Consider the following 144,179-nt stretch of genomic DNA (forward strand, 5'->3'; position numbering starts at 1 on the left):
TTTTTTCATTTCAAAACATATTATGAAGCTATTAATATTAATAAAATAATCAAAATAACATGGTATTGGCATAAAGACAGGCAAATAGATCAGTTGAATAGAATACAGAACCCAGAAATAAACTCATGTATTTACATTGAAATGAACTCTGACAGAGGTGGCAAGACATATTGTACCTAGTGGGGAAAAGATAGTCTATTTAAAAAATGATGAGAAAACTGGATATGGACATGCAAAAATTGAAACTGGACCCTTACCTTACACCCACAAAGATCAATACAAAATGGATTAAAGACTTAAACATAAGACTTGAAACTAAATAAAATTCCTGGAAGAAAACTTAGGGGGGAAACTTTCTAACACTGGTCTAGGCAATGATTTCTTGGATATGTCACTAAAATCACAGAAAACAAAAGCAAAAACAGACAAATGGGAGCACCTCAAAATAGAAAGCTTTTGTGCCACAATCAATAGAATGAAAAGTAACCTATGGACTGAGAGAAAATATTTGCAAACCACGTATCTGAAAAGGAAATGATATCCAAAATATAAGAAAAACTCCTACATGTCAATAGCAAAACCCCAAATAATCCAACTTAAAAATGGGTTAAGGACTTAATAAATAGATATTTCTCCAGAGAATACATAAAAATGGTCTATGAGTGGATAAAAGTATGTTCAGCATCACTAATCTTCAAGGAAATGCCATCAAAACTACAATGAGATATCACCTTACACTTGTTAGTATGGCCATTATTTAAAAAGTGTTGGTAAAGATATGAGGAAATTGGGATATTTGTATATTATATGTATATATAATATGTATATTTGTATATATATTGTGATATATGTATATTTGTATATACATATTGGGATATGTATATCCCAATATGGGATATTGGTGGAAATGTAAAATGGTGGAATCACTATGGAAAATGGCATGGTTGTCCCTCAAAAAACTTTAAGTAGAACTACAGTATGATTCAGAAATCTTATCTGGGGATTTATTCAAAAGGATTGAAAACAGGATCTCATAGAGATATTTGTGCCACTATGTTCATTGCAGTATTATTCACAAATAGTGAAGAAATAGAAAACCCAGAAGTCCACAGATGAATGAATGGATAAAGAAAATGATGCATATCCAAACAATGGAATATTATTGTCTCAAAAAGAAGGAAATTCTGGAGACTTCTCTGGTGTTCTGGTGGTTAAGACTTACCTTCCAATGCAGGGGATGTAATTTTAATCCCTGGTCGGGTTGCTAAGATCCCACATGCCAAAACATGAAAGCAATATCGTAACAAATTCAATAAAGACTTAAAAAAAAAAAAAGGAAATTCTGTCATATGCTACAACAGATGAATTTTGAGGACATCATGTTGAGTGAAAGAAGCCAATCAGTAAAGGACAAATACTTTGATTCACTTACATAAAGTATCTAAAGCAGTCAGAGTTATAGAAGCAAAAAGTAGGGTGACAGGAGTTGATGAGGGTAAGGGGACAATGAGAGGTTTCTGTTCAACAGAATTCCAGTCATGAAGGATGATAAAACTCCAGAGCTATGCTGTAGAGCGATGTGCACACAGCCAACAGTATGGCACCATATAGTTAAACATTTATCCGGAGGTTCTGGGTGTGTGCTGTCTCTCAGTCATGTCAGACTCTTTGCGACCCCATGGACCATAGACTGCCAAGCTCCTCTGTCCGTGGAATTCTCCAGGCAAGACTACTGGAGTGGGTTGCCATTTCCTTCTCCAGTGGATCTTCCAGACCCAGGGATCAAACCTGCGCCTCCTGCATTGGCAGGCGGATTCTTGACCACTGTGTCACCTGGGAAGCCTGTTAAGGCAAAGGCATCTATCTTCCTAATTCCTTTTCTGCTCCTGCAAAGACACACACACACCCAATTCTTTACCTTGAAAACACATTATATACATTACATTTGGTCTTTCATTTCAAAATGTAAATTAAAAAAATTATTTTAATTAATTAACTTACTTGGCTGCACTGAGTGTTAGTTGTGGCATGTGGAATCTAGATCCTGACAAGGGATTGACGCTGGGTCTCCTGCATTGGAAGTGTGGAGTCTTAGCCACTGGACTACCAAGGAAGTCCGTCAAAATGTAAAATTTTGAAACTACATTTTAATTTATGATTGCATAAATTTATGCCACACAGGGATATTCAAACCAAGTTTTGAATATTTAGGTTACTTTCAAACTTCACTATTTTAAATAGCTCAGAGCAGTATAAGTAGCTGTAAATACTTAGGAAGAAAAGCGAAAATAATCTGAGAAAATCCTGAAACAGACAAAAATTTTAAAAGATGTATGAAGAAATTGTGAAACAGGGCATCATGTGTGTGAAACTTAAAGTTACTGGAAAAAAAATAATAAAGTTACTGGAAATATGTCTTCACCACTTTGTCATTTTGCTCAGTTGCTGTTTTGTTTTCTTTGGTTTTGTTTTGTGACTTGTGGGATCTTAGTTCCCCAACCAGAGATTGAGCCCGGGTCTTTGGTAGTGAAAGTGTTTAGTCCTAAGTACTGGACCCCTGGAGACTCCCTCAATTGCTGTGTTGATTAAATTACTTTTAACCAAAAATCTGGAGCTATTGTTATTAAGGTTAATGCTATCTGATTATGTCATTGATAATTACTGCAGATGTTTTATTGAGGAAAAAAATACTGGATTTTTCTTTATACATGTTAATACTTTATAGTTTAAAAAAGTGAGCTTGTACTATAGGAAAAGCTTTATTTCTGGGTAATTTATTCTTTTGTCTGATTTGCCAATACAATTTAAACATTTTTTTTCCTCCCAAACTAGTTATTGGATGTACCTAAGGATCCCATTTATATCTGCATATTCTATTACAGCTAAGATAGCCTTGGCTGAGCTGAAAGACAGGTTGATTTTATGGGGTGTGTGCCCACCCCTCCCCTTCCCCTCCTTGGGGTATTTTTTTAAATGAAAACTACAGTGCTTATTTTCTCTTTTTTAATTTTGATGATAAAACACAAAATCATAAATTAACTTACAAGTCTGAGTTCTGATTTAGCGGAAGTCTATCTTGCAACATTGTTTTCATATCAATTATTTCCCATATATTGTTACTGTATTTTTAAGTTCCTTTTTGACTTAGTTTTCATTTGGAAGAATATTCATTTGCCTCTTAATGTTGGGCCCTTCTTTTTACTCTCAGGCTAATAATTTTGATTTTGTATGATTTGGCATGCATCCTGTTTCAATGTTTATTATTTTGTAAACAACTCAAGATATAATTCATATTGAAAAATAATTTGGGACTTTCCTGGTGGTACAGTGGATAGGAATCTGCCTGCCAGTGCTGGGGACTGGGGTTCAATTCTTGGTCCTGGAAGATACACGTGCCTCAGAGCAACTAAGCCTGTGCACTGCAACTTCTGATACCACACTGCAACAAGAGAAGCCACTACAGCTAGAGTGTGGCCCCTACTAGCTGCAAATAGAGAAAGCCTGAACACAACAGTGAGGACCCAGTGCAGCCAAACAAAAAATTAATAAATATTTTTAAAAACTTTTTTCTTTTTTTAATTTGTACTTAAATACATATTTCATATTCTCGTTATGTCCAATTAGAACACTTTACATTATTTAGACATTAAAAAAAAATACATTCTGCTCCTCTCTCTTTTCTCCCTAACCCAAATTTTTATTTCTTCCATATTAATGTCTGTATATTAGCCACCTCTAATATATTTGTACCTTATTGTAGTTGTTGTTTCAGTTGCTAACTTGCTACCTCATGGATGGTAGCCCCGCCAGGCTCCTTCACCCATGGGACTTCTCATGCTGGAGTGGGTTGCCATTTCCTTCTCCAGGCAATCTTCCCGACCCAGGGATCGACCCTGCATCTCCTGCATTGGCAGGCAGATTCTTTACCACTGAGCCACCAGGGAAGCCCCATTTGTACCTTGGTTTGGCTATTATTATCACTGAGTACTAACTCAAGGGTATGGGAGTGGGTAGAAATTCCTACTGGTTTTCTACAATACTTGTCATATGGAAGTGTATTAAAAAAAAAACCCAAAACTCTAGAAATGATCCTCAAGTAGCCCACCTGGCACATTTCAGCATCCGTGGTACTTTTAACCACTTGGATAAGATTTTCAGTCAAATTTCTTTCTAATATATAATACTGAATTCTAATTTATAGGACTGGATCTATATAATCCTAATGTGTTGATAAGAAAAAAGAACCACATCTTACTGAAGTCCAAATACATGAAATTCAGTGTTTTCTCATTATGGCCTGCCACCATCATGAAAGTTAATTAATTATTACAGTAGGCTATGTTCTCTTTAAGCCATCAGAATTTTGCCTTTCCATATTAAGGCTCTTCCAGATGCCTATTTTTGGATGGCTTAATAATCTGTTATTTAGTAGTTACCTAGGAATCCTGGTTTATCTCATCAGTTTACTATTAACAGGATGACATTCTCCCCACCTTCCTTAAAAAGGCTTGTATTTCATTTAACTCTTTAGCAGTCTTCAGAATTTTCATTACCCATCAGTTCAGTTCAGTTCAGTCGCTCAGTCATGTCCGACTCCCTGTGACCCCGTGAACCGCAGCACGCCAGGCCTCCCTGTCCATCACCAACTCTCGGAGTTTACCCAAACTCATGTCCATCGAGTCGGTGATGCCATCTAACCATCTCATCCTGTCATTACCCATCAGTCCTGCAATATAATGGCCCCATCGCTCCGCTCAGGTCTTAGGAGCGTGGCAGACGTTATCAGTGAGCCGCCAGCTACTGCATCACTCCTCATTCCCTGCTATTGTGCTCCCTTTCCGGGTCCTGTTACTCAGAGCAGCTTTAAAATATACAAAGGGAAGAAAAGGTGAGTAACCTGAGCAGACCTAATGGATTACAAAGGGCCAGAGAAAGTAGGTCCTTGATACTCTCCTTACCCTTCCCCCAGAATATTCTCCTTTAGCACCTGATACACCTCTCCCAAGGAAAGAAAAGAGATTTCCTTAGTTTAGGCAGACCTCCAAACCATAACTTAGTTTCAGATTTTGAAATCCGTTTACTGAACTAAGGTTTAAGCATTGCGACAATATTCCTGTATTAAGTTAAGAAGGTCGTTTACCTTTTATAATTAAATAATAATAGCACTATCTCATTTAATAATAGCTAATTATTATGTTGTTGTTGTATAGTCTCTAAGTTGTGTGTGACTCTTTGCAATCCCATGGACTGCAGCATACCAGGTTTTCCTCTCAGAGTTTGCTCAAACTCAAGTCCATTGAGTCTTCATTTAATCCAGATAAAAGACTTAAATAAGGGTTCAACACATATCTGAGCCCTTATTGGGACCAGATACTATCCTGAAGATTGGATAATCATCTATTTACTTCTTTTCGGCATCTCTGTTATCATCACTGTTTTGCAGATGAGAAAACTGAAGTTAAAGGAGATTAAATACATTGCTCAAATTCTGCAGTAGGATCATCTAGCTGCAAAGTTCAAATCCTTTCAGCCCCTTCAATATGTCTCCAGTATCTGTATAACATGCTTTAAGAGCTAGAAAGCAAAGTTTCATCCTTTGGAACAAGATAGAGTAGAATCTGAACTTGGAGAGACTAGTTCTTACTTGCTGTATTTTTCAAATGCTGTAGGCCCACAAGTAGTAGACATTAGACCTTTGTAGTTTGTGTGCATAGATGATAGCTCTGAAATCCTGATTTCCAACTATGAAAACACAGTTTCAAACACTTCTTATAAGGACTGAATAAACATGAAAATAGACATATTAAATGTTTAATTTGGGAATTGGTATTTAAACTCAGATGCATTTGGGAGAAAGTTGGAATGGTACTAAAAACAATATAGAGTGATTCAGTGTACCTCAAGGGTCTGAAAAAATTGTCTTAAACTATAATGGAGAACATATTTAGCCTGTCATCCATTTTATTATTCAAGAAATGATTAAGTGATTGTTAAATGACAATCATCAGCAAAGTCCTGGAAAAATGGATTAAAAAAAAACACAGGATTTAATTAAGCTAAATATGGTTCTCTTTTTTTTTGGGTCTCATCACATGGCTTGTGGGATCTTATAGTTCCCTGACTGGTCCAAGAGCAGTGAAACTCTGGCTGCCCAGGGAATTCCCTGCTTCTTCCTTTTTAAAATGATGTTCTTGGCTGTGATGAAAGGGAAGCCTGGTGTGCTATGGTCCATGGGGTCACAAAGAGTCGGACACTACTTGGTGACTGAACAACAACAACAATGAAAGATGAAATATTGATCAGTACTTATGAACTTTTAATTAATATCACTTAAATAACAATAATAGGGAATTCCCTGGCTGTCCAGTGGTTAGGGCTCCATGCTTTCACTGTCAAGGGCCCAGGTTCAAGGCCTGGTGGGGCAGCTAAAATCCTGCAAGCCACACTGCATGGCCAAAAAAAAACCCAAAAGGAAATAAATAAAAATAATAAACACTGCTAAACCAATTTTAACAACTTCTGTGAAAAATATGATCTCAACATTATTTTTTAATTAATCTGCCTTTTCCCATTGATTTAAACTATTAAAGTTTATTACATCTAAATACCCATTTACACATGGATTTTTGTTTTTGGGATCTGTTTATTTCAGTGCCAGCCTTACAACTTACAGCTTTACAATATGATTCAATATTTGGTAAGGTGCATTCCCTCTCATTACCTATATATCTTTAACAATATTTTCCCCTCTTACATATTTTAGATTCTTATAATTAGGAATCATTTGAAATATTTCTCTGTTCTACTAAATCCACAATTGTAATTTACAGTATGCAAGACACTCTTGACACCATCGAGGCTATTAAGAGGAAAATGATGGAATTCTTGCTATTAAGGAATTAACCTATTATATGAAATAGTCATAATCTGATTCTAAGAACAGGAGAAAGAAGCAAGCTAAAACAAGCACCAATAAACATGTTTTATAGAGTTAAATATTTATTAGCTCTTAAAACTGAGCACACATGTGATTGTTGCAGTGGTTTTATAGATGGTCAGCTCCCTTAGGCTACCTTAAAGTTGTAAAGTGAAGAACAGGGGCAGCTTCATTTTTACACAGCATCTGAAAATCTAAACACCTAGAGGGTCTTGTTTTTCTTTCTTTCTTCTTCTTCTTCTTTTTTTTTTTAGAGAGGGAGCAGGTGTGTGGAGCATGCACGTCCTTGAACATGAAAGAGGGATCAGAGATGTTTTGGATTTCTGAATTTTCAGTTCAGTCTACGATAGCATTAATGAACCCTGATTCTCTGGTAGGAGTACAAGAGTGATTTCTTTTTAAACACGTGTTGAATCTGGTGGATGATCTACCTTTAAGATATGCCCACATAATCTTGTTTCACAGAATGTTTTCTTCTGGGAATTCTTTGTGTTATTACTCTGGTAACTAAGGTTAACTAGACTGTAATTAAAATATTTATGACTAGAGCCTCTGGATGTGTATTCAATGGTCCTTTTATTCCCTCATGCAAAATGCTTATTATGTAGCAAGTTATAAGTATTTTACTAGTCTTTTATGTGTGGCATAATCTTTATGACTTAAATCTACAATATGGGTGGCACAAGGCAGACTTTTTTAAGTGTTCTAATAGATGCATAAAAGGGATAAAAGTAAAATTAGATTGGGAAAATCTAGCTAAACTCTGTGAAGATGGCTGCTGGAGGTTAAGCTCTGAAGGATGAATCTGATTTCAAGAAGCAGAGATGGAAGACAGATCTTCCCAAGTATTGGAAGGCCATGATGTAATACTAAATACTGGAAGGGGACTAAAGTTTGTTGTAATGTTACATTGCTGTTATACCTTCACTTCTATTTTACAAGCAAGATGCTGAACAATTTTAATGATACCCTGAAGCTAAGGAATTTTTCGAAAGCCAAAGATAATTTATGGGCTGGCTTATGACCTAGGAAGAGGTCAGAGACAGGAAAGTTCAGCGTGATCAGTTCAGTTCAGCTCAGTCGCTCAGTTGTGTCCGACTCTTTGCAACCCCATGGATTGCAGCACACCGGCCTCCCTGTTCATCACCAACTCCTGGAGTTTAGACAAACTCATGTCCACTGAGTCGGTGATGCCATCCAATCATCTCATCCTCTCTCATCCCCTTCTCCCGCCTTCAATCTTTCCCAGCATCAGAGTCTTTTCAAATGAGTCAGCTCTTCACATCAGGTGGCCAAAGTATTGGAGTTTCAGCTTCAGCATCAGTCCTTCCAATGAACACCCAGGACTGATCTCCTTTAGGATGGACTGGTTGGATCTCCTTGCAGTCCAAGGAACTCTGAAGAGTCTTCTCCAACACCACAGTTCAAAAGCATAAATTCTTTCGCGCTCAGCTTTGTTTATAGTCCAACTCTCACATTCATACATGACTACTGGAAAAACCATAGCTCCATAGCTAGGCATGATCAGAGTACTCTTGAGTTCAGTTCAGTTGTTCAGTCATGTCTGACTCTTTGCAACCCCATGAACCGCAGCACAGCCAGGCTTCCCTGTCCATCACCAACTCCAGCTAATTCAGCCCCTGGCTAATGCTATTCTTATCTGTGACTGGCAGTTTCAGGAGCTAATGAGGTGAACTTAAGCGTTTGTTCATTAAGTACCTTTTGTTTTCTACGCAGTATTCTAGGTAGTGGAAATGGGGCAGTAGACAAGATAGACTGTGGCTTTGCTCTTTAAGGGCTAACACTGTGTTACAAAGGTAGCTACTAAAAGAGTTAATAGATTGATTTTGAGATAACTTACATAGTGACAAGTTACATATATAAAAAAATAAAACAGGTTATTGTGATAAAGGAAGCAATGGAAAGACCTTTTTGGGAACAACTTTTGAGTAAGCTCTGAGTAACATGGAACCCATGGAAAGAAACCAGGAGGGAGAAATCACAAGAAAGCAAAAACAGACAATTAGAAGCAGACTAGAGAGAAAAACAGGGGAAGAGTGGAGACAGAGAAGTCGGCTATTTGCAAACTATCCAGAGGCACTGTTGCTGTTGGGTCCTCAAAGCTACAGCTTGACCTCTGACTTCTATGGCCATTGTCGTCTCCTAATGTATGTATAGGTAGATGGATGTATTCCAATTGCTGTCATTATTCTGCTGTAGGATATTTCTACTTGTCTATTCATCTATCTATCATTTATCCAATTATTTGTTGACTGAGGGACAGCTTGGTTGTTACCAATTATAAGCTATTATGATTAATACTGAAGTGCACATTCTTTGGGCTTCAAAGGTTGCACTATTGGTAAAGAACTGCCAGTGCAGGAGATGTGGGTTTGATCCCTGGGTCAGAAAGCTCCTCTGGAGCAGGGGATGGCAACCCACCCCAGTATTCCTGCCTGGAGGATCTCATGGACAGAGGAACCTGGCAGGCTACAGCCCATAGAGTCACAGAGTCAGACACAACTCAAGTGATTTAGCATATATGCATGTACATTATTTACACACTTTCTCATGTACATTTGTGAGATTTTTGTATATACCTGGAATTGAAGTTGGCGGATGGCAAAGAATGCTTATATTCATCTTAATTAAATTACTGCAAAATTGCTCCCCATAGGTTTTTTTTTTAAATAATTCACCTTCCTACCAGTAATGCACACTTGGCACTATAAGAATTCAAAATTTTTCCCAGTCTAATGGATGGAAATAAAATGATGTCTCCTTGTTTTAACTTGCATTGCTTATTAGTTATAGAAGTATATTTTGATAAGTTTATTTCCTGTTTGGATTTTCTTTTTTGAAAATTAATATTCTTCATTTTCTCTTGGGTGACTTGACTTTCCTATTGATTAGTGGTATTCAGAATATTAGTCCTTTTCTGAGGATATACATTACAATTATCTTTTATCTCTTTTATGTCTTGTCAATTAATATGTCTTTTTTATGACTAGCCAATTAATATCATAATGTTTTAAATTTTAATATTTTCAAAATTTTCAATCCTTTTCCTTCATGGTGTGTGCTTTATGAAACTTCTTTAGGAAATCTTTCCTTAACTTGCAAAATTGATCCTATGTTTTCTTCTACAATTTTTTCACTCATTCATTTACATTGTTAAAATAACTACTGCCTTGCCAAAGACATAGATATGAACTAAAGTCCCTAGTTTACATTAGGGTTCAGTCTTTGTGTTGTGCAGTTCTATGGGTTTTGAAAAGTTCAAGTCATGTAGCCACATTACAGTATCATACATTCAGAATAGTTTCACTGCTCTAAAATTCCCTGTGAGCCATCTATTCATCCTTCCTTTTCTCTGGTTGAACGCTTGGTCACCATTGATCTTTTTACTGTCTCTATTATTGTTTTGCTTTTTCCCGAATGGCATACAGTTGGAATCATTCTATAGCCTTTTCAAATTGGCAGACTTGACTTAGCAATATGCAGTAAAGTTTCTTCCATTTTTTTTTGGTGGATTTATCCCTCATTTCTTATTATTGCTGAATAATATTCCATTGGATACATGTCCTGGTGGTTTTTTGTTGTTGTTGCTGTTGGTTTTACCTCTATTCGGTTCAGTTCAGCTCAGTCGCTCGGTCATGTCTGACTCTTTGTGACCCCATGGATTGCAGCACCCCAGGCCTCCCTGTCCATTGCCAACTCCTGGAGTTTACTCAAACTCATGTCCGTTGAGTTGGTGATGCCATCCAACCATTTCATCCTCTGTCATCCCCTTCTCCCGCCTTCAATCTTTCCCAGCACCAGAGTCTTATCAAATGAGTCAGCTCTTCACATCAGGTGGCCAAAGTATTGGAGTTTCAGCTTCAGCATCAGTCCTTCCAATGAATATTCAGGACTGATCTTTAGGTTTGACTGGTTGGATCTCCTTGCAGTCCAAGGAACTCTGAAGAGTCTTCTCTGACACCACAGTTCAAAAGCATCAATTCTTCGGCACTCAGCTTCGTTTATAGTCCAACTCTCACATTCATACATGACTACTGGAAAAGCCATAGCCTTGATGAGATGGACCTTTGTTGGCAAAGTAATGTCTCTGCTTTTTAATATGTTGTCTAGGTTGGTCATAACTTTCCTTCCAAGGAGTAAGTGTCTTTTAATTTCATGGCTGCAGTCACCATCTGCAGTGATTTTGGAGCCCCAAAAAATAAAGTCTGAGACTGTTCCCATTGTTTCCCCATCTATTTGCCATGAAGTGATGGGACTGGATGCCATCTATTCATCTATTCACCTATTCACTAATATCTTGTTTCCAAGTTTTGGCAATTATGAATAAAAATGCTATAAATGAATAAAAATTCTATAAATATTCATATGCAGGTTTTTTTTTGTATGTGTGTGGATGTAAGTTTTCAACTCATTTGGGTAAAGATCAAGGATCATGATTACTGATTTTATGGTAAGACAACGTTTACCTTTGTAAGAACCTCCCAAACTCTCTTCCAAAGTGACTATACCATTATCACTTTGTCAGTAATAAGAGTTCCTGTTTCTCTACATCTTCAACAGCATTTTTTGTATTTTGGATTTCAGCTATTCTAACAAGTGTGTAGTCATATTGCATTGTTGTACTAAGTTGCAATTTCCTAATGACATGATGTTGAATGTTTTCATATGCTTGTTTGCTGTCTGTGTATGGAATTGGGGTTAGGTCACTGTTCTGATCCTTTGCCCATTTCTAAATTGGATTGTTTGTTTTCCATTAGTAAATTTTAAAATTTATTTGCATATTTTGGATACATATCTTTTATCAGATATGTGTTGTGCAAATATTTTCTCCCAGTCCATGACTTGGACTTGCATTCTCTTAAATACAGAGATGTTTTTCACAGAACAGAAATTTTTAATGTTAATTAAGCCTGTAAGCAGATAGTATAGAGGGTCTCCAGAGAAAGAAAACCAAGCATGGCTTTCTTGACATAAGAGAAGCCATTTTTGGCCTAAGCCATTTTGTGATCTGAGCTTGGCTGCAATGCTTGCCCTTGCACAGGTCTCAGTAATTAACGATCTCAAGGGAACAAAGGAGTTTAGAAACAAATGAAAAGCAGTCAAGAAACAACAGTTAAGCTATAAAATATTCCTAGTTCTTTCTCAAAGTATATCTATCTATCTATATAATTTGACACAAATCCTTGAACTGTTCTACAGATGGTAAGGCCCCTTGCCCAGGTGGAAGACCCAGACTGGTCACAACCTAAGGAATGAAGACACTGACCTTTTCTGACCCTCATGACTTCCATCAACTAAAGCTTGGACTCTGTTGACCTTTGCCCCAGTAGTATGCTGAATTATCCTCTATTCAAGTTCCCTCATAAATATGCATATTCCTCCCAATTGGCTTCATGAATATGCATGCTCCTTTAGCTTAAAACCTCTCCAATGTTGCTGTTCTAGATGTTGCTTAGATGTTCCCTGGTGTTCTCTTCACTCGCTGCAAGTAATAAATATTACCTTGTCCAGATCTTTGGCTTGGTTGTGGCTTTTGGCTCAACATTCATGAAGTGGCAAACCCAGTTTTCCGGTAACAATGGGATCAAAAAAAATTTCCCATACAAATAGCAATTACTCCAGTAGTATTTATCCATCCTTTCCTAATTTTTAATGCCACTTTCATCATATTCAAAGGTCTCATAAATGTGTAGATCTTTTTCTGGAATCTTTATTTGTTCTACTGGTTGGTTTGCCCACTCCTAAACCGTTATATAATAAATCTTGGTAGGATGTGTTCTCCCAACTTACTCTCCAAACTCCCTCTTCCACAAAGCATCATAGCAGCTTTTGTTCGACCTTAAGTTTTGTTGTGAATTTTAATGTCACTTTAACAAGTTTTGTGAAAAACTCAGTTGAGATTTTAACTGTAATTGCAGTATGCTTATTGATTAGTTCAGTGAAAACTGAGATCTTCATAATAAAATGCTTTCTTATTCATGGATGTGGTTCATTTCTCCATTAATATAATTTCACCCATAAAGTAGTACATGTATTTTGTTAGTTTTATTCTTAGGCACCTAATAATTTTTTTTGGGGGGGGTCTAATTATTAATGGATGTTTCTTTAAAATTACAAACTTGTGTAATTCCAGAAATAATTTTTAAAATCATTTCAAAATTCAGAACAGTTTCAAAATTCTTAAAATTCCAACTGTTTAATAAAAGTTCAAATTATACAAAAATAAAACAGATTTTACCTGAAATGTGAAATTATATTATTACCACCCAAACTGGAAGAACATGTAATTTAGCGTTTCTTGCAATATACGATTTAAAAAAGACTAAGTTTGGAATATGTCAAATCAACTTTCTTGCTGTCTATAACACTCTCTTTTCCTTGTTTTTAGTTTATGAAGTTTGGCGTGTGTGTGTGTGTGTGTGTGTGTGTGTGTGTGTGCGCACACACACACACACACACACACACACACACACACACACAGCCCCTTATTGACAGTAAGCTATTTCGTGATTTACAAAGGTAAGTAGGTTCTGAACAATCAGAATGTAAACTAATGTTAATCAGATAATTAAACATTTTGACTGTTAAGCTGAGTTGTTAGTGATGTAATTCACCACTAACAATTATATTCACCATTTACCAAGTGTTGCAGAGAAGACAGATTAAGAGGTCAAATCTAAACGCAATTTCCTCACATTATAAGAAAAATTAGGAAGTCGCAGTAAATTACTTGTGGATTACCCAGTTTCCAGTATTCCCTTAGCAGTGGTATTAGCTGATATAAGACCATGATATAAGGCCCACCCAGTATTCCCTTAGCAGTGGTATTAGCTGATATAAGACCATGATATAAGGCCCACCCAGCACCTCTATCGCTGAGCCTCAGAATTACTTCCCTTCCCTTTCATCTTCATCCTAGACTATAACCTGTTCCTCCTGACTCTAAATAATTCTCAGGACAGTCAAATAACCGACCTTTAAAAATACATCTTGAAGTGCAGTCTCCGTTTTACCCAATTATCTTAACTGTCCCAGTATACCATGAGCTCAGTATACTGCTGATGGTAATTTAGTCGTCAACCCAACTATGTGGACGTCAGTACACAGCAGCACCGAGATCAAGGCGACCCAGTTAATTCAGCTTGCCCAGACTCAGGCCAAACTCAGAGGCTGACCCTGAGGTTATTTCAGGACGCGTCCCTGGCATTCCAGAAAAAGTCAGCCCTACCTCAAAACCCAGATCCCAAGACCCACCCCTTCCGCCCAAAAGGTGAGCTAAAGCTTCATTGCCTTTCGCTCGGGACTTGGCAGGGCTCAGCCTCATTCCAGAAGGCGAGCCCCGCGTTTATCCGACTAACAGCTCGCCAGGAAGAGTCTGATAAAGGCCGAGATACCGAGCCCCGGGAACCAGGCCCATTGTGCCCCGGAGCTAGACACGCGGCCTTGAGCCTGACGCAGCCGAGGCCCCGCCCCGCGCGTGACGCCAGCGTCAGGCCAGTCCCGGCATGCTCCGCGCCCGCCGGCGGCCGAGTGCAGACGAGAGGAATTTTTTTCCCGTGAGCATTCCCCGCTCAGTTCAGCCGCTGTCCAGACCTGGGTCGGCGAGAGTGCCGCCTCCACCGGTTCTCCTACCGCTAGCCCGTCAGTCTGAACGCCCCCAGCCCTCCCGCGAGGGCGCCCCGGGACGGAAGGATCCAGCAGCCTGTCGGCGCCCGCCGTTCTCGTGGTCGCCGTCGCCGTCGTCGTTGTGGTAGTCTCTGCCGTCGCCTGGGCCATGGCCAATTACATCCACGTCCCGCCCGGCTCCCCGGAGGTCCCTAAACTGGACGTCACGGTGCAAGATCAGGAGGAGCAGCGCTGCCGGGAGGGGGCCCTGAGCCTCCTGCAACACCTGAGGCCGCACTGGGACCCTCAGGAGGTGACCCTGCAGGTAACGCCCACACCTCAGCCCCGGGTCTCTCCCGACCTTGACGCGGCCCAGGGGGGAAGGGAGTGGCGGGTTTTCACCTCACCATCCTTTATAGTCTCCGGGGACCCAGGAGGAGCTCCGGGAACGTCTTCTCGCTCCGTTCTTTGGGAAGTGACCCTATGTTTCCTCCGTCACACCTGGGAAGGTCACTCCCCCTTCTTTCATCATTGCTTACTGAGGTTGTCCTGAGGGCAGATTTCCTCTTTCCCGAAGCGGCAACGTTAGTGACGCACCCCTTCCACCTCAGGAAGGTTCTTGTTGATAGTTGCCCCTCCTCCCCCTCCTCTATCCCTTCTTACTGCGGAATGAACCCTGTTCACTCCCCTTGCAAGGGGTTCCTCGCCCGTCGGCCTAAGTCACTGTCGCCTCTCCTTTCACAAATAATGCAGTAATGAATTTTCTCTGATCTTTTCCTTTCCCTTTCCCTTCTCAACCCTCCCCCAGTCGGTGTAACCCATTACTGCTCACCCTGCGTTTTATCTTCTCAAATCCTGGGATTGGAGACAGCCCTGTATCCCAAAGTAATGACCATGGTCATCATGCATTATCAGATTGGGTTCTTAGGTAGCCCTGAACACGTTATTTTATTTGTATCAGTATTTCTGTGAAGGTTTTAGTCATGTGAGTGAAACTAACAATATCTGATGGTAGAAGGATAGGTGGCTTGTGACTATTTCTTTTTCCGGAGCCACTGTATTCACAGCAGAAATTGGGAGAAAAAGTCCTGGAGAACCTATGCGTTTTTGAATAGCTTATTTTTTAATAAGTTATGATGCAGCATACAGGAAATGTATTTTGAGCACTTATTTCTCTTTAACTTTTGGAGTTTTAGGTACTATATATGAAAATGAACCTCCTTTTCCCTTGCAAACACAAAGTAATTTTAAAGGCTGGCATATTTGAGGTTTGTGTCAAATCTGAACAATAATATAAGAGTATTCAATTGAAGTAGCCAGATCATCTGCCTTATTTTGTTGACTGTTTCACCAAAGTTAAGTGACTTAACAGTATCTCAGGTGCTTTGCTAAAGTAGTCACCTATACAAAAATGAATAAAACATGAATAGTGCCCAAGGGCCCAGAACAGTTCTTGACACTTCAGTTTCATAAATTGGCTTCAGTTCTTACTGTCTGGAAGAGTTTTGAACAGACTAAAAGGACCCATATGTTTTGGAAAAAAGTTATCAGACAAAAATTTTGAAAATTTAAGGGAGTGTTTGTTAGCTAGATATGTAGGACATAGTGAATCAAAAGTGATTTTCATGTGTAATTAAAAAAAAAAGTAGAGTTGGACCATAAAGAAGGATGAGCACCAGAGAATTGATGCTTTTGAATTGTGGTGTTGGAGAAGACTCCTGAGAGTCCCTTGGACTGAAAGGAGATCAAACCAGTCAATCCTGAAGGAAATCAGTCCTGAATATTCATTGGAAGGACTTAAGCTGAAGTTCAATACTTAGGCCACCTGATTTGAAAAACTGACTCATTGGAAAGACCCTGATACTGGGAAAGATTGATGGCAGAAGGAGAAGGAGGGGGTGGGGCATGGAGGATGAGATGGTTAGATAGCATTACCAACTCAACGGACATGAATTTTAGCAAACTGGGAGATGGTGGGACATGAATTTTAGCAAACTGGGAGATGGTGAAGAACAGGGAAGCCTGGCGTGCTGCAGTCCATGGGGTTACAGAGTCCGACATGACTTAGTGACTGAACAATAACAACGTATTTTCTTTAAGGAAAATTAGTTTAATTGAAATTTCCAAGTTGAAACTCTACACTTCTTTAGTTTATTATTTATTAGCTTATTCTAGTTTATTATAGAAGTTTCTTACATTTATTAAAATAAGTTATGTTCTGGCCGTCAATTATTAATTAAACAGATATTAATTAAAGACATTGCCATTTTCTGGTAAACTCTGGTTCTGATAAGCTGTATTACTTTTTAAGCAGAGACTTAAGAGTTTGAAGCTTTGATGACTGGAATTTCAGAGGTACATTAGGTGTTTTTTTAAAATCATTTAATCCCTCAGACAACCATTTTAGATGGGTACTATCATTTTTTTAGGTAGCTCTGTGAAGTAAAGTCAGGATATAGGTTGAAAAAAAGGATAAAATGTGTTAACATTCAGACTGTTTCTGGTTGTTGAAAAGTACTTGATATTGAGTCTTACCTGATATCCATGTATCAACTTTTGACTTTAAGACCTTTGTGCTCATTATCCAAACTTCCAGTGTGCTTATTTGTAAATGAAGGTAAATACTACCATTTGTTTTGCTCTTATGATGATTGTTATTTAGAAATCTAATCCCTCCATGTGCAAGCAAAGCTTTTGATCCAGAAGCTGGGACAACTGCTAAGCTGAGTTGATGGTTATTCATCTCTCAATTTAGTAGATCTGACTCCCATATTCTAGGTCATTATAAACTCTGCTTTTATGATGCTTCAGGATTTCTTCAGTAAATATGGACAGGAATATTATCTTTTGAGATTTGCGTTTATTTCCTTTGAAGTATAAAGATAAAAGTCATACGTCACATATAGTCAAAAGACTAAAACAAGTATCAGTAATAATAGCACATATTTTTAAAAGATTTTTTTCTCAAATTCTTATGTGATATAAAATATTATTTAAACATACCTTAGAAGCTTTCTCTAATAATCCTTATTTACCCGGCAGTTACTCTTGCCAGCTGAACTTTGAGAGCACATTACAAAATCCAGAAACAAGCAAAAAAACACGTTAGTGCATTCAAAATGATAGAGGGTCTGGTCTTTGCTCACAAATTATGGACATAGGGGATAATATATCTCATTTTAGATAGAGCTTTAAAAAGTTGAATTATTTTTTCCCTATCTCTGCCAAATTAAAAGAATACAATATAAAAGTAGCTTTGTGGAGTATAGTATGTTAGAATAGGTGGAGTAGATCTAAAACAATACATCAGAGTGTTTTTTATTTAATAATATTTTACTGTTTATAAAGAAAGCACTTTGGCATACACTCCTCCCAACAATCCTGTGAGATAATGTAGACTGTTAATATGTATTTTATAGTTAAATAATACTGAACTTGAAGTTAGTAGTGGCAAATCTGGGATGAGAACTCATAAATTATTGCTCTTTGACTGATAAAAGTTTATGTTTGTTCAGTTCAGTTCAGTTGCTCAATTGTGTCCAACTCCTTGTGACCCCATGGACTGCAGTTTGTATATTATGATTAAGACAGGGAAGCCATTTCTCTGCAAAATTTGTTAAAAAATTAAATCTTTGGCTCATAGAAGAATTTTGCCTTAAGTTCCTTACAAATAAAAATTCATACTTTTTCCACATGTGGCATTATTTTGGAAAAGGGATTCACTTCTGCTTTCTTTTAGAATCATTACTATCTAATAGGAAAGTATTTGAGTGGGTGATAATACCTAAGAGTATTTTGACTATGACTAAGAGAGATGGGATATTTAATAGGCTCCTGTGAAGGATATGTAATGTTTGATAGCCTCCCATGTGTTTTGATAATGTGTGACCACAAAGTCAGGGGCCTAATGTGCTAGTTCACTTTCAGGTATTAATAGCTATGTGTCTTGGACTGAGCAACCATTTCACCACTCTTTGAGGCCTCAGCATAGTGTAGTGGAAAGAGGATGGTTTCAAATCCTGATGCCAGCCATTTGTCACCTTTGGCAAGTTTAAAAATCTCTATAAAAAGAAATTACTATCTACCTTGGAAAATAGTTGTGTAGTACAAAACAGTAGAATTTAACTACTATCAGTTCAGTTCAGTCACTCAGTTATGTTGCACCCCATGGACTGAAGCTTGCCAGGCCTCCCTGTCCCTCACCAACTCCCGGAGTTTACTCAAACTTATGTCCGTTGAGTCGGTGATACCTCCAACCATCTCATCCTCTGTTGTCCGATTCTCCTCCCGCCTTCAATCTTTCCCAGCGTCAGAGTCTTTTGAAATGAATGAGTCAGTTCTTCACATCAGGTGGCCAAGTATTGGAATTTCAGCTTCAGCATCAGTCCTTCCAATGAATATTCAGGACTGATTTCCTTTAGGATGGACTTGTTGGATCTCCTTGCAGTCCAAGAGACTCTCAAGAGTATTCTCTAACACCACAGTTCAAAAGCATCAATTTTCGGTGCTCAGCTTTTTTTATAGTCCAACTCTCATCCGTACATGACTACTGGAAAAACCATAGCCTTGACCAGATGGACCTTTGTTGGCAAAGTAATGTCTCTGCTTTTTAATATGCTGTCTAGGTTGGTCATAACTTTTCTTTCAAGGAGCAAGCATCTTTTAATTTCATGGCTGCAGTCACCATCTGCAGTGATTTTTGGAGCCCCCAAAAATAAAGTCTGTCACTGTTTCCATTGTTTCTCCATCTATTTGCCATGAAGTGATGGGACCAGATGCCTTGATCTTAGTTTTCCAAATGTTGAGTTTTAAGCCAACTTTTTCACTCTCCTCTTTCACTTTTAACTACTACACTACTACAAATAGTAATTTTAATACTATTCTTTTACTAATTTTACTACCTTACTAAGAGTAGAGTATCAGGAGAATTAAATGAAATAGGTAAAAATTATGCACAGTATGTTTTATTACTTTACCCCACCCCCCATCCCTGGCTCAGTCCCCAGCCTTTGCAAGTAGAAAGTTGTTCTAAAAGAATTGTAAGCTCCTAAAATTCAGTAATTTTGACATGTATTTTTTTTTGTACTGGCATAATGCTAATTTTCAGCAGCATTTCTTGTAGCAGAAGGTAGGCATGGGAGAATGGAGGAGGAAAGGCTTCACAGAAAGGCTTCAAGGGGTACCTTGAATTCAGCTTGGAAGGAAAGATAGGAGATGGGGAAGTATTTCTGGGCAAAGAAAAACCACTTTCGTAAACTATGAGTGTTTTGTAGACTATGAGTGTCTTGGGTAGAATGGTGTATGAAATGATTTCCAAATAAGGGAGAGGTTAGATATGAAGTATTTATGCCTCATTAGGAGGTGGTATTCTATTATCTAGGATGCAATGGGAAGTTGGTGAATGTTTTTAAGCAGATATGTTACATATTTTTTAGAGAAGTGGCAGATTACTATTTAGGCAGCATCCATTGAAGATAATGTTTTGAATTGGGAAATGAGTGATCACTTAGAAAGGACATTTTTGAAACTCTTGGTTACTGCTTACTAAGAGGATGCTAAATTAGTATAGTGGATTTAAACCACTACAGTTTAAAAAGATGAGTTAAGATGTGATAGGATAGATCAGAGAGCATTGCAAGTAATACGGCTAAGTATTTCTTGTGAAACTTGTTTTAGTTTTACATAAAAGTATATATGTGTTGAATTAAACGATAAATACTTTTTTTTTTCCCCTGTGTATTGCATTAAAAATTGTTTGTGAAAGACAACTGAGGAGAGACTGTTATGTTAGATAAGCGGTGCTGGGATCCAAATTAGAACAGTGGCCTTGAAGCTGGAAATAAGGGATAGATTTGACATTTCAGAAAATAAATGTGCAGGACTTGTTAATTGCTTGCAGGTCAGGGAGGAAGTGGGAAGCTTAAGGGCTCTGTTTTGTTTTGTGTTTCTTTTTGTGGCTGACAAAGATAGGGCAGTAATGAAAGGCCTTTATTTAAGGAATCAAGTTGTATTTTTCAGGATTCTGTCATTGTTTTTTTTATCTTTTAGCCTTGCCACGTGACAGGTGGGATCTTAGTTCCCTGACCAGGGATTGAACCTGAACCCTCTGTAGTGGAAGCACAGAATCTTACACAGGACCACCAGGGAAGTCCCCAGGATTTTTTCTTAGAAATTATTTTACTCTGATACATCTTATGGGCTATAGATAAATTTTGTCACCCTTTTAAAAATTGTGAGATACAACAAGCCTACAGAAAAAGTAAAACATAAATTGTTGTAGAACAAATACCTTTGTAGCCCTCGCTCAGGGAAAGAGAGAAAATATTAACCAGCAACCCAGAATATCTCTCACTTCCCTTTGTGCTCCTAACTTTTCCCTCCCTCTAGTGGTAATCACAGTAACAGTTTAAAAAAGTTAATAGAACAATATTTTTGAATTGAATTAGTCATTTTTTCTAGTACTCTGAGAAAATATACTCTGTAAATTTTTTAAATAAAGAACTGTATGATCATGAAGTAATTTAGTTTTACTGAAAAGATGTAACACAATGTTAAAACTTTGAGTAGGAAAAAACCCCCACTCCCTATTCATATTTTATTAAACAATCAACTGTTCTGTTTTATTACCATCTACTTCTCCCTTAAATATTTTACAGTTGTTTTATTGAATCTTATGTACACTTTCGTATTCCTGTTCTTCAAATCAGTTCAGTTCAGTTGCTCAATCGTGTCCGACTCTGTGACCCCATGGACTGCAGCACGCCACGCTTCCCCATCACCAGCTCCTGGAGTTTGCTCAAACTCATGTCTGTTGTAAATATTTTCATGTTTTTATGGTATTGGCCACAACTTTTGATAGCTAGAAACATAATATTTGATCATGTTAAAGATCACGTGACTTAATTACTTTTAAAGTGAAGTTTTAAAAAGAATTCTAAAGAGTATAAAGAGGAAAATTAGAAAGGCTTAGCAGGTGAAGAATCCGCCTGCATTGCAGGAGACGGCTTGATCTCTTGATTGGGAAGATCCCCTGGAGGAGGAAATGGCAACCCACTACAGTATTCTTGCCTGGAGAATTCCATGGACAGAGGAGCCTGGCGAACCATAGTCCACAGGGTTGCAAAGAGTTGGACATGACTGAGCGACTATACACACACATAGGCATTCATCACATTCATAAAAGAATACTATCCAACCCTGTTGATTTTGTTTAATAAATACAAATGATTCATGCTCTTAATAAAATATTTAAAACATAAATAAAGCTATAATATGGAAAGTAAAAAACCTAAATCCCTCAACACCAAGTCCTTCTCCTCAAAGGTAATTTTGTGAACAATTTCTTTTGACTTACAAAAAATTGTCTGATGATTTACCAGCATAAATAATTTATGTATGGGTTTACCAGCAAACATCGACCTACATTTATAAATATAGTAAGTATAATTAAATTATCCCATATCATGCTTTTAAAATAATATATCTTTGATATCTCCATGTCAGTGTGTGTAATCTGCTCCATATTTTTTTAATTTTGTTTTTATTTTTTAGATATTGAAATCAGTATTGCAGTGAAGTACTTTTATGCATATATTTTGGGTAACTTCTTTAAGTATATCCATAGAGTAAATTCTTAGTGAAATTCAATTTAAGGAAAAAAAATATACACACACATATACATGTATATATATATATATATATGATCTACTTCAAGGAACTGGCTCACACAGTTGAAGAGGTTGGTAAATCTGAAATTTGTAGGGCATTGTCTGGTAAGCTGGAAACTCTTAAGACAGGAATTGATGCTGTAGCCTTAAAGCAGAGTATCTTCAGGAAAACCTAAGTTTTGCTTTAACAGCTTTTCACCTGATCGAATGAGGCTCACTCATGGGGATTAATCTTTTACTTGAAGTTATCTGGTTAATAAGTCTGCAAAATACCTACACAGTAGCATCTAAATGTTTGATTGAATAACTGGGCATTATAGCCAGTCCAAGTTGGCATAAAACTGTCATGCTATTTCTTAGTGTATGTAATTTTTTATTCCTCAAAACAGTATTGTAAAGTATCTTTTTCTCTATACCTTGTCCAATCTCTGATATTAAATTAAAAAAATTTTTGCCAGTTAGATACATGAAAATAATATTTTGTTTTCTTTTTACATTGCTTTTAATTCTGTCATTTTGGAAGACTGTGGAATCACAATAGTTTCTTCCACAGAACAGTTAATTGACACAAATTAATTCCATCTTTGTAAATTTCTGGTCTTGTCTAGTAGTCATACTCTAAAAGAATAATTGAAACTTGTCTTTCCCATTATCTTGGCCCATGGAAGCTTATTCATTTGAATTCAGTAGTTAATTGGTCATTTTAAACCATAAATAAATATCGAAACTCTGCTTGGTTTCTTAATCATCTTAGGGACTAAAGAAATTTCGTGGTAGCTAAGATAGAGAGTTTAATACTTTTACCATCTTAGAGTTTGTCATTGCAAGATAGTGTCACTTACTGAAAGGAGGCATTGGATTATGTTTTGGGGGTCTCAAGAAGGTCTTCAGGTTCACTGATAGTCACTTTAACCTCTAAGGTGTCATTAAACTGTAATTTCTTTTTGCCAACCAGGTTTTCTGTGTTACTTCAAATGGCAACCTGTACAGATTTGGGCAGTACAGCAGCATAGAGTCTAGGGCTAATCTGTAACGTAGATGTTGTCATAATTATTAACTTTTATGATCTCATCATGAATCATTTTGCTGTCTTGTGTTGAAATTTAAATATGTAGTAATCTGCATACCTGATAAGAACTTAGTTTGTGTCAGAAATTTTTTTTGTGCTTTTGTATATGTTAAGTCATTAACTCTCATGAGTGAAAGTCATTCAGTTGTGTCCAACTCTTTGCGACCCTATGGACTATACAGTCCACGGAATTCTCCAGGCTAGAATACTGGAGCGGGTAGCCTTTTCCTTCTCCAGGGGATCTTCCCAACCCAGGGATTGAACCCAGGTTTCCTGTATTGCAGGTGGATTCTTTATCAGCTGAGCCACAAGGGAAGCTATTAATTCTCATAAAAACCTATTAAGTAAAAAAACAAAAACTAAAACTATAAAGTAGATTCTAATTGCTTGTATTAAACATGAGATGAATAAAGCACATACAAGTTAAGTGACTTGCCTAAGGTTACTCAACTTATAGATTAACACAGCTAGAATTTGCAGTCAGGCAGAGCAGTCTTGCTCTGAGCTCATTCTCTGAACTAGTACTATCTTAAATACTTGACAAACAGTGTAGGATAAACCCTGTAAAAAGGAGCTCCGTGAGATTCCTGTTGTTTTTGTACCCCCTCCAATGAGGTGGAATTTTATATTTCTAGTATATATCTGATATAGTACTCATACCTAGCATATACCTAGTATATTTTGGTCTGTTTTGGAAAGCTGAAGTACCTTGAATTAATTGTTGATTTATGCATGAGGTGGGAACCATCCAAGAGCAAAAAAGCATTTTCCATACATCTTTAAAGTCAGAAATCTCCATCAAGAGGTCATTTGAATAGCTGAACAAATTGGATTTATTACTCCTTCCAGTTGAGGAAGACTTATTCCATGGGTAATGGTGGGGCTCTCGGTATGTGGGTAGTAGAAAGGACTTAGTATGAAAATTAGTATGAAAACTTAGGAGAGGGTTCAAGGAGGCTTCCCTGATAGCTCAGTTGGTAAAGAATCCGCCTGCAAGGCTGGAGACCCTTGTTTGATTCCTGTCTCAGGAAGATCTCCTGGAGAAGGGATAGGCTACCCACTCCAGTATTCTTGGGCTTTCCTTGTGGCTTAGCTGGTAAAGAATCTACCTGCATCGCAGGAGACTTGGGTTCAATCCCTGGGTGGGAAGATCCCCTGGAGGAGGGAAAGGCTACCTGTTCCAGTATTCTGGCCTGGAGAATTCCATGGACTGTGTGGTCCATGGGGTCACAAAGAGGTGGACATGACTGAGTGACTTTCACTTTCAAGGAAGTGAGGCTTTCCTGTGGATTGGGTGCTGTCAGAAAGGAAGTGAGGCAAGTCTGTGACTATGGGTAACTTACCTTACCTAGAGGACTGGAGGAATGAAGTGGGGCCAGAGCTGTGACTAGAAAAGGAACAGCAGTTCCTCATATTAGCCAGAGTATGGGGATGCTTGGTCATTTTTGTGGTTTGGAAAAAATTCATAGTTTTGTCTGTGTTCATACATGATTACAGAGTGGCTTTGTTTTTGTCTTGATGCATTATGGTCACAGAGTGGTCTCATCTCATACTGAGGTTCTGTGAAATTACTTATGTTCAACTGAATCTCCAGGCCTTGCTGTGTGTGCTGGGTCTGTTCCTGGCTGTTGGGCTCCTTTTGTCTTTCTCACTAATTTAATTTTTTCACATTTAAACTGGATTGATTGTGGAAGAAAAAAAGAAAACATGCATAAGCCAAAAGAAAAAAAAGTTTAAAACAGGGAAACAGGAGATAGGATTTAAAATACCTAATATTTGTGTTGGATACTTTTGTAGACATTTCTATCCTTATTTATACATAAATATAAATTAAGTGATACTTTACATAAAATACTCTTATGAAGTAAAGTAAAAGTCTCTTGGTCATGTCCGACTCTTTGCGACCCCATGGCCTATACAGTTCATGGACTTCTCAGGGCCAGAATATTGGAGTGGCTAGCTGTACCCTTCTCCAGGGAATCTTCCCAACCCAGGGATTGAACCCAGGTCTCTCGCATTGCAGGTGGATTCTTTACCTGCTGAGCCATCAGGGAAGCAAAATGAAGTAATATTTTTTTGCCCCAGGAATTTATTGTGACTATCATTTTATTGTAAATTTGTAGCTGTTTTGTATAGTAGAGTATATTAGGGTTAGTGTCATTGGAGTTGTGACTCAGTGTCATCCTTATAAATGTGTGTATATTGTTCAGTAATCTTATCCAGTAATGTTATCTGCTTCTATCCCTTTTAAGTGCATGCATCTTAAATGTGTGTTTCTGTGTGTACACATAAATGTACAATATAGCATGCACAATTAAAGAAACTTATTATAGGCAAGAGTGAAAGAATGAATTTGTTATAAGTTAGATCAAGAAGACAAGCTGGTATTTAAGTCCTTACTAAATATTTGTTGGGAGGATGTAGAAAACATAGATTTTACTCCTGGCTTTTGAGAAGTGTGGAGTGTCATTCATCATAAGCATTTCAGAATGTTAGTTTCTCAGACTTTATTACAATAATTGAAATATTTTATTTCTACATGGCATTTGGAGGAGTTACACAGTAATAAGTGTGAGTTGATATTTTAATAAGAAATAACAAACTTGCAACATAAGTTTTAAGAAAATGATGATTGGAATTTAGTATAAGGGCATATGCTTCTTGTCATTGTCTCCCTACCTACCAGCTTTTTGAAATCTAGGTGGAAAGCAGAGTTTGTATGTCTCTGCATACCCCCAAAACATAGATATTCAAAATAAATCTTTTCACATTAGCTCATTAAATTTACGTACATTAGGTGAATAAGGATAAGTAAATACTTCTTTAAAATTTCACCTGAAGATCTAAAGCCTTTTCAGGTATCATTTATCATTACAACAGTCTTATCAAAATAAAAATGATTACCCTTAGGCATTAGTTAAATGTGTATACATTTAAAACTTTTCCTTTGTCCATTATTCTTGTTCTTTCCCAGTTGTCTTAGGAAAAATGTCCTTAACACTTGCTTTCACTTTTTATCTCTGTATTTCACCTGAGAGCCTTCAAAAGCTCTGAGTTATAATTGGGTAAATAGAAAGTTTTAGTGTCAATTTTGGGAGAAGGGGATGACAGAGGATGAGATGGTTGGATGGCATCACTGACTCGATGGGCATGAGTTTGAGCAAGCTGCAGGCAGGAGTTGGTGTTGGACAGGGAGGCCTGGCGGGCTATAGTCCATGGGGTTGCAAAGAGTCAGACACGACTGAGCAACTGAACTGAGTGTCAAATTAATGTAGAGGAAGACAAAAGTTGCAGTTTTTGAGTAGACTTAGAGAACTAATATTGCTAATCATCTGTTTGGTTTTTAATATAATATTATACTCAAATCTAAAAAAGGACTTTTAAGTACTTAAAACTCCTGAGGGGACTTCCTTAGTGGTCTATTGGTTATAAAGACTCTGCCCTTCCACTCCAGGGGGCATGGGTTCAGTCCCTAATTGGGGAACTAAGATCTCTCATGCCTCATGGTGCAGCAAAAAAATAATCTTGAAAAGTCTCCAAACTCCCTTTTAGAAAATATCTGTGGAATCTCTAGTTACTTCTCTATCTTTGTCTAATTAGGATTGTGCTGCTGCTGCTTATTTAGCTGTAGCATTGAAGTTTAAATTATTATAACCTGAATACTTAGAAAAATTTCTAGTGCATATTATGTTACGTAATCTTTGAAAATAACATTTAAAATTAAGATTTTTATAAATTGGAGATTTACCATAATATAAATTATGGTACATTATATTTGTAAATTTAAACTTGTAAATGTTATCAAAGACTTTTTTATATCATATATTATGCTAGCAAGAAAGCGACTTTCCCTATCTTCAGAGATTTTCCAATCTTTTAGACATAGGAGAGAGAAAGAGTGTGTGTGTTGTACCACACAATATATTAAACAGCAGCATTCCATTTTGTTTACATTTAGAATTAAAGTTATAGACATGTTGGGCAAAATTATATTAAAAAATTAAGTAGATATTTTCTTTCAATTAGTATTTAATGTTTTTCAAGTTATCTCCTAATCCTTCCTTAACAGCGAATACTTGTTTTTCCCTTTTTTTTTCTTTTGGGGCAGCTTTTCACTGATGGAATCACAAATAAACTTATTGGCTGTTATGTGGGTAACACAATGGAGGATGTCGTCCTGGTGCGAATTTATGGCAATAAGACTGAGCTGTTAGTAGACCGCGATGAGGAAGTGAAGAGTTTCCGAGTGTTGCAGGCTCATGGCTGTGCACCGCAGCTCTACTGCACGTTCAACAATGGACTGTGCTATGAGTTCATACAGGGAGAAGCGCTGGATCCAAAGCATGTCTGCAACCCTGCCATTTTCAGGTACATTTCTTTTCCTAAATAATTTATCCTTTTGAAAAGTTAAGTGCACTATGGAAATGTTTTTTGAAACTGCCTTTTCTTTCTTTAAGCAACTATTTGGTTAATTTAGAAACTTTCTCTTGTTCGGGTTTTGTTTTGTTTTTGCTAGAGAAAAAGCATTCCTTTTTATCTGAATTCTCATAGTTAACTCTACAAAAGAAATAACAGTGAGAGGTTTTAGATTAGCTTGCTATAGAAGGTCAAGGTTTCTTGTTAATTTTTTAAAGTAGTGCTTGAATCAAAGCATTACACATTTCTTATTATTGTTTTGTCACTCAGTTGCTCATAGTTTCAGAGTTATTGCTCACTAAGATCCTTTTAATACTGTTAACACTTCTTTGTTACTCTTTAAACTTCTATATTTAATTCAGTGTATTGTCTTTTATAAGGAAATGCTGTAAACATTTTCTAAAATTGATAAAATTTTGTTTTCTGCTCTTGAAAACTGTAATAAATGGGCTTGATTTGAAAACTGCAAGTTCATTTATGGTTTAAATCTAAACTTCTCAGTTTGGTCCCAAGACTCTTTTACAGCTTTTAAAGTTTACTGGCGGGGGTGGGGGGGGTGGGAGGGAGGGGGGTGGGGGGTGGGGGAGATGGGAGGGAGGGAGGTGGGAGGGGGGATCAGGATGGGGAACACATGTAAATCCATGGCTGATTCATGTCAATGTATGGCAAAAACCACTACAATATTTGAAAGTAATTAGCCTCCAACTAATAAAAACAAATGGGAAAAAAACAAAACAAAACTCCTACAGCATTTTTAAGTGGTAAAGAATAATAAGCCAGATGCTGTCTATCATTACACTTTTTCTTTTATCATTTTTCATCTAGCATGAATGAAAGTATCCATGTAACTGATGTTTAAAATCAATATACAAGTGAATTGTGCTTTTTAAGTATCTCTGTAAATAAATACCCCAAAAGGTTAACAATTTAAAAAAAAAAGTTTACTGAGGACCTAAAGAGCTTTTGTTATTGTGAATTATATTTATCAATATTTACTATGTTAGACAATTCAGGTATGACCTAAATCAAATCCCATATGACCACACAGTGGATGTGAGAAATAGATTTAAGGGACTAGATCTGATAGACAGAGTGCCTGATGAACTATGGATGGAGGTTCGTGACATTGTACAGGAGACAGGAATCAAGGCCATCCCCAAGAAAAAGTAATGCAACAAAGCAAAATGGCTGTCTGAGGAGGGCTTACAAATAGCTGTGAAAAGAAGGGAAGCGTAAAGCAAAGGAGAAAAGGAAAAATATACCCATTTGAATGCAGAGTTCCAAAGAATAGCAAGGAGAGATAAGAAAACCTTCAGCGATCACAGCAAAGAAATAGAGGAAAACAATAGAATGGGAAAGACTAGAGATCTCTTCAAGAAAATTAGAGATACCAAGGGAACATTTCATGCAAAGATGGGCTCAATAAAGGACAGAAGTGGTATGGACCTAACAGAAGGAGAAAATATGAAGAAGAGATGGCAAGAATACACAGAAGAACTATACAAAAAAGATCTTCATTACCCAGATAATCATTATGCTGTGATCACTGACCGAGAGCCAGACATCCTGGAATGTAAAGTCAAGTGGGCCTTAGGAAGTATCACTACAAACAAAGCTAGTGGAGATGATGGAATACCAGTTGAGCTATTTCAAATCCTGAAAGATGATGCTGTGAAAGTGCTGCACTCAGTATGCCAGCAAATTTGGAAAACTCAGCAGTGGCCACAGGACTGGAAAAGGTCAGTTTTCATTCCAGTCCCCAAGAAAGGCAATCCCAAAGAATGCTCAAACTACCGCACAATTGCACTTATCTCACACGCCAATAAAGTAATGCTTAAAATTCTCCAAGCCAGGCTTCAGCAATACGTGAACTGTGAACTTCCAGATGTTCAAGCTGGTTTTAAAAAAGGCAGAGGAACCAGAGATCAAATTACTAACATCCGCTGGATCATCGAAAAGGCAAGAGAGTTCCAGAAAAACTTCTATTTCTGCTTTATTGACCATGCCAAAGCCTTTGACTGTGTGGATCACAATAAACTGTGGAAAATTCTGAAAGAGATGGGAGTACCAGACCACCTGACCTGCCTCTTCAGAAATCTGTATGCAGGTCAGGAAGCAACAGTTAGAACTGGACATGGAACAACAGACCGGTTCCAAATAGGGAAAGGAGTACATCAAGGCTGTATATTGTCACCCTGCTTCTTTAACTTATATATAGAGTACATCATGAGAAACGCTGGGCTGATGAAGCACAAGCTGGAATCACGATTGCTGGGAGAAATATCAATAACCTCAGATATGCAGATGATACCACCCTTATGGCAGAAAGTGAAGAAGAACTAAAGAGCCTCTTGATGAAAGTGAGAGGAGAGTGAAAAAGTTGGCTTAAAGCTCAACATTCAGAAAACTAAGATCATGGCATCTGGTCCCATCGCTTCATGGCAGATAGATGGGGAAACAGTAGAAACAGTGGCTGACTTTATTTTTCTGTGCTCCAAAATCACTGCAGATGGTGATTGCAGCCATGAAATTAAAAGATGCTTACTCCTTGGGAAAGTTATGACCAATCTAGAGAGCATATTAAAAAACAGAGACATTACTTTGCCAACAAAGGTCCATCTAGTCAAGGCTATGGTTTTTCCAGTAGTCATGTATTAATGGGAGAGTTGAACTATAAAGAAAACTGAGCGCCGAAGAATTGATGCTTTTGAGCTGTGGTGTTAGAGAAGACTCTTGAGAGTCCCTTGGACTGCAAGGAGATCCAACCAGTCCATTCTAAAGGAAATCAGTCCTGGGTGTTCATTGGAAGGACTGATACTGAAGCTGAAACTCTAATACTCTGGCCACCTGATGCGAAGAGCTGACTCATTTGAAAAGACCCTGACGCTAGGAAAGATTGAGGGCGGGAGGAGAAGGGGATGAGAGAGGATGAGATGGTTGGATGGCATCACAGACTCAGTGGACATGGGTCTGGGTGGACTCCAGGAGTTGGTGATGGAGAGGGAAGCCTCGTGTGCTGCAGTCCATGGAGTCAAAAAAGAGTCAGACACGACTGAGCTACTGAACTGAACTGAACTATGTTAGAAATTAAAACAAAGTGTTTAGAATGGAAGATTACCAACGTGCATATTCTTTTAGCTATCAGTCAACATGATGACAACATCACACCATTTCATGTAACTTCTCAAAATTGTACTCTCCACTCATTTAGAAGAGTAAAAAAGCTAAATAACACTTTACGAAAATAGTTTTAATCTCACAAACCTCCTGAAAGGGTCTTGAGCCATAGATCAAAGTCCACAGTATTCTCTTGCTTTTACTTCTTCAGACATAGCTACTCACCTGTATTATGATTATAATAAAGAGAATCTACTTTGGATATACTGGGCATTGGAATATATTTATATTTAATCTAATCTACGGGAGGAAAAGTAATTCAAACAGTCAGCTGCTGTCCTAGTAATTTACAGTCTGTGATAGACAATAGCCTTGGGGGAAAATAAGCTAAATAGTATACACAGAGGAGTAGAAAAGGTTTTAAAAAAAATAGAACTAATTTACTGTGGTATGGTTGGGAAATAAGCAGTGTTTAACTAAGATGATATTTGAATTGGACCTTAAAGGTGATGCAGAACATGGAGGAGTCTGAGGGAGATGACAGGTAAAGATGAATTACATCATGCTAATACTTAACTAGTAATGCAGCCTATGCAAGTTTATCATGGCCTTTTTTATTTGAATTTCTCTACAGAAGTCAAGTATTGCAGAAACCTTTATTTACTTACTTATTTTTTAAATTCTAAGGTGTTTAGGAGTTTTCTTACCTGGTATTTCTCTAAAATTTGCCTCTTGCTGGGAATACTGGCTGAAGTGTAATTAAAACCACTCAGCAACAGACATACAGGGAGAAGTGCAGTTTAAAGTGAGTTATTGCACATTTATCAATAAACATAACTAAAAAATACCAACTTCCAGTGCTGAGCCTATTGTAGTGGAACTGGTAAACTATGGGTTGCAAATAGAATTGGTAATGTTCTCTTTTGGAAATCAGTACAGCGATATATATAGTAAGTCATAAAAGAAAGTCATATGACTTGATTGTGTGATAACAAGTCATATTTGAATATAACAAAGGTACATTAGCACAAATAAATGTTATGTTACTGTTGAATGTTGTCTGAAGCATACAAAATGTCTGATGCAGCACTAAGAAAAAATCAGCTTACTAGTTGAACTGTGGCTACAATCAGGCAGCAATTTGTTTATGTAAAAAACTGAAAGGAGTTTTTAAGAAATAAATTCTGTTGGGAAGGTAGGATTGGGGATCTTTTTTTTCAATTTCAAAAAATGCCTGTTATTACAGTTTTTTAAAAGCTTCCAAGAAAGGAGCAACTAGTGAGTATTAGTGGGTATTTGAAGAAATTATCTGCAGCCTTGAGATTTTCAAACATTTGGCTTTATTGAGTATGGAATTTAAAGTAGCATTTGCCTTGATGTTAGTGCAGTAAAACCTTATCTTATTGAGACTAGATAGAAGAAGGACCATCTGTGATAGTGAAAGTAAGAAATCTTTATTTTTTATTACCGAGTTGTTTTTCCTGTTGTATATAAAATTTGCTAATAGAAAATAATTGAATTGTTCTAATCAAGTCTTTTTAAGAACTGTATTCTTTTTTATGACCGATTATGTTATTTAACATTTTTATTTTTAATTGCAATAAAACACATGTAACATAATTTGCCATCTTAATTTTTAAGTATGCAGTTGCATAGTGTTAAGTACATTCACATTGTTTTGCAAACAATCTCCACAATTCTTTTCGTCTTGCAAAACTAAAATTTTATATACAAAAGCAACAGCTTCCCTTTCTTCCCTACCGCCAGCCTTGGCACCTATACTACTTTTTGTATGAATTTGACTGCTCTGTATACCTTATATTAGTGTTACTTTTGTCTTTGACTGGCTTATTTCACTTAACGTAATGTCTTCATCCATGTTGTAGCATGTATCAGAGTTTCCTTCCTTTTTTAAGGCTGAATAATATTCCATTGTATGTGTAGGCTATGTTTTGTTTACTCACTAATTCGTGGATGAACATTTGGGTTATTACTACTTTTTTTGCTGTTATGTATAATGTTCTTATGAATGTGGGTGAGCAGATGCTTTTTTAGACCCTGTTTTCAGTTCTTTAGGATATATAATCAGAAGTAGAATTGCTCGATCATACAGTCATTCTATTTTTAATTTTTTTTGAAACTGCCGTACTGTTTTCCATAGCACCTATACCAGTTTACATTCTCACCAGCAGTGCACAGGGGTCCAGTTTTTCCAAGTCCTTGCTGACTCATTAGTAGTATTTTGATAGTAGCCATCCTGATTAAGGAGATGGTATCTCGTTGTGGTTTTGATCTCTATTTTCCTAATAGTTAGTCACATTTAGCATCTTTTCTTATGCCTGTTGGCCATTTGTGTATCTTCTTGGAGGAAATGTCAATTCAGGTCCTCTTCCAGTTTTCTTTTTTTTTCCTCCAGTTTTCTAATTGGATTATTTTTTGTTGTCAAGATGTAAGAGTACTTATATATTCTGAATATTAACCCCATATCATATATATGACTTACAAGTACTTTATTTTCTATGGGTTGCCTTTTTACTCTGTTGATTTTGCCCTTTGATGCACAGTTTTAAAATTTTAATGTACGTGGATTGTTTTGTTGATCACTAACAACCTCTGCAATTGTTGGAAGAGGTCATCAAGAGAATGTGACCACCAGTTGACCCCCTGGGCTGGACTCACACAATAGGAGGTTCCTCACCCCCTCCCCTGCCCTTGGAATGTGTACTCTGCTCACTGTTCCCCCAGTGGAAGCTATTTTGGAGGATGGATCCTTGAGAGAATGGGGTGATGTTGAGACTATCTGGATGGCATACATTGCTGAACCCCATTAAGACATGTATAAACTTCTAAGATTATGGCAGGCAGGTAGATCTATTTCTCCTGCAGCTACCCAAGACGAGCCTTATATGTAAGTTCTCTTGCTTATTTAACCTGCCACCTACCCGTGTGGGGGGAGAAAAAATGATGTATGTAGTCCAGTTTGTTTTTACTTTTGTCATCTGTGCTATTGGTGTCATATCCAGGAAATTGTTAGCAAGTCCAGCGTCATGAAGCTTTTCCCTTGTATTTTCTTCTAAAAGTTTTATAGTTTCAGCTCTTACATTTAGATTTTTGATCCACTTCAGGTTAATTTTTATGTATGATTTAAGGAAAGGATTAAGGAATTTCTGTCTTTTACATGTGGATATTCTGTTTTTCTAGCACCAGCTCTTGAGAAGACTCTCCTTTGCCATTGAATAGTCTTAGCATCCTTATTGAAAATTGCTCATAATCTGGGGGGTTTATTTTTGGGCTCTTTTCCATTAGTCTGTGTGTCTGGTGATATACTAGTACCACTCTATTTTGATAACTGTAGCTTTGTAATAAGTTTTGAAATCAGGAAATGTGAGACCTCTAACTTTATTCTTTTTTCTTTAACTTGTTTTTATCTGTCTGGGATTCCTTAAAATTACATTTGAATTTTGGGTTTTTTTTTCTTTTTTCTATTTAATGTAAAAATTGCTATTGGGATTTTGATAGGGATAGTATTGAATTTATAGATCACTTTGGGTAGTATTGACATTTTAGCAATTTAAGTCTTCCAGTCCACAAACAGGGATATCTTTCTATTTAATTCTGTATTTAATTTTTTTCAGCAACATTTTGTATAGAAATTTTTTCACCTTCTTGGATAAATTTATTTCTAAGCATTTTATTCTTTTTGATGCTATTGTAAATGGAGTTGTTTTGCTTAATCTCCTTTTTGAATTGTTCATTGATAATGTATAACTGCAACATATTTTATGTGTTGATTTTGTGTTCTGCAACTGTGTTGAATTCAGTTACAAGTGAAAACCATAAATTTTCCTAACAAAGCCATCCTTCACAAATTGCGTGGGTTTTTTTCAAGACCAGTTTATCAAAAATTTCGGACGAGTATGGAACTTATAAACATAGGACTTATTTAATTTTTAAAATCTCTTAGCAAAGTCTGGTTTTTAAGTATGTAGTTGCTGTGCTTGCAGTTTAACTATATTTGTTATTTCCACGAGGATATTTGTGTAATAGATTTTCTTCCTTTCCTTGTTAATTTTGCTACAGAGAAGATAGACCAGTAGTTCTAAGACCTGCAGAAGTTGGCTTGAATTCTAAATTTTGAGGGAAAAAAAAAGGCTTATTATACAAGTTATGTCTTGTCAAAGAACAGGCAGTGTTTCAAATGGATGGTTTCTTTGTCTTTCTGTAGCTCTGTTAATTTTGGCACAACTGGTATCATATGAGATTTTTTAAAAATCCAGGATAGATTTTAATCCACCTGAGAATAATTCTAATAGTGGTAGAATCCTGTGGTAAGTTTCTAAATGTACCCTGAATCTGTTACCAAGATGATGATTCTTATTCATCAAGTATCTATTAAGTACCTCCTCTTAGTGCTGAATGCTAAGAGAGAAGAATAAGGCATGGTCTTTGCCCCTTGTAGGATAACCTAGTGATAGTATTGATCAGTAGTATTAATAAAGCAATCTCAACTATACTGTTATTACTTGCTGCTGTTTTTTTAAAATTACATTGGAAAATACTATAAAACATTTAAATAATATTCTGAATATAGTTTTACCTGTTATATAAGCATGATGTTATCATTTAATATTAACATTGTCCTTTATATAATCAAATACTATTTTGACAGTGCACCTTTAGAAAGGACAAATACATCTATAATTTACTTTAGAAGATACTAATCATTAGCTTTTAAGTTTTGATATAACTTTGTTTGAAAATACTAATTTTGCTCTTGTATGTTGGTAATTAATAGTTTGTTTTCCATTTGAGTAGATATGTATCTCGTTATGCAACAGTATTTTTTAAATTTCATATAAAATAATTTTTATAATTTCATTTGTAATTTCAGAAATTTACTCAAAGGCGAAAATAGTTGCTGGTTTTTGATAAAAATCAGTATCATTTGGAAAACTTTGTCTCTTTTAGTCCATAGTTCATGTATATTTAATATTTCTATTATGACTAGTAGGAAATTGGTATGAGATGGGAAGTTAGTGTATAGGAGCCTTGTATATGAATATGAATGTGAAATTCCTGTTTTCATTATTGAACTTAAATCTCTAAACTGAGTAGATATTTATGTAAATTTTTTCTTTTATTCACAGACATCCCTTCTTAGATTTGAAGGAGAGCTTTTAAGATTATATGAGTAATTTGGCTTTCCTTGTAAGAACCCAGAGACTCAGAGAAATGCAGTGATTTGCTAATTCTGTGCAGTGTTAACTGCAGTATACTGTGATGGAAAGACCTTGGCCTTTGCATCACATAATCAGTTCAAATCCTGACCTAGCTCCAGTTAGCTACCTTTTTGCCTCAGAAGTCAAGATTCTCACAATTAGTAGGTGCTTTTTCTCGTAGCAGGTATTCATGTTCAACAGATTCTATTAACATGTAAGAGCCTCTTGGAGTTGTGGCCATTCTATTTACTGTATAATTGTCATTTCAGTCACTTGTAGCTGAATAACTTATATTTGGAGAACTTCTGAAACTACATTTTGTGGCTTTCAAATAAGAGTCTCATATAAACTCTCGGGTAAAACAATGAAAAATGACATTATTATTTATTTTTAAAACAGCAAATAAAAATTTGTTGGTATTAAGTTTCTATTCTAATATGTGACCCTTCTCTGGAATCATTGGTTTCATTTGTTGGGTAAACAGTTTTAGGTCATAATGTTCTGTTGATGTAGATTTCTCCTTGAGTTTTGTGTAACATGGATTACCTTTCTTCAGACCTCTTGTCCCAACTCCCCCGCTTAAAGTTTAAAACCAGTTTACATATACATATACGTGTGTGCAACATGTATATAAATATATATTTGTGTTTATTTGCTCTTTGTTTTAATTATTACTTGGTTTTTTTAATGAAGTTTCTTAGTGCTTAAAGTGCTATATGTTTATTTATGGCACTTTTATGGGCCTAGCTTTTTAATGCAAATACTGTATAAGAGATTGATAATAAAAATACATTTTTTATTCTATATTCTTATAGAATATGTTGTCTTAAGGTCATTCAAACAATAATTATTTATAAACAATGATTATTTGGTAATTTGAGAGGTATGAACCAAAACACACATACCTAAAAAGATCACAGATTTTAATATTTTGGTAATGCATTAGGATTCTTTTTTTTTTTTTCATCAAAATACGATTTATTCTTCACATGGTTGCATACTTAGTTTTATTCTCAAATCAGCACAATTTTCCATTTTAGACAAGGATGCAGCGCCTTAAAGGCAAAAGATATTCTCAGATAAGATACCTTTTGCCTCTCCTTTTAAATAACATCAGCATCTGTAGATAGAACTGTAACTTAATCATCTAAATAAAGGCCAAAAGCAAATATTACTCAGTTACAGTGAAACCTCATCATACTTATTTTTCAGAATAGAAAACAGTAGAAGGAGAAAAATATTGAATGTGTCAGACATGACACTTGCAGCATCTTTAGGCTGGATGTGATCTACATGTAATCTTTAAGCTTCAGAGTAACAATATTAGGAGGTTTCTCTTTAAAAATTAGGTAGGTTAAAGAACAGCATTACAAATACTTCGTTACTCATTTTTAATTCAATAGTAAAATCCAGTAGTGCTCTGAAGACAAGAGAAACTGACCAATTTCTGTGTCTGAATTCAAGAGAGAATCAATAGGGAAACAGCAAATTCAGTTATAGCATTGTGCATCAAAGACAGATCTGTGAGGGCTGTGTCCCATAGACCTCATTTTGTTGCTTCAAGTACTGTCAGACCAGTAACAATTTTCTGCTTCCTACAAGCATTGAGCATTACCCCCACTGTGAACTATTGTTCAGATCATCGAACATCAAAATAGATGTGGTCAGCTGAATTATAATCATCTAAATGGAAAGATGACTATTAGTCTATCTGTTGGTTCTTTAACGCTATGTTCTTTCAAACAAAGCATCGAATATTTCTTGTAGTAGAACTGGAACTCATTTGCAGTCACGCCTAAACACTTCTGAGCTGCATCAGGACTCTTATTGAGAATAATAATTTGGCTCAAAGAAGAAGGAATTTGTTGGTGTCTGTATCTGAGAATACAAGTTCAAGCATGGGTGGATCCAGGGGCTCTAATAGTGTCTGTCATTAGGAGTGTCGCTGTCTATTTTATTGTATGTTAGCTTTTTTTTCTGGCAGACTTTTCTGAAGAGTGACAATTATAATTACTAGCAGTTGCAGACTTATCTAATCAATTTGCACAGTGTGCGTGTGTGTGTGGTGGTGGTGGGGGTGTTCCTCTTTTTCTGATGGCTTCACCCAAAGTCAGTAGCTTCAGTAGAAGTCTTGGGATCAAATCCTTTTAGCCTGGGCTTGAGTAATATGCCCTGAACCAATCACTCTGGCCTGCAGGTTGGAGTGCTCTGGGCAAGTCTGTGTCATCTCTTCACTCCTGAAGTTAGTGGTACAACTGGGATAGGGGGTTAGGATGGCGATCAGCTCTGAAGGAACCACATGAACTAAAAGTGAGAGGGATAGAAGTTTTTCCGAAGGAAAATCAGGAATCTTATTAAAAACTAAGTAGATAAGAATATTCACTGTAGTGTGAAAACATAGTAAAACTGTTATTTTATCACAGATTGGTGAACAATAACTACAATACTGGTTTCCCTGTGTGCTTAAAGTGATTTTTGCGTATCCAAGTCATCTGATAAGCTTTTAAAATACCTTGATGCTGCAGCTGCACCCCAAACCATTTAATTTCTGGGGTAATACCCAGGCCTTTCTTTTCTTTTTTTTTTAAGTTTCCAAAGATCGATTTTAGTACATAGGCCAGCTAATGTTTGTTAACATAAGATATAGAAATTAAGTCATAGAACCTGTTTATCTGCCCACTTACCTTTTTACCTTAGTCTCTTTTGCCCTTTAACCTCAGTGACTTCAAAAGCATAATTGGAAGTTAAGTCAGTACTTTTCAAATTACACAGTGAATTGGAATCACCTGGAAATCTTGTTTAAAATGCAGAGTGCTAGGGCCTACCCCTAGAGTTTGTGATTCCGTAGATGCAGGGTAGAACTTCAGAAATTCCTTGGTGGTGCTGTATGGTAAGTCCTAGGACTTTACTTTGAGGGATGTTACATTAGATTGTAATGTTGAAGATTTGCCAGTTTTAAGTTCTTTTTTTGTAGATTATTGTTAAGTCACTTTTCTACCTACTATTCTATGGACTGGATGTTAATTTAGTTCTTATTTCTAATGTAGTATGCTTATTCCTCTATTAGCATTTGCTGTACTAGGTTAGGTTCTACAGATAAAAAGATAGTGTGGACACAAATACACACAGCTTCAAATTATTTTGTCATTATATCAAGATTGATTGACATCATAAAATCCTAACATTTGTTCAGAGAATTTGTTAACACACTTACAGAAATTAACTCATAGAACCTTTTTATCTGTCCATTTACCTTTTAGTCCTCTTTGCCCTTTAACTTCAGTGACTTCAAAGGCTCAAAATTAAAATGACTCAGTGTAGTTTAAATGCATCGGTAATTAATGTCTAATATGTGCCTTGAAATCATTTATAGTTGTGTATTCTTCTGTTGGTTGCAGACATTGTATAATCAAAGTAGGCTGCCACTCAATCCCTTTTGGACTATAATTGCTGTATTAATTTTAGATATTTCTTCCTACTTATGTTTTAAATGTTTACCCTTTCTAGTGAGAGTTGACTTGCCATATTATTTTGAATCTTATGTAAAGTGAAAAGAAATCATGTTATAAGATAAAGGCACCCTAATTATTTTAGTTTACCTTTGAGTAAATATGAACTGTATGGTGCATAACACTTTCCTTTTTATGCTGTTCTGTTTTTAAACAGGCTAATAGCTCGTCAGCTTGCTAAAATCCATGCTATTCATGCACACAATGGCTGGATTCCCAAATCTAACCTGTGGCTAAAGATGGGAAAATATTTCTCTCTCATTCCCACAGGATTTGCAGATGAAGACATTAATAAAAGGTAGAATTACTTTTTTCATTTGAAATTATGTTTTACATTGTTTTGCTATATATATATATAGGGTTTCAAAGATAACTGTAAGGTATATAAAGTCTGATTTTGTTTATCTCTTTGCACTTAAGTAAAATAAGCATTAATTCATTTGACTCTCAGAAGGCACTACAGAAATCTGCTTGTCTTCCCCAGTTGGCTCAAAAGAAAAATCAGTCCCTATAAAAGTGGGGAAGTGGGGAGCCAAGAAACAAATATAGAACATTTATTTGGCAGTAAACATAAAGGTTACTGTTATTGGGTATATTTTTCATAGTGTGACTTGACCATAGAGACCTTTTTAAAGTAATTCTTTCTGTCCAAAGGAAAGCTGCTTTGAATGGGCCTAGAGATCTACATTGGGGCAGTGTAGTCATATTGAAGTGTGAAAAGGTTTGGGTTGTCTTAGTTTATTGTGACTTTTAAAGTCTCATATAATGAGATTGAAAGTTCTTTTACTGGAGTCTCAGATTTTATAGGACTTCAGGTTCAGAGTAACTAAGATATTTCATTTCCTACATAGAAAAATGTGTAAATCAGAATTTAGATTCTAAATTATGTAAACAAGTTTTTTTCTTCCAGTTTTATCGAGATATAATTGACACACAGCACTGAATAAGTTTTAAGACATACAGCATAATGATTTGACTTACATATGTTTTGAAATTATTACTGCAGTTAAGTTTAGTGAACATCTGTAATCTCATAATAAACAAAGACATAGAAAAAAACTTTTTTTCCTTGTGATGAGAACTCTCAGGTTTTACTCTCTTTAACAACTTTCGTGTATAACATACAGCAGTGTTAGGGGGCCAGGCTGGCTCTCTGGTGGGCAGAACTGGGTCTGGGGTTGGTGGTTGTGGGGCTACAGATCCTCAGTCTAGTGTGGGCCTGCTGGTGGGCAGGGCCCAGGTTCTGGAGCTTCCTGGGCCTAGAGCTGGTCTGCTGCTGTTGGGTGGAGCCAGGGCCCAGCGTCTCTGGCTGCAGGGCCCTGGGGTTCCCCAGAGGGGGTGTCAGACCTCCAGTGGGCAGGGCTGGTTCAAGCATAGCTGGCTTTGGGGTCCAAGGTGTCCTGGAAGCTGGTATCAGCTTGCTGGTGGGTGGGCAAGATTCCTGGATGGCTCCCAAGGTGTCCTAAAACTTGATCAGCTAGAGTGGGGCTGCGTCCTGGTGCCCGTGAGCTAGAGGGAGGATTCCACAGTGGTGCTTGCCAGGACCAGTGTCCTGCTGGTAGAATGAGCTCCCAGAATGGCTGCTGCCGGTGCCTGTGAGCCCAAGGGCAGCTTCATTTGTCTCTTGCCTCTCCAGGAGGCTCTTGAGGATCAGCTGATGGGTGTGACCCAGGCTCCTTTCAGATTATGGCTTCTGCTCTGGATCCCAGAGTATATGGGATATTGTATGTGACCTTTAAGAGTGGAGTCTCTGCTTCCCACAGCCCTCTGATTCTCCTGAAAGTGTGCCCTTAAAAAGCCAAATGTTCTAGGAGCCAGCCTTCCCAGTGTATGATTCCTGGTTTAGGGAGCCAGATATGGGGCTTGTCTTCTTTCCATGTGGAGAACCTCTGCCATTGTAATTATCCTCGCATTTGTGGGTCGCCCACCCAGGGGGTGTGGGTCTTCACTATACTGCATCTCTGCCCCTTCTACTTGTCTTACTGTGGCTTCTCCATTCTACCTTTAAAAAATCTTTTGTGCTAGTCTTCTGGTCTTTTTCATCATTAGTACCTCTGTTGGTAGTTGTAATTTTGATGTGCCCGCTGGAGCAGGTGAGCTCAGTCTTCCTACTTACCATCTTGACTGCTCCTAAAAAAGAGAGGCACAGTCCTGCTGGGACCCTCTGAAATACTCTGTGACACATGCCTCTGAAACTACACCGAGCATGTTTTTACATAGTGTTATTAATACTAGTACAGAAATTGCAAATCTAACTTTGTCTTTATATCTAAAATGTACACGAAGATTTCCACTTTTGTATTCAGGAAGTCTTTAAGAACGACAGAGGTAAGCAGGACCTGTGGATTTTTTTTTTTCTTGTTTCGTTTTATTTTTTATAATTCATTAGGAAAAAATAACTATTGTGTTACAGTTGATTATTTTGAAAGATTAGTTTGACTCACTGTGTGTGCTTTGTTTGCACAGTTTGTCAGACTCTGAATGGACAGGGGTATTATACCCTGTAAACTGGGACAGACAGACATCTGAAAGTGTGTCCACGGTGCTGGATATTCAGAAAGTGATCACATGAAAACAAACAAACAAAAAATCCACCTGTGAAATAATGATTTTATTGAAAGATTTCAGGAAAAAAATCACTTTAAGATAATGACGATGGCAGTGGTGCAGTGTTGAGAGGCAGTATGATGTTGTGTGAATTAAGAGTACAGGACTCCGGAGCCAGACTGCAGGGATCAAGTCTCGGTTCTGCTGTGTAACCTTGGACAAATTACCTGTTTCCTTTTCTGTAAAGTGGAAATAACAAGAGTAGGATGTTTACGTTTTAGGGGTTTTGTGAGGATTGAGTCAATATATACACGTATCTTAGAACAGTGTTTGTGCGTGTAAGTGCTAAATAAATGTTAGCTGCTATTTTAAAAATTATTATTCAGAGGTTACTTTAAATTCTTGAGGTTAGTGATAAATCTGGAGATGCCTTATGGTAGATAGCAAAAGATCCTTGCCCCAGTAGAAAATACACAACTAAAATATTAAAAATAATTAATATTAAAAATATTTTTCATATTTCCTTTCATTCCTTTTTGTCTGTGCATGATTATGATTATGTTAATAATCCTTTGAGTCCTATTATTTCCATTCAACTCGGTACTTTTAAAATAAATTCTTGAATAATTACCCCATTTTAAAAAACACATATGCGGATCTCTATTGGAAGCTATGTGTAGAAGAGAATGCAGCAGTTGGGAGAACAGTGAATAGGCAGATTCATTAAAGTAAACCCTGATACAGACTGTTTATTGTATTGTAAAATGAAAGGGGTAATCTGAGAGACTGTATAGAGAAAGAGTGAAGAGAACTTGTCTTGAAGTTTCAGGGAAGAAGAGAAGGAGGAGCAGCAATTTTGTAAGCTACTATTTTGCAAAAATAGTAGCAGCACACTATTTTTGTTTCATTGTCTTTTTATTATTACAAATATGGCACAATAAATAGTACAGAAAAGAGTACAGGATAAAGAGCCATAATCGCCACTCCTTCTTGCCAAACTAACTCTCACCCCTTCCCAGTCTGACTACTGAGGCAATTCTCTGCAAAGATGAATATTCTGTGATTTGGTTATCATATGATAGTATCATAATCTTTATCTGATTGATAATTATCATATAATAATGAATTGATTTGTCAGCAATAGATAATATCTGCATGCGTGCATGCAAAGTTGCTTTAATCGGGTCTGTCTTTGTGACCCTTTAGACTGTAGCCCGCCAGGCTCCTCTGTTCGTGGGATTCTCCAGGCAGGAATACTGGAGTGGGCTGCCATTTCTTTCTCCAGGAGATCTTCCCAAGTCTCCTGCAGCTCTTGCACTGCAGGTGGATTCTTTACTGCTGAGCCACCTGGAAGTCCGAATAATATCTGTTGACTTTCAAATGTGACTTTAACTAATTTATACTACATTCACCCTTCCAGGCTTGAGATAGATGTTTTAGTTCTTTAATAGGCTATCTTTGTGACTTTAAATACTTAAACTTCTTTTTATTAAACTGTATGTCTTGGTTTCCCCATCTGTAAAATGGAGATAAATATAAAACATTGAGAAGAATAGTGTTAGTAAATGTTAGCTGTTAGGCATGTATATTCTTCCCTCGTCCTGTTTTGTACTGATCCACTTTTTACTTTTATGCCCTGAATTTTAGGTGTCTTGTTCAGTTTCTTTTTATTCATACTAAAGTTATTTATAATGAATTTTCTTTATTCTAATCTTAGAATAATTGGCCTGTTTTAATTCAGAAGTCTGCATTTAAATGGAAAGAACTTATTAAAAATAGATATTTTGGTATGTATCGAAATACCAAATTACTGTTGTCGTATACACCAGGAAGTAACAGTATTGTAGATCATTTATATTTCAAAGACAAACTAACTAAGAGAAAAAGAGATCAGATCTGTGGTTACCAAAAGTGGGGTGTGGGGAAGGGGGGATTGGATGAAAGTAGGCAAAAGCTTCAAACTTCCAGATATAAAATAAATAAGCACTAGGGCTGTAATATACAACATGGTAAAGTAACATTGCTGTGTTATATATGAAAGTTGTTGTATTGTTATAACAACTTTTGTTTTATTGTTACATTGTTAAATATGAAAGTTGTTAAGAACATGAGTTCTCATTACAAGAGAAAAATATTTCTTTTTATTTTGTATCTGTATGAGATGATAGATACTTAACTAACCTTATTGTAGTAATCATTTCATTATGTATGTAAGTCAAATTTTATTTTGTACACCTTGTATAATGCTGTGTGTGTCAATTATATCTTAAAACTGGAAGGAAAAAATTTAAGTTGTATATGACCAAAAAGAAAAAGAAAGGTTTTATTCCTTAGGGAAACTTAAAAAAACCTGTTGTCGTTAATATAAACAAGATGTAACTCTTTTTTTTTTTTTTTTTTTAAACTGAAAGGTTCTTAAGTGATATCCCAAGCTCTCAGATTCTTCAGGAAGAAATGACTTGGATGAAGAAGATTCTTTCCAACCTGGGCTCACCTGTTGTGCTTTGCCATAATGACCTGTTGTGTAAGAATATAATCTACAATGAGAAACAAGGTAGGTATCTGACTTTAGCAGTAAGTAAAGTTTTTTTTCTTTGTGTTTATAACAGTCTTTTGATCTTTGTATCAATCAATAAATTTAATTCAAATGTAAGGGTTAAAAACATGTATGAAGACTGAAGTGTTTTATTTTGGTTACAAAGTCATGGTAACTGTGCTATATTAGGAATATATATTTTCTGCATAGTTGTATAAAATATGTTTCTTAGAATTGGTTTATTAGAAATAGTTTTTGGTTTCTGTTAGAGTTTTAAGTGAAAAATGATGACATGACTGTTTATAAATTTAATTGTAAATATTTGGTAATTCATGGTTTGAAAATGCACCTGCTTGTAATGAGGGTTTTTGAAAAACCAACTGACATGGCACTGTTTTATAAATATAGAAATGTTCTGAGTGTTGGGGGCGGGGACAGCAGTATTAAAAACAAATGTGTCCAAGTTTCCTATTACCTGTTTATTTTACTGACTTGTTAGATATTTTGATGCTAAGAAAATAAGCCACAGATGGAGGAAATTTTGTTTGTAGTTGTTGAAATTTTATCTACTGAAGTAATAATCAAGACACTTTAGTAAATTGTCTTAACATTTTTTGAGGAGGACAGTGATACTTTTTGGTGAAATATTTTTGGGGATTGTTTTTATCTTGCTGTATTCAAATTCTCTTATGTTTTCATATTTAAGAAACACATGAATGTATAATATTGGATAAAGTGGTTTGAGGTTTGGTTGCTAAAATGGTAGATGCCCTTCAATATACTATGATGAAATTTAAAAGACACAATTTTGGTAGAAAGATTAGTGTTAATTCAAAAAGTTTGTTTGAAACTTTGAAGCTATTGCATTTTGTAGGAAACCAGTTTTGAAGATAAATATTACAGTTTGAAGATTATTTTGAATTACAAGTGTGCTTTTTGAAGATACTGAAGCCAAAGAATCCTGATTAAGTGGTCATATTATGTCAAATTACTATTTATGACCATTCTTATCAAATTATAAGTTGAGACCGTTCTAATGCAGAAGCTTGTAATATTTATAACTGACTTCAACTTGAAGAAAAACAAAGAACACTGTCAAGGATGGTAGACTGAAGCACATGTTTTCAAAAACATGCTTAAGTCCCTTTTATATTTGATATTTTAATCTGGATTAGAGAGTCTATTTAATAAAAATTTTGAGCTAACATCTCTATTTTGAATGTCCTGAAGTCTGTGGAATAATTTTTTTAAAAACTTCCAGTGTACCCTAAAACGTTAAGTACTTGACAGTGTCCTTTAATTTATTGTTATCTACTTATTACCTATAATTGTTACAGTATATTTGTACTACATTGTGTAATAGTAACCAAATCTCATTGCCATTTGTGAAACAAGAATATTAGTTATTCATTAAAGCGATGTTTTATCTTTTATTTTAAGTTCAGTGCAAGATCTAATAACACATTATATAATGGAATTTCAACTAAGGGCCTTCATCTTACATTTGAAGTGGACACTCAGCTTTATTTTTAACTGCAAGTTAATTAAGAGAATATGTTATTTCCTTTGGAATATAATTTTAACTTTTCACATTTTTATTTTATAAGTTTCTTTTGCATATTCATTTCACCAAACAAACTTAATTTATATCTAAAATAAAAGGGACCAAAAAAATCAGATTACTATGTCTTAGGTATAAAACATGAATTTTTGCTTTTTTATTTAACTCATTGGCTATCTAAACTACTGATTAGTGATATGAAAAGTTCTCCTATTTTCAAAGAAAATATTTATGCTTTATCCGGGCTTTAAAAGTTCAAACTTCTTGTCATTTTTTGTTTTACCAGGAGTTACCTAAATCATACTTTTGTGTCTAATTTTTCTTCCCTACATTGGAGAATAAAACTCACAGTTTAACAAGTATATAGTTTTTAGTTTGCCATTCGTCATAGGAGTCTATTACATACCATTTGTTTCTTGTCTTTGTGGTTATGTTTGTGTGTTAGTTATGAAAATATTCTGTTATGTTTTCTTACAATGTTTTTTTTTTCTTCTTATCAATGGTTTTATACTGTTCATTAGGAAGGCTACTTTGGACTTTGCGGCATCCATTAAAAAAATCAATTTCTATGTGATTAGTTGATACATAAAGCATTAAGAAAACATGGTTGGAATGTTGTTCAGGTAAAATCTGAAACTCATGGAAATGTGGCAAGAAGCTTATTTTTATTTTTTATTATCTTATTCTGCTATTATCTTACTTGTTTCGAATTACGAGCTAATGGTTTTGAAGTAATGTGCTTATGACATGTTATCTTTAGTTATAAGGAGAAGTAACTTGCCTCATGCTTTTAAAAAAGGTAAATTATATAAATTTAGTGAATTTAATAAGCAAAGAATATATGTATTTGAGCTGTAGCATAGCAGTAGTAGTTTTAATTGTACTGTCAGGAGGCTCACTGAAATTAGAAACATAGACTGCAGAGTTCTTTAACTTATTGCCTTGTAGCATCTGAAATCCCAAGTTTTAAGTCTTTCAGAATTAAAATGGTTTCTACATAGAATAAATGATTAAGCTACATATTATGTTCACAAATGTGTTTGATTTGTTATCACTTAAGTCGTTCATGTGATTTGAGCTCAGGGCTTCACCATTTTGTACCCACCTATTGATACGTAATAAAGTAATAAAACATAGTGTATTTCAGGAAACCCTTAATTTCTTGAAAGTACAAATTTTAAACTTCATGAATGTATATTGGATCATCTTGGTCTCTGCATGTACTTTTCAGCTATAATAACTTAGATTTTTATATAGTATAACTAGATTAAAAATCTCTTAAGTAACTCTTATCAGCAGATATATTACTCTTAAAAGAGTAATCAAACTGTTGAGTAACTTGAAAGAGAAGTCAAAAGGAATATAGATTTTGGAACCAAGCACTCTTGTGTGCAGATCCCTGCTCAATCACATATGGAAGTAGGTGGTATTAAGTCATTTTTATGTCTTCATTAAGTGTTTATATTTAATCCTTTACTGTCTGCACCAGAGTCACCTAGGATACTTGGGGAAAATGTAGGTATCTGGGCTCCATCCAAGACTGTCTGAACAAAAATTTTTATGGATGGGCTTAAGACTTTAGGAACTGCTGCTTATACTGTTGATAGTCTAGAAATTTTGTTTGCTCTGTTTGAGACTAGAGATAATAGCTACTCCAGATGGTTCCTGACAAGATTTTAGGTGAGGCATATAACATATATTGCACCAGACTAGGTACTTAACAGCTCTCAGTTGCAACTATTATACTGTGATAGAGTTGGCAAACTGTAAGGAGCTTTCTATAAGGAGCTATGTAGTACATACTTCAGACTTTTCATCCCATATTATAGTCTCTGTTTCCACTATTAAGCTCTGTGTTGTGGCACAAACACAGCCATATATTGTTAGGCACTGGGTTGAATTTGGCTTGAGAATACATTGTTTGCCAACCCCTGTATTATGTTCATAGGAGATGTATTATACAAAGTGTATCTGATTCTGAAAAAGTAAAAATGGTAACTGTAAGCCAGAAGGATTTATGGCTTAGTAGTATGAGATGACAATTCAGGTTGTCTTTAAATGCAATTTGCAGATTTTATCTTAACTAATTCGAGTGATTAATTTAAAGTTAAAAATGTATATATATATATATATATATATATATATATATATATGTATGTGTGTTGTACTTATTCATACGCACACAAACACAAACAGACTATGAGCACTCTCCAGTTTGTAGGCATTTTCACCTGCGAATGTTACAGGAACTGGTAGGCATCACAGAAGAAATCCTGCTTCTACCTGTTTTCATCATGTCAGTTGACAGGACTCAGGAATATGGGAGAAGAGTAAGCTTCCTTTCTGAAGTTGATGGTAGCTGTCAAGATTTTTGAAATGTTAGTCAGTGCCAGGAATTAGGTGGTTGGTAAGACAGCATCCCATTCCTTGGCTTCAGTGAAATGACATCTTAAAAAGGTAAGAAAAGTATACTTAATGACATGATGATAGAATTTGTTATATAATGATAAAACCAAAAGCAGTAACTTGCTCCAGAACTGTATGATAAGACTTATCAGTCTTCTTTTAAATTAATCAGCAATTAAAAAAGAATTTATACTAAGTGGAACAAATTTCAATATTGCTTATTAACTGCTTCAAATCTCATATTTTAGTTTCAACTAATCCTTTAACTGCTGACAGAAGTAATCACTAAAGCTTTTGAGTTTGTCGTCTCATGTCTTGATCCTCTGTCAGAATGTTTACTGGTGGCTGTTTTGTTTCTTCTTTTTCCCAATTCATAAAGTGAAATTTGCTCAGTTGTGTCCGACTCTTTGTGACCCCATGGACTATAGTGTCCATGGAATTCAGGCAAGAATACTGGAGTGGGTAGCCTTTCCTTTCTCCAGGGGATCTTCCCAACCCAGGGATCAAACCCAGGTCTCCTGCACTGCAGGTGGATTCTTTACCAGCTGAGCCACCATTCATAAAAACTTCATAAAAAGCTTAAGACCTAATATGTAACTTTAAATGGCTGTCATTGATTATTTTTTTCTGTCAGCAAATGCAGGAAGCTAATGTATAACTATTTAAGGAAACAAAGCTTTTTTGGGCAATTACAGAGTAAGCTAGGTTTGTTTTCAGAGTTTTAAACAATATAATTAGAAAATGGGTGAGTCACCATTTGTAGTCATTTGATTGACTCTAAAACTTACTTACTTTATTATTATTTCATGAAAAAGCATGGTGGTGGTTATTTTATTGATTTTTAACAAGAGGTTTTTTTTTGTTAGTTTTATTTTTAAATTAAAATTTGTTAGCATATATTTTCCAGGGTAGAATATTATGAAGTATAGCCTTAACCTTGTTTTACCTTGTAGTCTAAATCACTATTTAGCATAAAATAAAATATCCCTAAATCACATAATAAAAAACTTAAATGGACTGTAAAAACTAGTTACTAGTTTAGAATTTTTTCTTTACTCATACATTCACTTCCACTGTATGTTCAACCATATACTTGAGTAAGAATGTCAGAAATGCCATACTTTGTTCCTTAGTGTTTCATACTTATCTCCCCTGCTCCCATTTAAACATGTGTTATCACTGTGTCTGAGCATTCTCTGAAAAATCTCCATTTATTAATATTTCACTAGCATTTGACTACTTCCTGTGTGCTAGGGTTTGCTCTGTGGATTACATGAAGAAAGATGGAAGGGACCTGCTGCCCCTCCTACTGCCCCTCCAGGAAACGATGGAGGAGTCAGATAAGAAAACGGATGTTTATATTCAGAACGATGAGTGCTGGGGTGAAGGTGTACATGTCCAGGGTAAAGTTACTGGACTCCAGAGAAAGAAATGAAAGGAAACTTTCCCAGAATAGAGTACTTCCTTTTTCTGCCTAAGAGAGAAAACATTTTACCAATTTGAGTGTAATCGTGGTTACTCTTTCTCTCTTCTCTTCTTGCCTTACATAACATTGTAGAGCAAGTAGGGTGAAATGGAAACATTTTCAGGTTCTCATATTATTTTGCTTTTAATCCTTTTTTCCTTAACAACAAGTAAAGGAGTCCAAATGAATGCATCATGTGAATTATATAGCCTTCGTTAATTAACTTTTTTTGGTTTTAAAGTACTTTAAATATTGTCTAAACTGTACTGAGATTTGAACAATTTATTTAATTCAGTAAGAGTGGACTTCAGTTCCTGTGAAGTTAAAGAAACATAGTAATAAAAGAAAAAGTAGCTTTTGAAAAAACAAGATAGTCATGCCATATGAGCTATTAGTTATTAATAGTGATGTGGATGTTTCTCTAAATAATTTATTTTTAGAGAAATTTTAGAATTCAGAAGTTAAATTTGTAGAGGAAAAAAGTTCAGGGTACTTTTTTTTTTTCTTGTAGGAAAGCATTTTCCAGTAATTTGATTTTTCTGGCACCCAAAATAAGGAAAGCAGGCTTCTTTAATTCTACTTTGTTGCAGAAGATTAAATTTAAGGTTGAGTTCCACTTTGTTTGCAGTAGTTTGAAAAGAATAGTTAATGCAGATTAAAAAAAAATTTTTTTTTCCTTTTAAGCTTTGTGTCTTGTAAAATGTGAGTTTGCCAAATTTTCTTCATCTGCTACAGATTAGGTATGCCATTGTTGCTGCCATGTGGCGGCGCACCCGTGCTTCTTAAACGCACTGACTGGAGGTTTATCGCATCACTTGTTCACATGCACGGAGCCTGGTAACAGCCTCATCTGTATCTTGTTAGCTTCATTTTCTTATTTTTAAAATTTCATTATTTATAAACTCAACATAGCATTTAAAAATAAAGGCTAGTTTTAATGAATTAATGCTACTACAAAAAGTCATTGCTAAAATTTTCATACTGAAACAGATTTTAACTTTTGTTAAAATGATCTATGCTTTATTTAAATTGTATATACTCTATAAGCAGGCATGTTTTACCTGCTGTTTTATTTATATTTGCCAAATTCTAAATATGATTTTGAAAATTGAAATTGAAGCTTTTGTTTATGTGGCTAAAGTAAGCTTCAGGACTGGGCTGTGTATTTTTATTGGCATGTAACAGTTTGTATGAGCTCTACAAGAATTTGTATTTAAAGAGCTAAAACAATCAACAGCTGTAATTTGAAAAATTGTTTATTAAAATTGTTCGGTTGACTCTGTAAGACATCTTGGTAAATCCTCTGGAATCCTCATATTTTGAAGTCTGGGTGGGTAGATAGGTATTTCCCAAATCATTATGTTTAGTCTCTTTCATCCTAATCTTTTTAAACTATCATTTTTTTTCTCCTTAATGTTTATTGTAAAGAATAAAGGATAAAAGGTCACTTGTCTACCATCTGAAATGAAACCAAAAAAATGTTTTGTTTTGGTTTATTTCCACCATCTTTTTCCCCCTATGTATTATGCTTCTTTTTTTTTTTTCCTTCTCTCTTCAGGCATATTTTTAATAATTTGGATCACTGTGTTTACTATTTTGTATCTTTTGTCATATAACATTTGTAATTCTCCTGGTCATTAAATAATTTTTGAAAATGAAATTTTTATCATGGCTGCAAAGTGTTTTGTCATAATGGTGGTCTTTACCCTGTCATTCCCAAGGGTACCTAGAAGAAAATTTTTAAATAGATTCTGACTTTCCATTTTGCAACTTATTGGTGAAGTGATTTGGTTAAAGCTTGTTCTGTCCTCCCATTCTGCAGGTTAGTGAAGTGATTTGGTTAACTTTAAGACTTTCAGCGGGATAGTTTTTGTTTCTTCAAGAATGTAAATTGGTTGAGTTGCAATGGTTTATGTAGTCACCAGCTCTTAGAAACCTTATTTTGTCAATATGCACGTAGATTTTGGTAACTGGACTTTTATACTTTGATGATCTCACTTATTTTACTCTAGACTTGACTATTATGAAAGTTTTGGATTTTATATTAAATGCAATTATATTAATTTTTTTTGCTTTTGTGTCAAATTCTCCACTTGCTATTATACTTTTTTGGCCATATAATACTCCTTTTCTGAGTTGGAATATGATCAATGTACAGTCCAAGATTAAACATATAAATTTATAGCAACACATGATAGTTAAAAGGCTCTTTCATCTGGGAAAAGCCAGTGTGTTTAAACCAGAAGTTTATTACCTCAGCTTGATGTTTTAAAAGATAGTGTAACTAGACACATGCTCTGTATTTTCTCAATATCAGCAGCTTAGAAACTATTCTTACAGCCATCTGTGTTCATGTATCCATTTTAACTGTTGAGCCTTTTGAGTTTGTGATCCCCTGGTGTAGACAGTGACCCATTTTGATTTTTTTTTCTTAATGTTTCTCTCTCCCTCCCTCCTTCCTTCCCTCCCTCCCTCCCTCTCTTTTCCTCATCTGTCTTAAAAAATAGGACCTATATCTGTGTTGAGCCAAATCTTCTAACTAATACTCAGTATTCAAAGATGAAGTTTCCTAAGCAGGAGTTTGTCCCTTGGGCGAATGGAACAGGATAGTCTGAAGAATTATAATAAAATTTGCATATATATCTATATAAAGCACTAATTTAGTATAGGAATCTTTTTAGTTTATGTAAAAATTTCTCAAGAAGAAAAAACAGCTTACCTTTGTTCCTTTTAAATGATAAAAATGACCACCTTAATGCTGCTCAAGTAAGCTATTGGAAACCTTAATTATGTAGCATTTCAAGAATATTTAAGAGTTTGATAGCAACTATCTTAACTTAGGGAGGTTCTGTTAATCAGCAAGTGTTATAGATTAAGTGCAGGACTCACAGAATTCAAACCTTTGAAAGTCTATGTATTTTTTCCATCTGTAAACTCACTGTTGGAATATAAATTTTTTGAGAAAATTGCATAAATTTTTGTTTTCAAAGGTAGCTTTCATTTCTAACTAAACTTGAATTTTTAAGTAACTGATGCCCCCATGTGGTTAAATACATATTTGCTTTTGTTTGAATGTGGAGAATGACTGTATTTTTTGACTTTTATTTAGTATAGTGGACATTGATGTCCGCAAAGAAGCTGTTGACGTATGTACGTAATTTGAATTTTGTAAAGCTCATTGCCATAAAATTCACAGCCTTACCCTGTATTGTCTCAGAAGTGCATGTAACCAAGCACGTACAATGAGACAAAATATTGGAAGCTATTTAATTATAAATAGCATAGGGATTTTCTTATCCTATATGTGATTTCTTATGTCTTTGTTTTTGTGTCTCACATAGGTGATGTACAGTTCATTGATTATGAATATTCTGGATACAACTACCTGGCATATGATATTGGAAATCATTTCAATGAATTTGCAGGTAAAATCCAGCAGAGAACATGTTCCTCTAGTGGGGTAGCATATATAACTTTGAAAGGATGCTTTTAGAATTTTATTTTTTCTTTACAGAAGATCAACTTTGGGGTAGGAGCAACAATTTTTATTTTCATGACCATTTTGATTTTTCTTTATTATTAGAGGAAAGCGATGATGATGTCTTCCTTAATTTCTTAAGGAAAATAAGAGAAAAGTAATGATTGTGGCTTTTGTTAAGAATTGACATAGTTGCTTCATAAATCTCATCTAATTTTTTCTACATACAATCCATGTTCTCAGTTTATAAATGAGTAAAGTAATTCACCAAGGTCACGGTAAAATGCAGAGAAGTAAGATTTGAAACCAGCTTTTTTTTTTTAATCATTTAAAGGCCTTTGCTATTTCCATTGTGTGTGAGTGAAAGTCACTCAGTCATGTCCAACTCTTTGCAACTCCGTGGACTATACAGCCCATGGAATTCTCCAGGCCAGAATACTGGAGTGGGTAGCTCTTCCCTTCTCCAGGGGATCTTCCCAACCCAGGGATCAAACCCAGGTCTCCCACATTGCAGGCGGATTCGTTACCAGCTGAACCACCAGGGAAGCCCTAATGGAGAATTACATGGTCAGAGGAGCCTGGCAGGCTACAGTCCATGGGGTCCTAAACAGTTGGACACAGCTGAGTGACTTTGACTTCCCATTGTATACCTGGGCTTTTCGAATGCCATCTAACTCAAAAGCTCAAGAATTTATTTATTTATCTATAGGAAGGGAGAGTAGTTGTGCATAAAAAGAGTTATCACCATGAATATGCTTCACTGGTGAGGATACAAAAGAGGAAGCTTCAGTGATCTTAATATGATTTTGTGTAGAAAAAAGTTGAAAAAGGTAGAATTTGGATATGCAAATAGAAAGGAGGACACTGCAGGAAGAAGGAAGAAATCTTCAAGGTGAATATACCTATTCCTGTAGGATATAAAATCCATGAAGGAGAATAGAGTGTTATAAGACCAGAGAAGTAAGTTTGGATCAACTTAGGATCAACTTGAATGCTAGGCAAAATACTAGGAACTCGATTAGTATTTTTCAAACTGCACATCATGAGATCAGATGTGTAGGGGAATTAATTAAAGCAAAGAATGTAAAAGAAATAGAAAATATCACAATTGGAAGGTGTGTAGTTAGGGTAAATATTGTTTCATGAAATTTAGTATCAGGTGCGTGTGTAAGACTTCAATATAAAAATGTATTTATAGTTTTCAGTAGTGGTCCAGTAGTTAGGACTCTGTGCTTCCAATGTAGGGGGTGCAGGTTCAATGACTGGTTGGGGAACTGAGAGACCACATGCTTCGTGGCCAAAAAACAAAAAATATAAAGGTCTATCCACTTAAAAAAATGTATTTGTTACTTTGGGAGTAATGGTTAAAGAAGCTTCAGAGCCACAGTTCTAGAAAATGCTCTAGATGCTAGTGTGCATAAGAATCAAGAGTCTCCTGAGGTGCTGAGGTAAATGATTTGTGACACCTGGTGGTAGGTGGTTCAGGTTTCACATTTTGAGGAAAAATTGAGGCAGTGAAAATTGATTATGGTGATCAACTGTATTGTGTATTAGAATTTAATTAGGAATATGTTATGATTGGTTTCTTATTTTAATAAATGCTATTTACTAAATAATATCTAGTGTTTTAGCAAAAAATGGAGACATTTAATAATTTTTTTCTGAAAAAACAGGTAGATGGTGCGCATTATTAAAGTAGACAGAAGATATGTCATGTGTTTTAAAAAAATCTCAGTGTATTTTTCTATTTTAGGTGTGAGTGATGTAGACTATAGTCTTTATCCAGATAGAGAACTACAGGGCCAGTGGCTGCGTTCTTACCTTGAAGCCTACAAAGAATATAAAGGTTTTGGGACTGAAGTTACTGAAAAGGAAGTAGAAATACTCTTCATTCAAGTCAATCAGTTTGCTTTGGTAAGTTTAAATTTAAGTAATTAATGAAAGGTTCTTGATACAATGTTAATAGCGTAAAAAAAGTTTTCCATCATTTTTTAAGCAGTTCCCATTTTGAGTTTTGTGAACTTGTTAGTTGTTTAATGACAAAACAAGAGTGTTTAAAATTCCCCCACTGTAATGCCTTTGAGGACAAAGATTTTATTTCATTCACTACTGTATCCCCAGCCCCTAGAACAGCAATGCCAAACTACAGGTTAAGTGCTCAATAAAATTATTTGTTCAATAAATGGATTTGAGTTAGAGTTAGGATTAAAGTGTGAAGCACTTTTTAAAAATACTGAATTCTCTTTATTTATGTTATAAAAAAACATAATCAAGGATAGATTTATGAGAAGTGAGGTTATTTCCAGAATACATGTAATCATCGCATGAACTTATCACGTTAACATGATTAAAAGTAGATTGGAGGGGGGATCGGGATGGGGAATACGTGTAAATCTATGGCTGATTCATATCAATGTATGACAAAACCCACTGAAATGTTGTGAAGTAATTAGCCTCCAACTAATAAAAAAAAATTAAAAAAAAAAATAAAGATACATGAAACTTAAAAAAAAAAAAAGTAGATTGGAAGAACCAGTAGAACTGTGTTCATAACTGCACAGTATTTTGTCTTCATGACCTTCTTTTGATAAGCAGGTATTTCCCACATCTTTGGTATTTTAATGCTCTGTTATTTTCAAGACCCACCTCTCTTTACTCTAAATGCATCTACTTTTTCAAAATTTAATTCATTTAAATTATCTTTTGAGAATGACATGATGCCATTAGAGTGAGCTTTCAGCTAAGGTATTGAGACAATTTGAATATTGGGTTGCAGTTCTTTTAGCTACTATGTCTTTTTAGTTTTAATACAGTTCTCTACAATTGACACGGGAATTGCTTGCTATGTAGTCTTTACAGATAGACCCTAGTGCTGGCTCATGGGTGTACTGTTTCCATAATATTAAAAGCAGCATTTCTCCAGAGCCATTCAGAATATATCTTAAGAGGATGCGCTGAAATGTGGCTTCTTTACCTACCGTTCTGACGACTTCAGGGCATTAATGACATATTCTTCATTTGGTCCTAGGATGCCTGCTGTTTCTATTTATTCTTTTTTAAGCATGATCTTAAAGTAGAGAATACAGGGTTTTCTTAACAATAATGGCATAATTGCTACATCCAGTTAAAACTCTTAAGTCCTTATCTTACTTTATCTGTCCCTAGCATTTGACAGTATATTTTCCCACTGGCCCCAGGTTTTTATTTGTTAATTTTTGTGGCACCATTTTTCCTTGGTTTTTCTCTTTTGTGCTCTCCTGCTTGTCTGCTTCTCTGGCTGTCCTTTCTTCTTACTCTTCCTCTAATTCTCTTGCCTTCTAAGTGTTTCCTAGTGTTCAGATTTGGGGCTCTGCTCCATTTTCTTTCTTTCTTTTTTTTTTTTGGCAGTGCCACACAGCTTGTGGGATCTTAGTTCCCTGACCAGGGATTGAACTTGGGCCCTTAGCAGTGAGAGTGCCTAGTCCTAGTCACAGAACTACCAGGGAATTCCCTACTTTACATACTTTTATTGAGTGATCTAGTTCCCTGGCTTTTCCTGCCCTTTCTCTTAATGATTACAAGTTGAGTTTCCTCCCACTGTCAAGCTCCAGATCTGGACTGTTATCTCTCCAGGGTCCCATTAGTATTTGACCACAATGTGTCTAAACTTGAATTTTATTTTTGGCATCCTGTCCAGTTTCCTATTATTTATTTTTTACTGTACTGTTTTAACTTAATTAAAATGATGTGCATTCTGTTACTGTATTCTGAAACCAGGAAAGAAGGAATTATCTTTCAAGTGTTCCTCTTCTCACACTTTTTCTATTTTCAGGTTCTTTTTTTTTTTTTTTTTTGGTGCCTGAAATTCTGTCAATTCCAACCCTTTTCTCCTTAATTGCATGACCTATGATTAAGGACTTATATCTCTCACCTATGTTAGTCTTTACTTGTCTCTTCACCTTGAGGTTTTTTCTGTCTGTAATTCATACTCTACGTTTTAAAAGTGAACTTTCTAATAACTAGAATCTAATTTATGAATCTGATTGTGTCACTTTTCTACTTTATGTCTCCCCATGACTTATAGAGTGACATACAGATGATGGCATCTACAGATTTTCCCACTGTATCTCTCACATCCCACTTCCTCCTCTGGCAGAGTCATCATGTTTTCTAAACACTCCAAGGTGTTTTAAGCCTGTATGCTTTTGTATAGATTATTTCTTTCTACCTAGGATGCCCTTTTCCCTGTATTTTCTGGCAAGTTCCTCTTATTCCTTATGAATGTGTCTTAAAAACATCTTTCCTCCTCCTCCTTTGATCACTTGTTGTGAAGAAGACAGCACTGATGTACATTATAAGACTGTTTTGATAAGGGAGGAAAATAGGTTTGAGTAATCAGATCAAGGTGTAGATGTTTTAAATAAATAAATGGTTATGTGAAAGTCACTCAGTCATGTCCAATTCTTTGAACCCCATGGATTATACAGTCCATGGAATTCTCCAGGCCAGAATATTGGAGTGGGCAGCCTTTCCCTTCTCCAGGGGATCTTCCCAACCCAGGGATCAAACCCAAGTCTCCCACAATGCAGGCGGATCCTTTACCAGCTAAGCCACCAGGGAAGCCCCCAAATAAATGGTTGGTCAATGTTTATTCCTCAGGGCATGGTCAGACTTTTAAATATTAAAAGACTTCACTTGTTATTGATTGTTTACTATAATTAATTAATGTTGAAATGATGACAAACAAAAGTAGGTATTTGCACTATAAAACCAAATAGATAATGCATGGTTTTTTTAAGCTCTGACAAGTTTTTAGACACATTGTTGGCAGACTTCAGATGCTAAGTAAAGTTATATTGTGAATAATTATATATTTATAAACATATAACTGTATTATTTATATATAATATATTAAAGTTATATGAGGTTTTCAGGAAAGAGTTTGAGAATTTAAGTTATTTGTTCACTATATAAATCTTCTAATATTTCTTGGCAACAGATGTGTGTAGGCTAGGAATTAAAATGCCTTTTGATAGACTTACATATCTGTAACTTCCAAATCTGAGAGAAATAGTAAATCATAGAATCACAGATTATTGTATTAGTTGTACTTCAGTATTCTCACTTTTCTATTTTTGAGAATGCAAATAATGGACTGTTTCCTCACTTTCCTTTTTATTCATATAGGAGTCTAATATAGATATAATTTTTTCATTTTTCAGCCTATAAAAGGTGTTAACCTACCAAAATAAGTGAGGTTTTATGTATAATGCTTCTCTAGTATAGAATCATTTAGTTCTTTTACATTACTGTATGAATAAAAATTGAGAAATACAGTTGATAACAGTGCTTGAAACATTGGGGAGAGCTGTTTTGATGTTATTTTTAGGTGTAGAATTTTCCCTGATTTTAGTTTTCCTACTACAGAACCAGTCTATTAGAAAGAGATGATACTATTTGCAGATGATTTTTTATGTTATTAGTGTTCTCAAACTTTTTGGTCTCATTGCCCTCTTTTATACTTTAAAAAAATTTTTGAAGACCTCTGTGAGACCTTGTTTATATGGTTTAGTTATCAATATTTACCATCTTGGAAATTAAAACAAATTTAAAATATTTACTAAATATATATATTTTTTAAAAGCTCAGATTGACATAAACAGCATTTTAAAAATTAAAAATAACTATTTTCCAAAGCAAAAAATACTTCAGTGAGAAAAATGACATAATTTTATACTTTTGCAAATTTCTCTGATGTCTAACTTGACAAAAGCTAGACTGTCATATTTGCTTCTGCATTTCATCTTATATAATGTGTTGTTTTCTCTGAAGTGTATGAAGATAGTCCTGTTTCACACACATATGTTGTTGGGAAGGAGAAGTATTTTGCCTTTTCAGAGAATTGTGGATATTCTTTTTTTGATGCTTCACCAAAATTCAATAAGTAATAGTTTCTTAAAGGTTAGTAGTAATGTTTAATAGTAGTAGTAATATGTTAATCTGAGCATATCAGTTAACTTTTGTACTCTATTACATTAAACTCCGTTAGTTTATCTTACACTTTGAATGGCTCTTATACCAGTGTGTGATTTTGTAATTTTAATGTCATTCGTTAGTTATTTGGAAAATATGGATTTATTAAATTGTATAACCTTCTCAAAGTTGATACATCTCATTATATATTGAAAAATTGCACTTATTTATATCACCACCAATATCAGAAAAATATTAAGCACTTTATTGAGAAGCTGATAATCTCACAGAGTTGAACACAGATTTTCCAGTGTTCTAATTTAGGTTGAATAGTCTTAAGTCTATCATTGGCAACAAATACTGTCAGTTATTTTCATTGAAATGACAAGTTCTCTTTTTTTATATTTGAGAAATGTCTGCCAAATACCCAAGTCTAATAACTAGTTCTTATGTCAGTTGTTCTTTCAAGTAAAAATGATATTCCATTAAAATTGTGCAAGTTTAGGTCACAACTCAATCATATGTGTGTTACCTTGAGACAGTCTTCATACTTCGGGTAGGCGTCAGCCGTGCTTTGTGTGTGCGTCCTGTATCATCTCACAGAATATCATGTGTTCAGGGGTGGAGATGTAATAAGATTAATAGTTTTAATGGCTTCTAAAGTACGTTCTTTAGTGAGACTGTATTTGTACTGTGAGTGTGTGGTGGTAAAGAATAAGACTATTATACTAGTACGGTTTGGTGTACCGCTGCCTTGGCTTATGTTAAGGGACCAGGAGCTTCACCCATTATTGCTTTTCCATTACTGCAAATGTAAACAGAGTCATAAAGACAAGTAACATATTAGTATTATTATGAAAATAGTTTTGGGCCTCAGAATCTTCCATGGATTCATGGACCATTTTGAGAACCTCTGACTCAGACTTTCAAAAGAAGGAGGGCATGTCATAATTCACCTTTCAATACCTGACACACATCCTTAGATAGAGAGAAGACCATTTCTTAAAGTCTTCCTCATTTTTGTCATTCTGGTTTTGTGTAATTATAATAATTAACATTTTATTGGATGTTTGTTGTATGCCGGGTGTAAATACTATTAGCTGCTCTGATGTGGTTCTCCCCTTCCCCCACCCCCAACACACACACACACACACACACGCACGCACGCACGCACGCACGCACGCACTAAGCAGTTCTCCAGTTCTCAGCAGGCAGTGATGCGGTGTCTTACATATTCTACTCAAGACTGACGTCCACCTGGAGATAGTGTCACATTCTGTAAGTTCAGGGTTCAGTCCCACAAGACTGTGCCCTCACCCCTTTAGATGCTACTTGCAAGTCTAGGGTGTTATTGGTGCTTCTTACCAACTGACTATAAATGGGAGGTTTCCACAATTCCCTCCTTGGGGCCTATTAATTTGCCAGAGTGGCTCATGGACCCTAGAGAAATGTTTGCATATGTACACCAGTTTATCATTAAGGATATTATAAGGATACAGAAGAAAGCTCAATGAAGAAGTATGGTAGAGTGAGGTCTGGAAGTGTCCTGGGTTCAGGAACTTCTGCTCCGTGGAGTTTAGGGTAGAACACAACCCTCCCCTCCACAGCATGTGCATAGGTTGTGGTTTGTGAAATCTGGAAACTCGCCAGACCCCTTCCTTTTAGGTTTTAATGGATGCTTCATTACAGAGGCAAGATTGATTAAATCATTGGCCATTGATTTATCTCAGTCTTCAAGCTCCTCTTCCTTCCCCAGGGGTGTGGAGGTGATGGGTTGAAAGTTGCAACCATCTAATCACCTGGTTTGGTTCCCCCTAGCAACCAGCCCTCAAGTGTAGCATCTTTCCAAAAGATACCTCAGTAAAAGGCACTTGTTAAGAATAACCAGACATTCTTTTCACTTTTATGGCTCTGGAACTAATTGAGGAACCAATGACAAAAGACCAGATATTATATAAAAAATGCTCCCAGTTGCTTTATGCTTAGGAAAGTCCAAGGAGCCCTGAACCAGAAACAGTGAATGTAGATCAGATGTTTATTTCTTATTATAAATGATCACACCTGCATTTTACTGATGAGGAAACAAAGATGCAGAGGGGTTAATTAAGTTGCTTACAGCCACACACCTAGTAATTTTTTTTCTAGTTATAGTATTTCTGGTTACAATAGAATATTTCTTGGGAAGTGAAGTCTTAGTTTTATCAGAATCTTAAATTACCATGTCTAAATGAAAATAGATTTTAGTAAAGCATAGATACAGAATTATTGTGCAGCTCCTAATTATACCGGAGAAGGCAGTGGCACCCCCACTCCAGTACCCTTGCCTGGAAAATCCCATGGATGGAGGAGCCTGGTAGGCTGGGGTCCATGGGGTCGCTAAGAGTCGGTCATGACTGAGCAACTTGACTTTGACTTTTCACTTTCATGCCTTGGAGAAAGAAATAGCAGCCCACTCCAGTGTTCTTGCCTGGAGAATCCCAGGGACGGGGGACCCTGGTGGGCTTCCGTCTATGGGGTCGCAGAGTCAGACACGACTGAAGTGACTTAGCAGCAGCAGCAGCAGATAATTGTGCACTTCGTATTACCTGTGTTGTAGATACTTTGTGTTAAAAAGGCATCAAGAAAATATTATGCATGGAGTTGATGAAAGAGGAAAAACTTACAATTTGATATTTATTTTAAAAAGAAATCCATCATCATAATTCTTAATTTTTCTTTCCTTCTTTTAGGCTTCTCATTTCTTTTGGGGATTGTGGGCTTTGATTCAAGCCAAATACTCTACTATTGATTTTGATTTCCTTGGGTAAGTTTAATTTTATTGTATGCATTACATTTGTCTCTACTCTTTTTGGATTCGTTTTAGAATCCATAAGGGACATATAGCTATTATTTTTAGTCAGATGTTACAAAGTTGCATGCATTTAATAGTTGGTTTGCAAGGAAATTGGTATAATCTGTTAAATGTTGTCAGTATTAGAAAAGTGTCCAGTAGGTGGTGCAATAAACTAAAAATATGTCCTTTTAAATTTTAAGACTTAAAACAACTTAGAAGGGTGAGTGAAAATAAAGGAAGGATTAAGGTTTTTAGCTCTAATTCTGTTGTTACTCTCTTTTCTCGATAGGTATGCAATTGTTCGTTTTAACCAGTACTTTAAAATGAAGCCTGAGGTTACTGCATTAAAAGTGCCCGAGTAAAGAAGACATTTAATTATTCTTAAGTAGCTGAACAATGCTTGTGGATCTTTAAGAAATTCCAAAAAGTCAATATTTGTTAAAATTCTTTTAATTTGGTTTTCTTGCTTTACAAATTATGCCTTTTAACAACCAATTTATTTTTTAAATAGTCTGAATGATGTCAAGAAATATACCTACTGCTTTCAGTATGTGGTGGGTTAGAAGTTTGTTAAATTGGCAAAAAGATACAAAGATGTCAGTTTAATCCTTTTATAATTTAATCTGTGTTATATGTGAATTATTTATTATAAATTTAACATGAATTTTGTGACTGCTTTCATCTGTTTCATCTGTTTGTTGAGTGTAAGCAATGAAAAATTTCCAGAGAAAAAAATTTTTTTGTTACGTTTTACTTTAATAAGATTAATTTCAGTAAAGATTTTTGGTGTTTGGTGTAACCTTTCTGACGCACTGTAAGTAAACTGAATCATTTACTCTTGAAATGCCAGATGCTGGTTTAGACAACTTAGAATGTTCATAGAAAAACATGTTTAGGAGTGTGAAATGCATTCACTGTCTATGCTCCTAGTACATCTTTCTGAAGTATTGGAAAGCATTTTGGAGGGGGGATCATCTTAGAATTTAAATTTCCCTCTTCTTACATAGTCTGGCAGAATAAATATTAATATTTACCATATAATCCTGGAATAGATAAATGGTGGTTTTGTTACCAAAATCTACATTAAATAATGTTTTCATGTACTATGTATGGTCATTTAAGGTAAAGTTTGTTTTTAAAGTTTTACTGTATCAATTTGTTTCTAACCAAAAATTTTGTTTCACTTATTGGGATATTCTGTATTTTGTTTGTTATTAAATAGTAGCTAGTACAGCAGTTACTAATTTTTGAAACAAAGGTAGAATGCTTATAATATTTGGTAACAAGAAAATGTCATTTAGATGAATTCTTTTTTACTTCTCCAGATTCATTCCTTACACTGTGGCTTTATGTTTTAGTTTGGCTTCTGTGTCTTTAGAATGATTGTAAATGATTACTTGATAACATGTAGTTTCAGAGAAATAAGTTGAGGTGGTTAAAAGAATTAAATAAGGAACATTTAGAACATCAATCCTCTATACTTAAAATCTGATATAACAGTGTGAATTAAGCAAAAATACTCATGGTAGGAGGGCTTCTGTTTATTTTGATTTCTTTTGATTTTGTTTGTTTTTGTCTGTTTGTGAGAGGATGACAGTTATTATTTGGAAGGAACTTGTGTCTTTGGGATAGATAAGCAAACTTCAAGTTTTGAAGACTGCTGTGTGGAGTTGAGCAGTCATGGTTAACTTTGCTTAGAAAATTAGTCTGAGAAGCTTTGCACACTTTGGTCACATAAGTGCCCATGTACAAGGTTGGCTTAATGGATCTGCATATTCAGAATATGTAACTGCGAATTTATCCTCTGTGAAATCTGGGGAGTCTGATGTATTGTTCCAAATGACTTATACTCTCAGATAAGTGCTTTAAAATACTTGGATTAGCTCAAGATGTTTAAAGCTAATAAAGTTAAATAGAAACACAGGCATTTAAAATGGTAAATTCTAGTTACATGAATAGAATCTTAAAATCTGTTTGAATCTGTAACAGTGTTGTTAGCCACGATTTGTTTCCTACCTCCCCAATGTTGCAAATGTTCGTTTCTGTTTTTATAAACCGTATTACTGTTGGATCAGTAGAATTTTACCTAATTAACTAAAGGAAAGGAACTAATTAAACAGTTAATAGCTTTTGATAGAATGTTAAGAGTGAACTTGAGAAATTGTTTTTGGTGGAATTTTCATCTTTGGCTGGAACATTTTCTTAGAGCATTTTCTTAGAATGAAGAATATGTAGGACTGGAGTTTTTTGGTTTTTTTTTTTGCTTTCTGACTTCTTAAAAGTGCAACAGTGTATATCTTGGAGAATGGTGGGAGGAGAGGAGATCACTTTTCTGTCTTCCTCCATATTCTTCAGACTGTTTTGAATAGAGATTCACTGAGCCATTGCTGGTAGACTGTGCATAGCTGCTCGCTGTGATACGGTTGTAAGTGGTTCAGAGAGATTCAGGAAGTGAATGTAAAGGGGAATAAAGACTCTCACTTTAGCCCTAGGCAGTGGATCTTGAGAACAAAATAAGATACTTAAGATATTTCTCCCACTCTTTGGGGTATCATGATGTTCTCACTTCCTTTTCAGGTTTTGGGGATCATACTTCAGCCTAAAATAGAGTTCAAAATTGCTTCCATTTGAATTGATCATTTAAGGGATTCTCAAGGGAAAACATCCCTCTAAAATTTGTCCTGTGGCTTGCTGAGATGTCTTTTGCCTTTTTATGTTAAGGAACTTGAATGCCTTACCTAATAACTGATAGTAAGCTCATTTTGTAAATATGAAAATGGTTGTTAGAGAAGTGGCATTCATGTACACTCATTGTTAGTCAGTAGACCATAGTGGCCTGGATGCTTATAAAACAAGCAGGATTCCACAGTTCTTTTCCCCTTTGTTCCTTACCTACTTGTGTGATCTTACCTGACCAGTAATACTTGACTTTTTTCCCTCCAGACCCCATACTACCACCACTTTCTGGGAATTAAAGAGATGTGGTAGTAAATCATACTGTTCACGTGATCATTTGAGATCAATATGAGCACAAAACTCATCAACTAGGTCTGCCTGGAATGTATATAAAACAGTGTAAATAAAAGTTTGTAAATTAGTGTGAATTGTATCTTGCATATGAGATTGTGTATTGTTTTTGCATTCTCTTCCCTTTTGTAGACATTTTTCTGTAAGGGAATGATCCAGCTCTTTGGTTTTAGACTGGAAATAACCAACAGATGGGGTGGTACAGTGGGATAACAAGAGGAACTGGAAATAGGGTTATCCATTTTTGTTAATGTCAGTACTTACTTGTTTAGCCTCTCAGTGCCTAATATGACTTTTTTTTCATTCATTATTTGTCCGTTAGTTTTTGGGAGGTTAGATTCTTGCAAACATTAAATTAATACCCTGTAAGAATTCCATTCTTTGAGTCACGATTCTAAACTAAAGCAAATTAAAAATGCAGTTTTATGATTCCAAACTGAAGTATTACCCTTTTCTATTTTCAAGGCTGTTAACTTTTTTCTACCAAAAAAACACTTTCAATTTTTTATATATCTCAATATGACTCTTAAGTCCCATATGTACAAGGGAGATGATAAATAATAGCTTCTAGTTCAACTTAAGCATATCTCAGTTGGCTTCTCGAAGTATGAAATTGTTCATTAGGGGACTGTAAAATACAGAAAAAGGTAGAACTGTTCTTTTAATGACTGCTAATTCCATTTTTGTGGAGCTAAGAATATTTAGTTTAACTTCATAAACGTATTATGAAAGCTTCCAGATTTAAAGGAATAATTCCCCCTAAACGCTCTGAATTAAAAGTTAAAAACCTCCACTTTTAAAGTTATATAAGTATTTCTTTCTTACATTTTGTGTACCATTTTCAAAATCCTTCATAATGTAAATGAGAAAACTATCATTTTGATTTTCTGTTTCACATTGCTTTTAATAAGCATTTTATACTGCATTCCAAAGTGATATAGACAAGCTTTTAATATTAGTCAGTCATTCAATTAATAGAGTTAACAATGCTTTATGCTAGGAGGAAAGTTTTGTTATTGACAGCAACTTGCGTCACTCAACACAAAAGGCAAACTCTAGTAAGTATTATGTATCAAGGAAAGTGAATTATAAGGATGTCCAAAAGCAACTTTAATTTTTATTTCAAAATTGATTTGCTCTGAATTTTATAATATAGTTTGTTAGATTTTAGAATGTGTTTGACTGGAAACTTAGTTACATATTAAGGCAATTTGTTTTTGTTTCTTTTTTTTAACAAAAGACATTAGTTATAGGGAACAGCCTTTTTTTTCTGTTACATACCACTTGTGTGATTACAGTGTTTTGTCTTAGGTTTGGTGTCTTCAGAGAGAAAAGTGTAGCGATTATTTTAAATGAATTTTCCCCCATCTTTGAAGTTTAGTGTGTAAATGTATTGCTCTAAAAGAAAATGCTCAAGTTTGCATTACTTATTAATAAGTATATTAGATGATGAATTGGATTTTTCTGAACAGGTTTTACACTAAAATTTTCCTTTCTGGATTATAATTTGAAATGGACAAATTTCAACTATTTGAATAGAAAAAATAATGGTAGTGCTTGTAGAAAAATACCTTTTTGAGTTGGAGGCATTCAGAAGTCAAGTTTTTAGTAGGGTTCTATCCTGAAATCTGCTTTCTCTTCTTTCGTATACTTAATGCACTTACGATGCTACTGATGTTACCAAACAGCCAGATAAAATCTGTGTTCATTATGCATCCTATGATTTTTCTAGTTATGAAAAAAGTTGCTCTGTAAAATGCTCTTAATCCCTAAATGTAGACATATTTTTGTTTACATCCTGTCCATTAATGGTATTAATACCATTAATCATTTTGACAAAACACAAGGTGTTTATAAAAACTGAAAACATTATGTGTTATATTTGAACTAGTTAGTGAAGAGTAAGAAAAAGCTGGCTGATTTGAATTGTTCCATTAGTTAAATTTCAAAACTATATCCATGAATACTAGATCCTATGAACTGGAAAAAGACCACCCCCCCAAAAAAAGCAGTGGCGGAAATAAGAGCACTTGCATGGTTGTGGTGTGCTGCTACCTAATTCATGTGGTGACACACGGACATTTTTATTGTTCAGTAATCTGAGGAAGTTTCCTGTTACTTCCGTGTACTAAAGTAATTGTAAATTGGGGGAATTTGCAAAGAGGAGAGTTTTAAACTCTGTTCTATTTAGGAGCCTTTGTATAGCTGGGTGAAGTTTCCAGGATTTGAACTATTTGAATTTTAAAATATACTATTATTTTAAGAAAGAAGACCTGGCATTATTCCATGTTCTTAAATGATAAAGACCTTATCAGTTTCAGAAGAAAAAAACAAAATTCATACCTGTCATTGCATTAGCTGTATGTTGAATTGGGAAATTGTGGCATAAAGGTTAAATTTGTGTTTATCAAATGTGAAACATAGTAGTATAATGCTGCTCTGTAAATACTGTAAGTGCTACAAATAGTCTCAGCACTGAAAATACATTGATACCTCTCAAATGAATGCAACGTTTGAGGTAGGTGTATTTGATATGCCTCAGAAAGTATCTGAGTGTCTGAGAACTTGTAGATCTGTTTGGTAATGAAGATACTTCCTGTTTTTTGTTGCTTACTTTCATGTTTCAAATTTAATTTTTACATTTTTACTGCTGTTAATTTAAGTAAAATTTGTTCTGTGGTTAAAATGGGGTTGTCAGTGAATAAAATTAAAAACAGCCTCATTCATGTAACTGCTTAAATAAAAATGCATTTTTGCTATATGTTCACAAACTTTTAATGAATCTGTATTTCTGTTTAAATACAAGTGATGTTTAGGCTTTATTTCTGTTTAATAAGGCCATTTACCATTGATTAAATGAAGGAATGTATCTTTTTGAAGAGATTTATATTCTGTAAATAAAAATTGGTTGTAACAATAAAGTTGAGTTCTAACTGCTTGTATCCATAAATCTTGTGGCTTCAACTTATTTTTGTAGTTTTCCTTTTGTAGAGAAAGCTTTTCAGTGTCCATGTATAACTGTTTGTACATTTGAAGTTGTTCAGTTGCTCAGTTGTGTCTAACTCTTTGTTACCCCATGGACTGCAGCACCCCAGTCCCTGCTGTCCTTCACTGTTTCCTGAAAGAGTTTGCTCAAACTCAGGTCCATTGAATCAGTGATGCTCTCCAGCCATCTCATCCTCTGTTGCCCCCTTCTCCTGCCCTCAGTCTTCCCCAGCATCAGAGTCTTTTCCAGTGAGTCAGCTCTTCACATCAGATGGCCAAAATATTGGAGCTTCAACTTCAGCATCAGTCCTTCCAATGAATATTCGGGGTTAATTTCCTTTAGGATTGAGTCCATACTGATCCCTCCAATATCTGATTCAACTTTGTAGTGTTCTTCCTTGCCTCTCCAAACAAATATTTCATATTTGTTTTTCTTATTTCCTTATTCTGAAAATATAGATATGTATTTTTGTCAAGAATACCATAGAAATGTATCCTTTTCAGTCTGTTTGATGAGATTGTTGTTGTTTAGTCGCTAAGTCGTATCTGACTCTTTTGCCACAGCCTGCCAGGCTCCTCTGTCCATGGGATTTCCCAGGCAAGAATACCGGAGAGGGTTGCCATTTCCTTCTCCAGGGGATCTTCCCAATCCTGGGTTTGAACCCAGGTCTCTTGCTTTGGCAGATGGATTCTTTACCACTGAGCCTCCTGGGAAGTTATGCGAGGTATAATATATTGATATGTATGTTACTAGTGGTTTTAATCTTAGTTACTTGATTAAAATGTCTGCCAGGTTTTTGAAACTCTGCAGGATTTTTTTCTTTTTTTTTTTTTGCTGTTAATTTTAGCGTCCATTGTCAGTACTGTGATGTTTGCATGACGTTGCTTTTCTGTTTCCCTCTTTCCTTCTACATTCATAAATTAGGATTTTACTCTTACGGAACAGCTATACCTTTGTTTATTTACTTTTATTTATCTAACCAGTAAGGATGTAAGGATGTTCTGTGAGCTGTAATTTTTTTTTCAGTTGTTCTAGTGCTCAGTTAGTTTCAGCTTGGTGATTGAGAGCTCCTTCACATTATATTGGCTCCTGTCTTCTTTCAACATTGTCCACATCATTTGTAGAGCACTTCCTTTTCTGGCAATGTAAGGTGTTCCAGGCTAGATTTGTACTTTCCCTGCACCAACCCTCAGTTCAAATACTTAAGGAGCCTTAACATTTTTTTAATTTTTAGAGAATATTTAGAAACTAAAGCCTTAACCATTTGGGGGCATTACTGCTTCTAAATTCCATCAGTGGACAGAATTAGGAAATACTAGCAAAGTCACAGTGCTTTCCCTGGTGGCTCAGATGGTAAAGAAACTGCCTGCAGTGCAGGAGACCTGGGTTCAATATCTGGGTTGGGAAGATTCCCTGGAAAAGGGAATGGCAACCCACTCCAGTATTCTTCCCTGGAGATTTCCATGGACAGAGGAGCCTGGCAGGCTACAGTCCATGGCATCACAGAGTCGGACACGGCTGAGCAACACTTAACTTTCTTCAGAAAAGTCACAAGGATTGTTTGGTGTACTCTCATATATCCTTTCCAGAGTTCCCCTATTATTGTATCCATAAATCTTGTGGCTTCAACTTATTTTTGTAGTTTTCCTTTTGTAGAGAAAGCTTTTGCTTTCTGTACCTTTGCTGTACCTTTTTCTATGGCATTTCTTTTTGTGAATTAGTTGAGCAATTTGCACACATAAATCTTTGCGTGTGTGTATGTGTGTGTTCAGTTGCTCACTTGTGTCCAACTCTTTGCGACTGCATGGACTGTAGCCTGCCAGGCTCCATTCTCCATGGGATTCTCCAGGCAAGAATACTGGAGTGAATTGCCTTGCCTTCCTCCAGAGTATCTTCCCAACCCAGGGGTTGAACCCATGTCTCATGTCTCCTTAATTGGCAGGCAGGTTGTTTACTACTGGTGCCACCTGAGAAGTCCTTTAAATCTTTACCCCTCAATGTTTCAGTACTTGTATTTCCTGAGAACACCCATTTTACCTCTGATGAGTTAGTGATCATTGAAATGAATGTTCCTCTGTAGTATGTTTCTTTTTTGTTTTTTGGCTGCTTTCAAGACCTCTTTTTAATTGGTTTTCAGCAATTTGGTTGTAATGCATTTTGATGTGATTTCCTTATTTATCATCCTATCATCCTTGGGTTTTGACCATTTTGAATCTGTAAATTTATGTCTTTTACCAAGTTTGGGGAAGTTTCAGCTGTTATTTCTTTGAGTATTTAGTTCAGACCTGTTCTATCTTCTCTTTACGGGTCCCTGATTACACGTGATTAGACTGTTTGAAGTTGTTCAGTAGAATACTGGGGTGGGTTGCCATTCCCTTCTCTAGGGGATCTTCCCGATCCAGGGGTTGAACCCAGGTCTCCTGAATTGCAGGTAGATTCTTTATTGTCTGAGCCACCAGTGGGGGAAACATTCTTGAGGAAGGTATTAATATATTCTCTATTGTCAGAGTGTGGTGTTATATAGAGTTATATATATTTATGTGTATGTGTGTGTGTGTGTATATACAATTTATCCTCATTATTCCTGAATTCCATATTGGCAAATTTGCCTACTTGTTAAAATTTGTTTATATGCCCAAAGTCAATTCTTGGGCTGCTTTTGTTGTCTTCTGTGGACATGTGCAGAGTAATGAAAAGTTTTTGAGTTTCCCTGACACATAAATTCCCAGCTGAGGTAGGATAAGCTGATATTCTGCCTTTTGTTTCAGCTCTCATACTGTTAATGTTCTTTTTGTCATGTATTTAGTGCCACATTTTTCACATTTTTGTGCATTTCGTTGACAATTTCACTGTTTAAAATGGCTCTCCGAACAGTGCTGGAGACTTCCTTGGTTTGGTCTCAGCGCTTCAGCTTCAGATTCGTCTCACCTCTTGCCTTATGCTTTTAGGGCCGCACCCACCTGCTCATAGTTCTGGGACATATCAGTCTTGTTGAAAACCCCCAGATTTCCCCCCCGTGCTTCTTGTCCACTTAACAGGTTAGTGCTTGGCTTTGTTAAAGCTTTTAAAATCTCTGTGCAGACTACTTTGGAAGTATCGCTTCCAGAAAGCTACCCCCATGCTTGTGCAATCATCCCTTCTAGCTCTTTTGCCCACCTCACTGCAGTGCCCAGGAATACCTCTTATCCACAAATGTATCCATAATTGTCTGGTTACATGTTTGCCTTCCTGAGTTATTTAATGAGCCTTCACAACATGGGCCTTATTTATCTTTATGGTATAACCTTACATTGTGCTAGGTACTGAATGGGACTTTTTCTTGTTGTTCAGTCACTAAGTTGTATCCAGCTTGCGACCGCATAGACTGCAGCACACCCAACCTCCCTGTCCTTCACTGTCTCGCAGAATTTGCTCAAACTCATGTCCGTTGAGTCAATGATGCCATCTAACCATCTCATCCTGTCGCTCCCCTTTTCTGCCCTCAGTCTTTCCCAGCATCAGAGTCTTTTCAAGTGAGTTGGCTCTTTGTGTCAGGTGGCCAAATTATTGAAGCTTTAGCTACAGCATCAGTCCTTCCAGTGAATATTCAGGGTAGATTTCCTTTAGGATTGACTGGTTTGATCTTGCTGTCCAAGGGACTCCAGGAGTCTTCCACAGCACCACAATTCAAAAGCATCAATTCTTTGGCCCTCAGCCTTTATGGTCTGACTTTCACGTCTGTACATGGCTACTGGAAAAACCATAGCTTTGACTATATGGACCTTTCAATTTATATTTGTTGAATGAATGAATCAAAGTATTGAATAATTAGGAAATATTTCTAAACAAAAAATACTAAGTGAAATAAAAAGGCAGTATTTGATTTTGGAGAGAGGTTAGCCTTGGAAATGGCTCTCCAGAATAGCTTTTCCTCGGTTGATGTGATACCGGAAAAGCAATTTCATTAGGGAAGCTGTGCTTTACTCCTTTGGAAGTTAGAAATCCTTTTTTTTTTTTTTTAATATATACTTCTGCAGGGCTTGGTTTTAATTTTTTATTTAGTTGAGCCCCAATTTGGAGAAATATTTTGTTAACGATTGTGACTTTCCTACAGATGACCAGAATTCAGTGTTCTTAGAATCTAGCATCCCACCAGCTTTTCAAGGCCCCTCACCCAGTGTGTATTTTTAAAATTGTATGTCCAATAACATTAAAACAAGCAGTGAAAGATTTTTCCCACTCTAAATGAGTTTCAGTCAGAATCTGTATTGTTTTTCTCATAAAATCACACAAGTGTCAGTAAAACATCGACTTACACCAGAACCTTATTTTTTTTTAAGCATCCATCATTCATAATGTGTTATGTGGGGAACCATCTACTTTTTTCTAAAGATTTGGCAGTTGCATTGGATTGTCTCCTCTGCCTTCTTAGCACAACCAGAATATCACAAAAGAGGAATGAACCTAAAACTACACTGATGTATCAGGTACCTTTACTGTATTGCTTTAACACATGATCATGAATCATACATTCTAATTTCTACTACATTTTTTCTCATTGGTCTTTCTCAGCTCTTTATATTGTGAATCTTTATAATAACTGAAAATTACTTAGTCTTTTATATGAACTATATATATATTTAGTATCTAGTTAATAAGAATTGCCTTTTTAATCTTCTCACAACATTTCAAAAATCTAACTCAAACTGTTGTCTTCTTCCCTCTTTGTAACACTTTGAAAAGAACTTAAAATTTTATTGTGCTGCTTGCAGTTTTTTTTTCCTCACATAGAAGCAGAAGGCTGTGTAGGTGCCTTGTAAAAGGCTGTCTTGTGACATCCCTAACAACTTAAAGCAATCCTGCTAAAAAAGATTTCTAAGTTCCAGCTTTGAAATAGTCTCAAAAGAAAAAATCAACAAGAAAGAAAACAACCACTTGGCTACATTAGCCAGTGAGTTTCTTTCTTGATTAGAGGAGCTGAGTTTTTTTTTTTCCCTTTGTCTTCATGTTACCTGAGATTGTGTTGACCAGCTCATTTATGTTTTGCCATTAAAAGACTTGGTGGATGTTGCTTAATGGTTGTTGCTAATAGTGCCAGTCTTTGGATAGGTTGAGTGGAGTTTAGTTATTGTTCTTTTTCCTTGTCAACTCAGAATATCTTTTTTTTTGGAGACAACCAGAAACCAGAGAGCAAGTATTTCATGGTGGAAAGATCCTGTTCGGGTGGCAGAAATTCCCAGTAATGACTAGGAGTTTTAATGGGCTTAATTTTTTTCATTTTTCTCAGATTAAATAAGATTACCTCTAAAGTCACTTTTAGTTCTAAAATACTAGTATACAATAACCAAAATACTTTTGTAAAGATTTTGTTGTTCAGTTGCTCAGTCATGTCCAACTCTTTGTGACCCCCTGGACTGCAGCATTCCAGATTTCCCTGTCCTTCACTAGCTCCCGGAGTTTTCTCAAAAACTCATGTCCACTGAGTTGATGATGCCACCCAACCTTCTCATCCTCTGTCACCCACTTCTCCTGCCCTCAATCTTTCCCAGCAATAGGGCCTTTTCTAATAAGTCAGCTCTTCGCATCAGGTGGCAGAAGTATTGGAGCTTCAGCCTCAGCATCAGTCCTTCCAGTGAATACTCAGGGTTGATTTGCTTTAGGATTGACAGTTTGAAAAGCTTACATAGAAGAATTGAGACTCTCCGGTATTCTTCTACACTCTGGCACATCCCTGCTCTTCCTGTGTTGTGCTCCCTGCTTGAAAAGCAGCTGGTACAAGGACTCATTCTCCCTGTAGCTTCATATTAGCTAAACACTGGCTACTGCAAGGAGGAACCTTGTCTTTGGACGTCTCAGGCTTTGAGTGTCACTTCTTCGAGTCTTTTCTTTCTGAGATATTATATAGGTTCTTGCCAAATAGGCCATTTTTGCCTAGTGTTTGAATGGTTTTACGGACTGAATGCCTTTCCCCGAATTCACATGTTGAAATCCTAACCCCCCTCATGGAAATAGAGCCGCAAAAGAAGTAGTTAAGGTTAAATGAATTCACAGGGCTGGGGCCCCGATCCGAGAGGATTAGCTTCCATATAAGAGACACTAGAGAACTTGCTTACTTTCTTCATGCGTTGAGGAAAGGGTTTGTGAGCACAGAGCATTTACTATCCAAGAAGAGACCTCTTATTAGAAACCTAATCAACTGGCACCTTGATCATGTTCTAGAGTCGTGAGAAAATAAACATTGTTTAAGCCACTTGAATATATCCAAGTTCAGTATTTTGTCATGGTAGCCTGAGCCGATTAGTACAGATGGCAGGAATTTAGAATATCTTAAGGCTTTAATGTGGTAAGTAGGTAAGGCAAGTAGGTATTAACTTAATGGGTGTGGGTATGTTGGGGTGGGGTTTGGAAAAAGTATATAAAAATGTTCACTGTGGCACAAGGTATCTGAGGATACCAGTTAGAGTCCCCACAGCAAAGATTGCTCATTCTTTCATGAGTCCGTGTGGCTAGGGCCCTGAGCCTCCCACTACTGTTTCTTTCCAGCAAACATTTGCCTTGTGTGAAGCTGATGAACTATGCCATGCTCACCCTCTCCTTCTTACTGTCATTTTCTATTCTTCTGGCCACACCTGCATGTTCATGAAGGGGCATCAGGATCGCAGGCACAGTCTTTTCTCTCATCTCCACTCTGTCATCACCAGAGACAGCTTAGCTGTACCTGAGAATGTCACCCCAGCAGCCCAGGCTGAAAGTTCTTTACCCTTTTCAAATTTTAACATTTCCATTTCATATCAGCACCCTATCTGGATGGTCATGGGCTGTGCCTAATTTGTCATTTGAAAATGTGCTTTCTTATTTATCTAGCTTTTTTCATTTCCTTTTTTTCCACCTTACTTTTTCTCTTCCTTCATTAAAACCTCCAGAACTTGGACTTCTTCCTTTTGTGTCCAAATGTCCTTCTTGCCTGTTACTGTTATCTAGCTTAGACTCTGGCATGTCACCTCAGGCCTTCCAACCAGCATCCTCACCTACTGGCCCCCTCTGTTTTTCTCCCACCATCATCCAGCCAATCCTTAGGCTTCAATATATCCAATCATGTGTCTCATCCACTCCGGCCTCTGGGGCTGGCCCTGTTGGGGGATACAATTTTGCTAGTTAATGCTCCTACAGTCTCATAGTCTCCAATGTAGCTTGGCCTTTAAGAGCAGTTTAACAACTAGCTAACTCACAAGAAAGGCCTCAAGTGTTTGCCGACTCCCATGGTATAAATACGCTCTCCACGATCAATTTTTGGTTACTAACATGATGTCACTAAGTGTAGAGCTGGGAAGAGAGGCTAACAGTTGACTCTCTGGTATCAGTCAGCTGCAGCACACCAATGGATCATTCAAAACCACTGCCTAAATAGATCTGACATTCTGGTTTTGAAATGACTCTTACTTGACTATGACCAGAATGAATTTAGGGTTCTGGGTTACCAGTGGTCTACTGCTGACTCCTGGGATTGAGCATGTGGAATTATGCATTGATTTGCTATATGTTTTAACCATGGTACTGGCTCTGGTCTACAGTACCCCAGGGCAGTAAGCATGTCTTTAAACACCCTTTACTCTGCATACCCTTCTTCCACTGGTACCCAGAGTGGTTACTCCATTTCTCAGGCTCAAACAGTTCTCCTAGTTCTCCTGATTGCACTGTTCCTCTTTTCTTTGATGGCTTTTAAGACCATTGCTCTGTGATGTAAATAAGTACTTCTAATTGAAGTCCCCTTTTGCCTCTGATTGACATGAATCACATTAAGTCATGTCAGATGGACAGACATCTCTCGTGCAGATAAGAAAAAAAAAGGCAATTTTCCTTACTCTACCCATTTTTGTTGTTACTTAGTCGATAAGTCCTGTCTGACTCTTTGTGACCCCATGGGCTGTAGCCCACCAGGCTCCTCTGTCCATGGGATTTGCCAGGCAAGAATACGGGAGTGAGTTGGCATTTCCTTCTTCACCCATGGGTCTCTCATCTATTCTTCCAGCTGGTGGTAGGGTGTGAAAGGCAGTAGAGTGGTCAACATTAAAAGAAACCATGTTCTTGGAATCCAGCCTAAAGAATTCAAGAGGAGACATGGTTGAATGTATGTTATTTTATATTTTGGCTATAAAACTCCAAATGATAAATTTAACTTTAACAAATGATATTTTCCTGTATACAGTGAGCAAGAGTTGCATTTGTGGTTATCATCAAAAAGCACAGGAGGGACTTCCCTGGTGGTCCAGTGGCTAAGATTCCACACTCCCATTCCAGGGGTCTGGAGTTCAATCCCTGGTTGGGGAACTAGATCACACATGCTGCAACTATGACTTAACATGCCACAGCTAAGACCCAACACAGCCAGATAAATAAATAAATAAATAAATAATTTTTTAAAAAGGCACAGGAACAGCTTTGAGAATGTCACTGGAAGTCACTGTTTATGGAAACTACAGAGAATGATGCAAGATCATCATCAGCATGTACGTACCATAAATAGTATTTAACATAACATCATTAAAAAATGGTCTAAAGGAACTGCAGGCAGGGGCAAGAAGATCTTTTTGCTTCTCAAGCACTCTGAAGAGCTACATTTTTCTTGTCGTGGAAGATATGAAGTAGGCCAGTAGTGATGCATTTGACAATGAAGAACATTAACAGGTGGTTCCTGGACCTAAAGGCAAGGAGGATTTTATGGACACCACAAGGAATCATTATAGGTGCTGATTGGACAGAAAAATATTCTAAATTTTCATTAATATCACTGTACTTCACAAGGACCCATGGATTTTGTAATACCCTCTGAACCAAGCTTCCCCAGTGGCTCAGTGGTAAAGAATCTGCCAGTGCAGGAGACGCAGGAGATGTGGATTTGATCCCTGAGTTGGGAAGGTCCCCTGGAGTAGGAAATGGCAACCCACTCCAGTATTATTGCCTGGGAAATCCCATGGACAGAGAAGCCAGCCGGGCTACTGTCCATGGGGTTGCAAAAGAGTCAGATACGACTTAGTGACTAAACAACAACAACAATTTATATAGATAGGGGTCCTCAAAAGAATTTTGCTCAGAGTCCTGAACATATAAGGGATTGGCCCTGGTGGAGATGGTTAATAGAAAACAGCATCCCTCAGGGCAAAAGAGATTAGCAAGCTATTTGTAAATAAAAGCAAAATTGGATGGACAGAAGGGTGATGGCAGTCAGGATAATAAAAGTCCTGCCCAATTTTTAGTCAGCCACTTTTCAAATCTGGATTCTGTAAACAAGAGTTGGTCAAGACCTCTGGGAGAAGGTCACTGCACCACCATAGTAAGTAGATGGTTAATGCCGATGATTCTCCAAACCTTATTCAAAGGGAATGACAGCCCTTGAAACTGTATTCAGGAGGAATAGGAATACCTGAAATGTCTGTTGGACATAGGGTCCACCTTGGCACTGATAGCTGGAGATAAGCATTATTTTGACCCCCCCCCCCCCCCCCCCCCCGATAGAGTGGGACTTTGAGGTTTGGGAGTAAAATCTTGCCCTGTGCAGTAGAGAATGAATTGCCTTTTAATAATAGCTGTTAGTGAGCTACTGGTCCTCAGTAGAGATGGAATAGTTGAACATGGGACCCCAAGGAACTATTCATCTCAAAACAGCCATCATGATCTGGATCCTGTTGGTCATACTAGGTTATAAAATCAGGTGGACCCAGTGGTACTCCACTGTAGGTTGGAAATAATATGTCTGAACCAAACATGAGCAGTACCAAAAAGATTTAAACAGAATGAATGAGCTGCTAACCTACCTCCTACATTACCCATCATGTTTGCACCATTGCCCCTCCTCCAGGGCACACCCATGGTCATGTGGGTGGACCTGAAGACCAGCTGGAGGAAAGGGGAAAAGCCTCAGCTTGGTTGATAGACTGGTTGGCTTGGTTTGGAGAGGTGAGCTGGATGTGGGCAGCAGCTGAGTTACTGCTCCACTCAAGGTGGCCTTGAAAAACTATGGTGAGGGAAACCCAGTGGGGGGTACATTAGGCTATCCACTTTGTGTGGAAGGAAGTTACACTATCAGGACTAATGGCAGTGACGAGCTGGGCAGAGATGGAAAGAAAAAAGGTTGGGATGCTGGTGACAAGATCTAAGAGTTGTATGGATGGATAAATGGGAGTGGACATGACATGTAAAGATCGTTCTTACATTAGCCATGCCCCAGATAGAATTCACCGTGTGAGAAACATCAACAGCGAAGCTGTCAAAGTGGCTTGGCCATTTGATGTTATCCATTCTTCATCAGTGGCCTTCCTAAGGGTAGCACAGTTGGCACATAGATGATGTGGCCACATTAGCAGTGATGAAGGCTGTGATGTGTGGGCCTACTAGCATGAATTACTACCTACCAAGTTGCCTCTGCTTCCTCTTAATGTGCAACAGTACAGAATACCCTGAGCCACTGGTATGAAACCCTTCCTCTTCAACTGGTGTCTTTTCGATGATCCTTTGTACTCCCAACTCTGTCCCAGTGTCTGCTTTCTAGAGAACACCACCTTTGATATTATAGCTTCTCCTAGAAGACATTATCCAAAAATATACCATGCTTCTAAAACCGCTGTTCCACCTCTGTACACTCCTTTCCCTCTAGCAGTTGATCCTTGCCTCTAATTTTACAGAGTCAAATTAAAAAGTCCAGCCACATTCTATCTTCAAAACTACAAATATTACCCATTCTCTGAAGTTACTTTTCTGCAACCTCACAAGTAGACATGCTCTGATGCTCTCTATCTCATTTGACACCAGTGCCTCCCACTGTGTCCTCTCCTTTGTGTTCAATATTTCCTCTCTAATAGCCTTCCTCATAAGACATGTGAATATGAGTCTCTTTTTGCCTTAAAACAAACAATAACAATGCCTATTCCCCTTTACTTCCATCCTTCTCTTTTGACTTCACAGCCAAAGTTCATTAAAATTAGTGTATTCTTGAATGTTTTAATGATAATTATCCAGTGTTAGCAAGGATTCTAACTTCAGCTAGGAAGTAAAGATTTGTTCAAGTATTATAGAAGCTGTTTAGTGGCTAAGTCATGTCCAACTCTGTGTGACCCCCATGGGCTATAGACCACCAGGCTCCTCTGTCCATGGGATTTCCCAGGCAAGAAAACTGGAGTGGGTTGCCATTTCCTTCTCCAGAGGATCTTCCTGACCCAGGGATTGAACCCATCTCTCTTGAGTTTCCTGTGTTGGTAGGTGGATTCTTTACCACTTTAGCCACCTGGGTAGCTCATTATAGAAGTAAGTACAAAAAAATATATTTAACATAGACATATCATTAAACCCAGAATTCCACATGTAGGAATGGAAATTGACAATATGCACAAAAATCTCAACAGAAGAATGTTTGTGACAGCAGTATTGATATAGTCTTAAGGTATCTGGGAACCCAAAATGGCCAGAATAGGAAGTTAACAAAGCAAATTTTGGAATAACCATATGATGGAACTCTAGGCAGTCATTAAAAAATATTTAACATGAAATTTAAAATTATTCTCTTGAAAAGCAAAATACTTGTTATAAAATGACTGTGGCTTCAGAGAAACAGAACCAATGGCTGAGAAGTCCTATGGTCTGCTGTCCACAAGCTGGAGACCCAGGAAAGCCGATAGTTCAAAGGTCCGAGAGGGAGAGTCAGTGATGAAGTTTCCATCTAAGGTCTGGAGGTCTGAGAACCAGGACAGCTGACAGCAGAAAGAGGTCAGTGCTTTAGCTGAATGGTCAAGCTAAGAACACAACTTCCCTTCCTTTGCCTCCCACAACAAATCGGGTGGGGCCCATCCACACAGGGAAGGGCCATTTGCTTTACTCAGCCCACCCAGTCAAATGCTAATCTCTTCTGGAAACACTCTCATAGACACACCTGGAAATAATGTTTAACCAGCTATCTGGGAATTCCTTGGCATAATCAGGTTCACACACAGAGTTAACCATCACAAACGTCAACTTCCTGTTTCATCTAGTCTGATTTTAATTTTTTTTTTTTTAAAGAAGCTAAAGAGTTTTCAAAATGAATGTGTGTGCATGCTAACTTGCTTCAGTTGTGTCCAACTTTTTGCAACTCCTTATGGACCATAGCCCACCAGATTCCTCTCTCTGTGGGCATTCTCCAGGTAAGAATCCTGGAGTGGGTTGCTGTGCCTTTCTCCAGGGGGCCTTCCCAAGCCAGGGACAGAACCCAGATCTCTTTTGTCTTCTCCATTGTCACGTGGGTTCTTTACCACTAGCGCCACTTGGGAAGCCATTCAAAATGAATACTTGGTATCCAGTCTAACAAGGCAGGAGATTTTCTCTATTGGTTTTCTTTGTAAATCAAGCAGTATGAACTTTATGATGAAACTTAAGTTTAAATAAATTTCCAAGCACTGAACTGCGTCCACTGAGCTCTGGGTTAGGGGTGAGAGGCCCAAGTCTAGTGAAGCAACTCTGGATAGACCGGGCAGGCATATGGCCTAGATATTCTTGGTTCGCTGCTTCCACAGATATCCTGCCTGTTCTCCAGGAGTAAAGGAAGTTTCTAGTATTCTCCAAGTCTCTGTGTTAAGGACAGAGGCGGAGTGGAGAGGTGGGCCAGGACAACCAAGGAAAGAAGGGTTATGTGAATAATCTGACCCAGAATATTGACAGATAGCACCTCCTCTTTCCAGTTCCCTCCTCTTCCAATTATTTCCATTCATTGACACTGACCTCAAGTACATATTGATCTAAGTACTTGACACTAAGGCACAAATGACCAAATAGCTTAACCTTCTGTAAAATTCCATAGGTCTATTTGTTATTAAGATTCAGATGCTCTTTTACATTCAGGTCAGCTTCCTCAGTTCTCCTCTTGATGGCCTCAGGGACTCAGTTGCCTTTCCTTTCTTCTTCCTCCTCTCTTAAAAAGAAAATCAACTTTATATTTCCCCCATATTATTATAACAGCAATACCTGTTCAGTGGAGAAAAATCAGAAAGTACAGAGAAGCCAACTACATTATTTATAAACTGATTTTCATTTTGGTTATATATATTTTCCAAACTTTCACTCTGTATGGCTACCTTACGCTTGTGTATAAATGTATGTATGCACAATGTCTACTGCATTAGGTGACTCAGCGGTAAAGAATCTGCCTGCCAATGCAGGAGACAAAGGAGTTGTGGGTTCGATCCCTGGGTTGGGAAGATCCCCTGGTGGAAGGCATGGCAACCCATTCCAGTGTTCTTGCCTGGAGAATCCCATGAAAAGAGGAGACTGGTGGGCTACAGTCCATGGTATTGCAAAAAGAGTCAGACACGACTGAGCGATGACTGATGATGAATAATGATAGAAACAAACATATGTATACACACACAAATGTACACACACACATACACACATGCATGCACTATAAAATTGACCACAGTTGTCTTATAACCAGTATTTGTTTTTTTTTTGCTTTTCAAGAGTAAATTTCATATTATATAATTTTTAAGCACTGCCTAGAGTTCCATCATATGGTTATACCACAGTTCGCTCTGTTAAGCTTCTATTTTTGACATTTTGGATTCCCAGATTTTTTTAGACTATATCAATACTGTTGTGACAAACATTCTTGTATGGAGTTTTGTGTGCATATTGTCAATTTCAGTTCCTACATGTGGCATTCTGAGTTTAATGATATTCATATGTTTGATACATTTTGTTGTATTTACTTCTACAAGGCTTGAACAAATTTTTTACTTCCTAGCTGAGCTTTAAGAGAATCTTTACTAACACTGGCTACTTATCATTAAAAAATACCCAATCTGATAAGTCCCCAGTGGTATTTCTTTCCTTCATTAAAGCTCTGGCCACCCACTCTATATTCAGAGATCAGATTCCCACAGAGAGCTGCAGAGAAGGCAGCCAAACTTTATTGCATACCCACGCCTTGCGGGGCACTGTGCCAAGTTCTAGGAAAGCTTATATTAATGCAGCACAGTTCCAGTTACCTTCCACTTGAGTCTAAGGAGACTGCAGGCAGGGCTATAGAGAGATCAACAAACACATCCTCATCAGCACACAATGAGTTAAGTATAATAGTGTGAAGATGCTACAGGAGCACTCGGTTGGGAAGTGAGGTCGGCCGTGTTAGGTCTGAGTCTCAGTCCAGTGTCCGTGTGTCTGTGTGCGTGTGCGCGGTCGCATCCGACTCTTTGTGACCCCATGGATTGCAGCCCACCAGGCTCCTTTATCCATGAGATTCTCCAGGCAAGAATACAGGAGTGGGTTGCCATTTCTTCCTCCAGGGGATCTTCCCGACCCAGGGATCGAACCCACATCTCCTGCACTGGCAGGCGGATTCTTTATTGCTGAGCTGCTGGGAAGCCCGATTCAGTGTCTAAGTGAAGACAAATCAAGATTAGAAATTAACCAGGCATTAAAATGGGTTATCAGACAAGGATAACAATCAGTGCCAAGACAGGGAGTGTCACATATACAGTGGCCTTGTTGGGAACAGCCCGCAATCTGGCAGGGATGGGGCAGTGTGTGTACCTTGAGGGCACTGCAGTGGATGAGGTTAGAAAGAATATGGCTGTCTGAGCTTAGGATTCTTTTCCTGTGGACTTTAGGAAATACTGGAAGGTTTTAAGCAGAGAGTCCAGAATTAACCTGTATTTTGGAGAAGTCACTGGAGGCAGTGTGGAAGGTCAGGAGGGGCTACTGGAAGTAAGGAGGCTGGCTTGGACGCTAGAGTCCATACCAGGGAGAGCAGCAGGAGCTCATACAAGAGGAATGTGGATGGAGAGGAGGAAAAAATCTAAAAGATAATACCAGGTGATAGTAATAGCATTGGAGCTATTTGGGTGTTGTGTATGAGATGGACCGTTCTTCCTTGGGTCAAATAGCTGTATAATGGGGCCATTTTAGCTATAGAATCCCTTTGCTTCCACATTTTCCAATCCCTTCCTTTGTCTGTGGGGCTGCTCCCACACAATGACTACATTATACTGTTCTGTCACGTACTGCCAGAAAACCAACTTCTGTGGAGTTGGAAAAGGGAAGAGAAAGGTGAGTATGATGCTCAAGGAGACGGAGGCATTAGAAAGTATTAAGGGACTTCTCTGGTGGTTCAGTGGTTAAGAATTCGCCTTCCAATGCAAGGGACATGGGTTTGATCCCTGGTTGGGGAAATAGGATCACTCACACTCTGAAGCAACTAACCTATGCTCCACCGTTAAGAAGCCCGTCTCCCTCTGGAGCCCTCAGAGTAGGCAAATAAATAAATACTAAAAAACAAAAACAGTATGACAAAACCCACTGAAATGTTGTGAAGTAATTAGCCTCCAACTAATAAAAAAATAAAAAAATTAAAAAATAAAAAATAAAAAACAAAAACAAAAAGATGGTGTTACTATATATTAAAAAAACAAGTAAGATTAGGCTGGAGTTAGAGTAGCAAATAGATGATGTAATAAACAGAGGTGATGACTATGTTTATCACCTTGATTGTCATGATGGTTTATGCATCTCTCCAAATTCATCAAATTATATCTGTTCATTATATCCAATTTTTTGGATATCAATTATAATCTCGATAAAGCTGTTTTTAACAAAAACAAACCACGGAGGGTTTGGATAAGGTGAACAAAGATTTGTTTACAAAGTCCTGAAATACCAAATCAGGAGCTGACCCTGAATAAAAAAAGTGGGAAACTTAGGACAATAAAATGTAACAAATGTGGGAACCTTGTGATAAAAAGCCAGGTATGGTCTGAAAATATTAGGAGAGTCAACAAAATTTTGGTCACAAATAAGAAACCTCCAGACCGAAACTTGGGCATGGCTGTGACCTCCGTTACACCTGGTACAAGTGTGGGTGTGACATCCCCACAAATGCCTACCAGTGTGAAAAAACATCATGGCTGGAGTAGTTAGGAGCAATATCCTAAAAGACCACAAGGTGGTAATGTCATTTCACAAGTCTGTCTTTTGCTTGGTTGCTTCTCTTTTTCTGTTTGTATTTATGCCTTCCTGTCTCTGTGTTCCAGTCCTTTTCATCTTTTGGTCTTTTTCTGACTTGTGTATCCTCCCCTTAAAATTGTTTCCTCCCTTTCATGATCTCCCTAACTGATCATCATCAGAAGCAATGCAATTTTTCCATTATTCATTGAATAGAATCTCGTTTTGTCCTTAAACAAATTTGTTATAAAAAACCTGAAACTCATATGAAAGTGCGCAGCATAGTATAATGAATCCCTATGTACCTATCATCTAGCTGCAAAGTTATCAATTCATAGCCAATCTTACTTTACCCATATCCCCACCCACACTCCCACTTCCCAGGTTACTTTGAAGCAAGCTCTAGTGTCATACCAGATTCTTCCGTAAGTATGTCTGTATCCATCTCTCAAACCTGAGGACTCTTAAACAAAACCACAGTGCCAATACCACTCCCCAAATGTTAGTAATTCCTTAATATTACAAAATCCAGTTAATGCTCAAATTTCCAATGCTCCCATGCCAATTTTAAAATATTATTTTATAATTTGTCTGTTGGAATCAGTATCCAAATAAATCGCCACATTGTCATGGCTGCTTTTTCTCTTCATACTTTTTCACTGTATAGACTCCTGCTTTCTTTTTCTCTTTCTTTTTCAACTCATGATTTATTTGTTGGGGGGGAACTAAAGTTATTTTTTCTATACCTTCCTACAGTCTAGACTTTTGTGATCACTTTCAATTTTTAAAATATGTAGTAGAGCATTATGTAATTTTCTACTAAAATTTAAGATGAAGCTAACCACTTGCTTTCTTTGTTCCTGTTACTGAGCATCTGTACACTGTTGGAAAAATTTACACACAAGAATTACAAATGTGTAATTGGTGGAGCTAGTATACAACCTCAGGTGAATTATCAATACAGATCAGATCTTTTTTTTTTTTTTTTTGCCTCTAACAAGTTTTCTTTGCGTTTCAAGCCTTCACCATCATCCTTAAACTCTAAGGTAGATTCTTTCCATCTTCTGCCTTGCTCTTCAGTATTTTTCTGTTATCATAAATTGATTCTCTTGGTCTTTGCGTTCCAATCTCACTATCCTGAAATAGTTTCTTGCCTAATTCCTAGCCAGGACCACCTCATGGTGCTCAGCATGTGTTGTCCTACACAAAGATCCTCCACTCAAGCAGAAAGGTTGTTATGCCTGCCAGTCCATGTGCTTTGGTGCAAGTTTTTAAACATTTTTTTGTCTATTTACTTTTGGCTGAGCTGGGTCTTTGTTGCTGGGCTTGTGGTGATCGGGGGCTACTCTTTTCACTGCGGTGGCTTCTCCTGTTATGGAGCATGGGCTGTAGGAATGTAAGCTTCAGCGGTTGTGGTGCACCTCTTAGTTACTCTGTAGCATATGGAATATTCCCGGACCAGGGACCCGGACCATGGATATCCTTCATCATGTTTATGGCTTGAATGCCACTCCTCTTGGGAAGCTTTCTTCAGTCTTCTAGCCTAAGTTGGCTCTTCCATTTTCCATGCTGTATCATCAATCTGTTCTTAGCTCTGTAATAGATTTTGACATGTTTTTCTTCGGCTTTAAGTCCCAGGTGGAGTTGGGGCAGAAATACTGTCTTCAGCATCCATGTGACTCATCCATCCAATATGACTCTAGGACCTACTTCAGAGCTCCACTCTGGATGAAAGGGAAGGCAGACAGTAAGTACAGTCCGGGCTCTGGGACCAAGTCTGACTCCTGATCTAACCACTCTCTATTTGAGTGACTTTGGACACATTACAGACACTCCCTGTGCCTCAGTCTCTGACAAAATCATTGTCCAGATTGGTAGAAATAATGCATATAAATTGCTTCACACAGTGCATGGTAACCATACATGCTCAGTACTGCTAGGTATACCATATGTTTGTAAAATGAATGACTTTAGCATAACCTGTATGATCCCCAGTAAAATGATTACAGCGTAAGTTTGTAGCCCCCCAGGGAAAAAGAAAAGATCACTTGCCACTGGTTTAGGGGATTCAAAGGGAACAACTCCATAAAGTGTAATTAAGGGAATCTGGGACTACTTTGATAGGACACATACTGTTTTATACCTCCATCTGGGTCTAACCTGTACCCTTTAGTGGGAAGCGAAGTCTCTGTGGTACTTATTTAGGGTGTTCTCAGACTTGTTATGAACTGAGCCATAGTTTGTTTTGAGGAATAAAGGAGGTAGAGGATCTGAGGGAACCATTAATAAGCCCAGCTGCCATTTCACATGCAAGTAGGAGCAGGTTCACAGCACACGCCTCTCAGGGAGGGGAGGGAAAATGTCACGGATTGTACTGGGAAGGTGTCGGAACATTTTGTGCAAATGTGGATATTTGGATGAAATGCCTTTAAGGCCCCAAGATAGCACCATGGGCTGTAAATACACGGGGAAGAAAGAAGATGGAAGAGGAGTGTGCTTCTCCATGGCGAATATACAGGCTGTATGCAACTTGGATGGTCCAGGGGTCAGTGAGATAAAAATGTTAGCTAATGACCTTGAAGACAAACAACAGCATCACAGAGAAGCTATGACTTCTGGAAGCTAATTCACTCTGGATTTGACTTTCATTCTGCTGCTGCTACTGTTGCTTCTGGAATGATTGAACGAGACTGAGTTAATGAATTCTGTTTTACAGCCTTGAGGAGGTCTGATACACTTGTAAAAACCTCTGGTACTAATGCAAAACAGAACTCCTATGGATATTCTAAATATTAATTGGATGTGTTCCATTAGTATGGAGAGTTTCAGGGTGTGTGTTTTCATAGGTTGATTAGGAGATGACTTATGCTGTCATGTGAGGGAAATGGCTGTCAGCATCTCCCCCGGATCTTAGAAAGCTCCTATTAATCACTTGCGTTGATGTTACCCACTGGTGTTCAGTCTGGAAGGATCTGCGAAAGGTTAATCTTTTATAGTTTCTTGGGATTTGGAGGGTAACATTCCGAAAACCTAGTTTCAATTTTGATAAATGAATTTAGCAAGTAGTTAATCCCCAAAAAGGACTGAGATTTACAAGTCAGTCAAGAGATGATGCTGGCAATTTATCATACACGTGGGATGCTCCAATCACAAAATAAGCCCTTTGACACATTGACTGAGAAGTGATCGAATGCTACAGATGGAGATAAATTTATGACCAGGATGTGCCCCTTCTCTCTGAAGAGCCATATTCTCTCCTCTCTTCATCAAGAGATATTTTTTGGCAAGCTCACCTGTGCATTGGTCACGCCTCTGTTTTGACCTCTCCCAATGCTTGGTGTATTACTTAGAATAACAAAGGATGGGGGGAGGGGAAGTTTCACTCAATCTTGCCATCTGTCATATTCCTTCTTCTCCTGAACAATTTATCCTGTGAACACAATGACTTTTGTAACTGGCCAAGTTTTCTGCATCCCTTTGACTTCAAGGACGAAAGATGTAAGGATGTAAGGATGTAAGGATGAAATTTTACCCTTCCTGGAAACAGTAGATGAAGATAGAGTATGGATTGCAGTGTGCTTCCCCTAAAGGTTGTTCTTTTTACATTTTGACTTTCCTGTCTCTCAGCTATTTTATAAAAATCATATTGTGTATATTTGTGGTAGGTTAGAGGAGGAAGGGCATGTGACTTTTTTTCTAGTTATAATAAATTGTTTTTTTCAAATTAAAGCATTTCTGAGAGCATGCATTTCATTTTAGTTTCTAGAGTTATTTTTGCTACAGATTTCCCTTTCATTCCACAAATACTTGCCCAAATGAATTGTTCTCTTTATCATTCTTACTGGGCTTCCCCAGAAGCTCAGCAGGTAAAGAATCCGCCTGCAATGTAGGACACCCCAGTTCAATTCCTGGGTCGGAAAGATCCCCTGGAGAAGGGATAGGCCACCCATTCCAGTATTCTTGCGTTTCCCTGGTGGCTCAGATGGTAAAGAATCCACCTGCAGTGCGGGAGAACTGGGTTCAATCCCTGGGTTGGAAAGATCCCCTGGAGAAGGGCTTAACAACCCTCTCCAGTATTCTTGCCTGGAGAATCCTCATGGACAAAGGAGTCTGGCGGGCTACAGTCCACGGGGTCACAAAGAGTCGGACACGACAGAACAACTAAGCACATCATTATTACTGCACCCCGAAAGCCATTCTTCTAAACTGCAGATCTGATCAGTCTAACGTTTTTGCTCCTAAAAACCCTCACTATTTCATGGCTTCTAACTGTTGCTAAGATAAGGACCACATTCCATAACTGGTTTAAAATGTCTTAAGTGATTTAACTTTTTTTCTTTCATTTTATCCCACTCAATGCCACCTGTCATTCTATGTTTCAGACATCTTAAACAACTTGCAGTTTCCAGCTGTAATTGACGTCCCCAGTCAGTTGAATTTGTATTAAACAAAAGAGAGATTATCCCAGGAGGGCCTGGCTCAATCAGGTGTGCCCTTAAAAGAAGTTAGATTTGAAGCTTGAGAGAGATATCTCCTGCTGACTTTGAAAAGTAAGCTGCAAGTTGTAGGAATGCCGTGTAGTTAGGACCAGAGGGCAGCCTCTAGAAGCTGAGAATGACTGCGAGCCAGCACTTAGCAAGAATACTGAGACCTCAGTGCTAAAACCACAGGAAATGAATTCTGCCAACAGTCTGAATGTGCATGGAGGAGGACTCAGTCACAGATGAAAACACAGCTCTTGTCACACTTCACGTTTTGACCTGGCAAGACTCTGAGCAGAGGACCCTGTTGGCCTGTGACCAAGTTCTTGACCTGAAACTGTGAAATAATAAACTTGTTTTAAGCTTCTGTGGGGTTTTTCTTTTTCTTTTTGTAATTTATTATATAGTATTAGGAAACCAAAACTAATACAGAAGTAGAGAGAAAGGATGGAAGGAAGGAGGGAGGGATGGATCATAATTTCCACTCCCTTGCTCTTCTAAGGCAGGAAAGACATACTTAGCTACAATTCGTAAACTTTGAGGAGGCTAATAAAAAAGAACTTCATGAATTCATGTGTGGTTTTTAAACCTCTATATTATATTTCATGGATGCTTTACCAAATTTACTAAAGTATAAGCCAGCGTCACCTTTATTTTGGCTTATTTCCTTTAAAGTTTAGAGACATGAAAATCTCAGGATTTTAAGAGTTTACTGACCTCTTTCTATTTTGATTAGCTTTTTTAGATTTTTACTTTCCTATTAGGCCTTTTGGGCTTTCTTGCTAGCTCAGATGGTAAAAGAATCCGCCTGCAATGCGGGAGACCTGGGTTCAATCCCTGGGTTGGGAAGATCCCCTGGAGGAGGGAGGGCATGGCCACCCACTCCAATATTCTTGCCTGGAGAATCCCCATGGACACTAGAGCCTGGCGGGCTGCAGTCCATAGGGTTGCAAAGAGTCGGACAGGACTGAGCGACTAAGCACAGCACACATTAGGCTTTTTAGCCTTCTGCATTTGACCTAAAATCTTTAATTTGCATATTGTATCATATATAAAACAGTATGTGTCCAGTTTTATAAATATAAAGAAATATTCATATATCAGTTCAGTTGCCCAGTCGTGTCCGACTCTTTATGACCCCATGGACTGCAGCATGCCAGGCTTCTCTGTCCATCACCAACTCCCGGAGCTTGCTCAAACTCATGTCCACTGAGTCAGTGATGCCATCCAACCATCTCATCCTCTGTCGTCCCTTTCTCCTCCTGCCTTCAAGCTTTCCCAGCATCAGGGTCTTTTCCAATGAGTCAGTTCTTTGCATCAGGAGGCCAAAGTATTGGAATACATATATTCATATATATCACCCAATTAAAAAAAATAGATCATTACCATGACAACTGTGGCTCTTGATATGCTCATTCCAAATTTCATCTTGATCTCTCCACTCCATATACTTTTTTAAAGCATAAATTTCCCCACAAGGAGAACTTTGTTAATGACACTATTTTCCTCCCCAAAGATCAAAGCCATCAAATGAAGTGAACATAACCTCAAAAGTTTTTGTCTCTATAATAAAACAAAAGATAGAGCTTAGATCTGGATCACTTGGGCCATTCCTCTTATCTCCACTTCAAAAATCTTGCATCTGTGAATACCCAGCATTCTTTTATTTTTTTAAGATTTTTTTTTTTTATGTGGACCATTTTTAAAGTCTTTATTGAATTTGTTACAATATTGTTTATGTTTTGGTTTTTTGGCTCCGAGGCATGTGGGATCTTTGCTCCCAGATCAGGGATGGACTCTGTCCCCCCTATATTGGAAGGTGAAGTCTTAACCACTGGACAGCCAGAGAAGTCCCCTAGCATTCTTTTAGATCTGCATTGAGCTCAACAGATTTAAGCCTTAGTACAATCTTCTCTGTAGTTTTAGTCTATTTCCAGAAAAACAGCTTAGTTTGCTTACATGGCCACTCTGATTCCTGTTATAAGGCTGCTTTCCCCAGGCATACAGAGGATCTTTGACCTTCTTGTACTGTGTCATCTTGTGAGGTTGGTGTTGCCACACTTCTTACAGAAAGTCCAGTGGATTTCAGAAATGTTCACCATGTTCACAAGAGAGCTATTGGCAAAGAAAGAAAACATTTCATAAATTTTATACATTTCATATTGGAAGGACTGAAGCTGAAGCTGAAACTCCAATACTCTGGCCACCTGATGTAAAGAGCTGACTCATTGGAAAAGATCTTGATTCTGGGAAAGATTGAAGGCAGGAGGAGAAAGGGGCAACAGAAGATGAGCTGGCTGGATGGCATCACCAACTCAATGGACATGAGTTTGAGCAAACTCCAGGAGATGGTGAAGGACAGGGAAGCCTGGTGTGCTGCAGTCCATGTGCAAAGAGTCTTACATGACTTGGCAACTGAACAATAACAGTAATGTTTTGCTTATCCTTTTAGTATCCTTTATATATATATATGTATATATATATATATATTTTAATCATGTCTGTTTTAAATCTTTTCTGCAAGTTATTTTATTATATATCTTTTTTGCCTTTACTAATTTAAAGATATTTAAAGATATTCTCTTTATTTTTTCCTGAAAGTTTTAAAGTTTTGTTGTTAACATTTAAATTATTTTCTATATGCTTACCAATTTTCCTTGTACCATTTAATGAATGACCCACCCTTTCCCCAGTGATCTATAAGGTCAGATCTGAAATAAATTAGGTTTTCATAAATGCCTGGTTTCTATTCTATTCTATTGACTTCTTTTTCTATTTCCACACCAATGCCATACTCTCTTAATTATTATAATTTCTATTCAAGCTTTTCCTATGTGTTAAAGCACCTGGCTCTTCCTTTTCAGGAGTGTCTGGGCTATTCTTAGCCCTAGGCATTTACATATGATTCTCTTGCCTGGAAAATTCCATGGACTGAAAAGCCTGGTAGGCTACAGTCCATGGGGTCGCAAAGAGTCGGACATGACTGAGCAACTTCACTTCACTTCCCCCCAACATTTTGTTATGAAAAGTTCCAAAAATGAAAAGAAGTTGAAAGAGCTTTATAGCAAACAAACACCCGTAAACACACTGCTTCAGTTCAGTTCAGTCACTCAGTCGTGTCCAGTTCTTTGCGACCCCAGGGACTACAGCATGCCAGGCTTCCCTTTCTGTCACCAACTCCCGGAGCCTACTCAAACTCATGTCCATTGAGTTGGTGATGCCATCCAACCATCTCATCCTCTGTCATCCCCTTCTCCTCCCACCTTCAATCTTTCCCAGCATCAAGGTCTTTTCCAATGAGTCAGTTCTTCACATCAGGTGGCCAAAGTATTGGAGTTTCAGCTTCAGTATCAGTCCTTCCAGTGAATATTCAGGACTGATTTCCTTTAGGATGGACTGGTTGGATCTCCTTGCAGTTCAAGGGACTGTACACTGCTTAGATTCTATAATAACCTTTTGCTAGATTGCTTTGTTAAATAACTGTTCATCTCTTCATCTACCCATCAATCTACATATGATTAAAAATTAGCTTTTAATGTTCCATAAAACCTATTGAACTATGATTGGAATGAAATTGAATATACAGAATAAGTTAAGGATAACTGATATGGTTACAGTATATTTATGTTCATGTATACCATGAATATGGTATAGCTCTCATTTATTCAAGTCATCTTTCATGTAAAGTATTATATTTTTCTTCTTGGAGATTGTGCAAAGATTTTATTAAATTTATGCATACAACTTTTTTTAACTGTTGATTTTTAAGTGATATCTTTTAAAGTTATATATTGTAAATGTCTATTCCTGGTGTGTAAAAGTACAATTGACTTTTTAATATGGATTTAAAAACTAATAATCCTATATCCAGCTACCTTGTTAAAATCTCTTAATAGTTTTAGCAGTTTAGCTGTATAATTTTTTTGAGTTTTCTACATATACAAGTTGGGCTTCCCAAGTGGCTCAGGGTAAAAGATCTCCTGACTGCACCTGGGTTGGGAAGATCCCCTGGAGAAGGAAATGGCAACCCACTCAGTATTCTTGCCTGGAGAAGTCCATGGACAGAGGAGCCTGGCAGGTTATAGTCCATGGGGTCGCAAAAGAGTCAGACACGGCTTAACAACAAAAGAACAGCAGCAACAGCAAATGTGTATAAGCAAATACTGGCTGTTGATTTTCCCTGCTCAGTTTTCATGTTTTTTACATCTTTTCTCTTTATTCTTTTACTGGTTCAGCTATCCTGTGTAATGTGAATAGAAATGGTGATATCAGGAATCTTGTCGTTTGCCTAATTTTAAAGTTAACGCTTTACAATTTTCATCATTGTGTTGATGTTTGCTGTGGGTTTTATTTGGGGGTGGGATAACTGCTTTTGTTTGTTAGCAAATTTGAAATTTATTTATTTAAAAAAACTTTATGGAGGATGTGAATCTTTAATTAATTTATTTTTGCGTGTTCTGGGTCTTTGCTGTTGCATGTGAGCTTTTCTCTAGTTGGGCGAGCAAGGGCTACTTTTCGCTGCGGTGTGAGAGTTTCTTGTGGTGGCTTCTCTTTTGTTGTGGAGCAGTTGGAACACACGGGCTCAGTAGTTGTGGCACATGGCCTTAGTTGCCCCGTGGCATGAGGCATTTTCCCACATCAGGAATTGAACCCATGTCCCTTGCATTGTCAGGCAGGTTCTTAACCACTAGACCATGAGGGAAGTCTAGAAATTTATTTTTGAAGCAAATTATGGCTTTACCTGCAGTTCGGAATGTTTTGGGATTTGAAGCAATGATTTGAACCTGTTAGAATTACTTTTTAATGAGGATAAAATTTCTAAAGGGAAACTTTCATTCATACTTTTATTTTTAACCACTCCATAAGCACCCACTCCCCACTGCCATCTTTGCCCTAAGCTTGATATTGCATAAACTGTCAATAAACACCCATTCAATGATGCCAAGGGTTTATATGCTTCTAGTCCTGGGATTTGACGGTTCATTTTGCATGAAAAACTTTTGCCAATTTCGTTATCTTTGTTCATTTTAAACCGATGTGCTTGTTGCTTGAGTCAAAACTGTAGTTGTCCTTTTGTTTGTTTTTATCTCACACAGACCAAAAATAAAAACAAAAAAGGGAGGCGGAAAATTTTTAGTTCCCTTAGTAATTCAGAATTGCTGTTTCTTTTTTTAAAATAATTTTTTATGTTTAATATTTATTTTTATTTATTTATATTGGCTGTGCCAAGTCTTAGTTGCAACACATAGGATCTAGCTCCCCAATTCAGGATGAAACCCGGGCCCCCTGCATTGGAAGGCGAAGTCTTAACCAGGGAAGTCCCTATTGTTATTATTTATGTAAAATAAGGCAATCAAACTGTCGATCTTCAGAATAGTTGACACATCTAAATTTTTGCTTTCCATTTACCACTTATGTTTCCTTCTTTTCCCCTCACTTTGTCCCTCTGTTCTTTTCCTATTACAATAGAAATAATCAATTTATATTTTTAGATTTTGTCTTTAGTCAATAAATCGCTGGTATTCTTAGGATGATAGTCTTGTATTGTTTAATGCTCTCAGAATCTCTATGTGCTATGAAGTTCAGTTATGTGTCCGGTTGAGGAAACACTGGCTGTTTGTTTACTTTTCTGTGTCTGCACTGGTTGAATGTTATCTTGCACAGATAACTGCTTTTGATTCAAAGAGGCAACATGATTTCAGACTTAATTACTACAGAAGTAATTGCTCCTTGGCAAAGGGGACCTGCCAGTCTGCCCAGACTTCAAATGTCTAAGAGCCAACTGAATGCAGGGCATGTTCAGATCCGCTAATGGAAATCCATTGCCCTTCTCAGTATTGCAGTCTAAAAGAGTAAGATTCAGGCTGCCCAAATGTAAAAGGGGACTCTGTAAATGCCAGTTTCATCTGAGGACTCAAGACAATAGAAGTACTGCATGCCAAGGAGGGGATGCAGGGTCACTTAAACACACTTTGGACTGTTGGGAGTCCCTTGGACAGCAAGGAGATCAAACCAGTCAATCCTAAGGGAAATCAACCCTGAATATTCATTGGAAGGACTGATGCTGAAGCTGAAGCTTCAATATTTTAGCCGCCTGAGGTGAAGGGCTGAGTCATTGGCAAAGACCCTGATGCTGAGAAAGATTGCTGGCAGGAGGGGAAGGGGGCAACAGAGGATGGGATTGTTGGGTGGCATCATTGACTCAATAGACATGAGTTTGAGCAAACTCTGGGACATGTTGAAGAACAGGGAAGCCTGGGTTCTGCAATCCACAGGGTCGCAAATAGTCAGACATGACTTAGCAACCGAATAACAACAATAGGCTGATTTTGTAGATCATCTGCCTTGGCTTATGGAAGAAGCTGGAGAGACTGAGAGGAGTTGGTTAGAGAGATAAGAGGATTTTTAGAGGGGGTTTTTAGTATGCTGCCCATCCTCTTTCCTCATGCAGATGAAGTAGAGGGAAGGCTTCTTTGCTTTATGTCAAGCAAAATGCACTTGAAAGGAATACATTGGTTTCCTGTTGCTGGAGGAACATGGTTGACTGAAGTCTGACACGTGCTTGAAGCACCTAAAAGCAAGATTCTTTCGTTCGATATTCCTGCTTTGATGGTGGGAGAGCGAACGATACAGGGGTCTTTTCAGTGGATCAGATGTGGGCCACGTGTGAGAAAGCAAGCTGGCCTTGAACTTCTTTGAATCCTGCCCAAGCTCTGAGGGGCAGGGAGAGCAAGAGAGCTCATCAAGAAAGGCTGCAATCATTTACAGTATCCAAGGCATGGAAAAACTTAAGTGTCCATTGGTGGATGCATGGATAAAGAAGCTGTGGCTTAAATAAACAATGGGATATTATTCAGTCATGGAAAGGAGGAAAATCTGCATTTGTGACAGTTTGGATGGACCTTGAGGGTATTACGCTAAGGGACATAAGCCAGACAGGAAAAACAAATATTGTATGATCTGGCTTGTATGGGGAATCTAAACAAACAAACAAGAAAAAAAAAAAACTTAGAAAAAGAGAACAGATTTGCAGTTAGCAGAGGCAGGCTGGGTAAAGGAATTGGATGAAGGTCAAAAGACACAAACTTCCAGTTGCAAGGTAAAGCAGTTCTGGGCTATAATGTATTGTACAACACGACAGCTATAGTTAACACTGCTTTATGAATGTGTTAGTCGCTCAGTCGTGTCTGACTCTTTGCGACCCCATGGACTGGAACCCACCAGGCTCCTCTGTCCATGGGATTCTCCAGGCAAGAATACTGAAGTGAGTCGCCATTTCCTTCTCCAGGGGATCTTCCCGACCCGGGATCGAACCCAGGTGTCACACACTGCAGGCAGATTCTTTACCATCTGAGCCACCAGGCAAGCCCCAACCCTGCTTATGGTATATTTGAAAGTTGTTAAGAAAATAGATCCTAAGTCTTCTCATCACGAGGAAAAAACATATTCATTATTTGGCATATATATAAGATGATAAATTTTAAATCAACTTATTATGGTAATCGATCAAAAAAACAAAAACAAGATCGTCAGCTAAAAAAAAAGAAAGGCTGTAATTGTGTAGAGGAAGTCAGGAGCTGATGGAGGACCTGTGAGCCATGAGCCAGAACGAATCTGTTCTAGTTCCGCAGGTGAGTTCTCAGCGATGGCAGGAGCTTCGCAAAGACCCTTCATGCCTTCCACAGCAGCCAGCAGAGGGAGCCAGTGGCAGGTCACATGGCTTTAGTCAGGCAAGACTTTCTAGTCTGTCTTCTCCCTTCTCTTTTCTGACCCCAGCTCCACCTGTAGTCTTGCCTGGGGGAGAGGAAGCTGACTGAATGAGGTGGAGGAAGGGGAGAAACAAGAGAGGATATTGAGAGAAGTTTGAATGTGCAGACCTCATTTGGGAGTACCCGTCCAAGTTGGGGGAGGAGTAACATTCTAGCTTTGAATTATGCACTTTTGACTTAACGTTTTTATTTTTTGATATGGGCATCTTTAAAGTCTTTATTGAACTTGTTACAATATTGCTTCTGTTTTCTATTTTGGTTTTTTGGCCCCGGGGCATGTGGAGTCTTAGCTTCCCAACCAGGAATCAAACCGCAAGACTAAGTCTTAACCACTGTGCCACCTAGGAAGTCCCCTTGACTTAACTTATAATTACAAGATGAGACTCTTTCAGGCAAAATGGCTTTCTTATCTGAGGATGCCTGGAAAAATGAATTTCATCTTCGCAGAATTTCTTTCAGGAGCAGATGAAGCATTAACCCCATGGAATGAACCAAACTTGAAAGTGGTGGTGAAGAAAACAGTGGTTTTACTAATTGAGTCCTACTAGTTTTACATGTTCACATTTTAAGAGCGGAAGCTTTTAAAATTTTTGCTCCAGGCAGTTCCATGACTCTTTATTCTAAAAATCACTGGTCCTCAGCTTAGGGAACACACTCACCATGGGTACTTTGCCTTTCATCCACTAGGAGGCACCAAGAGATCTGGAGGTAGGAGCAGAGGAAATCTTAACTGAAAATCCACCCAACTGATTACTTCCCTGGCCAGCAGCCTGAGTTAAAGGTTTCTCCCACAGGTAGACCTCAGGCTTCTCAAAATGGTTCCCCATCATCTGGAAAGATTTTTTGAAATGACAGATTCTTATGTTCCATCATAGACCCACCGACTCAGAATCTCTGGGGGCATTTTGGAGAGTGTTACAAATCTTTTAGGTGACTGTGGTCTGTTGGGTTATAAGGTTTGGCACTTGGGAGGATGGGTGAGAATGCTGGAATCTACAATGAATTTATTGCTCTAAAAAAAAAAAAACAATGCACAAGTATTCTGGTGAAAGGAGTGAAGCTTCAAGGGTTTCTGTTGTGTATTCTTTTTAAAAAACTTTATCTTTAAACATGAAGATTGCTAATTGCAACTAGATAAATGCCAGGGTGTTCATTGGGTTGGTCTTTTCCCACTATATTGGAACATTACTTCTATTATAGTGGCTTCTTAGCCATCTGGTAATTCTGTTGATGGGAGCAAAAATGGAAAACAGAGGGCACCATTAGCCCACAACTGCAAAACATAACAGTTGTCTGATTTTCCACCCATCTTGCCAGAACTAGGCCAATGACAATATTGTTTCTAACCCACATGTCTCCCTCAGGCCAATTTGGAAATGCATCTCTTGTGGCAGAACAAGTCTGTCACTGATGGAAAAGAATCAGTAGGTTAAAAAATAAAGATCAGATCCAGGAGTTTTGCCAGCATCAAGAATGTGCTTCATCAGTAGGACAGAGTACGGGATACTCATCATTCTAATTTTCTTTGTCTTTTGCTTTGGAACTCTTTGCCATTGTTGAATAAGGACCAAATGCAATGCAATGCCCTGTTTTATTAGTGTTCTCTTAGCCAGGGTATTAATTATTTTTCCTGACAAATGTCTGAGAGGAGGGGTGTTGTAGCCTGATTTATGGCTACTTCGCTTTGCAAGTCATATGTTCAGGATAGCACAAATAGAAGAATGTTTTAAGTGCCAAAAATATGAAATGTTACACTTTATTTCTGAGGGATTTTATTTTTGTTCTCGATTTAGAAGCATTAGTATATTTTCTTGACAACTGAACAGCAAGGGAGATGTTTTGGCTGGTGTAAATACCTATAGGCTGAAGAAGAATGCATTAATTTGTTCACTGAGCTTTGAGCACATTGTTGAGAAATTTTAGAGAAGGCACCTTCTTTATCTAATCAAGCATTGGAGGATGGTAAGACTGGGGAATGGCATTTTATTGTCCTTGGGTCAAAGAGAAGGAGCACTTTGTCTGAGAGATGAGGGAAAGAATGTGATAATTATTCTCAAATGGATGCAGAGTTATCATAGGGAAGAATTCTGTGACGCTCCAGGGGGTAGAATTAGAGCCCACTTCTTCAATCCTCATATCGGGTTGGTCGAAAAGTACTGACGATGATTTTATTTTATCTCTGAATTCTGTTGGTTCATGTCTCTCCTCACTTGTAGCACCATGGTTTAGACATATTTACTATTTCAGGAGAAAGGAACAGAGAGAGGGTAGGAGAGAGAAAGAGAAGGAAACAAATCATTTACAGGTCTCCTCTTTACTTACATTTCCTCCCTTCTCAGATGGCTCCTCTGCCCACAGAATTCTCCAGGCAAGAATACTGGAGTGGGTAGCTATTCCCTTCTCCAGGGGTTTTTCCTGGACCCAGGGATCGAACCCAGTTCTCCTGCATTGCAAGAAGATTCTTTACCATTTGAATCACCAAGGAAGCCCAATACTTTTTCTCTATTCTTTCTTATGTTTTCTCCTTTCTCAGATTCATCCTGTACTTCAGAGTAATTGTTCAAATCAGAAAACAAACTTATGGATATCAAAGGGAAAATGTATGGGAGAGAGATAAATTAGGAGTTTGGGATCAACATATACACTCTACTATATTTAAAAAAAGATAACCACAAAGGAACCTATGGTATAGGACAGGGAACTCTACTTAATGTTCTGTGATAACCTAAATGGGAGAAGAATTTGAATGAGAATAGATATATGTATAACTGAATCACTTTGCTGTACACCTAAAAACTAACACAACATTGTAAATCAACTAGACTCCAATATAAAGTAAAAACTAAAAAAAAAAAAAATTCTAGGATATTATATACCATATCTGCTTAAAATAAAGCTTATTAATAAAACTTCAAAAAGATAAATGAAAGCCAACCATGTTACTTCCTTATTTAACATTCTTTTTTATTATTCAATTTATTTATTTTAATTGAAGGATAATTACTTTACAATATTGTGATGGTTTTTGCCATACATCATCATGAACTGGCCATAGGTATACATGTGTCCCCTCCCTCCTGAATGCCCCTCCCACCTCACCCCTCCAGGTTGCCACAGACCTAATTTAACATTCTTTACTGATTCCCCCAAAGCCTGGAATTCAAACTTCTTATCATGAAGAACAAGTGTTTTCCTGACTTGCGCCTTACCATCTTTTGTCAGTCCTATTTTCTGCTCCACAAACTTTTATTCTGGACTTACTGAGCCACTTTAAGTTTCTCAAATAAGTCATGCATTTTTAGCTTCCATGATTGTACTCATATTATTCCTCAAACCTAGAATGTTTTTTCTCTTTTGAGTCCTGTTCACCCTTTTCTAATACCATGCATTCCCTGGAGTCTTCTGACCACTCTCTTAGCACAAGTAGTGGCCTCTGCATCTGGTTTCTCGGAGCACTTTGTACATCTGTGTTCTTGTTTAGTTGCTCAGTCATGTCCGACTCTTTGGCGACTCCATGGACTGTAGCCCACCAGGCTCCTTTGTCCATGGGATGTCCCAGGCAAGAACACTGGACTGGATTGCCATTTCCTTCTCCAGGGGATATTCCTGACCCAGGGATGGAGCCCAGATCTCCTGCATTGGCAGGCGGATTCTTTACAGATGAGACACCTGGGAACCCCCATACATCTGTGTTTATTATTCCATTGTCAGACCCCCAACTCCTGCCTGCTTGACATTTTGAGCTCCCCGGAGGCAGCTGTGTGTCTCTCCAACCTCCAGCAGAGTGTGTTTCTTCTCTGGAGCTATGTTGAAGCTCTTTACAGGAGGATTTCATCTCAGTATGAGTTAGAACTTTAAAACAATTAGAACAGTTCAAAAATTGAAGAGGCTGCATGGTACAGAGTAGGTGCTTCACAAATAAGTGGAATATTGAATGAGCTGTGAGCACTTGAATCTCCTGTCACCAGGAAGTGTTCAAGTTGTTTGACAGGCTCTTTCAAGCATCATAAGAAGTGCTTCATGATGAATCATTGAAAAATTTCCATCAAGTTATTGACTGTATTTCACTATATTTTGGGAAGTTATCTATCTATCTGCCTATCTTTCTATCTTCTTATCACCTACCTACCTAAATGATTAAAATAATACTAAATTTTTTCCACATCATAATTCTTTTTTTACTGCTTGAAGATTTGATTAACAGTCAAGTGTGAATACTATTTAAAGAGTTTTTCTTTTACTTTTAGTGACTAGGGCTATTCATACCTTCTCAATCCTTTCCGACAAGTCTTCAGGATAATTCTTGCTGTTACTGATGGCTAAAGTACCTACATGATAGAAATGGATTGAAAAAAAGTTAATACTTTGAAGGGAAAGGAAAAACCTTGTAGTTCCTCATCAAATTTAGAGAAAAAGAGAAGAAATTATGCAAAAAGGGCAATGCATGTTTCATATTTAAATTTTTAAGATTGACTTGCATATGATAATTTATATCTTTGAATATAACATCATGTAGCTTTATTATTTATCCAACTTTTCCAAGTGTCAAGATGTATACAGGAAAGGTACTGCCTGTTATTATGATGTACTCTTTGGTGTATAATCCTTGCAAATACAATCCTTGACATGAAGTGATGCTCTTGATAGCTCTTGATAGATAAACAGTGTATCCTAAAAGAGAATCTTCCCAGACACAGGGACAGGACAATATCACAGGGAGGCAAGAAGAGGCCTTACTTAGGGATGGGTTAAATTGGTATAACAAAGAGACAAAAATTACAAATGCCTACATCAGTGAGATGTACAATAAAGAAGTGAGATGTACAATAAAGAAATATTTCAGAAACACAAAAAGCAAACAAAAAATTACAGATGTCTCAAGTGAAAGAAGTTTATTTTTCCATCACATAAGAGGATGGAGGTAGGCTGGTGGTCCAGGGAGAGTGGGCAAGTCTGCTCAGTAAGGATTATCAGCCAGTCAGGCCCTACTTGATGCTTTGCTTTCCCAGGGGGCAGTAGCTGTCAAATGTTAGCCTGCATCAGGCCCACCTGGGTTTTTTGTTTTTAAACACGAAGTGCTGAACCCTAACACCAGGGTTTCTGATTCAGGTGTATGAGGTGAGGACAGAGAACCTGCATTTCTAAAAAGCTCCCGAGCGATGCTGATGCTGCTGGTCAGGAGACTAGATTTGAAGAGACACTGCCCTCAAATGCTATCCCCATTCTCACTGGAATGAAATGGAAATCGAAAAAGATATGATTCAGAAGTTGCACATATTTTTTTCTGTTCATATTCTTTTAGGCAGAACACAGTCAAAGAGAAGCAAAAATACAATTGCTTCCATTATTAAAGGGAAGAAGAAATCATTACAATGTTGAGCCTTCTGACTTAGGAACAAGGTACATTGTTCTGGTTATTCAGGTCTGTGAGTCTCTTAGCAATGTCTTGTGTTTTTCAGTGAACTGGTCTTTCACATCTTTTATCATATTTAAAGTGTTTAATATTTTGATGCTATTATGATATTAATTTTCATTTTAAAATTTTGAATGTTTGTTGCAAGTATATAGAAATATAGTTGTCAGTTCTTTCCAAACTGATCCATAGAGTCAATGCAAACCCAATCAAACACTCACAGGCTCTGTGTGAGTGTGTGTGTGTGTGTGTGTGTGTGTGTGTGTGATACTGACAAGATAACTCCAAACTCTGCAAACCGATAACTCCAAACAAGAACCTAGAATAACGAAAATGACTTTGAAGAAGAAGAACAAAATCAGAAGGCTAGTATCACCTAATTTCAAGACTTATAAAGTTACATTAATCAATAAACTATGGTAATAGCATAAGGATAGGAAAAAAAGGTCAATGAAACAAAAGGGACTAGAAATAGACCCACACACATATGGACAATTGATTTTTGAAAAAGATGCAGAGATAATTCAATGGATAAGGATAGTCTTTTCAACAATGATGCTAGAATAACTGGAAATATATATGCAAAATAATAATAATAATAATTGGATATCTATATGCAAAAAAACCCAAAACAAACTTCAGTCCTAACCTTATGGTGTATATGTAAGTTAACTCAAAATCTCAAAATGGATTATAGACTTAAATGTAAATCCTAAAACTATAAAACATCCAGAAGAAAACATAAGTAGAAACCTTTGTGACACTATGTTAGATGAAGATTTCTTAGATATGATGTAAAAAATATGATTTATAAAGTAAAATATTAATAAATTCAACCTCATCAAAATTAAAAACTTCTTCTCTCTGAAGGATACTGTTAAAAGACTGAAAAGACATGCTACAGACTGGAAGAAAATATTTGCAAAGCATATAGCTGCTAAAGCACTGTATCCACAATACATAAAAAACTCTCAGAACTCAATAATATGAAAATAACCCGATTAGAAATGGGCAACAGATTTAAACAGATTTCACCAAAAAGCTACAGGCATGGCAAATAGACACATAGACAGATCCTTAATATCACTGTGTATCTGCAAAATGCAAATTAAAACCACAATGAGATACCACCACCTACTTTTACCATGGCTAAAATGAAAAAGTTAGACATATAAGTATTGGCCAGGATGTGGAGGAGCTGAAACTTCCAAACTATGCTGTTGGGAATATAAAATGGTAAAGCCCCTTCGGAAAGGTTGGGCAATTAACTTTCTTAAAAAAGTTCAACATACACTCATATACGATCCAGCCATTCTACTCTGAGCTGAGAGAGTTACTCTCTGCCTAAGAGAAAAGAAACCATATGTCCATACAAAGACTTTTACATGTTTGTTCACAGTAGCTTTATTTGTAAAAACCCCAAACTGGGAAAAGAGGTAAAGGTCCTTCAATAGGTGAATGGATAAACAAATTGTGACATATTCATACAAAGAAATGCTACTTAATAATAAAATGAAAAGAACTGATAATCTATACAACAACATGAATTTATCTCAGAATTGCTATGCTGAGGGAAAAAGGCCAGATATTGTGTACATATAATATGAGTCAAGTCGATAAAACTTTGAGCATAAAAAATTATCTATATTGACAGAGCAGATCAGATCTTGCCTGCAGGGGTAGGTGGGATGGGAAAGGAAGAGGAATTACAAAAGGCATGAGGATATTTGGGGGGTAATAGAAAACTCATCATCTTGAATGTAAAAATAGTTTTAGTGGGTTTATATATACATAAAACTTACCATGTTGTACACTTACTGTGTTTATTGCATGTTTTTATATCCCAATAAATTTGCTTTAAAAAAGGAAAAAGAGATAAAAAAGGAAAAAAAGATACAATGATCGAATATTAATAACATGAATTATTGTAGCTTATATTGATTTTTAAAAAATGTCCTAGATTTCAGTTGAACTAAATGGATGTTTGACTCTTCAACTATTTTAAAAGAGGTTCATTTACATAAAAGCCTAAGCATGGGTGAGGTTCAAGGGCAACCTATCTTGAATCTGCCTTAGTTACACTACCTTCATGTTACCAAAAGGGGAACACGAACTGAGTCAGAGTGATTGAGACGAAGATCTTAGAAGACCAGGATTTTAGCTCTGATTTCTCCAAATGTCCCGGAACTAGCTTATTTATCTGACCAATCTAATTTTAAGTCTTAAGTGTTAGTCACTCAGTCATGTCTGACTCTTTGTGACCCCATGGACTGTAGCCCTCCAGGCTTCTCTGTCAATGTGATTCTCCAGGCAAGAATACTGGAGTGGGTTGCCATTTCCTTCTCCTGGGGTTCTTCCCAACCCAGGGACTGAACTTGTTGGCAGGCAGGTTCTTTACCACTGAGCCACCTGGGAAGTCCAATTTAATTTTGCCACCTGTAAAACAGCCAAAATGATAGCTAGTTCAGAAGATATGGTGCAGAAAGGAGACAGAATAACTAGTAAAAATGCTGTCAGACTGTTTGAAGTAGGAATAATAATAATACATATTCCTTTTCCTGCCTTCCCTTTAGTTTTACCACTCTCTGGAAATCTCTTTTGTCATTCAACTTCAGTTGGCATCTTTCCTAAATATTTAAAGCAAAATGTGTTGAGTCAGCAGATTTGATGGACTTCTGAAGCCTCTAGTGACTTGAGGCTGACAAAACTCTTTACTCTTTTTGACCCAGAAACTGAAGCTCAGGGATTTGTAAGTTTCAAGTCACTTCAGAAGCGACTGTGGCTTTTCCCCAAGCTTGGTCTTGCAGGGACAGACGATAGAGTGAAGAAGGAATGAATCTACTTTTATACTCATGCTGAAACTTTGAGTAAAACTGACGTGCTGTTAAGAGGGTGATGGGAAGCCTGGAATGCACTCCTTGCTGGATAGCAGTGCTAGGATTTCCCCAAAGCGTCTATTTGGGGTGAGTCATTTTAGCCCAGGATAGAGGCAGCTTGTCCATGATACCCTTGCATGGATGCTTCAGAGAAACAGCATTCAGGTGTCCACAAGTAACATGTAAGTGCATTCACACATAAGCGTGATCACCAAGCACTGAAGTTATAATAAGCAGCCTGTGGCCATGATGGGATGTACAGGATGACGGACTTTTGTAAAATGCCTCCTCAGGGGCAATTTCCCTGTCTTGCAGGATGAAGAACTTAAACCAATGGAGTACCAGTAAATGCTTAACCATGGGCTCTGAGCAGTGAGGAAAGGCCTGATTCACAGTGTCTTCCAGTTACCATCATTTGAATACTAGTTAAGTGCTCAGTCGTGCCTGACTCTTGTGACCCCATGGGCTGTAGCTCACCAGGCTCCTCTGTTTATGGGATTTCCCAGGCAAGAATACTAGAGTGGGTAGCCATTCCCTTCCCCCAGGGATCTTCCCAACCCAGAGATTGAACTGATGTCTCTTGTGTCTCCTGAATTGCAGGCAGATTCTTTACCACTGAGCCATCAGGGAAGCCCTGAATACTGTCACCATGGCTAATTTTGAGTTTCTAATATATTGTTAACCAGCTCACAAATTCAGCAAAATTTAGGTTGGCTTTCAAAACCCAGCCTGAACTATATCCAGCATGCCACTAGATTCAACAACCCAGTGGACCAGGGCAGCCATAAAGTAAAGCTAGGCTTATTCTCCATATCTTGCCCTGAACTCTACTGCTAGACTGACAGGTCCCGTTATAGTTCATGAAGTACCTAAGGCCCCACCAACACTCAGAGACAGAGATGAGACTTCTTCTAAAAACTAAAGAATAACCTATAGATACTGATTTTTTTTCTGCTCATGCTTTCTGATTAACCATTAGTGCATCTTGTGCAGTTTGATTCAAACCTAAGAAGATGTCTCAATTAACAAGATGATTAGTTCCCTTTAAGTAAAGTGTGTGTTAGTCACTCAGTCGTGTCCGACTCTTTGTGATCCCATGGACTATAGCCCGCCAGGCTCCTGTGTCCCTGGGATACTCCAGGCAATAATACTCAACTGGATAGACATTCCCTTCTCCAGGGGATCTTCAAGACCCAGGGGTTGAACTTGGGTCTCCCACATTGCAGACAGATTCTTTACCGTCTGAGTCACTAGGGAAGGTCTCCTTTAAAGAAGTAGATTTTTAATTACTGGACTGAAATTGTACCCACAGGTGCTGCAAAAGAGGATGCTGTGGTGTTTCCTCTGGAACATTCACCAAACACACCAGTCTTTTTTTTTTTTTTTCACACCAGTCTTAAATGGGGTCATAGAGAGAGATATCCTGGGGAGTGTTTAGGAAGTGTCTTGGGAGTGTTTTTTATTGTCTCAATGATTTGGTTGCTACAATCACTTAAGTGTCACCACAGTATATGAGGAGGCAGAGACGCTCAAGACTTTGTAACACCCAGGACAGTTTCACACAGATAATGGTCTTGTATTCTGTACAACTTCAGATGTTCTCAACAGGCATCCATGTAAGTGAAAACACTGTTTACAATTTTCTAAGCCTGGAGTGTAATACCATTTTACCTATGAACATACAGTAAACTTGTACCATGTAAAGATACACAGAATTTTGGGGCTTCCCCGGTGGCTCAGATGGTAAAGAATCTGCCTGCAATGTGGGAGACCCAGGGTCAATCCCTGGGTTGGGAAGATCCCCTGGAGAAAGGAATGCAACCCACTTCAGTATTCTTGCCTGGAGAATTCCATGGACAGAGGAGCCTGGTGGGCAATAGTCCATGGGGTCGGAAAGAGTCAGGCACGCTGAACTAACACACACAGTACAGTAAATTTGTACCATGTAAAGATATACAGAATTTTCTAAGACTGCAACTACCACGTAAATGGAAGGGAAATTGTGTCATGTTTTGTTGAGAACATTATCAAGCATGACACAATACTACTGAATTATGTCCCAATTTGGGAAAGCATATCATTGCCCAGAAGATGGCCTAGTGTTTGGAGCTACTGCACATTCAAAGTGATTTAAGTATATAGGAATAGAATTGTTTAGCCTTTATTTCCAAATGTCAAATATAAACAAAAGTGTCTCAGAAATCTAAACATTTGTTGTAAATAAGTGCAAACATAGGACTGCTTCATTATGTCTTCTGGTGTATTCGTGTTTGAGCATTTTCACATGGAAAAACATTTCATTATGTTTAATCTGCCCACTATCCACTCAGGCACCCTAGTCAGGAAACTAGAAAACCTGTCTCCTCTCTCCTTCCCACTTCTTACACTCAGTCCCTATGTTCTGCTGATTCCATCTCCTACTTGTCCCCTTCTTGAACGTACACCCATGCTGCCTTAGTCCAGGGGCACACGATTTCTTGTCTAGACTCTTCTGAAGTCTACTACTTAATTTCTGAGAATAATTTTTAGAAAAGGATATTTAAAAAATTTTATTTATTTTTGGCTGCACTGGGTCTTCATTGCTGTGCAAGCCTTTCTCTAGTTGCTGCGAGCAAGGGTTACTGTCTAGTGAGGTGCATGGGCTTATTGCAGTGGCTTCTCTTGGTGCAGAGCATGGGCTCTGGGTTATGCAGGCTTCAGTAGTTGTGGCACATGGGCCCTAGGGCAAAATCTTAGTAGCTGTGGCACACAGGCTTCGTTGCATGTGGAATCTTCCCAGGTCACGGATCAGACCTGCGTCTCCTGCATTGGCAGGCGGATTCTTTACCAATGAGCCACCAGGGAAGCCCCCTACTTAATTTCTTATTGTGCAATCTTACCCGCCCCGCCTTGCAACCCATTCTATATACAAACGTTTAATGATCTTTCCAAAACACAGAGTCTGGAAGTTTCTTTCCCACTGAACACTTCATTGAGTCCTAGCAGAAGAGAGGCTAAAACCTTGACTTCTCAATATGGTGCCGTGAGACAGTCACTGTTGATCCCCATCCGATCTCAAATTTCAAATCAGGCCACACAGTGAACCATCCATGTCCTTTCATTTCTCTGAGATTTGGACACAAGTTGTCTTTGTTAAGGAATATTCCTCCCCAATCTTGCCAGCTAGTAAATTTTATTCATTCTTTAAGACCCAGCCCAGGACCCTGTTCAGAACCTCCCTGACACGACGGCTTCAAGTGATCCTAGCATTCTCCTTTCTTTTTGTTCAGTGTCCTCTATCAGAACAGTCCAGTTGCCACCAGGCATGACAGTAGCCCATTACCCCACTTCCTGTTCATATGAGAGGATGGTGGGGAAGGGACAAAGATGTCACGAGTGTTTTTTTTCGTTTGACTCTACCACGAGGCATGCGGAATCTGAGTTCCCCCACCACGGAGTCCAACCCATGCCCTCTGCAATGAAAGCACCAAGTCTCAACCACTGAATTGCCAGGGAAGTCCCAGGACATCCCAGGATGACTGTTGACCTGCCAGTTGGATGCAGGCAATCAGAGGCTCCACACCCTCTCTCCTGTCTTTGGAATACACAGTTCACCCACCATTCGCACACTAGGAGCCTTGAGTGCCTTGAGGGGATGAGATGTTGTTGAGACCATCTGGATGATATATACATGACTAAACATAGTTATGGCATCTATATTACATTTAAAAAATTCTGACCAGCAGGGGCAGAGACCTAACCATCTTGTGGTGCCGTGACAAGCCTCTTAAATAAGTTTCCTTGCTGATTACACCTGCCACCTACCAATACGGAGGGTCTGCCTCTTTCTTTGGTCTCTCTTTGTCCTCTGTGTAGGGGAGGGGTGACTCTGAATTTCACCCAGGTAACAAACCAAACTCCCGAGGTTGCAAACTAACAGTGATCTTTAGCCTTGAGGGGGACAGCTGTCCTTTCCAGACTGTTTCATTAGGATGCCAAAACCAAATGAAGATGGCTCCAAGAGGACCACTTGAAGGATGGGGAGAACTTCATCTTGATTCCTGGCTGGAATCTTTTTTTTTTTTTAGTATTTTTATTACTTTTTTTTTTTTTTTTGCTTCACTGAATCTTTATTGAGGTGCTTGGGTTTTCTCTAGTTGTGGCACGTAGGCTGAGTAGTTGTGGCATGTGCGCAGAGTGGTTGTGGGGCACGGGCTGAGTTGCCCCAAGGCATGTGAGATCTTAGGTCCCTGACCAGGGATTGAATCCACGTCCCCTGATTGGAAGCAGATTCTTAACCACTGGACCACAGGGAAGCCCCTACTACTATTTTTTAAAGCACAAATGCCCATACAACTTCGGCTTATAAGATAGTTTTATATAGAATATATTAAGATACTAGTGACCTTGATATTATAAACTGTGTGTACGCACAGTCGCTCAGTTATGTCCAGCTCTTTGTAGACCAGTGGACTCTAGCCTGTTAGGCACCTTTGTTCATGGGATTTCCCAGGCAAGAATATCAGAATGGGTTGCCAGTTTCCTCCTCCAGGGGATCTTCCCACCCAGGGATCAAACCCGTTTCTTGCATCTCCTGCACTGGCAGGCAATTCTTTGCCACTAGTGCCACTTGAGAAGCCCTGGGTCCCATACAGGCAAATTAAGATTGTTTTCTTCGGGCTGTTTCAATAGGACTGGATTTGGTCATTTCCATTTGGAAAATACTCCCCCCCCCCCCCCAAATTATGTATAAGAGCTGATGCTACTGCATTTGGATAAAACTGGAAAGTTCTTCCTACTATCATAGCCCAGGAAGTAGCACCAAGGAAACCTAATATATTGGAATAGATGTTGCAGCATTTGGCCCACAGTTTGATATCTCTTAGGGTTAACCTTAAGTAGTCAAGGTTTAGTGTGTGCACACTCAGTCGTGTCCGACTCTTTTTGACCCCATGGACTGAAGCTGCCAGGTTCCTCTGTCCATGGGATTCTCCCGGCAAGAATACTAGAGTGGGTTGCCATTTGCTAATCCAGGGGATCTTCCTGACCCAGGGATCAAACCCAAGTCTCCCATATAGCAGGCAGATTCTTTACCACTGCACTGCTTCTGAGGCAATGCTTAGTACTAGTTGTAAAATTTCATCAGTTATGCTGCAACCAATAAGACTTCTTATGCATCTTTTATCTAAAATTTTAAGCAGACTGTCATCTTTTAAATCCAAGTCTTCTGGAATACTCTGCTGTGTTCACCTTGCAAACAAAAGATCAATCTCTATTCCACGAAAGTGCAACTCGATAACCAACGCCTCTTCAACAGCTCTTAAATCTTCTAGGTGCGTTCTAAGTCGCTTCAGTCATGCCTGACTCTTCGCGACCCCATGGACTGCAGCCCACTAGGCTCCTCTGTCCATGGGATCCTCCAGGCAAAGATACTGAAGTGGGTTGCCATTTCCTCTTGCAGGTGATCTTCTCCCACCCAGGGATCGAACCTGCATCTCTTATGTCTCCTGCATTGGTAGGCGGATTCTTTATCACTAGGGTCACCTGGGAAGCCCCTTACATCATTTATTTCTTCCTGTAATTTCAATTTATCATAGAACGAGGTGAAGAACACACTTGCATTAACATGTCTTGGGGCAACACACAACACAACAATTATTATTAGCACCTTCTGTAGGTACTCTTCATCTATGAGATACAAAAGTAAAAACTTATACCGGGTAACTTAACTTTCCCAAAATGAAATTCTTGCACTGTAAATTCCTCTTCCCAAACCCCAAAGGGCTTTAAAGTCTCAACTAGTTTCTCTATAAGTAGGCACTCAGTTTCCTTGGGGTCTGCTGAACTGATGGGAGAGGTGATGCCACAGTGTTTTCGGAGGTGGCCGCGCCTGTCTGGATCCCAGAGCAGTAAGCGCTGAGCCGCTGCTCTGGGCGTGGCCACTGAGAGGAAACAGGAAGGGGCGAGTCTCAGCCCCGGGGCCACGCCCACTCCCGCCCCGCTCCGCCACCGCTTCCACGCCTGGCTTTCAGCGCTGTTCTGCTTTCTTCTTTGTCCTCATGTGGTGCCCAAACACGGGCACAGCCACTTTTTAGAACTCTGGTTGGACTCTTGTTGAACTCCAGAATCAGTTAGTCTTCCACCTTACTATTAGAGCAAAGTGTGGTAAGAGAGTTCTTGCCAAAACAACAGTGATAAATACTGTTTCTCCCGAGCTTGTTACATACCAGACCCTTAATATACACTGTGCTGCACTCAGTATGCCAGTAAATTTGGAAAACTCAGCAGTGGCCACAGGACTGGAAAAGGTCAGTTTTCATTCCAATCCCAAAGAAGGGCAATGCCAAAGAATGTTCAAGCTACCACACAATTGCATTCATCTCACATGCTAGCAAAGTAATGCTCAAAATTCTCCAAACTAGGCTTCAACAGTACATGAACTGTGAAATTCCAGATGTTCAAGCTGGATTTAGAAAAGGCAGAGGAACCAGAGATCAAATTTCCAACATCCATTGGATCATAGAAAAAGCAAGAGAATTCCAGAATAATACCTACTTCTGCTTTATTTATTAGTCAAAAGCCAAAGCCTTTGACTGTGTAGATGACAACAAACTGTGGAAAATTCTTCAAGAGAATTTTGAGAAATCTGCATGCAGGTCGAGAAACAACAGAACCACACATCGAACAACAGAATGGTTCCAAATCGAGAAAGGAGTACGTCAAGGTACTGTCACCCTGCTTATTTAACTTATATGCAGAGCACATCATGCAAAATGCTGGGCTGGATGGAGCACAAGCTGGAATCAAGATTGCCAGGAGAAATATCATAACCTCAGATACCACCTTTATGGCAGAAACTGAAGAGGAACTGAAGAGCCTCTTGATGAAAGTGAAAGAAGAGAGGGAAAAAGCTTGCTTAAAACTCAACATTAAAAAAACGAAGATCATGGCATCCAGTCCCATCACTTCATGGCAAATAGATGGGGAAACAATGGAAACAGTGACAGGCTTTATTTTCTAGGGCTCCAAAATCACTGTAGATGGTGACTGCAGCCATGAAATTAAAAGACGCTTGCTCCTTGGAAGAAAAGCTATGACCAACCTAAAGGCATATTAAAAAGCAGAGACATTACTTTGCCAACAAAGGTCCATCTAGTCAAAGCTATGGTTTTTCCAGTAGTGATGTATGGATGTGAGAGTTGGACTATAAAGAAAGCTGAGTACTGAAGAATTGATGCTTTTGAACTGTGGTGTTGGAGGAGACTCGTGAGAGTCCCTTGGACTGAAAGGAGATCAAACCAGTCCATCCTAAAGGAGATCAGTCCTGAATATTCACTGCAAGGACTGATGCTGAAGCTGAAACTCCAATACTTTGGCCACCTGATGCAAAGAACTGACTCATTGGAAAAGACCCTGATGCTGGGAAGGATTGAAAACAGGAAGAGAAGGGGATGACAGAGGATGAGATAGTTGGATGGCATCACTGACTCGATGGACATGAGTTTGAGCAAGCTCCGGGAGTTGGTGATGGACAGGGAAGCATGGCATGCTGCAGTCCATGGGGTTGCAAAGAGCTGGACACGACTGAGTGAATGAACTGACTGACTAAGATACGCTATTTATGACCCTCCTAAGAACTTTCTGTGTTCAGTATTATGTTCTTAGTTGCAGAGACCAGGGAACTGATGGTTTGAGAAGCTACGTTTCTCTTGGTGGCTAACTCATAAGTTGTGGAATAAGAGATTCCGACCTAGGGTGTGCAGCCCATTCACTCCCCCCCCGCCACTTTTTTTTTTTTAACTTTTCTAGTATGAAAGTCACTGGCTTCCCAGGTGGCTCTGTAGTAAAGAATCCACACCCAGTGTAGGAGATGGAATAGAGGCAGGCTCAATCCCTGACTTGGGAAGTTCCCCTGGACCCACTTCAGTGGGTCCACTGAAATGGTGACCCACTTCAGTATTCTTGCCTGTAAAATTCCATGAATGGAGGAGCCTGGTGGGCTGCAGTCCATGGGGTCGCAAACAGTCTGACTTAACTGAAGTGACTTAGAAGGCACACACATAGTTGATTTACAGTGTCTGTTAGTTTCAGATGTACACTAAAGTGATTCAGTTATATATGTAAATATATGTTTATGTATTTTTTCAGGTTCTTTTATGGATTATTACAGAGTATTGAGTATAGTTCCTTGTGCTATACAGTAGGTCCTTGTTATCTATTTTATATATAGTTGTTTATAGTAGTTATATATATATATGTATATAGTATTTTATGTATAGTGTATGCTAATCCCAAATTCCTAACTTATCTCTCCTTGTTTCCCCTTTGGTAACCATGCATTTGTTGTCTATGTCTGTGAGACTTATTTGCATCTAAAGGTGTGACAGTCATAGTGTAAATGATAAGAATAAAAATGAAACTAAATGGGCACTCCAGAATTACTACTGTTTGCAATCTGTAATACCATTCTATAGCAGGGACAGCAGTATTTCTATTTCTGTTTTTAGAAAGGACCCTGATTTTAAATAATGTACTGCTAATGTTGATATTTTAGCTTGTTTTAAACCTTTGATTTCTTTCTGGTGAGTTACAAGAATGTTAAATTTCTCCACATCTAGAAAACAGAGAGTATTTGTTTTTGAACTGAAAGTCATGTTCCTTTTCATTTTTAAAGTAGATTTCAGGGCATATTCACAGATATTTACTAATTCGATCCCCACGATGATACTGTGATGAAAAGAAGTGGCCATCAGTATTTTATTTTGCAAACAGTGACATAATGGTGCAATCAAAGATACACAGTGACTCCCTCAAGGTCACACAGCTGATCCAAAACAGGGTTGAGATTGAGTTTTTCTTTTTAATATTTACTTATGTATTTGCTTATTTTTGGCTGAGTCAGGTCTCAGTTGTGGTACTCGGGATCTTACGTTGTGCCTCCTGGGCTTAGTTGCCCTGCGGCTTGTGGGATCTGAGTTACCTGACCAGGGATCAAACCCATGACCCCAGCATTGGAATTCTTAACCACTGGACCACCAGGGAAGCCCAGAGATCCAATCATAATATTTTCCTAGAAACGTTCCCTGTAATGTCTTACCATCCACGTATCTTTTTCCTTAAATTTCTTAAGTTTTCTTAAATTTAATAGAAAGCAATATGGACACATGAAGACTGTTTTTCTTCACTGGATTTAAATTTAAATTCTTAAATTTCTTAAATACTGAAGGAAAGTGCTTTATGTAGCTATTTATCAGGACTTAAAGATTGGAAGCCGAGGGTATGTACAAGTTATTTCTGAAATTCTCCTTGTAAAAAATGATTCTTAATATAGATAATAGTTGCATCACATGGTTGCTGTAGCTAAAAGTTATGAGGTTTTCTTATGTTTAAATGTTTGAATAATTAAATGAACAGCAGTGTGTACAATGTAAATTTCTTAAATTTAATTAAAGGATACCCCTATAGAAAGCACTATTGTGAAATGTACATGGAGTGATTAAAGGGTTTAGTACATATAATTTTCCCTAGTGTTTAAAAGGTCACTAGAAAGAAAAAAGTGACAAATATGCTGTTTTAAGCTTTTTTTTTTTTTTTTTTTGCCACTTTAAAAATGTCACAGTGAGTGAAAGGAAAAAGCTGCCCGATAGCAGATGAATGGGTATTGACAGCTGCACCAGTGTTAAATGCTGCATGGCAGAAAAATCTAGGGAAGAAAAACAAACTGTAGTCACGTTTCCATATTGCTTTTTATTAAATTTCAGTAAAGAGACTTTAACTTTGATTGATATCTGAATTTGATAATGAAAGCAATTTGTGAGACAAATCCATGCACACGCAGAAAAGATAGGTGTATAATATAAGACATTTTAATCATGCACTAAATGTAAAATTATCCTGACAACACATGTGATATTTTATGGTGTCCATATGGTATTGCATATGCAGCTTATAATATACAACTGGTATCTGGATAACATATGATATAGATGTAAAGCACACCCTGCAAGCTTAGAATTCTGTAGTTACACACACACACACACACACGCACACACACAGACACAATATTCATGCTTTCTCTGTGCTGAATATACATTATACATTTAACCCCTGTGCCTGTGTATTCATATTGTGAAGGGCTCAGGTTACTTTCTGGGGGCGTGTTAGATTTCTTTTGGCTTGAACAACCGTTTTCCCCAGAAGCCTGGAAAATTCATCATGTTGGATAGCCAGGTGTTCTCCATTTGCAAATATTATTACCTTGTAGGATTAGAAGAAGGTTTAATTATGAGAGAGGATAAATAAACAGTGCTGCAGGCAGAAAGGCCCACTAAGCCCTTTTGTTGGGGGGTGTCCTCTAGGACAGAAGTCCCCAAACCTTTTGGCACCAGGGACTGGTTTCATGGAAGACAGTTTTTCCATGGACGGCTGGTGGGGGGCGGGGGATTGGTTTAGGGATGATTCAAGAGCATTACATTTATTGTGTACTTTATTTCTATTGTTATTACATCAGTTCCACCTGAGATCACTGGGCATTAGATCCTGGAGGTTGGGGGTACCTGCTGTAGGACTCAAGGTCTGTAAACAGTGTTGATGCAACGGGGGAGGGATTTCTAAGCTGGAGACGGCAGGGTCTCTGCCAGCAGACTCTGATGCCCAGTTGGAGGAGGACCCCCAGAGCCAGTGTCTTTCACTCTTGATTGTTCTTTACCATGGATCTTCCTTCAGAGCAGACTTGACTGATGTTTACCCGAACCACCATCATTTCCAGGAGAAGCTTGTTGCCGCATTCAATCTTAACCACTACAGGCAAATCCCTTGTGCATTTGTCTTCCCCCTTCCCTCCGCAGACTGGAGCAGAGACCCATCCTTGAATCCCTGCTCCCTGGTACCTTAGTAGGCATAGGTGCATTAGTGATCAGTCGTGTCCAACTCTTTGTAACCCCATGGACTATAGCCTGCCAGGCTTCTCTGTCCATGAGATTTTCCAGGCAAGAATACTGGAACAGGTGGCCATTTCCTTCTTCATGTGACCCGGGTATCACACCCATGTCTCTTGTGTCTCTTGCACTGGCTGGTGAGTTTTTTACTAGCTGAGCCACCAGGGAAGGTCCACCTGGTGCCAGGCATCTAATAGGCTCTCAGTAAATGTTGAATGAATGAATGACTGCACCTATATCTTAATGCAAAGTGGAAGGCCTTCCTGGAGTTCTTTAGTACTGGGGTCATTTGTTGTACTTCTGCTGTCTGCATTCACAAATAGATCAAGGTTGTCTGAAATTTCCCTGAATTTTCTCACTTTCAGGAACTTCCTTCTGAAGTAATCCTTTCAGACTCTACTGTCAGAGTTTGCTGTGAGCCCACAATTATATCAAAGATGCCCTTTCTGTCTATCCTTGGGGCTTCTTATTATGCAGATTAGGAAAAGGAACTTGAGAAAGAATTAGCAGACATCACCTTGGGTTATATAGTTACAATCCACAAAGAAATTGTGAATAGTATTAATGAAAAAATACATGGACTTTGGAGTTTAATTTTTTTTAACTTTATGAACATCTTTAGGGAGTATAACTGAGTACCAAAAAATTTACATTAACTAAATTACTTTGTTGTATAATTAGAGTATTCTACCAGCATACATAAATTTTAGAAGTGAATGCTGTCAGTTTTCATTTTTAAAAATATATCATGTGATGGATGAATAATAATCACACCTGGAAACAGTTTTATAAATAAGAAAATTGAGTTGCGTGAAATTATATTCAAAGGTGGTAATGAGTGTCAGTATTGCTCAAAAAGAGAAAAGATGATTTTTTAGACCCTCAAAATGTGCTTATGTGTTAACTAGATGTATTTATGTTTCACAGCCAACTATGCTGTAGTTTATATTCCTAGAAATGGCATTAGTGCTTTCTGAACTATGGTCATTTATGTTATTTTCCACAATAACGATGCCTCTAATCCTTATTACCAAGGAAATTCTGCTCTAGTGTTTATAGGTAACTTGAGCTATATAAACATACAAAACAAGCATATGAAAACTAGAACTCTGTTCACTTGTTAATAAGTTCGAGATTAAAACATGAGTGATATCAAACCCTGGTAGTTCATTTTTTTCTCATTGAATCAACTGAGTTTTCAAATAAAGTCAAGCAAATAAATACCATATTATTTAGTTTTCTTTTTTTTCTTTTTCAACCATATCTTTTTTCCCCCATTTATTTTTATTAGTTGGAGGCTAATTATTTTACAATATTGTAGTGGTTTTTCCATACATTGACATGAATTAGCCATGGATTTACATGTGTTCCCCATAAGACTGACAATTAAAAATCCACTAGTCTGTGGATTCTCATCCTAAGTTATCCTGCAGACTGGTGGGACACTACAGTTGCCTCATCTTCTGGACCACTTTATTCCATGTTAGTTTACCTGCTTTAGAGATGATCTTCCCTAGGTGTTCTCAGTTAAAAAGTACTGATCAGATTTCTCATTTTGCTAAAGTAATGTCATTGCTTGCTGTTTTCTGACCTCTGTTTCTGTACCAGTATAGCTAATGTTGATCTCCAAGGGGAGTAGACAGTGAGGCTGATGATTTTCTCTTTTTCCATCAGGAGTCAAAGCTCATGGCTTTGCTCTTCACACTTCATCTTCTCTCTCTTTGTTGGGAAGGTATGTGGAGAAATCGGTGGTTATAAATAAATGTCTGTCCATGCCACATTCAGTTGATCCTGCCAACGGAATGATCAAAAACACACTAAAGAAGAATTAGAATATATTCATTTTTTGTTGTTGAGTGTGTGGTGGGAGAAGAGGTTTCTGTGGACTGATCAAGGCTTCTGTGATATTGAGTTGGGCAAGGCAGAAACTGGAAAATTCTCAAAGAAATAGGACTATCAGACCACCTGACCTGCCTCCTGAGAAATCTGTATGTAGGTCAAGAAGCTACAGTTAGAACCAGATATGGAACAATAGACTGGTTCCAAATTGGGAAAGGAGTATGTCAAGGCTGTATATTGTCACCTTGCTTATTTAACTTATAGGCAGAGTTCATCATGAGAAATGCTGGACTGGATGAAGCACAAGTTGGAATCAAGATTGCCAGGAGAAATATCAATAACCTCAGATATGCAGATGACACCACCCTTTTGGCAGAAAGTGAAGGAGAACTAAAGAGTCTCTTGATGAAAGTGAAAAGAAGAGTGAAAAAGTTGGCTTAAAACTCAACATTCAGAAAACAAAGATCATGGCATCTAGTCCCATCACTTCATGGCAAATAGATGGGGAAACATTGGAAACAATGACGGACTTTACTTTTGGGGGGCTCCAAAATCACTGCAGATGGTGACTGCAGCCATGAAATTAAAAGACACTTGTTCCTTGAAAGAAAAGCTCTGACAAACCTAAAGGCATATTAAAAGGCAGAGACATTACTTTGCCAACAAAGGTCCGTCTAGTCAAAGCTATGGTTTTTCCAGTAGTGATGTATGGATGTGAGAGTTGGACTATATAAAAAAAGCTGAGTGCTGAAAAATTGATGCTTTTGAATGTGGTGGTGGAGAAGACTCTTGAGAGTCCCTTGGACAGCAAGGAGATCCAATCAGTCCATCCTAGAGGAAATCAGTCCTGAATATTCATTGGAAGGGCGGATGCTGAAGCTGAAACTCCAATACTTTGGCCACCTGATGCGAAGAACTGACTCATTTGAAAAGACCCTGATGCTGGGAAAGATTGGAGGCGGGAGGAGAAGGGGATGACAGAGAATTAGATGGTTGGATGGCATCACTGATTCAATGGATATGAGTTTGAGCAAGCTCCAGGAGTCAGTGATGGACAGGGAAGCCTGGTGTGCTGTGGTTCATGGGGTCGCAAAGAATTGGACATGACTGAGTGACTGAACTGAACTGAAACATCCATGGGTTGGGTGAAGCACAGTAGAAGTCAGGGGTGTTTATTCTCACAGAATGTATCACTTAATCTGAGGGAATTTGGGAAGGGTCAGCTGTAATTCTGTAAGTTAAAATTTGGCTGGGATACTGGGATCGATACCTCTCTCTTTGATAAAATTACCAAGGGACTGTTAATGATCCCAGGAAGTCTGACCATGAGCCAGACTTATAGAGCATTTATAACTTACTGAAGTTTTGACTGCATAAAAGCCATAAGTGAACCATTCCTTACTTAATTGGCTTTGCTTGCCAATCATAATGGCCATTTGGATTGGCAGTACAGTGAGTAGATTCTTTCTTTAATAGGCTTGAATATATTAGATTGACCTTTTTCATACTGTTGTCTTTAAGCATATGGACACAGTAGCATCAGAGTGAATTTCACTTGTTTAGGTGGATTTTCTAGGTGGTCTAAGTTACTTCTGTGAATAAGTTGAGCACATTTTAAAGTCACAGGAACACTTAAGTAATCAGAAAACTCTATGGTTTATGGAGACCATAACTTAATCTCAGGGAAGAGCTGCTGTTGTAAGAATAATTTAGGTGCTAAGAAAAATCAGTACATCAGATAATAACTTACTAAGGAGTACCCTAGAGGTTTGAAGAGTTAATGTTGTTTCCAAAGCTGTGTAAATTATTCCCAGAGAGTAGCTTAGCATGCCTGGAAGAGAGTTCAGTGAGCCACCATAATCTCTTATAGTACCTGTATTCACCTTTGAAATCTATTTTGGACTCGTTTCATTTCTGATTTCAAATTTATAAAACATGAGCTTCTTGGTAGAATTTTGAAATCCCTTTTCATTCTCTATATATTCTCAGAATTTATAAAATAGCTTTCAGAATTCACTATAACAAAGCCCTTGCTCTAAATTTTATTTCTATTCTTATTATTTTCCAAGAATGGCCACTAGATTTTAGCCATGTCAACTAACTCTGAAATTTATGCTCTGATATGTCTCAGTTTAAAAGCAGTTTTATGAATATATTTGAAAGTACACAAGATATATGATTTATATGTATACCTACATGATATACAAGTTTAGTGTTTTTCCAATCTGTATTTTTTTTTTTTTTTTGCCAAACTGTGTGACATGTAGGATCTTAGTCCTCTGCATTGTCAGAGCTCGGAGTCTTAACCAGTGGACCACCAGGGAAGTCCCTCCAATCTGTATTTTAATGCTACACTTACTTCGTATATATACTTGTATATACTGTACTGTTTTATACTGCATACGTATATAGTAGATGTAGTACACGTCAAAACTCATAGTAATGAGTTTTTGGGAGAAAGGGAGGAGAACTGAACTGGGAAGAGGAATAGAGAGAACATAAACTGTATTTATAAGGATCTGTTTCTCTCAAAAGTGACTTGAAGCAAGTAGACAAAATATGAGTATTTGTTTAAACTATGTATTAGATACACAAGTGTTTATTATATTATTCTTTGTAGTGCCCTATATTTTAAAGACATTTTTAATAGAAGAAAAACCCTCTGAAGCCATTTTCCTTGATGTTGCATTCACGCCAAACTCCTTCTCATCAATTGCTCTTTATTTAGCTTCTTAAATTCTTGTCCTTTTTTCTTCTTCAAAACCAAAAAATTACTTTGGCATTGTTTGAAGAATGATGAAAATCTCATTTAGATCTGGATTGCAAAATCCTTGCTAATTCACGAAAGCATTTATTTTTTTAAACATTAGTTTAAGTCTGTTCCTCAGACTGTCACATCTTTCTTCAGGGGTTTCTCATAGTCTTTAGACTACTCCATCTGCTCTTCTAAAAGGAGAACATCAAACCAGTTTGTTAGATGTGACACAATTAGATCTCAGATGCTCAGTTGCCTGACCATTTGTAAACGCATTTTCTGGAAATTAGGAACAGACCAAAGAACTCTGACTTTCTCTAAGGCTTTTATTTAGCCTTCATTTTGTGTGATTTTGGTTTATATTTCTATTCAACTTCTTCTACTGGGAACATGAATAATTCTGGTTCAAAGTCATTCTCCCCAAATAGTACTACCACTGGCTATTAATCAATGTTTATTTCTCCTCCTCTTCTACTTTTTTCACCTTTTTTGCTATTGTATGGTTAACAGATATTTGGTCCATGCTAAAAATTTTTTTTGTTATTTTGTTCTGTCTAAAACCATTTGTCATGGACCAAGTGTGGTCATGGACATTTTGCATAGGACCAAATTTCAAGGAGCTTTAGGTGTGGACCATATGACTTTAAAATTTTTAAATTTTATTTTGTATTTATTTTAGGCTGTGCTGGGTCTTCGTTGCTGTGCATGGGCTTTCTCTAGTTGTCACGAGTGTGGGCTACTCTGGTTGTGGGGCACAGGCTTCTCAATTGCAGTGGCTTCTCTTGTTTTGGAGCCTGGGCTTAAGGGTGTGAGGGCTTCATTAGTTGCAGAGCATGGGCTTAGCTGTTCTGTGGCACGTGGAATCTTCCCGGACTAGGACTGGGACCTGTGTTCCCTGAATTTGCAGGTAGATTCTTAACTACTGGACCACCAGGGAAGTCCTTGGACCATATGTTTTATGGACCAGGTGTCTTATTGATTATTGGACAGGGCCAAAGGGAATCTTGCAAGGGAATTGTATACCTTAGAAATCATGTCAACTAATCCATAGTCAAAGAGATATGTTTCCCCTAATTTTAAAAATTGTGTGTGATTGAAGAAACAACTCGTGAAAAACAGAACAAAACAAAAACAAATGAGTGCACATTTATTTAGCTCAGCACAAAATAAGTATTAATACATCCTCTTGAAAGGCCAGGAGGTCAACTGCTTTACCAACAGGTTCTCAAAATAGCAGAATTTTGGTGTGGTCTTTGATGTAAAAGATCAAAGAATTCAGTTTTGATAATTTAGTCAAGCAGGCAGACTTGATGTGTCGCAACTCACAAACACTGATGTATAAATCAGAATGCCAGTTTATTGATTTATTCTGAGAAAGCTGTGATCTGATACCAGTGGTTCTCCCATTCTCTCTTTGTAGGGGGAAAAAGAAATCCAGGAGATAAATGTATAACTTTAAGGTTTGGTAATTATAGTATCAGAGCAAGAGGGATTTTTGGATGACCTTGATCTGAAATAAAAGTGAAAGTTGCTCAGTCATGTCTGACTCTGTGACCCCAGAAACTATACAGTCCATGGAATTCTCCAGACCAGAATACTGGAGTGGGTAGCCTTTCCCTTCTCCAGGGGATCTTCCCAACCCAGGAATTGAACCCAGGTCTCCTGCATTGCAGGCGGATTCTTTACCAGCTGAGCCACAGGGAAGCCCATGAATACTGTAGTGGATAGCCTATCCCTTCTCCAGGAGATCTTCCTGACCCAGGAATTGAACCAGGGTCTCCTGCATTGCAGGCATATTCTTTACCAACTGAGCTATCAGGGAAGCCAAGCTAAGACCAACCTAGACAGTATATCAAAAAGCACAGACATTACTTTGCCAACAAAGGTCCGTCTAGTCAAAGCTATGGGTTTTTCCAGTAGTCATGTATGGATGTGAGAGTTGGACTATAAAGAAAGCTGAGCAGCAAAGAGTTGATGCTTTTGAACTGTGTTGTTGGAGAAGACTCATGAGAGTTCCTTGGACTGCAAGGAGATCTAACCAGTCCATCCTAAAGGAAATCAGTCCTGAATATTCATTGGAAGGACTGATGCTGAAGCTGAAACGCCAATATTTTGGCCTCCTGATGCAAAGAACTCTCACTGGAAAAGACCTGATGCTGGGAAAGATTGAAAGCAGGAGGAGAAGTGGACGGCAGAGGAGGAGATGGTTGGATGGCATCACCAACTGGATGGACATGAGTTTGAGTAAGCTCCGGGTGTTGGTGATGGACAGGAAAACCTAACGTGCTGCAGTCCATGGGGTTGCAAGGAGTCGGACATGACTGAGCCACTGAACTGAACTGAACTGATCTGAAATATCCCTCCTATGGCTAAGTTATTTGAACTGCTCACACTGTTTGGCCAGAGTGCTGCTTCTCCTGAACTATCCTGGATAAACTTTAAGAAATTCTTCCACTTTTGGACTCACTTGAAGCTTCTTGATGTTCTTTTTTTTTTTCAGACTAGCTGAAGTAGAACTGAATATGCCATGGATTTATGTTAATACTTTAGAAAATAGTAAAACACTCAGCCCAATGTCAGGTACGGAGGAACAAATGTGGGTTGCTGGTTCTAGGGATCATGTATATGTTAGTGGCAAAATCATGGGCACTTCACTCAGCCTGGACTTGAATTCCAGTCCTGCTCCTTACCGATTATATGGCCTTTGATGTGTTACTGATCCCCTTTGTGCTTTAATTTGCTTAGGGGTAAAATGGAGACAATAATTGTACCAATTTTATAGGATTGTTGCTAAGATTAAATGGGATTAGACACACTGGCTTCTAACATTGTGCTTAAAATTGCAAGCCTTCAACACTGCTTATTTTTTGTTAAGATGACATGTGTCAGTTATGATTGGTCTTTCATTTCTCTCAGAGCATAACTACTCATTTAGTTTCTCTGTTTGGGTAGATTATGTTATTGGTGGCCCATTTATCTTGTCACACATTTCTTGTTAATAATTTTATTAATACTAATTTTTCCCTTTTTACATGTTGAATTTAGGATTGGAAACTTACCAACTACAATAAAATCTGTTGTTCAGTCACAATCAGATGTAGATGCACATTGTTGTTGTTGTTGTTCAATGGCTAATTCATGTCTGACTCTTTGCAACCCCATGGACTGCAACGTCAGGCTTCCCTGTCCTTCACTGTCTTCCAGAGTTTGAAATTCATGCCCATTGAGTCAGTGATGCTATCTAACCATCTCTTCCTCAGTTGCCCTCTTATTCTTTTGCCTTTAATATTTCCCAGCATCAAAGTCTTTTCCAATGAGTCAGCTCTCTGCACTAGGTGGCCAAAATATTGGAGCTTCAGCCTCAGTCCTTCCAATGAATATTTAGAGTTGATTTCCTTTAGGATTGACTGGTTTGAGCCCCTTGGTCCAAATGAATCTAAAGAGTCTTCTACAGCACCACAGTTTGTCTCTCAGGCTTCTATATGATCCAACTCTCACATCTGTACATGACTACTGGAAAAACCACAGCTTTGACTATATGGACCTTTGTTGGCAAAGTTATGTTATTGTTGAAATAAAATAAGACTCCCAATAATATACACTGACACATTTAGTATTATGCATAATTCTTATTGTAAAGCATGAGCATTAGAAATAAATGCTCAGTAGTTTACACATGAGACAGTAATTTGTGTTGCTAAGCTGCGAGATGCTGTGTTACAGAGCGAGGGAGATGACCTGGTGGTTAATGAATGGCACGGATACTTTCCTGAGGCCATATATACATTTTAATCCTCGTTGTTGTACATATACCCATATAGAGTTAAAGAGAAATGTTCTGGAGAAAACTTCCTTAGAGCTGAAATTCACCTCTCTTCCTTCACCCTCATGTGTTCCCCTTCTCCAATCTCCTTCTTCGGGTCATTTTCTCTTAAGAGTCCCTTCCAGGACTGCAGAATCACACAGCTCCAGGGGGTGCCTTTCACATGGTATCTAAGTTAATTATGGCCTCAAAGCTGTGTCACATGGTTACTCTGAGAGCGGCCGCCCAGCAGCATCCAGCTTCCTGCCTTCGTTGTTCTGTGTCTTAACTGACACTGTGTGGCACCAGCCCAGGACCACCACTGTCATAAGAGGGCAGGCAGGGAACCATTGCATGTTACATCTCAGCTGAAGAGTGAGCACTGGAAAATAACCATGTTTTTTTCTCCATACCTTGAGTTCTGTTCTTGTTTTTTGTGTTTGTGCAAAGCTAGAGGTCAAAAGATAATGTCAGAGGGCTAAAGGTTCATGTAACCTGTGGGCCAGGAATGTAGGTGAGTAGATTCAGTCACTTTGACTCTTAACTAAAATTTTCAGGAAAGGTGCATTGTTGAATGCATCATGACCTCCATGAATAAGATGGCCGTGATGGAGGCTGATGGCTGACTAGGTGTAGGGGGGTGGGCAGGCTCAGTGTGATTCATCTTGGTATTTTTGAGTCTTGGAGCAGAGAGGGAAGACTTAGAGCCATGGACAGGGTAGAAAAAGAGAGGGAAAGAGGCAGTTAATTGGTGAAAACTGCTTGAGAGGCCAGGGATGCCAGAATATTCTCTTCCAAGCTTCAAAGATCTTGGGGAATAGGTATCCTGCAGTTGTAACCAAGGTCTCTCCTCTGGGAAATGAGGACTTGAGAAGGTGCCATAAGGGGGGGAGACTGGTCTTTCACAACCTCTCTCACCTGGCCTCATAAAGCCTCTTGGATGGTCTGAATATGATTTCGAGCATAAGGAGACAGTCTCTGTTCCCTTCTCCCACTTGCTTGCTGATTCTTGAAACTTTGCTTTTCAAGCAGGAAGTAAAACCTTTCATTTCATAGAGCCAGAAAAGAAGGGGCCATGTGCATACTCCTCAGATGGTCATTCCCCACCTCCCCCTATGGCCATGCCTGCTTGGCCCCTGCTTTCCTTTTTCCTTGCTGGCCATGTGCCCAACACTTCTCTATGATGCCCAACTCTGTAGCCTCCTTATTGACACAGACCATCAGCTTGTCCAGGATCTTGGTTCTCAAAATGTGGCCCATGTCACGTGGACACAGTGGGGGAAGGGCGGGACTAATTGAGAGAGAAGCATGTAAATATATACATTACCATATGTAAAATAGATAGCCAGTGGGCATTTGCTGTAGGACAGAAGGAAGTCAAACCCGGTGCTCTGTGACAACCTAGAGGTGTGGAATGGAGCGGGAGGTGGGAGGGAAGTTCAAGAGGGAGGGGACATATATGGACTTATGGCTGATTCATGTTGGTGTATGGCAGAAACTAATACAATATTGTAAAGCAATTATCCTCCAATTAAAAATAAATTAAAAAAATGTAGCCCATGAACACACAGCATTAGCGTCACCGAAGAACTTGTTAGAAATGCAGACTCTTCAGCCCCACCGGAAACTACTGAGTCAGAATCTGCCATTTTACAAGAATATCCAGGTGATTTGTATGAACATTAAAGTCTGAGAAGCACTGGCCGGAAACACTTCTTTATACCTACCCTTAACTGAAATCTTTTTTATAAATAAAGGTTATCATTGTAGCAGTTTTTAATAGCTCACTAATTATTTGGTTTTATCAAGTCCTTAGCAAAGGTTTATGGAATGCCTATCAAATTCTCGGTGCTACCTGTGCTAAGAGTTGGGGATCCCAGAATAGAATCCAGCACAGAGCTCAGAGCATAGCTCACATACAGAAACAAAACACAATACTCAAACAAAAATCTGTGATTTTGTCCCTAAGTTTGTTCAAAGATACGCCCTCTAATTAATGCTTTATTTTTCTCCTCATGTCTTTTACTTTTCTCCCACAATCCATGGACTTTGTGAGAAAAAAAACACAAACTTGAAATGTTACCCTCTTTCCATTTCTTTTCCACTTCATAACTGTCATCGCGTTGCCAGTATAAGCTTCTTGAAGTAGTAATCTCAAGCCCAAATAGAAAAAAAAGCAAACACATAAAAATGTTCAAAAATGTCAGGATTTAAGGGTATTTGCTGTTCCATTCTCTCAGATTATTTTTTAGGTCTGCATCTCATCTTCAATTAGCAGTCTTCCCTTATTATTACACAGTGTGTTCTGGAAATTTACTTGTTTCAGATTTTTTTTTTTTGGAGAGACGAGTGGGGAAAGAAATGATTATACTTATTTACTGAGCCCAACTAAAACTGTTTAATTTTTGGAGATAGCAGAAAATACTTTTAAAAAGTATCGTCTAACAGCACAAGTGAGGGGCCCAAAGATATCATTACAGCAAGAACAGAGTGTGTTTATGTGAACTTAGAAGAACTGATTCTGGTGACTTTAGGAAAATATTTAGGAGCATTGTGTATAGGAGCCTCATCTTTTGTGGAAAACAGCTGCTGCGTCTGTTTCCAGGGATGCTGCAGTCCTTTGAAGTCAGAACATCTGATTAATTTGAATTTAGGTCTCTTGATCAAAAATATCAGATGACACAAAAAGCATGATTATCTTATCTTACGGGAATTTAAGGCTTTTCTCTTATTTTTGAGATGGTTTTCCAGAGCAAATTTCAAAGAAGATTTTGGATATGTTCTTACATCACACTCTGCCATTATGCTCTTCCTAGAAACTTAAACTAATATAGTTACTAACAGCAGAGTAAATGAAATGTCCATCTTTTTGGCTTCTGTTCAGCAGGTCTTGCTGTCTTTGACTTCACTGTACTCGTAGCTGTCACCGTGCTGATCCAGCAGGTTACTTCAGTTTGGGGAGGGGTGAGGAGCATTTGCATTGCTTACTCAGCATGTTATTTCTCTTTGGAGCAAATTGCAGTGGCTTCTGTTCAATTTTTGAATTGATTGTAGGATGGCTTTTAATGATTCGTAAAGCAGCATTTAATCTTACACACTTGGTTTTGCCTCGTGAAATCACATGCAAGTGTCTAAGGCTGTGTCGGTTGTCTCCTAAAAAACACACACACAAAACAACTTTTTGGAGAAGATTCTGTGTCCATCTCTGCTCACAACCAAAGTTTCACATGCCATCATTTGACTTTTCCAAAACTGAATTTCAGTGATTTCATCCTGTCAAAGTAAATGTTTCAAAAAAGTAGAATGATTACTTGTACAAATAGAAAGTGAACACATGTCAGAGAAATCATTTATATCTATGCTGGGTGAAAGTCTATAAATTAGCTTGTGACTTTAGAGTCTGGGTTATAATCAATGGTAAATAGTTGCTGTTTATGTTAAGTTGTGTCTGACTCTTTGTGACCACATGGACTGTAGCCTGCCAGGCTCCTCTGTTCATGGGATTCTCCAGGCAAGCGTGCTGGAATGTCTTGCCATTTCCTTCTCCAAGGGAGTTTCCTGGGTCCTTTGGATTGAACCCGTGTCTCCGGGTCTGTTGCATTGACAGGTGGATCCTTTACCACTTAGCCACCAGGGAAGCCCCAAATAGTAAGTCAAGCAAAAGGACATTCTTGTAGAAAATTAAATAAATTTCAGGCAGACCTATTAGAGAATGCCACAGTATAACACTGGAAAGATAAACTGTCATCTTTTTGCTTTGTTTTCAAGTTTTGGGTATATTTTCTTAACAAATTACAACCCCCTCCCCAAGATAAAAATTAACTCCAAAGATTATTTTAATCACAAAGAAGTCTTGTTACACTGTGCTTAGTTCTGTTCATTTACATTGATGCAGCCAGGAATATGCACATATGAACCTCTCAGGAGTATGGTTGACAAATCTAGAGCCCTGCAGTTGTGAACAGCTATTATTCCAGAGAATCAACCTCTGTAGATCACCTTCTGCATCTCCAATTACACATATATTAGACTTTTCAATAGTGTTCCCCAAGTTCTTTATGCTCTGTTCACTTTTGTTTTTCACTCTTTTATTCTCTATCTTCTTCAGATTTTATAACTTCCGTTGTGTGTCTTAAGTTTCCTGATTCTGTTGTTTGCTTTAGAAAATAATAAAGGGCATAAAAATGCAGCACAAAATGCAGAACGTTATTCTGCCGAGATATAGAATTTCTGTTACAACCAAAATTCTGTTGTTACAACCAAAATTCAGAATTTCTGGGCTGGTAACAGAATATGAGGACTCTCTTTTTACTACCTCTTGTTAAGAGCAGACTAATTACTCTGAGAACAGTTTTTCATTTCATTTTAAGAGAGAAAACCTAATTCTAGTCTTTCATGAAAGCCTTCTATTTTGAAATTAATGCATCAAACTAAGCATACTCTGCTGATTTTCCTTTTACATATTTCATTTCTTCTTTTCTGACTCATTGTTTGCACATATTTTAAACCAAAGCAAAAGGGGTTTATGCTCTAATTTTCTATGACTTTCTAAATTCATTTGTTTCCTTTCATAATTCCTTTTCATGTTCTGAAACAAGACACTTTAAGACAAAGCCACTCTGTTTCTTTGGTGGGGGTGGGGGACTCACACATACTGCATTTTCTTACCTTCACATTTGTACCTAAATGTTCTAGTACACCTTCAGCAATACAGTGTTTAACCTAAGTAACTCACTTCTATTAATCAGAAAAACTTCGAAGGTAGTTCATTGTGAACTGTTTGTGATATACAACCTTTTAGCAGACCACAAAACTTATGAGCACACAAATGTTTTACAACTACACACATCTTTTCATACCTTCTTGAAGTAGGAAAAATGTATATGTTACTAGCTCAGAAGTATAGCTCTTTACAATGTGCAATAAAAAGAAACGAAAACACGTATATTAAAACTATGTTTACTTAGATATTATGTCAGGTATCCAAGAGCATTCCAATTATTAACTCAATTTAATATTAGTTTTCTGTCTTAAAAGTAAAAAAAAAAAGACCTTGGAAAACAAGTTTCAGCTGACACAGTACAGGACATAATTACTGTTGATGTAAAATATTCATCAGAATTATAATTATTTAGTTGAAGTGTGTATTCGTGTGTACTAAGACGCTTCAGTTGTGTCTGACTCTTTGTGACCCTATGGACTGTAACCTGCCAGGCTTCTCTGTCCATGGGATTCTCTAGGCAAGAATACTGGAGTGGGTTGCCATACCATCCTCCAGGGGATTTTCCTGACCCAGGGATTGAAACCACATCTCCTGCATTGACAGGCAGGTTCTTTACCACTAGCACCACCTGGGAAGCCCAGTTGAAGTGTAATCTTCCTCAAGTAAAAATTACATAATAGCAATATTATCTGAACTTATAAAAAATAAAAAATCTAAGAACCTTAGATTCCTAGTTCCTCTGTGATAAGTAAATACAAATCTTTAAAAAGGTATGCTTTCACTATCCTTCACTTTGATAAAACTAGGGAAAAAACAAACACTCTTTAAAAATTTTTTTTATTTAGTAATATTGACTTTTGGCTGTGTTGGGTCTTTGTTGCTGCCCGGGCTTTTCCCTAGTTGCGGGGAGTAGGGACCACTCTTGAGTTGCGGTGTGCAGGCTTCTCAATCCAGGGGCTTCTCTTGTTGCAGAGCACAGGCTGGAGGACACTCGTGCTTCAGTAGTTGCAGCCGGAGGGCGCAGAAGTTGTGGTTCCCTGGATCTAGAGCACAGGCTCAATAGTTGTGGCCCATAGGCTTAGTTGTTCCACAGCATGTGGGATTTTCCTGAATCAGGGATTGAACCCCTGTCTCCTGCAGTGGCAGGCAGATTCTTTACCACTGAACCACCAGCGAAGCCCCACAAGAAGCTCTTTTTAAGAAAATTAGAAAATTCATTGTGATTTGTGCAAAATTCACTTTCATTGTGTGAACTTGGATTATTATATAAAAATGCTTCTGAGCTAGCAGTTTCTGTGAAAGCTTCTATTTTTTGCTTTTTTAAAGGCTAGCACATTCAGAGCATTATCAAAATTCTGGAAATTCTAAAATTGTGTAATCCCTTGTAGTTCTCTATAGCCAAATAAAACAGAACTTCTTTAATTTGAGGTTTTAAAATTTAATGTATTATTACCCTCCAGAGGCAGGAAAATATTTCACAGTAATGCAGTGAAAGGAATTCTTTTCTCATTTATCAACACAGAGACACACAGAAGGGTTGTAGCTTCAATTCCATAACTACAGACACAGGTCTAAAGTAAACAAAAATGAAAAACTCACCTGTCTAGATCTCAGAGAGATTCTTTTCAATAAGCATAAAGCTTTTTCCTAATTGGGTTAGGCTCACACATAGACAAAGCAACAAACCAAAAAGTCAAACAGACTGTAGATTATCTGTCATCTCTCATCTGACCAAGACTGGATCCCCATTATATTGACAGAGCCATATCATAAAATCTGATTTCCAATCAGTCTTTGTACCATTGGTGAATAATGCTCAGCAGGTAAAGAACCTGCCTGCAATACAGGAGACACTGGAGATGTGGATTTGATCCCAGGTTTAGGAAGATCCCCTGGAGGAGGAAATGGCAACCCACTCCAGTATCCTTGCCTGGAGAATCCCATGGACAGAGGAGCCTGGCAGGCTACAGTCCATGGGGTCACAGAGTCAGACATGACTGAGCAACTAAGCATATATGCAGAGCAGACTCATGTATATACAAGGTAATCTCTAGACTGAGATTGGCCTAATGGTCCACTATTTAAAAATCTATGGGCTGGATGATGGGAGAAGACACGGCCCCAACTTCAAATTAGACAGAATACAGACTAGCAACCAAAAGTGAAAATAAAAACACAAAATCAGAAGGATAAGGAACAGACAGTCCATGACAGAAAAGTTATTTTGCTCTTGGGATTTTCTCCAGGACTCAAGAGAAATGTCTGAACGAGGAAAGAACTCATAAGTTGTACTTCTTGGACAACACAGTGAAATAGACTCGGCTCATAGGTGATTATATTTTTCAGAAAGCTAAAATCATGACTCTGTACAAGAATAAAGTAAGAATGTGTCAACGTTTATTTAACTCATTAACGAGGGGTCCAGCCGGAAGGTAAAACTGGTTTAAAGAAGAACTGAAGGAACAAAGATTTATATAGTCAGTCATGAAAGGAATGATACAACAAGCTGGCTAAATAAGAGTCTAAATGCGTCATATCTCACAGAGCAATAAAATCATAAACATTTGGGTTATTTTTCTAATGGAGAGAAATCATCACTTATCAGACTAAAGCTCACAAAGTAATACATATCTTTGTAGAGTCTGGGCTTGAATGAACAGTAAGTAAGGAGTCAAACAAAGATATGTTCCCCTTGAAAAGTAAATAAACTTGGACAGATCTGTTAGTGCTCCAGTATGACAATGAAAAGTGATTTTGGCATCTTTGGATTTATTTTGAAATTTTAGATACTTTTTCTGATCAATTCTAACATCTTAGAGTTCTTATAATAGCATTTTTCAGTATTATAAAGGTTTAGAAAAACGAATAATATCTATTTGCCACATCATGACAAAAGGCTTATTGCTTTTACGTCCTTGAAATTCTTTGTTAACTTGATTGACAAAGTTCTAAAATTTGACGTGGCACTTGATTTGTTAAACCCTGTGTTGGTCAAGGGAGACCTATCATTTATTTGTACTATTCTAAGTTTCAGTGGTGATTTAAAAAAAAAAAAAAAGGTCCACAAATTCTTTAATATTCCTTCCTTCATTTTAGGAAGAGGAAGTTAATTCCTTTTATTTTGGGGTAGACTTAGTGACTTGCTTATAACAAATGGAGTATGTTGGAAATATGAGACTAGGTGGCAGAAGGCATTTGGTTCCGTCCTTACTCTTTATCACGTTACTTGTTATGTGGGAAGCCAGCAGCCATATTGTGAGGACACTCAAACAGCCGAAGTTCTGAGGAACTGAATGAAGCCTTTTGCCAACAGCCAGCACAGGGCTGAGGCTTCTGGTCGATAACCATGTAAGTGAAGCTGACCCTCCATTTCTAGTCAAGCTTTCAGATGACTGCAGGTTTTCCTACCATCTGTCCTGGAACTTCATAAGCTGTACCTATCAACTAAGCTGCTATTGAATTCATGACCCACTGAAACTAAGAAATAACATTAATAGATGTTTGTTGTTTCAAGCTGTTTGTTTGATAGATGTTTGTTGTTTCAAGTTTTGAAGTAATTTGTTACGCAGCAATTGATAATTGATTCTATCTTTAAAGTCTGCCTGCAGTTGCAGGAGACCTGGATTTGATCCCTGGGTGGGAAAGATCCCCTGGAGAAGGGAATGGCTACCCACTCCAGTATTTTTCCCTGGGGAATTCCATGGACAGAGGAGCCTGGTGGGCTACAATCCATGGAGTGGCAAAGAGTTGGCACAACTGAGTGACTAACACTTTCACTTTTTTCACTATCTTAAACAACAAAAAAAAATTCCCTGTCCTTTGAAAGTTGGTAAAGTAGAATTTGTTGTCCCAGTTATCATGTAAACCAATTTCCTCATGCTCTACAGATAAGGAGCTTATAATGTCTTCTGTGACTTACCCTCTAATTGGTTTTCATGTGACCTTGAGTATGGCAGCCTCCTGGTGTAACTTGCTCTGGGGATGTGACTCAAGGCTTGTTTAGGATAGACTTCTGAGCCTGCGTCTAGAGCAGATAGGCTGAAAACTATGTTCTTCCAGAGAAAATCCCTTGGAATTGCTACTCTTATCTCATTGAACGTATCCTGGAGTCTAAAGCTCATTTTGAGTCTCTTGTCTGAAAACTGAGCCCTGTATTCTTTTGGACAGCTTCTCCACCCCATCCTTCATGGCTAGTAGACTGAGACATGTCCATTTACACTTGTGGAAACATACTTTGGGGAAAATTATGAAAATAGATTCAGCTTTCTCATTTATTTATTAGACTGGGAAAATTCTTCTATTTAATGCAGTAGAAAAATAAAGACAGGTTCTAACAACATGATGAACAACTTTGGACTGCTACTCCCCAAACATTTCTTCCTTTTTATTTCCCCATCCCTCCATACTCTTAACTTAGATCAATATATCAAAGGAAGAAAACCCTCAGAAGAGAGCAGTTTTAATGTGAGAGGAAGCATTCCTTAAGAGTTGGGGTCATAAAGGACTTGCCTGATGGCTCAGATAGTAAGGGGCTTCCCTGATAGCTCAGTTGGTAAAGAATCTGCCTGCAATGCAGGAGGCCCTGGTTCGATTCCTGGGTTGGGAAGATCCCCTGGAGAAGGGCAAGACTACCCACTCCAGTATTCTGGCCTGGAGAATTCCATGGACTGTAGAGTCCATGGGGTTGCAAAGATGACTGAGCGACTTTGACTTACAGATAGTAAAGAGCTACGGTCACAGGTAAGAGGGCTATAAATAGAAATAGTCAATACATGGAGCTCCATGACTTGTAGTGTGGTCATCCGTTCTTCATAAACTTATGAAGAGAACAAACAGAAGCCTAAACTTTGCCCTTCTCATGTTTTGGCTAATACAGGTAATTCTTCTAGGGTAAAATCATCATCTTTTGGCCAAAAGCTGAGAAGCACCCTATGCCTAAAGAAAGAAAACACTGAGATTATCTATCATAAACCAATCAGAATGAATGAAACGGATAAAGAATTTAAAATAAATATAATAAATGTCATCAAAGAGATGAAAGCATTTTGGTTACATAAAGCATGAAGGAGCAGTTATAATAAAGAGCCAAGTAGAAACACTGGCTATAAAAATTATAACAGCTGAAATAAAGAATTTCAATGAAGGATAAATAGCATGAAGGGTAGAGGCAAAGAAAAAATTAGTTAACTGGAAAGTTAATGTAAGAGTATCTCCCACAAGACACATGAAAGAATTAATAAAAAAGAAAAATAGAAAATAAAAAGTTACGATAAGGAGGATAAATGAGAATATACCTCTGGTGGAGTCTCAGGAAGACTGGCTGCTGCTGCTGCTAAGTCGCTTCAGTCGTGTCTGACTCTGTGCGACCCCATAGACGGCAGCCCACCAGGCTCCCCCGTCCCTGGGATTCTCCAGACAAGAACACTGGAGTGGGTTGCCATTTCCTTCTCCAATGCAAGAAAGTGAAAAGTGAAAGGGAAGTCGTTCAGTTGCATCCGACTCTCAGCGAGCCCATGGACTGCAGCCCACCAGGCTCCTCCATCCATGGGCTTTTCCAGGCAAGAGTACTGGAGTGGGGTGCCATTGCCTTCTCCCAGGAAGACTGGAGGGGTCGGAAATTTAATAGGGTGAGGAAACAATTGAGAAATAGTGACAACACATTTTCCACAATTAACAAAAAATGAACATTAGTTACACAAAAGAGCTTATGGAGTACAAGATAGGATAAATAAGGAAAACCTTACCTGGATGTGTGAAATTTAAAAACATCAAATTCAAAGAGAAAATTTTAAAATTCTAAAAGTTTTTAGATCCACAAAATTCAAAATATCAGATTGAAATTAGACTCTTCAATAGTGATACTTGAGGCAAGAAGATAATGCAGTAATTGTGTCAACATGTTAAAGAAAAATAGCTTTAAACTATTAAAAAGAATAATAATAACCTCAAACTATTTAAAAGAGGAGTCTGGTAGGTTCCTCTGTCCATGGAATTCTCTAGGCAATAATACTGGAGTGAGTTGTCATTCACTTCTCCAGGGGATCTTCCTGACCCAGGGATCAAACCTGGGTCTGCCACATTGCGGGCAGATTCTTTACCGCCTGAGCCCCCAGGGAAGCCATTAAAAAAAGCAATTAACATTTATAAACACCTTGTAATACAATATTTTAGTTATGTTGCATGTATCACCAGCTCTGGTGACAGTGTTGTGTATTAGACATTAACACTCTTTCATTACAAATGAGGGAAGAGAGCTCACAGATATAAAACAATTTGTTCAAGGTAACACAGGCAGTGGAGGAATGGGGATTTCAGCCCAGCTCTAATTCTAAAGTCTATTCAAACTATAATTTTATAGCATCACCTACTCAATGGACATGACTTTGAGCAAACTCTGGGAGATAGTGAAGCATAGGGAAGCCTAGCATGCTGCAGTCCATGGGATCTCAAAGAACTGGCCACGAATTAGGGACTAAACAACAACAGCAAACTATCCTTTAAATGCAAGATCATGATAAAGTTTCAGACATGACACAGCCTTAGAAGTGATGATGCACAAAGACCATATTTTAAAACTCTGTTGGAAGAAATATTCCAGGAAGGAGAGAAGTAAATTCAGGAGAATGAGTTGAGTGATATGTGAAGTATGGGTTATAAATAATTTAGAAAATTTATTATGATCCAAACAAGAAAAGTCTCTTCATAAAGAAACAAAAGCATATCATTTTAATTTAGAACTAAATTCTAAGATATATCCACATGTCCATGGGTAGAAAGTGTGATATATCAACCAGAAGAAAGGTATGATAAAATACTTTTTAATTTTGTGGGAAAATATCCCCCTAGCTTTATTGAGATATAAGTAATGTATAGCATTGTTTGAATTTATGACATATGGAGTATACATTGCAAAACTGTTACCACAGGAAGTTAACACATCCAGTACTTCACTTAGTTACCATTATTATTATTACTTTTTTTTTTTTTTTGAGTGGTGAGAACTTTTAAGATTTATTTTCTTAGCAACTTTCAATTATACAACGTAGTATAGTGAACCATGTTGGACATTCAGTTCAGTTCAATCACTCAGTCGTGTCCAACCCTTTGCAACCCCGTGAACCACAGCACGCCAGGCCTCCCTGTCCTTCACCAACTCCTGGAGTCCACCCAAACCCATGTCCATTGAGTTGGTGATGCCATCCAACCATCTCCTCTGTCGTCCCCTTCTCCTCCTGCCCTCAGTCTTTCCCAGCATCAGGGCCTTTTCCAACATGTCAGCTCTTTGCATCAGGTGGCCAAAGTACTGGAGTTTCAGCTTCAACACCATTCCTTCCAGTGAACACCCAGGACTGAGATCCCCGGAATTTATAATTTATAACTAAAAGTTTGTATACTCTTCCACCACCTTCATCAATTTCCCCCACTCCCTGCTTCTCATAATTGTCCTTCTACTCTGTTTCAATGAGTTTAATTCTTTTTTTTAAGCTGGACACCGAAGAATTGATGCTTTTGAACTGTAGTGTTGGAGAAGCCTACTGAGAGTTCCTTGGACTGCGAGGAGATCCAACCAGTCAACCCTCAAGGAAATCAGTCCTGAATGTTCACTGGAAGGACTGATGCTGAAGCTGAAACTCCAATAGTTTGGTCACCTGATGTGAAGAACTGACTCATTGGAAAAGACCCTGATGCTGGGAAAGATTGAAGGCAGGAGGAGAAGGGGATGATAGAGGATGAGATGGCTGGATGGCATCACTGACTCAATGGACATGAGTTTGAGCAAGCTCCGGTAGTTGGTGATAGACAAGGAAGCTTGAGGCGCTGCAGTCCATGGGGTCACAAAGAGTCCGACATGACTGAGCCACTGAACTGAACTGAATAGAACAGTATCTTTCTCTGTCTAACTAACTTCACGTAGCATAATGCTTTAAGATCCATTCATGTTATCAAAAATGGCAGCATGGCCCTGTTCTTATGGCTGAATAGTATTCTATTGTATATATAAGTGTGAGTTACAGTAGCTCAGTCGTGTCCAACTCTTTGTGACACTATGGACTGTAGCCCGTCAGGCTCCTCTGTGCATAGAATTCTCCAGGCAAGACTACTGGAGTGCGTTGCCATTTCCTTCTCCAATTGTGTATATAAATGTATGTATGTATGTATATATATATACATACACCACATACATATATATATATGTATATACATACACCATATACATACATATATATATATATACATACACCACAACTTCTTTATCCATTAATATATCAATGGACAACTAGGTTGCCATGTCTTGGCTATTTAAATAATGCTGCAGTGAGCTTGAGGGTGCAGGTATGTCTTTGAGATAGTAATTTCATTACCTTTGAATATATAGCCAGAGGTGGGATTGCTGGATTATAAGGTAATTCTGTTTTTAACTTTTTGAGGAAACTCCAGACTGTTCTCCGTAGTGGCTACACCAATCTACATTCTCACCAGTAGTATAGAAGGGTTCCCTTTACTCTACATCTTTGCCAGCATTTGTTATCTCTTGACTTTTTGGTAATAGACATCCTAACAGATAAGAAGTGACATCTCATGATTTTGATTTGCATTTCCCTGATGAATAGTGATTTTGAACATTTTATGCCTGTACCTAAGACATGAGGTTTTTTTTTTTTTGAAAAATGTTTACTTAGGTCATTTGCCCATCTTTTAATTAGATAATTTGTATTTTTGCTGTTGAGTTGTATTATTTCCTTATTTATTTTGAATGTTAACCCCTTATCAGATACGTGATTTGTCTATATTTCCCCCCACCCCACAGGTTGCCTTTTGTTTTGCTGTTTCTTTTGCTGTGCAAAGGTTTTTAGTCTGATGTAGTCCCACCAATTTATTCTTGCTTCTGTTGCTTGTGCTTTAGTGTTATATCCAGAAAGTCATTGCCAAGACTAATGTCAAGGAACTTTTTCTATAGGAAGATATTCCTAAGTACTGAAAGTTTATACAATTGCTGTGAATAAAAATACAAGAATATGGGTCTTACTCAGGTAAGGATATCTACCAGAAAATGGAAGTAACATGCGTAAAATCATTTTTTAGCAGAAGAAATTTTACTTACTGACCAGAAGAAAGTAAAGTAGGGAGAAAGTATAAAAATGGAGTGAACAGAAAATATAAGATGGTGAGAAATACCTAATTTTATTAAAAGTATAGCAGTATATTGTCTATAAGACAGAAGTTTTTAAAAAGTGAAAATATTTGCTAGGTAAAAAATATTTGCTAGATAAATATGAACTAAAGTGACTTGCCTGGTGGTCCAGTAGTTAAGAATCTGCTTTGCAATGCAGGGGATGCAGGTTCCATCCCTGGTTGGGGAACTGAGATCCCACACGCCTCGGAGCAACTGAGCCCGAGAGAGAGTCTGTGTTCTGCAGTGAAGATCTTGCATGCTGCAACTAAGACCCGATGCAGCCAAATAAGTAAATAAATAGATAAATATTTTAAAAATTGAGCTAAAATAAATACTTTCAGGAAACAGCTTTAATATCAGAGAAATAGAATTCAAGACTAAGGTCATAAAGCATTAAGGGTGATGTTATAAATGGCAAAAGGAAAAACAAATAAATAAGATATTATGTTCATACACACACACATATATCTAAAAGTATAGATTTAAAATATACAAAGCAATAAGTGATAGATTTATAAGATGAGACAGAAGGTTAAGTAATCATAGCTGGAGATTTTAATTTCCTTCTTCTCAGAAGCTAAGTCAAAGAGACAAAGTTAAATGTTGAGCATTAGAATAGGAGAATTAATTTGCTTAAATTCATGTATAAAATGTATTATTGGATATAAAGTTTTATAGATGCCACATATATTATTTATATATTGTAAACACACATATATACATAGATTTATTCATTAAGTAGGAAGTATATATTCTTGTAAAGAATCCAAGGAATGTACACCAAACTGTGACTGATAAAATTCTAATAATTTCCAAAGAACAAGATCATACTGACTATATCAGTCCCCTAACAATAATAAATGAATACTTTTAAATGTCCATATAGCTGGAAGTCAATATTTCTGTAAAACCCTTATAGAAAATACAAAATATTAAGAAAATGGAGAGAGAATTAGAATTGATGACTGATGAGAATTTACATGGTGAAGTATGCATAATACAGTTGAAACAGTCCTTTAAGCGAAGTTTCATTTTAAAAAAGTAAGCCAAACTCTCAACTCAAGAAGTTTGAAAAATACTAACAGAAAAGACCTTTTTGAGAAGGTATAAAATTAAAAACATAAAGACAGAAATCAATGAAATAGATGACAAAAACCAGAGATGAACAAAACTCAAAGCTATTCTCTGAGAAGATTAATAAGGTAAAAAAGAGGTGCAAATAAAGTAAAAAATAAAAATAAAGACATGAATATCCAGTACTCTTTCCTGGAAAGTCCCATGGATGGAGGGCCTGGTAGGCTGCAGTCCGTGGGGTCACTAAGAATCAGACACGACTTAGCAACTTCTTTTTCACTTTTCACTTTAATGCATTGGAGAAGGAAATGGCAACCCACTTCAGTATTCTTGCCTGGAGAATCCCAGGGATGGGGGAGCCTGGTGGGCTGCCGTCTATGGGGTCGCACAGAGTTAGACACGACTGAAGTGACTTAGCAGCAGCAGCATAGATATGAGATTAAAAATATGAGCAACTATATGCTAATAAATTTGATAACTTAGGATAAAAACATGACAGCAATGAGCAAGAAGAAAGAAAAATTAAATAACAGTTGTAGAAAATGGAAATAGAAATCATGTATCTTTGCTCTCCAAATGCTCTGGCCCAGACAGTTTTGCAGATAAGTTTATTAAAGTTTTAAGGATTTATTGATTTCTAGCTTATTGTTCGCTAATAGGAAACAATTTAGAGCTGCTGACAGTATTTTACACAACTCCTTAATTTCAAAATTGCATATTGTAGTAATGTATATCTATATCTACTATACAGACACACAAGTACCCATAAAAATCCTAAATAACATATTAGCTAGCTGAATCCAGCTGTGTGTTAAAACTATATTGCTATTATTTTATCCCCACATGTATAAAACAAAGAAAACAATTCTTTTTATTATCTCAATAGATGCAGAAAAAGCATTTAACTAAATTCAGTATTGATTTATAATTTTAAGAAACCTTATCAAATCAGGAAGGGAAGGGATTTCTCTATTTTGATAAATAAAATATTCTGAAAACTTTTAGAAAAATTTTTACACCCTGGGGAAAATTCAGCTACGTGTTCATTAAAGTTAAGAATAAGACAGGATAACCACTATTACTGCAGATGTTTAATGTGATTTTGAACTCATGTTCAATGCTATAAGACAAGAAAAATATATGAGATATAAGGTTTAAGGGGAAACTGTTATTTGAAAATAATAGATCATCATAGAAAATCTGACAGGGGCAATCAAAAAAAGCTACTAGAAATATGCTAGAAAGAGTCAAGCAAATGTGCTAGATAAAAGGTCTAGCAAAAATCAGTAGTATTACTCCAATCAGCAATAATCAACTAAGAATGCAATAAAATATAACATACACATCACAGTAAAGACTATGCTATATCTACTAATCGAGCTATCAAGGATGCATAAGAACTTAACATAGGTAACTTTGTAATCCTATTAAAGGACATAAAAGCTTACAGTAAACAGAACTATATTCCATATTTTAGAGTTTGAGTTAACTCCAGGAGATAATGAAGGACAAGGAAGCCTGGCGTGCTGCAGTCCGTGGGGTCGCAAAGAGTAGGACAAGACTTAGTAACTGAACAACAACAATATTCCATATTGATAGTTGACAGGATTTATCTAAGTAAAGATGTTAATTGTCCCCCTGTTAATCTGCAGACAATAAGTGAATTCCAACTGGAACTCTGAAGAGTCGGCCAAACACATTCTAATATGTTTAAAGTTGATAAAAAGCTACATCAATTTGAAAAAAATGAGAGAAGGATTCTTATCCTACAGGATATTGTAGGATAATAACTACACAGTTATTAGAAATAGTTTGGACTGACTCATGAATAAACAAATGGACTAATGAAGTATAAAGTACTCAAAAATAGATTTATTTAAATACAGAAACACAATAAACAATAAATGCAGCATCACATATTAATGGGATATGTGAACTGAGTTGAGTTCAGTTACTCAGTTATGTCTGACTCTTTGTGACCCCATAGACTGCATCATGCCAGGCTTCCCTGTCCATCACCAACTCCGGAGCTTGCTCAAACTCATGTCCATCAAGTCGGTGATGCGATCCAACCATCTCATCTTCTGTCGTCCCCTTCTCCTCCTGCTTTCAATCTTTCCCAGCATCAGGGTCTTTTCCAATGAGTCATTTCTTTTTATCAGGTGGCCAGAGTATTGGAGTTTCAGCTTCAGCATCAGTCCTTCCAAAGAATATTCAGGACTGATTTCCTTTAGGGTTGACTGGTTTGATCTCCTTGTAGTCCAAGGGACTCTCAAGAGTCTTCTCCAACACCATAGTTCAAAAGCATCAATTCTTCAGTGCTCAGCTTTCTTTATGGTCCAACTTTCACATCCATACATGACTACTGGAAAAACCATAGCTTTGACTAGACAGACCTTTGTTGGCAAAGTAATGTCTCTGCTTTTTAATATGCTGTCTAGGTTTGTCATAGCTTTTCTTCCAAGGAGCAAGCGTCTTTTAATTTCATGGCTACAGTCACCATTTGCAGTGATTTTGGAGCCCTAGAAAATAAAGTATGTCACTGTTTTCACTGTTTCCCCATCTATTTGCCATGAAGTGATGGGGCTGGATGCCATGATCTTAGTTTTTTGAATGTTGAGTTTTAAGCCAGTTCCTCACTTTCCTCTTTTACTTTCATCAAGAGGCTCTTTAGTTCCTCTTCACTTTCTGTCATGAGGGTGGTGTCATCTGTGTATCTGAAGTTATTTATATTTCTCCTGGCAATCTTGATTCCAGTTTTTGCTTCATCCAGCCTGGCATTTCTCATGATGTACTCTGCATATAAGTTAAATAAGCAGGGTGACAGTATACAACCTTAACATACTCCTTTCTCTATTTGGAACCAGTCTGTTGTTCCATGTCCAGTTCTAACTGCTGCTTCCTGACCTGCATACAGATTTCTCAACAGGCAGGTCAGGTGGTCTGGTATTCCCATCTGAAGAATTTTTCATAGTTTGTTGTTATCCACATAGTCAAAGGCTTTGGCATAATAAGTAAAGCAGAAGTATATGTTTTTCTGGAATTCTCTTGCTTTTTCTATGTTCTAAATAATAGATGTTGGCAGTTTGATCTCTAGTTCCTCCACCTTTTCTAAATCCAGCTTGAACATCTGGAATTTCATAGTTCAAGTGCTATTGAAGCCTGACTTGGAGAATTTTGAGCATTCCTTTGCTGGCGTGTGAGATGAGTGCAACTGTGCAGTAGTTTGAGTATTCTTGGGCATTGCCTTTCTTTGGGATTGGAATGAAAACTGAGCTTTTCCAGTTCTGTGGCCACTGCCGAGTTTTCCAAATTTGCTAACATATTGAGTGCAGCACTTTCACAGCATCATCTTTTAGGATGTGAAATAACTCAACTGGAATTCCATCACTTCCACTATCTTTGTTTGTAGTCATGCGCCCTAAGGCCCACTTGACTTCGCATTGCATGATGTCTGGCTCTAGGTGAGTGATCACACCATCGTGTTGATCTGGGTCATGAAGATCTGTTTTGTATAGTTCTGTGTATTCTTGCCACCTCTTCTTAATATCTTCTGCTTCTGTTAGGTCCATACCATTTCAGTCCTTTATTGTACCCATCTTTGCCTGAAATGTTCCCTTGGTATCTCTAAGTTTCTTAAAGAGATCTCTAGTCTTTCCCATTCTATTGTTTTCCTCTATTTCTTTGCATTGATCACTGATATGTTAACTATTTGGTACAAAAATGCTGTAAAAAACTCACTAAAATGGGGAAAGATATCACTATATCCTATCTTATACTGCTTATAAAAGTGTATTCCAGATGAATTCAAGTAAAATTTAATGAAGTTGACTATATCAAAATTATGAATTTTTGTTTCGTAAAGGAAATTGCTAAAAATCCTAATAGACAAAAATGGAAAAAAAATATTTTGACATCTTAAACTGACAAAAGTATAATATACAAATATAGAAAGAACTGAGAATCAGTAAAAATAAACAAAATAGAAAATGTATGAACTCATATGAACAGGCAATTTTTAGACTGTGAGCTTCCCTGGTTTAGCGGGAAAGAATGCATCTGCCAATGTTGGAGAATGGGTTCTACAACTGGGTTGGGAAGATTCCCCTGGAGAAGGAAATCCAACTCACTCCGGTATGCTTGCCTGAGAAATCCCACGGACAGAGGAGCCTGGTGGGTTATAGTTCATGGCGTGGCAAAAGAGTCGGATATGACTTGGCGACTAAACAGCAATAATAAACAGAGTCTAAGTAGCAGCAAATTTATGAACTCATATCTTATCTAAGATACACAGATTAAAACAGTGATGAAATATCACTTTTCATACGTCAGAAAATAAAAAGTTTAAAAGGCGAGTACATTCTGATTCTTGGCAAGGATCTGAAGATATAGGAACTCTTTTGTATTGCTTATGGGAGTGTTAATAGTTATGGTCATTATGGACAGTAGCCCAATAGTGTTTGGAGAAATATACCAGTTCCCTATGATCTATTGTCCCCACTTTTAAGTGCTTATCACTTGAGAATACACTCAAGACTTACAAGGGAGAACAATCAAGAAAGGTTTCTGCTCTGTTATTTTTGATAGCTGATAGCTGGAGGTAAAGCAGCTGTGGTAGATTGAATGATTGGTCCCTAAACTTCGTTCTTCTGTAGCAATGTAATACATTCACCCCCTTTCTGGGGCTCAAGGTGGTCTTGGTGGACTTCTCACTTGTCTTTGAGTTAGACCATGTGACTTATGTTTATACAAAAACCTTTACTTAAATGACCACAGCAGCTTTGTTCGTAATCGCTGGAAACTGAAATAAGCAAATGTCCTCCAAAAGTGAATGGTTACACAAACTGGCATGTTTACACCATGGACTATTCATCAATAGAAAGGAACAAAGTACTTGATACATGCAACAACCTGGGTGAATCTCAAGAGTTATGCTGAGTGAAAATGCCAGTCTCCAAAGGGTCACATACTGTACAATTCCACTTGTGTAACATTCTTGAGATAACAAAATTGTGGAAATAGAGAACAGATTCGTGGTCACCAGGGCTGAATGAGGCAGTGGGGGA

At 37.6% G+C, this 144,179-nt stretch overlaps 1 protein-coding gene and 1 pseudogene across 2 annotated transcripts; one reads left to right on the forward strand and one right to left on the reverse strand.

The window, feature by feature from the left end:
• The first annotated feature begins 14,482 nt into the window (after positions 1–14,482).
• ETNK1 (ethanolamine kinase 1) lies at positions 14,483–68,286 on the forward strand. 2 transcript variants are annotated; one of them, XM_061125132.1, is made up of 8 exons: positions 14,483–14,888; positions 27,408–27,667; positions 39,718–39,858; positions 44,519–44,661; positions 53,417–53,500; positions 55,307–55,467; positions 62,235–62,308; positions 62,628–68,286. In XM_061125132.1, the coding sequence occupies exons 1-8, from the start codon at positions 14,733–14,735 to the stop codon at positions 62,698–62,700; spliced, it is 1,092 nt and encodes a 363-aa protein (XP_060981115.1). In that variant the 5' UTR covers positions 14,483–14,732; the 3' UTR covers positions 62,701–68,286. The 2 variants fall into 2 exon arrangements, with proteins under 2 accessions (XP_060981115.1, XP_060981116.1); XM_061125133.1 differs by lacking the exon at positions 39,718–39,858 and having other exon boundaries at positions 14,723–14,888.
• A 41,142-nt stretch (positions 68,287–109,428) lies between these two features.
• On the reverse strand, positions 109,429–132,212 carry LOC133043094 (poly(A) polymerase alpha-like; annotated as a pseudogene).
• Positions 132,213–144,179: the final 11,967 nt, after the last annotated feature.

Source organism: Dama dama, chromosome 22, assembly GCF_033118175.1.
Source record: "Dama dama isolate Ldn47 chromosome 22, ASM3311817v1, whole genome shotgun sequence".
Classification (NCBI taxonomy): domain Eukaryota; kingdom Metazoa; phylum Chordata; class Mammalia; order Artiodactyla; family Cervidae; genus Dama; species Dama dama.

Bases quoted from the DNA above. Each gene is read 5' to 3' on its own strand.
- ETNK1 (XM_061125132.1), top strand. From the start codon at position 14,733: ATGGCCAATTACATCCACGTCCCGCCCGGCTCCCCGGAGGTCCCTAAA. The intron at 55,468-62,234 runs GTAAGTTTAAAT...TCCTTCTTTTAG, and splicing joins AAGTCAATCAGTTTGCTTTG to GCTTCTCATTTCTTTTGGGG. The intron at 62,309-62,627 runs GTAAGTTTAATT...TTTTCTCGATAG, and splicing joins ATTGATTTTGATTTCCTTGG to GTATGCAATTGTTCGTTTTA.